Source organism: Rhinolophus sinicus, linkage group LG04 (assembly GCF_036562045.2).
Source record: "Rhinolophus sinicus isolate RSC01 linkage group LG04, ASM3656204v1, whole genome shotgun sequence".
NCBI classification, from domain to species: domain Eukaryota; kingdom Metazoa; phylum Chordata; class Mammalia; order Chiroptera; family Rhinolophidae; genus Rhinolophus; species Rhinolophus sinicus.
Window position 1 is genome coordinate 127765480 of NC_133754.1, and position 144179 is coordinate 127909658.

The window sequence follows — 144179 nt, forward strand, 5'->3', positions numbered from 1 at the left end:
ACAAACAAGGAACAAAAACTCATAGACACAGACAACAGTTTAGTGGTTACCAGAGGGTAAGAGGGCAGGGTGGTGACAGAAGAGGGTAAAGTGGGTCAAATATATGGTAATGGAGGAGAACTGACTCTGGGTCGTGAATACACAATGCAATATATAGATGATCTATTAGAGAAATATACATTTGAAACCTATATAATTTTACTAACCAATGTCATCCTAATATATTTAATAAAAATTAAACAAAAAAGAAAATAAATTATAGCTTTATTAGGACCTTGTTTTTCATTACTTTGTATATTTCCTGTCAATCCCATCTAGCCTACAAAGTTTCTGTTGAGAAATCAGCAGACAGTCTTATGGGAGTTCCCTTGTAGGTAAATACCTGCTTTTCTGTTGCTGCTTTTAAGAGTCTTTCTTTGTCTTTAACCTTTGCCATTTTAATTATGATGTGTCAGTGTGGGCTCTTTGGGTTAGTCTTTTTGGGAGTTTCTGTGCTTTCTGGGCTTGTATGTCTATTTCTTTCACTAGGTTAGGAAATTTTTTCGTCATTATTTATTCAGATAGGTTTTCAATTCCTTGCTTTCTCTCTCCTCCTTCTGGTACCTCTATGATACAAATATTAGTATGCTTGATGTTGTCCCAGCAGTCCCTTAAAGCATCCTCATTTTTTGTATTCTATTCCTTTTTGTTGTTCTGTTTGGGTGTTTTCTGCTATCTTGTCTTCTAAATCACTGAATCAGTCCTCGGCTTCATCTAATCTACTGTTGATTCCCTCTAATGTATTCATTTCAATTATTATATTATTTACTTCTGACTGGTTCATTTTTATGTTTTCTATAACCATTTTATGTTTTCTCTCTCTTTGTTGAAGTTCTCCCTGAGATCATTGAGCATCCCTATAACTAGTGTTTGGAACTCTGTGTCTGGTAGATTGCTTGTCTCCATTTTGTTTAGTAGTTTTTCTGCAGCTTTGTTTTGTTCTTTTATTTGGGACATGATTCTTTGTCTGCCCATTTTGGCTGCCTCCTTGTGTTTGTTTCTATGTATCTGGTAGGGCTGCTATGTCTCCAAATCTAAGTAGAATGGCCTTATGTAGTGTGTGTCCTCTGGTTCCCAGTGGTGTAGTCTCCCTGGTCATCCGAGCCGGCTGCTCCAGGTATGTCCCTTATATGGGTTGTGTGTGCCCTGCTGTTGTAGTTGAACCTTGGTTGCTGTTTGCACATCAGTTGGAAGGATTGACCCTCGGGCTTATTGATTGTGAGGAATGGCCGTGACTACAGTAGAGTAGCTGTGCAGGAGTGGCCCCTGCAGAGCAGAATTCACTTTAGCAGGGCTCTGCTGCCTGCACAGTCTGCTCTTTGGGTGGGTTGTCCTTGGAGGTGACCGAGTGATGCTCTGACTGGCCTGAAGCTGGCCACCAGTCATGCCAGCCCTAGGACCTCCTGGGAGGGGACCTGCTACAGGCCAAGTTCAGCCACAGCCTGTGCCCTGCCTGGGGCCACCTGGCGTGAACCACAAAGCAATTGCATGTAGCTACTGTCCACTCTAGGCTTAGAGGTGCCTTGAGAGGCCAAGCTACAAACTGAGGCTGGCTGTCCCTTATGCCAGTCTCAGGGTTACTCACCCAGAGGTATGGGATATGCTGAGCCTGGTGCTGCTAAATTAGTTTTTATGAACCTTTGAGAGATTTTAGGGAAGTCTGCAGTAAGAGCTAAGACAGGATGCTTATGTGGAAAAGCCAGTGGAAGCAGCTTGGGTATCCTCAAAAGTTGAGTGGGACAGGGTCTCAGGGAATCAGGGCAAGATGAATAGTGTTAGCCAGGTTGATGGAAACTCAGATATGGTGGCCACCTGCATGCCAGGAAGGGGGCTGCTTAATAAAGAAACAACAGCTTCAGCCAGGTCCTCAATCAGGGAGAAAGCTGCCCTTCCAGTCCTCACCCTGGAGCCAGACAACTCAGTTCCTCCCCGTATGTCCCTGGTGCCTTTTGTTCTGCTGCCCCAGAACTGGAGATCAGAGCAAGTGAGTTCATCAGTGAATCAGTCTGTGCATGGGTCCTTTAAGAGGAGTGCTTGGGACTGCAACTGTCTTCTGTTCCAACCACAATCTCCACTAGTTTTTCACAGCCAGAAGTTATGGGGGCTTTTCTCCCCATCACTGGAAATCTGGGCTGGGGAGCTTGGTATAGGGCTGGGACCCCTCGCTTCTCTAGAAGGGACATCCATAGCTGAAATATCCCTCCCAATTTTTAATGGTCCCACGCAGGTGTGAAACCAGACGATTCTGCATCTCCACCTCTCCTACCAATCTCTGCGTGGCTTCTTGTGCATATCCTTAGCTGTACAGCTTCTGTTCAGATAGACTTCAGGTACTTCTCTATGATGGTTGTTCTGTAGTTTAGTTGTAAGTTTAACATGGTCGTGAGATGAGGTAAGCACAGTGTTTACGTACTCCACCATCTTGACAGGACCAGGACTCAATATCCAGTAGTATATGTTTTGCAAATACATTTTTCCATGTATCTTAGGCCTTGATTTTGTCTATGGTAGGTTTTGTTGAGTACAGAAAAAATTAAGTAGTCATGAGGTAAATCTCTTAATCTTTTTTTTAATGTCTTTTTGCCTTTCCATGCTAAGAAAAACCATCCTACCATCATAATCAAGAATATATTTATCTATATATTCTCCTAGATCTCTTTAGGTTTGATTTTTTTTTATCATTTAACTAATTCCTTTCAAGGTGTTTTACATATATTTTGCAACTATTTAGAGAGCGTTTGCAGAATGGTGTTAACTTCAGTTTTTCTTTTCGTTACTTTTCTTTATTTTTTCTTTTAATATTGTGAAAATATTATCAATAATGACAGTGCCCCCCTCGACTCCCAATCCAGCTTTATTTCTTTTTCTTTGTCTGCTTTGTGTTCAGATTGGAATATGGCTTTAGCTGCTGTGATAAATCAGAAACCGTCTCCCCTCCAACCTCCCTCAACCTCTGAATTAAACTTGGCAAATTATATTGTTGGATATGTTACTTGTTGAGTTGACTTCAGAGCTATAATCTGGAAGTTTGTCTAATTGGCCTGATTAGTTTTGGGCTTGTGGTCATGAAAGAACCAAGAAAGAAGTCTGAAATATCAGATACATTCATCAGCCAAGATAGGGAGGTGTTGATGGCTTCCCTTTCATGTAAATCCAAATGGCTGTGGCATGTTTGGCTCATATTCTTTTGATTTGTGATTTAATTTTTACAAACTGTAGGAAGAAAACTGCTGCCAATGTTATGGTTTGAAGATCTGGCTTTTCTATCCAAAGACACAGAAAATGTAGTATAATGACTGGGCTCAGATAATGAGGTAGGAGGAGGGAAAGAGAAGGTTGGCAAGGGAGTGTGTCCCTTTCTGCCATTTTGTGGGAAATCAGAAATGGCAAAGAATGAGAATAAAAATCTGCTCACTATTCTTCTCTCCAAAGGTTTCTCAGTCTCTAATGGGTCCTGTGTTGCTGCTTAACCTTTTGTTGGTGGCATTTAGCCTAAGGGACACCACCTGAGGGATGTTTTTTGTACCTAAGAGAACTGTGCCAACTTAAATGTAGTAATATTTAGAGTTCTGCTGACCACCTTCTCCTTCCCTAGATACAGCATATCTCTCATCTATCAGGAAATTAGAATGTGGGGGCATTACACTAAAATAATACAATGACTCCCTTCGCTAGCAAATGTCTCCAGAAATGGATCTGGGCTCCATTCTATCATTTCTTTCCAGATTGTTCTGGCTCTTCATTCAGCTCAACCTGCATTTTTGTGACTGACCAATTACCTCTTGATCGCAAATCAGATGACCTTTTCTTTGTTTTCATTCTCCTCTCCCAATAACTAAAACTGACCACTTGCCACTGCCTTCTTTGAGGAAGTCTCCTCTTCCCTTGTCTCATGGATGCTTTGTATTGCTTGGTCAGGATGATGCTGTGGTTAAGAGTATGGGCCCTGGAGTCAAATCCTGTTCCCACCAATTATGAGCTGTGATCCTAGCTTCTTATAACTGGTGTCCCCATGTGTAAAGTAGAGAGAATAACTGTGCCCCTCTCATAGGGTTGTATTCAATGAGTTATTATCCATAAAGAGCTTAGAATAGCACCTGCTGCATAGTTTATCTACATTCATAGAATACTTGCTGCTATTACTATTATTACTACTGCTATCATTGTTGTTATGGTTGTCACTATTATTATCACTATTATTTTCCTCTTACCTCTTGATGCCTTTTCATTGGTCTCTTCTCCTCCCCTTCTATCTTTCCTCCAGACTCCCAAGTGTGTGCATGTTCTTGGGTCCCTTCAGTCTTTGCTCTGGTGAGAGAGGGATCTCATTGGGTCAGTTCCTCTTGTGTATCACTCAGATCCTCTCAACCCCACTTCCCTCTCCAGCCAGTGCTGTGATGACCAGTCCTCACAGGCTTCAACCAGTTTCTCACAGGTGCAACTCAGCCCCTCGCTGTGGGTCTCTAACAGATACCTCTTGCTTCCAGTCGTGAGCTACCTGCACAAACCTTGCAATACAAACATGCAGGTAAATCCATGTTCCTGAGGCCATCTTTGGCCAATGGGGACAAGAGGCAATGGATCAACACTTCTTTCTCCCTTCAGCCTTGAGGTGAATGGTTTTCAACCTCATTTCACACAGCTGCTCACAAGATCCTAGGATAAAAACACCAGTCACCCTTAGTAAACTGTTTGATACTGGGTTCTTAGATTGGCTGTCCCTCCTTCCCTGTGTTTACTCCCTTCTAACTCCTGCTCCCTGGGGTCAAATTCCCAGATAAATTTGCTGCTGCAAGCCTTTGTCTCAGGTTGTTTTGGGGGAAACCAGGCTAAGACACTCATCTACTAACTTATGTAATACTTAACGTCAAGGATTATCTCTCTGTGCAGTTTCTTTCTAGAGTAGTGACTTCAGTTAATTTTTGGCATAAGACTCCTGTTTGTGGGAGAGGGGTGTCACAGGAATGGATCCCTCTGGTAACAGAAATGAAAATTAAGTAGTCACTCACGGTCCTGGGAGAAGCTGAAAATTGTCCTTATCTGAGCACTGGTATTCAGTGGGCTGAATTCCCACATAAATTCCTGTGTTTGCTTCAGACAGTTTCTCTGAGCTTCTTCTTGCCTTTGTTTTGTTTTCAGGGCATAGGTTTGCTATTTGCTGGGAGGTGGTTTTTGTTTATTTGCTTTTGATGGAGATGAGCTGAAGAATGTTTTGGTATACGGCATCATGAAAGGGATTTGAAGATGATAAATGGAAGGGAGACATTCAAAGAGCAAATTTTCTGTGGGACATAATGGGACTAGTAGGAGTGAAGTTTTTGGGGGCTGGTGACAAAGAGGTTGGAGAGTGACTTTTGTCCCCTCCCTCGTTCCTAACCTTCATGCTTAGCCAGAACAATTCTGACACCCCAGAAGTTGTGGCTTTGGCAGTATCAGAGAACCACAGACTTGACTCAGATACCACTGTGTCCTGAAGATCACTGCCAGCAGAGGTGGCACCATTTTCTTGAGCAGCTCAGGGCAGTGGCGTCAGTTGGGAGCATCAAGCTGGAGCGAGCATGGTAGATGAAGTGGGAGACTGGCTTGTGGGCACATGTTAGGTATCCTTTGGGGGACTGTCACAATTTATTGGAGCATAATAGGCTGGATATTTACCCATCAGGTCTTCGTGGTTTTCCCTATCTTCAGAGCCTTAGAAACTTTTCCCCACCAGACACTGTTGTGGTGATCGGCCATGAATCCACGAGGTGAAACCCAGGAGTCCTCACCTCATGCCATCCCTCCCACTCGTTGCCCCTGGCCCTGGGGCTTCCTTATTGACATTGTGGCTTTAGAGGCTGTGGGACCCCTCCAGTTACCATGTCAGAGCCACCTGGAAGTGTAAGGGAGTCATTATTCCATAGTGCAAACTTTGACCTATGTGAAATGGAGCCAGAAAATAAATTGATCCTACTTCCTGCCCTTGGGTTCTCCTGAGAAGTAGTCATTTCTATGGATTCTTGGAAGACTGAGTAATCAATCACCCTTGATGGAAAGAGGTAGCAATCTCATTATCCCACTCATACTTCAGGTTTTCTGCTTTGCTGCCTTACCCCTCTTTCTTCATTTCTGTTACCTGACATTGCAGACACTGACAAAGAAGTAGGACACAAGCTTTTGCCTTAGGCTCTGCTTTCTGAGGATTAAAGAATAAGATAGGGTGCAGCTGTAGTTGGGCAATGAATCAGTGGGGCTGGAACCAATACAATTTAGGACATTAAAATTTAAGATTACCCATTTTATACTTCTCAATCCAGTGAAGTCAGGTAATTCAAGTTGTGTCTTCTTCACTAGATCAAATTATGGAACCCTAAATGCTACCAAATGTAAGTCTCATATTTTCTGCATATTGGATGTCTTTACCTGGATGTCTCTCAAGCACTTTGGGCTCAATATATCCACAACCAACCTCATACTTTGGGCTTCTCAACCATCCCTGAAACTGATAAAATGATTAATGTTGCATGTTCCTTGTTTCAGTTGTCATTTTTATCCTAATCAGCAACCTAATGCACCAGACTGGAAAACTCTACGTAACTTTAACACCTCCTTCTCTAGAATACCCTGTCTTGTCATTCCCTACTTGTTTCTGCCTCCTACATTTCTCCTACATTGGTCTCTGATTCCCTGTCTTTCATGGTTGAGGCTCCTGTTATCATTTTCTTGAAGTATTGTGAAAAATGTCCTAACTGGTTTCCCTACTTCAGTCTTTCTCCTCTCTGGTCCATCTTGTCTCCCCTATATCCCCAACTCCATTGCTGTACAACAGGTCAAATAATGTTGCTTCGTTCAAAGTCATTTTATTATAATGTTGATAAGATTCCATAGGAACTTGACTCTTGTCTGTATAAGCTAGTCTATATTAAAACTGGTTTCATTGCACATAGTTTCACCACAGTTCCAAGAACCTATTGACGACATTAAGTGAGGACTACTGTATTTGTTCATGTAGCACAAGCTCTGAGATTTTAAGAACAGTCAAAATACCCTTGAAAATTACTTGAACACTTGACTCTATGAAACACTGTAGGAAGTATTTTTGCAAACATACTGGTAAGCAAACATAGGTGAATTTAATTTATATCTCCTGGTAATTCCAACACAGTGAGTTGTTCTTTTTGCATTACAATAGATTGTTGTCTTCAGTCTAAATACTCTCTGGAGTAGTTGATTTGTGTTTAAGGGCTACAGTGTATGAAACATGCATTACAAACAATGGCCACCTTCAGTGAGACGAGATGCTTGCCTCAGGGGAGGTACTTCAGAACTGGGACTACTGAACAAAAGAAACAAGTCCCATCTTACACTCACTCTTGACATGTGCTTATTGAGGGGAAAGGTAGGCAGAGCTAGTTGCTCTCTTTAAATTGTTCTCTCTTGCTCTTTCTCACATTTTGCAGAGCCTCAGTTAGTTAGGATAAGGTAAATGCTTATGTGGTATGACTACCCTGTAGATATTTTTGTATCATCCACAGACCCAATCAGGTGGCCTGAATGCAGTACATACACAACAGATGAATACACATGAAAATAGATTAAATCGAAGAAACAATTCTAGTCCTAGTTCTAACATTAAAAACTGTGTGGTTTGGGCAAGTCACTTCATTATTCTATGACTAAATTTATTAATTCATTAAACTGTATAGCTAATTTATTTACCCCAAGTCACTTTGTTCTGCTTTCATATATATAATATATACATAGTATTACTAATAATAACTATGTTTATAGAAACAATTTTGTACCAGACTAGACTCTTTTCATAAATTATTTATAATTAAACACACATTAATTAACCTAGGAAGGGTGATATATTAAGGTTTACATTAACCCTATGAAGAAGCTACACAGCTCTTATAATTATCAACAACTTCCACAAGAGTATCCTTCAGTCTTTTTTTTGGTAAAACCAAAAGAGACATTCTACAAATGTCTAACACCATCTCTTGGGGTTGGGGAACATTAACAACCTATTGCTTTAACAGTAGACTTATACTGATGTATAGCAACTTGTTGAATCTAAGGTAACCTGTCATTAAGACAAATATTTTAAGAATAAGAAAGCAAAAATATTTCCAACTAATGAGTAAAACTATGTCTTCTAGTCACTTACGATGTTCATTTTATACTTACTGAAAAAGCTTTTTCAGTCTTAGACCACTTTTTAAAAAAATCACGTATCACTCTTCTGCACACACAGAAAAATGTAAGTGAAATAGATGGTTACATTTTCCCTAAACCTGCTGTACATTCAGAGATTGAGTCTTCTACTTTCCCACTCAGAATTTCTGTTGTCCATGTTTTTCAATCAATGCTGATCTCTGTACATAACAGCGTTAGCGATGCAGCATTTTTCAGAAGAATATGTCAAAGAATTAGGTCCTGGCTTCTTATACCTGCTTGGCATTAGCTGACCTTTGACTTCAGCTTTGGAGCTACCGCTCCGTACATCTGATGCATCACCTCCTCGGTGCTTCGCTATCACCATTTAGTTTCTAAGAGTTAAAAAATATTCCACTATTTTCTACACTTGCAATTTCCTTCCAAGCATCCTACAACCATTTTGCAATTTTGATGCTGGCATTTTTTATGTTTACACATGCACAGGCAATGGTAGGTAAGTACATGGAGACAACCGTTATCGTAAGTCACTATTGATTATAAAGCACATCCCATTTCAAAAATGTTAAAATGTTGGGGTACAGCATCTTAGGACTGATAAAATGTGTTAAATTTCAAGGTCACAGACAGAGGAGCTTTTACATTAGCGCTCCAGGTTTAAAGAGGAAGAAACTGGCTCAGAGAGAACAAGTAATTTGCCTAAAGTCACATGGCTCCAAAAAGATTTCAAAGTACCCTCTACTGTATCGCACTGCCTCTGCTCAGAATTCCAGCCAGCCTGCAGATTAGTTTCTAGCTTAAAATAGCTCTCTATTCCTTTATTCTTGTACCTTTAGTGGGGTGTCCAGTTACCCGTCATCACCACCATAGTGACCTCAGTGGGTGCTGTTGCTGTATTGTTTCCCCCCACGTCTGCAGCCTCCTCTATTTATTAGTACAGTTAATAAGAGACCTTCAGTCTCCAAGAAACCAGATGAGACAAATCACATCACATAGCCAAAATTAAGACATTTTTACCAGAGAAGAATGAAACACAGCAGTTTCAACTGACCAAAGGTTTGGCAACGTGTTTTATGGATTTCATTGCGCACCATTCAGATTGTTGGCAGCTAATGAAACCAAGTGCAAAATTCCAATTATTGCCTCATTTTTACCTAAACGCTACATTGTTCTCTGTTTTCCCCCTAATTGTAATCCTTTCATTATACATCAGAAAATCTGGTGTAGATTTAAGTATTTCCAAATAACATCAGGGTTTTCTGTTAACTCGCTATACTTTTGTAGAACTTTTGTTCATTTTTGGCAAATTTTGTGTATTACCTTGCCTAGTGCTAGTTAATTCTGCATCCACTGGACTGTCTAGTATATAAGAGGCCATCCTCCAGGAGGCCTCTACTGTGTGTTTCCTGTATACACCCAGCAACACATGTGACATGACATGGATGAAACTGTTAAAATAGAAGCATTTGCTCCCACCCTACTGTCAAGAAGGAAATATTCTTTGTTGCTTGACACACTATAGGACTTGGGCCTCTGTTTTAACAATTATAGTAATGGGTAGAACTGTAAAATTGAAGCCGCTAGAAGCACAGAGTAGATTAATAGAAAAGGACATCAAGCTGTGCTAGGAAGGAAAAATCTGCAAAGAGGGAAAGAAAGAGATGATGCACAAGGTAGAGTTTTGAGGGAGATACAGAGAAGCACTAACAAGTTGTCTACTGAGACAAAGGACTTTAAGTAGAGAACAACGTAATAAGAAGTTTTAGAAAGTTTTACTTTACTCAGTATTGTGAGATGTAATTCCTTCCTTTTGCTGAATCTTAAAAAAAAAATACTTTAGTAGAGATGCATTCTTTTTCAAGACTGGAGGATTCAGATTTAAATTTTCTGTGGAAAGAGGGCTTTACTTAACAACAACAACAACAACAAAAGACAAGAACAAGAGAGAGAAGGCCCTTATATATGTTAGTTACCACATATACCCTCGTGATTCTCCTGCCTGTTTTCAGGTGTCACAATGGATGTCACACTCAATGAAAGACTTCCAACTCCAAGCAGTGGTACTCTCTATTCTGCAATGAATAAATATGTAGATGAATGACTGTCCATGCCTCTTCTTTTCTAAGGCCAGACCACAAATCTCCCATGTTAAAAACAGAGGTGGTGAGAGGGAACAGATATGGAATAAGGGAGAAAACATTCCCTAATCTCTGTGTACCATTTTCTGAACAGTACGGGACAGGAGGCAGTGACCCTTCCTTGACTTCAGTGACCCCTCTCAATAAAATTCCAGCAAAGGTGAGAATGCCTGGAGTTCTTTGTACTTTCATTAAATTGTAGGAAAAATAGGAGCTCAGATGAAACCTCTATTACAAATATTAGACAAGCCAAGCATATTAACAATAAAATTCTCAAATATTTTGCCAACCCCTTTTTTTTAAGAGGTTAGTTTAACACTCCTCTCTCCTACTCTCTGATATTATTGTAAGTGCTAAGTAACACTTTATTACATAAATATGGCCTGCCAGGTCTAATTGCTATGTGCAAAATTTGCTAAATCACAAAGTAAGGGTACATATGAAGCTGCTTATAGAAAATTGCAAAGTATTTAAGTGATGGGAAGAGAATGTTATGATTGGCAGTAATATACATTTACTCTACCTAAAATTGAGGAGGCTATGTAAACAAAGTCAAGTTTCCATACACAAATGATCTTTCCCCCCAATTTTGTAAGTAACACCAAAAATGAAAAGAATAGCCATGAAAAGTGATCCCTGTGAGACAATGTATGACATTGGCATAATATAACATGTAAATATCTTTTTTTTGTTAGACCACAGTAAAACACAGCCCTAAAAGAGTCTGACTTTAAATTTTGTTCTCCATATATCACTGCACAGTTCATATGGAAACTTTTTAGCCGTGAATAAAGCATTGAAATAATTATGTTAGAAATGACAGTCATTACCATTTTCAAAGAGCTCAGTTCTCCCTCCTAATACTTGGAAATCTCTACTTTCCTCATAAATTCAAAGATATTAATACTTAGGTTCCTAAATGGTGGCATTCGTTCAGTAACATGCCAGGAGCAAATGAAAGAGAGTTGCATTCATGGAACTTTCCTGCAAGCATTTGTGTGTATTTTTAGAGAGAGTACTAAAGTGTTCTTTAGAAATGACATCAGCATTCAGGGTTGTGCCATTTCAGGGTTTACCCTGATTTTCACCCCAGAGCTCCTATTTGTTGCTAAGATATATATCTTTGTATTTTAACACAAAAAACAGTTATACTTACAGTCACGCTACCTTTAGATACCTACTAGGTTAGGACTTATTATGCTGAGATTTGCACACACCCTTGCAAACCACAACTTCTAAGTGTTTTGTTTTGTTTTGTTTTTTCCCTGCCAAATGTCTCCCAGTCATTGAGAAACCGCCACTACTTGGTCTCTACTTGGAAAAATAATCCGTCCCTAGGAATTTCCTTGAAAGGGTTGCTGCTTCATACAGGGTCAATTAAGTGTGTGCTGCTTCCAAGAGTGATCACTCCACTGGTGAAACAATTACTTCTCTAGTAGTAGCCGAACAATGTGGGGAAACATTTGGAGACTAATTTCCGTCCTTGGATTGGGTAGGTAGGATTGTCAGCACTTACTTACTGGTGCACATGGATGCGGGAGGCAGCATAGTTAACTCATTGTGGGATCAAAAGGCTAGATGGTGAGAATTTCTAAAGAATGGTATGATTAAATATGTCACCTAACATTTATGATCACAAGATTTAGCAGAGGGAGTTTTTACTGATGACATTATAATTGGCTTTCATCACAATTGACTATTAGTATTTGAGTTTCAGAAAAGCTAATAATTTGCATAGTTACATGACTAGTAATAATGAACCTCGGATTTGAACCCAGATTATTGTTTCAATGGGGGGGAAATTTATATATACAGCGGGTGCCAAAAAAAAGTATATCCATTTTAAGAAAGGTAAAAAACTGTATTAAAACTGTAATACAATGAGTGATGCTAGCCCTCATTTGATTAACACCATCTTTTGAGTGAACGTCATACTACACATTGCTCCTATAATTCAATTCAACCTCAAAAAGTAATATAGACAATATCTCTTAAAATGTGTACATTTTTGGCACCCCTGGTATATATACGTGTGTGTATAATGTATTATATACATACATATGTACATATGTAAATATAATTTTTCATAAAACCAATTACTGAAATATTTCCATTTTGAAACAGCAAATCAGTTAAAAATTCTACTTAGCTGAGAATTTATATCATTCCATATGTTCCTGACATAATTCTTTCCTTCTTTTCTAAAATGTTAAGTCAAATTTAACATGAAAATCATCATTGTTTATGAAACTGCAGGGAGTCATCTATTTTCTTTCTTTTTCCTCTAGAAAAAAAAGAAACAGTACATATAAAGCCTCTGGTAATCTTATACTAACCTTTGGTGAATTGGCACTTGCTCATACACAAGTCACAATTTGGTATTATTTGTTTTCTCAGAACAATCTGATTGTTTTGCTGTCTTCCAGGTCCTGAAGTGAATATTTGTACTAAGGAATATTGAAATTACATGTTTCCAGGAATCTCAATTTAGACAGAATAAAGATGGCATTTCAATGCCATGGGAAAAGAATGGATACTTTAACAAATAATACTTGTATAACTGGCTATCCACCTAAAAGAAAATATAAACTTTTACTTCATCGTGTGTGTGTGTGTGTGTGTGTGTGTTTGTGTGTGTATACATATATATATACACACACGTATATAAACAAACAAAATCCAAATGAATTACAGATGTAAATGCAAACAAAAATATAAAATATTAAAAGAAAATATAGAAGAATATTTTCTACGTTTCAGGAATTGGGGAAACATTTTTAAGCAACTCAAAGGACTAAGAATCTATAACATAAAATTAAAAAACAATAGATTTTTCTATGTCGAAATAGAAATTATTTGTATGAAAAAGTGCACTGTATATAAAAAATCTAATGATAAATGGTAAACTGATAGAAAATATTTGTAATGTATATAACAAATAGAGCTAATTATTTTTATAGACAAACAAAGCCCTTGTGAATCTGCAAGAAAAAGACAATGTAATAGAAATCTAGTGGGGAAATGATTAGGAAATTTATAGACCAGTGAGTACAGACAATACCATATAACAAGATCCCACACCTGGCCACAGATAAATAAAAAATACTTGGGGGCCATGAAATGATCAGATCCTCATCTGTGAGGGTCATAACTGACTGAAGACTTAGCAGTTGACTCTCTGCCTCCAGGAAGGTCAAGCTTCCTATGCAACTGCCAGCCAATCTCTGAGCACAGTGGAGGCGCTAATGCAGGATCATTCCTGTGACTAACAACTCTCTTAAGGGTTTCCCATTGAAATATTGGTAATAAACAAGGTGGGTAGTGAACACACAGGTGTTTAAAATAAAAATTCTTTTAACATCATATATGTATTATAGATTTTCTTTTGCATGTATAGTATATTTCACAGTTTAGAAATACAGAATAGTGACATATGTTTTTTTCCCTTTAATGATTAGTAACTCTTTTATTATTTGCTGATGAGTATGTGAATTGCTACAATCTTTTTGCAAAGTAATCTCACACCACCTATTAAATTCAAAATACACACAACACGGATTCAACAATGTCACATGGGGAGTCTATTATGAAAAAAATGAAAGCACTCATACATGAGGCTGGTGTGTGTATGCTTGGGCACGTGTATCGAGTTAATACCACATCATCCATAGTGGATAAAATCTGGAATCAACCTTAATATCCATTAATAAGGGTATGGTTGAATAAATCATGGTCTAGCTATACTCAGTATTATTATGCGACTTTTAAAATACTGTTACAATTTTATTCGTTAACCTAGAAGGCTTTCCATGTTATATTAAGTGGAAAAAAGTTGCAGGAAAATATCAATAGGGTCATTTCATTTTTTTTAAGAAATAGAAAAACCCATAGATATTTATTAAACATTTGTTTTTCCTATGAGCACAGAGAAATGTATAGAAGGATATATAGGGTGCATACGAAACCATTAACTGTGTGTGTCTCAGCTACGGTTCGAATGAGAGAAGTAATAAGAGAAATGATTGAGATTTCTTTATATACCTCTGTACTATTTGACTTATTAAAACTAGCATGTACTATGCTTTTATAATTTAGAAAATTTGTAAATAATTTTTTAAATTAATTGTTAGTTACACAGCTTTTTTTGTTCTTGCCCATTAAAATGATCAGGAAAAGATAAAAGGCGTCAAACACATGGTAATAGAAGGAGACTCGATTTCAGGTGGTGAGGACACAAGAGAGTTTACAGATGTCATATTATAAAGCTGTATGCATGAAATATAGAATGTTATTAATCAATGTTACCAAACTAAATTTAATTAAAATGTTTTTTAAAAATCAACAAATTTAAAGAGACACCAACACTTTAGACTAATTTTTTTTTTCATATTTCTGAAAGGTTCTTCATTCTATCTCCAAAATGGAGTGGGAAATGAGAAAAAGAATAAAGGAGCCGGATGATCATAAGCAATTTTGTCATGTTAGTGGACAAGCTGGGAATATCTGGGACATTAGAAGCAACCATGTCAGCCTATAATTCCAAAATCATTTTTCAAAGTCCAATACAAGAAAACCTGATTAAACAAACTAGCCCAGAATTGGGATAGTCAGCACGTTTTAATTTATAAAAACAAAACAAAACAAAAAAACCTCTTTTATTTCAGTCGTTGATCAAAAAACTCCTTCTGACATGCATGCTACACTTTTCTGCTATGGTGAATGATAGACAGTTTCAAAGGAACCTCACAGAGAAGGTCTCGACCACTCCCTGCCCAGTGCTGTCAGAGGCCGCCTTGGGGAATCATTCATTGTGAAGTCATCCTTCCTTTATCTGTCCACACTGACAATATCACACTTGGGACAGAAGGCCAAAGGTGCCCTCAGCTCTTCTCCATGGTGAGCCAAGGTCATCTGCCTTTGGTGGATCGCTTCCCATCAAGTCTCTCATTTGGGTCACATTAAAGAGATCAGAGCATAAAGAAAATCCCACATCTGTGAACTATTTCGCATAATTTGCTTGTTTTTCCTATAATTAAAGCCCCAGACCATAAAAATCAATCTTAATAACTCAAAATCCTAATTATTTTGGTTTTATATTTTTAATTAATTATTTTTTAGTGATGTGCTGTTTGAGAATTTATATCCAGTGGTTCCCATTCTTACACTCATTAAATGGTAGAAGAAATACTTTTCAACATTTATTATGTTCCAGGCACTGTCCTAAACACTGGTAATATAATAATTAACAAGACAGACATGGCCCCTCCATCTTGAAGTTTTCAGCTTAGAAAATAAGAATCGACTGAGAAGAAAAATGATAACACATAACAATAAGCACTCCTGCCTCACAATGTAGGTGATGGAAGATGGAACTGCATGAAGCCTAAAGTTCTCTCTCCTCTAGATTCTCATGGTAGTGTAAAAACGTAACATTGAATTTCCTGATTTTGAATATGAACATCAGTATTACAAAAGTTCTATGTTTAAAAGTCTGTTAGTTAAAAGTACTAAATTAAGTACCAAAGTTGTTAAAGATCCAAGTTCTGATTTGAATTTCCTAACCTAATATTGGCAGTTGGGATTTGAATTTTCTGACCTAATTTCAGAAATGAAAGCAAACACACAGGGTGAGTTTGTATATAAATGAGATAAAATGTTAAGACGAAAATAGAGTAGAGGCCATTTTAAGTATTGGATCATATACTGAAGAAGAAAACCTAGTATACAAAAAAATTTAAAAAATTAAATGTTATTAATAAAAAATATCTACATTATAAAAAAACATGCCCATTTCACACAAGACTAAATTGACTAATTCCTTTCATCTTGAGGTGTGAGCATTGTATTACTAACCCTTTTAAAATAAGAATTTATGTCTTACATGATTGTAACCTGATCTTTTTTTTTTTTCTTCTCAGGCATTTTACCTACTTACAGATGTCCTTCATAGAAATAATATTTGTATTAGTCAGGCCCACACCATGGTTTTCAAATGAATTTTCTTTTTGCTTTGGGAGTTGTCCATGTTGGTTTTTCTGAGAAACTCCCTAGTAAGGAGGTTAAGGAGTCAAAAAATAATAAAGCCAAATACAAATATCAGATGGTTTTCTGTGTTATTCTAATTATTCTTACCTTGGATCCAGTGACATTTTAAGATAATATTTATCAATTGGTCCTCCTGTGAGTTAATGATAAGAACGACAACAGCTGAAATTTATTGACTGCTAAACATGTGCCTGGTACTGTTCCATAAGACTGGTATGCACTGTCAGATTTGTCTTCATAACAGTCTATGAGTAAGGTAATCATATAATCTCCTTTTTACAGAGGCGTAACCTGAGAGGAAGAAAGTTGGGGCAACTTTTCCAAGGATCTTGATAAGTGAGGAGCAAAGCTATAACATGAAACCAAGCAATTTGACATCAGTCTATGCTCTTTTTCTAGTAAACTTGTATTAAACTATACATGGAGAAAAGTACACAAAAGTGAATTTTCACAAAGTAAACCCACTTGGGCAACACCACTCAAATCAAGAAATAAAGACTGACCAGCACTCCAGAATTCCTTCTTTGTGCCCCCTTCCATTTATTTCTTTCCCGGAGGTAACTATTATTCTCACTCCTAACAGCACAACTTAGTTTTGCTTCTTCATGAACTTTATAGAAATGAAATCAAACAGTATTTTCTCTTTTGGGTCTGGCTTCTTAAACCCAACATTATGATTGTAAAAGTCACCCATGTCATTGTATAGAGAATTAGTCTTTTCACTTTTTTGCTGTGTAATGACTATGCTACAATTTATCCATTTTACTACTGAGGGAAGTTCGAGCAGTTTCCAGTTTGGGGTTCTTAAAAATAATAACACTGAAGATTATTTGAAGATTTGGTGCACATATGTACACTTTTATGTCAGGTGTATTATATATACATGAAAAGTAATTGTTGGGTTATAGGACACGTGTATGCTCACTTTAACTAAAAACTTGAAACAATTTCCAAAGTGTTTGTAGCAGTTTACATTTTCACCAGCAGATTTCCAATTATTTCACATCCCCATCAACACTTGGTATTGTCTGGTTTTCTATTTCTGGCTATTCTTCTGGATCTGTAATAACACTTTACTTTGTTTTTAATTTACATTTCTCTGATACCTAACAATGTTGAATACCTGTTCAAGTCTTTTGCCTATTTTTCTATTAAGCTGTTTGTCTTTTGCTCATTAACTTATAGAAACCTTTATTCTGAATACAACCCTTTGTCAAAAATATACACATATTGCAATTATCATATCTTACTCTGTTTTGCCTTTTCACTTTTGTAATCGTATCTTGCTGAGCAGAAATGCTTATATCTTCAACCACCATACTATACTGCTTCTATCCTAGAAAAGAATAGTAATTTTTCACGCCATCATAATAATGGATTTCATAGGAAACCTTCTCTTTACTTCACATTTTAAAGTTGTGTTTCTTCAGTGCAGCCTAATAAATCATGATTGAAAATTTATAATTGAATAGACTATCTGTAATGATCATACTAGACTTTATATCACCTAGAATATCTATCAACAATTATGTGCTTTGGTTTTTTGGTCATAAAGATAGAAAAATAATCTTATCTACTAAAATCTTTCCGTAAAAATCATATTGATACAGAGAAAGATTGGTAGTGGCCAGAAGAGGGAATGAGGGGAGGAGGAAATGGGTGAAAGTGGTAAAAAACTTCTGGTTATAAGATAAATAAGTCCTGGGGATGTAATGTACAGCATGGTGCTATAGTTAACAATATTGTATTGTATACCTGAAAGTTGCTAAGAAAGTAGACTTTAAAAGTTCTCATTACAATAAATAATTGTAACTATGTGAGATGATGGATATTAACTAAACTTATTACGGTCATCATTTCATAACATACACATATATCAAATCATTATGTTGGACTAATACAATGTTATGTGTCAGTTATACCTCAATAAAACTGAAGGAAAGAATCATAGTTTCAATGACCCCTTTATGAAGAAAAAATAGAAAAGAAAAATTAAAAATAAAAATATTTAAATGACTTTTCAAATGGGTCCTACCGTCAGTGGTGGGGTGGGGGGGTTAGATAACCAAATTGAATAGTTTTTCACATCAACCTGCTGATAATGATCTGTTTAGACAATATAATTGATATGGCTAATTATATTCTCATGTTGTTTGGTGGGCCTGTTTCTGCTATTTTTCCCCTAGAAATGGCTTAACTTCATTTTTTTAATTTGTTTTAAAGCAATGAGGCTGTTTACTTATATTGCTAATGTTTGTTTGGTGTTTAATTTTTCATATTTTTTTATTTTTACATTTACTCCTCTGGGTGTTTTTGTTTGTTTCCTAAAGCTTCTTTAAAAAGTAGGATTTTCAATTGATTTTCATTATAGATGGTAACATACATACAAATTTATTTCCAAAAACATGATTTGTTAAAGGAAGTAGCATTTATTTGAGATTGAAAATAATGGCATATTTGCAAACTATATTGTCTACCCCATGTTTTCTGGTTCAGTGGATACCACATTCTTATCTAAAATTGCTGTATATAGTGGAACCCTTTCAATTACTAAAGCTATGCTTATTTTCTGCTTGTACTTGTCAAGTAAATGCTCCCTCCCATAGTAGTTAAACTCTGAAATCCCAATGACTTAGTACAATAGAAGTTTATGCTGGTAATTCTATGTTTAAATGAGGAGGAAATACTTTCTGTTTGATAGAGTCTCTCAGAGACTTAAATCGATAGAAGCTCTGCTGCCTTCAACACATGATACTGTTTCCCCGAAAATAAGACCTAGCCCGACCATCAGCTCTAATGTGTCTTTTGAAGCAAAAATTAATATGAGACCCAGTCTTATTTTACTATAAGACCAGGTATAATATAATATAATACTGGGTCTTATATTAATTTTTGCTCCAAAAGATGCATTAGAGCTGATGGTCTGGCTAGGTCTTATTTTTGGGGAAACACTTTATCCAAAATTACCCAAATCTAGTCAGAATATGGGGTAGAGAAAGAGTGGAGGACCCAGTGGGATATTTTATGGGCCAGGCCCAGAAGTAATGTAAATCATTCGCACCCACTTTTCATCGGCCTGAACTTAGTCTGACACCTGCACCTACAAGCAAGAAGGGTTAGGGAATGATGTCCCTGCAATAATGCTATTTCATGGATGGGAATTCTGAACATTTAATGGACAGCCAGCCATTTGCAACTTTCATTGTAACCAAGCTGGACACTGAGAGCTGCAACTCTAAGACAGGAAGAAACATTATTTTAGAGCTGGAGCTCTTGCCATTCAAAGGGATTCAAATTGTGAAATTACTCCCAATCCCCTCTGTCTGAACCTTGCCATGGCCTATTTTTCCTTGGTCACTTTTTAATCTCAGAGGCCCCTGAATTTCATCTCCTGAATCTACACAATAAGAAATTCCATTTTCCCAGGAACAGCCCCTGGTCATGCCTTTCTGGTCATTCTGATTCCAGGGCAGCTCTCATCTCACAGCTTCCTGATTCACCCCTTCTGGTCCCCCAAACACTGACAATCCCCAGCAGCCAACCCTGCAGTGTAGGGCAATAAGCTTCACCAGGCCCATTACATTTCTTTTTCTCTAGGGTACTAGTTCACTTTCTTTTTCAGACAGCAGTTGAGGGGAGTAGAGCTTCTTTTTAAGCAGCTAATGAGTGCTTAGCACTTTAGATAGAAAGTGTTCCCTTATAACAGTACCTCAGTCAGCTTTTCATAGACACTTTTATCTTTGATAATATTTTTCAAGGGCAGATTCTTAAACCAACATTATAGAAGAGTCTCTCATTTTATGTTACCTTCCATAGAAAATTCCTTTAGTTAACTGCAATGAGAAGAATCTAAAATAATACTTCTCAGCACTGCCTTATGCTTCATTAGTTAGATTTGCCCTTATCTCTGCCCTCTGTTCTAACTAAATACATGTCTATACTGCTTTCACCTGGAAACCCTGGATTTTTCACATCTAGAGACTTAACTTCTGCCTTAGCAAGAACTGTATAAAGTGTGACACTAAAGCAAGGATCAGCAATTTTCAGTCCATGGCCAAATCCACCCTGCTCCTATGTTTGTAAATAAATTTTTATTGGAACACAGCCATGTCTAGTCATTTATAAATTGTCTATGGCTGCTTTCACATTACAATGGCAGAATTGAAGGGTTGTGACAGAGACCATGTATGCCTCAAAGCTTAAAATACTTACTATCTGGCCCTTTGCAGAAAAAGTTTGTTGACCCTTGTACAAAAGTAAAGAGAATTTCCTATGGAGTTGATATGTGAGCAGGATTTTGAAGAATAAGTAACATTCTATAGATAGGGGTCAAGGAAGATGCAGAGAGTATATTTTTGTTAAAAAGAACAGATTGGTGAAACTTAGGGATATGTGTGAGAACAGTGGTCTACTTTGTTTTGTCAGAGCATAAAACCCAAGAGAATTGGTGGGAGATGAGCAACCGGGGCAGACAGGGAGGGGCCAGATTTAAAAGATCCTTAACAACATTAGACTAAGAAAGATAGATCTTCTATCCAGGGTCAGTATTTCTCAGAGCATTTCCAATTGATATTGATGGGTTTTATGGAAGAATAAGAGAGACGATGCCCCATGGTTAAAAATATTTTGAGGATAATGTCATACAAATGGTGGCATGAGGTGAACCTCCTGAAATCTCCTCTGGAATTTAAAACAAATTGAATAATTATAACTCCACAAAAGACTCCCTGTGCAGCAGACAGGCAAGACTAAGAGGTGCACTACTGAAATCATCTAAAGGTGGGCAAATTTGGCGAGCAGGGGAAGCGGGAAACAGGAAGTGCAGAGAAGCCATGGGCCACCGGGAGCAGGAATAGACTGGAGCTCGGAGCTCGGAGCTCGCTGCATTCTGGAGCTACTGCAGCTGAAAGAGAGGGAAGAACTCCGACTGCTAGGGCTCCGCTTATGGCCCACAGTCCCACCTGAAGGATCGGCATATAACACGGCTGAACCCAACACTCATGGCAGAGACCTCGGAGCAAAGACTGAGGGAAGAAGGGTGAAAATAGCAGTTTACACCCTCACTGCCAAGCAGAAGATGGAAGCCTTAGGCACAGAGCCTAACCGACCTCTTCTTACCCTCCCAGAGTTTGCCCTGCCCCCACCTGCCCAGTGCTAGAAGTGGAACGGTAGTGTCAGATCAAAATAACAGAATATTTGCAGTTCTGAGAACTTCGGCCCGCAGCATGGACTCGCAGCCCAGCTTCCTAGTTCCGGCGAAGGGCAGGGAGCCCTGGGTGCAGAACTGGCGGTGCTGGTGGTCACCGTCATTGCTCACAGCCACCTCTCACAACCCACCCTGCCCCTGCCCCCAGCTACCTGGGCAGATCCCTACAGGGGTAAACAGAGCCACTGAAACACACAGGCCCTAAATCTGGTGCAGGAAGAGCTTGAAAACTTCAGAAACTCTCCACATCCCCCCACAGAGGTGGTGCCCTGAGACCCAGGCAACTTACTGACAGAGAAGCCCAGCTTCCAGGGAGTATCCCCATTGTGTGAGAAGCCAGAACAGTGCAGAGAAAATATAACACTACGGCTTGAGAGAAAAATAAAGGTTGCAGTTGGAAAGAAAATAAAACATTCTACCAACACATACTGGAAAGCAAAGGAAAGAATTCTTCCTACTAACCTGTTACAGAACCCACTCCTGCAGATACTTAGGAAGAGAAATAATAATTCACTAATTGGCATGAATAACCAAGGTAACAAGGCAGCTCAGAAAGAAAATGAAGTCTCCAGAAAATGAACTTAAACACATGGAAATAGGTGACTTAAAGAACAGAGAATTCAAGATTGCAGTTCTTAAAAAACTCAATGAGCTGCAAGAAAACACAGACAGGTAGTTTAAGGAACTCAGAAACACAATCAAAGAACAAAATGAACATTTTACCAAAGAGATTGAAATTTTAAAAAAGAATCAAATAGAATTTCTGGAGATTAAAAACCCAATAAAAGAAATGAAGAATTAAATAGCCAGCTTAGGTAGTAGAGTTGACCAGATGGAGGAAAGAATCAGTGGCACCAAACATAGAAATCTAGAAATGACACATATTGAATAAGAGAGAGACATGAGAGTTTAAAAAAAAAAAAGAAAGAACTCTACAAGAACTTTCTGACTCCATCAGAAAGAGCAATATAATAATGGGCATACCAGAAGGAGAAGAAAGGGAAAAGGGAACAGAGAGTATATTCAAACAAATAGTTGAGGAGAACTTCCCAAACTTGTGGAAAGAACTGGATTCTCAAATCCAAGAAGCAAATAGAACACCTAATTACCTCAACCCCAACAGGCCTTCTCCAAGGCACATTGTATTGAAGCTGTCAAAAATTAATGACAAAGAAAGAATCCTCACGGCAGCCAGGGAAAAGAAGATGGTAATATGCAAGGGAAAGCTCATTAGATTACCATCAGAAACTCTACAAGCCAGGAGGGAATGGACTCAAATATTCAAACTACTGAAAGATAGAAATTATGAGCCAAGAATAATATATCCAGGAAAGATATCCTTTAGATATGAAGGAGGAATAAAGAGCTTTCCAGACATACAGAAGCTGAGGGAATTTTCCAATACAAGACCTGCACTACAAGAAATACCGAAGGAGACTATTTGACCTGAAACAAAAAGCAAAAGAATGCAAAACCATGAGTAGTATTACAAACAGACAGATAGAAGCAGGACATGGCAACCCCTACACCAAATAAGACAGTACACACTTAAACATAACATACAGGGTAAAGAAGAAACAAAAAAAAAAAAAAGAAAAGAAAAGAAAAAGAGGAAAAAGACAAATTGCTACTACAGCACAGAAATCAACTCACAGCATAAATAGGGATAATTTGTGACAACAAAAACATAAAAGGGTGGGAGAGTAAAGGTCTGAACTGGCATAGGAAATGGAGAAAATAAGCATGCTGAAGAAAATGGAATACTCTAAATATGAAATTTTCTTTTACATTAACTTAATGGTAACTACTCAAAACAAAACAAAACAAAAAATCCAGAACTGAAATATGTAACATAATAAAAGAAGAAACAGAGGGAAAGATCATAGAAAGCACCACACAGAAATAATAGACAACAACAAAAAGGTAAAAAAAACAATGGAGACACAGTCATACCAGAAAACCAAAGATAGAATGACAGGAAATCCTCACATATCAATAATCACCCCAAATATAAATGGACTGAACTCAGCAATAAAAAGGCACAGAGTAGCAGATTGGATCAAAAAACTAAACCCATCCACATGCTATCTCCAAGAGACACATCTCAACTACAAGGACAAGCATAGTCTCACAGTGAAAGGGTGGAAATTGACAATCCAAGCAAATGGTATCCAGAGAAAATCAGGTGTAGCTATACTGATATCAGATGAAACAGACTTCAGGGTGAAAAAAGTAACAAGAGACAAAGATGGACATTTCATAATGGTAAAGGGGACTATACAACAAGAAGACATAACAGTCATCAATATTTATGCCTCTAGTCAAGTAACACCAAAATATACCAAGCAACTACTAACAGAACTAAAGGGAGAAATTGACCAAAACACAATTATAGTAGGGGACATAAATACATCATTGACAGCTATGGATAGACCATCCAAACAGAAAATAAATAAAGAAATATCAGCCCTAAATCTCACATTAGATGAAATGGACATAATTGACATTTATACAGCACTTCGTCTAAGAACATCAGACTATACATTCTTTCCTAGTGTACATGGAACATTCTCAAGGATAGACCATATATTGGGACATAAAACTAGCTTCAGCAAATTTAAGAAGATTGAAATCATACCAAGCATATTCTCTGATCACAAGTCTTTGAAATTGGATATCAACTGCAAAGAAAGAAGGAAAACCACAAATATGTGGAGATTAAACAATATACTTTTAAAGAACGACTGAGTCAAAAATGAAATAAGAGGAGAGATCAAAAGATACATAGAAACAAATGAGAATGAAAATACATCCTACCAAAAATTTGGGGATTCAGCAAAAGCGGTTTTAAGAGGGAAATTTTTATCATTATAGGCCTATCTCAAGAAACAAGAAAAATCCCAGATAAACAACCTCCCATTACACCTTAAAGAACTAGAAAAAGAAGAAAAAATGAAACACAAAGTCAGCAGAAGGAAGAAAATAATAAAAATCAGAGCAGAACTAAACGAAATAGGGAACATAAAGACAATACAAAAAATTAACATGACAAAGAGTTGATTCTTTAAAATGATAATAAAATTGACAAACCCTTGGCTAGACTCACTAAGATAAAAAGAGAAAAGACACAAACAAAATCAGAAATGAAAGGGGGAAATTATCATGCATCCCACAGAAATACAAAGGATCATCCAACAATACTATGAAGGATTAGATGCCACAAAATTCAATAACCTAAAAGAAATGGACAAGTTTCTAGAAACATATAGCCTTCCTAGGCTGAATCATAAAGAACTGGAAAACCTAAATAGACCGATCTCCGGTAAAAAAATTGAATCAGTCATCTGAAACCTTCCCAAAACCTAAAGTCTGGGACCAGATGGCTTCACTAGTGAATTCTACCAAATATTCAAAGAATACCTGTCCTACTCAAACTCTTCCAAAAAATTGAAGTGACAATACACCCTAACTCATTTTATGAGGCCATTATTACCCTGATACCAAAACCTGGTAAGGACAGCACAAAAAAGGAAAATTACAGATCAATATCTCTGATGAATACAGATGCAAAAATCATAAACAAAATTCTAGCAAATTGAATGCAACAATGCATTAAAAAGATTATTCATCATAACCAAGTGGGGTTCATCCCAGGGGCACAAGAATGTTTCAACATACGCAAATCGATCAATGTGATACATCACATAAACAAAATAAGGGACAAAAATCATGTGGTTATATAAATAGATGTAGAAAAAGCATTTGACAAGATACGACATCCATTTATGATTATAACACTTAATAAAATGGGTATAGAAGGAAAACACCTTAACATAATAAAGGCCATATATGACAAACCCTCAGCTAATCTCATAATTAACGGTGAAAAACTGAAGCCCTTTGCTCTATGTTCAGGAACACGATAGGGCTGTCCCCTATCACCTCTGCTTTTCAACATAGTATTGGAAGTCCTAGCCAGAGCAATCAGGCAAGAGAAAGAAATCAAAGGCATCCGAATTCGGAATTAAGATGTTAAATTGTCACTTTTTGAAGATGACATGATGCTATACATAGAAAACCCTAAAGACTCCTCCAAAAAGCTACTAGAAACAATAAATGAATACAGCAAAGTTGCCGGCTACAAAATCAACATACAAAAGTCCATTGCATTCCTATATACTAACAATGAAATCTCAGAAAAACAAACAAACAAAAAATTCCTTTTTCAATTGCAACAAAAAGAATAAAATACCTCGGAATAAACTTAACTGAAAACATAAAAGATCTATATACTGAAAACTATAAGATATTTTTAAAAGAAATTGAAGAAGACACAAAGAAATGGAGACATTCCATGTTCATGGATTAGAAGAATCAACATAGTTAAAATGGCCATATTACCTAAAGCAATATACAGATTTAATGCAATCCCCATCAAAATCCCAATGGCATTTTTAAAGAAATAGATAAAAAAAAAAATCATGAGATGTTTATAGAACCACAAAAGACCCCAAATAGCCAAAGCAATCCTAAGAAAAAAGAACAATGCTGGAAGTATCACACTCCCTGACTTCAGCTTGTACTACAGGGCAACAATAATCAAAACAGCAGGGTATTGGCAGAAAAACAGACACACAGACCAATGGAATAGAATTGAGAACCCAGAAATAAACCCACATAAATATGGACAGATAATTTTTGACAAAGAAGCCAAAAACATACATGGAGAAAAGAAAGCCTCTTCAATAAATGGTGCTGGGAGAATTGGAAAGCCAGGTGCAAAGGAATGAAACTAGACTGCTATCATTCACCAGGTACAAAATTAACTAAAAATGGATCAAAGACCTAAACATAAAACCTGAAACAATAAACTGCATAAAAGAAAACATAGGTACTAAATATATGGACCTTGGGATCAAGGAGCATTTTATGAATTTGACTCCAAAGGCAGAAGTAAAAGCTAAAATAAATGGATGGGACTATATCAAACTAAAAAGCTTCTGCACAGCAAAGGAAACCATCAACAAAGGAAACCAGGCAACCAACTGAATGGGAGAAGATTTTTGCAAACAATACCTCCAATTAGGAACTAATATCCAAAATATATAAGGAACTCATATAACTCAAAAACAAAAAAACAAACAACCTAATTAAAATGGGCAGAGGACCTGAAGAGACATTTGTCCAAAGAGGACATACAAATGGCCAATAGGCATATGAAAAAATGCTCAAGATCAGTAATCATCAGAGAAATGTAAATAAAAACCACAATGAGGTATCATCTCAGCCCAATTAGAATGGCTATCATCAACCAGACAAATAGTAACAAGTGTTGGAGAGGCTGTGGAGAAAAAGTAACCCTCACACACTGTTGGTGGGAATGCAGACTGGTGCAGCCACTATGGAAGACAGTGTGGAGGTTCCTCAAAAAATTAAGAATAGAATTACGATATGACCCAGCAATCCCTCTCCTGGGTATCTACCCAAAAAATCCCAAATATTTATCCATAAAGATAGATGTGCTCCAATGTTCATTGCAGCTTTATTTACGATGGTCAAGACATTGAAACAACCAAAGTGTCATTCAATAGATGAATGGATAAAGAGCTTGTGGTATATATACACAATGGAATACTATTCTGCCATAAGAAAAGATGAAATAGTACCATTTGCAACAACATGGATGGATCTTGAGATTATAATGCTAAGCGAAATAAGTCAGACAGAAAAAGTAGAGAACCACATGATTTTACTGCTGTGTGGTATATAAAACTGAAAACAACAAAAGAAGGAGATAAACAAATGAAGAAACAAAAACTCATAGACATAGACAATAGTTTACTGGTTACCAGAGGGTAAGGGTGCCGGGCAGGGTGTGTTAGATGAGGGTAAAGGGGATCAAATATATGGTGATGGAAAGAGAACTGACTCTGGGTGGGGAACACACAATGTGATATATAGATGATGTATTACAGAATTGTACACCTGAAATCTATTGTACACCTGAAATCTATTGTACACCTGAAATCTATGTAACATTACTAACAATTGTAACCCTAATAAACTTTAATTTAAAAAAATTTGGAAAGTATTGGGTTAATCAACATTGAATAGTTGTTGCAGTACTTCTCAGATCCTTTACATTTCTTCTCTCCATTGGAAATCGCTATAGAAGCTTTCTCTATATAGGTAGAAGGGACTATAGCCTGTAGAATTCCTGAGTCATTTGACTACCCAGCCTTCTTTGGCTAATTACCTTGCAGAACTAGTATTCACCCAAACACTTTGGGGAATCTTGCTTGAACAATAGGCACTGAGTGGAAGGATTTAGGCTGAAGGAAGATGTGACCAGACGTGTTTTAGACTTGCTTTGGCAGCTATATGAGGAATGGGTTGTCAGAAAGGAAGAGCAAATGCAGAGGGACAAGATAAGCTTGTGCAACAGTCCAGGTGAAAGGTGATAGGGAATAATGTATTATTTCCCAAGACTTATTTGTATAGCATGTCTGTTATTAAAAAAAAAAAAAAAAAAGTAATAGTCTTGTTTTGTGTAAGAGATTTCCTGGCTGGGGTGAACGCTACCTCAGGATCAAGATTCTCCGTTGCCAGGAACCAGCGAAAGTCTGCAGCTTAGATTGCTTGCCTTAGAGCTCATCCCCAGCCACTCCCTGCATCTGAACCGACCCCTGGTTCCAGTTTGCAGTTCTTGCAGACCACCTGGTTTATCACAGCTTGCAGGGTCTTTGGCAGGTCACTTTGTTTTTCACCACAACCTTATAACTCCCTGGACTCTGCCTTGCTCCACTGTCTTGTCTTGCTTTCCAGTACTTAGGCTGCCGGCTTGCCTGCAAGCTGGTTCCAGCACCTCACTTTGGTATCCCGACCCACTGTCCCGGTGTCATTGCCCTGCTTGCTGACAACTCCAGCCTCACTGTCCCACACTGGGGCTCGACCCTGACTTCCGTGGCCCAAATGCTTTCTGCGTGCAGCCTGCTCTGCCCTTTCTACCTTCCACAGCAGCTTTTATCACATGCAGAAAAACCCACTTCCTAATCACCTGCTGCTGTTTTCTGTCTGGAACCACTAATGTTGCTGCAACCGACTGTGCCAAAAATCTGACAACAAAGACAGAATCAAACTCTACCTGATACTTTTTTCCCAGGGGATTTCCAAGACGTCTTTATACTTCCCTCAGGCTTCCCTTGGGCGGAATTTCTCTTTCTCCAAAACTTTTGCCTAGGAACAGATTTAGAGATAACCATCTTGAAAATGACTATACCCACACTTCATGCCTCCCTTCTCCCTTCCCACATTTAAGGGATGCTAGTCTATATTTCTACCTTTAAGAGGAGAGAGAAAAAGGACAATTCAAGGAATTTCAGAGAAGCAGACCAGCATTGGAACTCTTGAGAAGCATCGGATTCTCCTCCAGTGTGGCCATTATGACTCCAATTTCGTTTCTGTCATGTGGCCCTGAAGGCACTGCCGTCACAGGGCTATTCAACCTTGTCCAGCGAACCTTGTTATTCCACGCAGAGCACATGCTGTCCCAGGAGTGGGCCAGCTGGGAGGGGCCAGAGAGGTGCTAAGCCAAGAGATTCCAGGGAGAGCAGAGGCCGCTCGGCGAGAAGGGGTGTGAAGAGCCTTGGTCAGAAGCCGGCTGGCTCGGAGGCGCACAGAGTGGTTTGGCTGGAAGGTAATGAACACCCTTTGTCCTGCAGAGTCTACCAGATCCCGCCGCCGGGCTCGGCAGAGATCAAGCTGGGTGTGTTTCAGCCACATGCCTTCCTCACTACCCCTACAGTCCCTGGCTGTGGTCTGGTCCTTTGCTCAGCCAAACTATGTGATTTCTTTTGGTGAGCTGGCAGCCACACGTTATGAGCTGGACTGAACAGTGTATGTCCCTGTTCCCTTGCCTCGTTATTTTACAACTAAACAATCAGCACATTTCTGTGAAAGCCTGTCTCCTTTCCCGAGTTCTAAACCACTATTCATTCAGGAACACATTTTAAGCTTTCTTGTCCTAATGAATGTCAGACACATGTTTGGGAGAAGAAAAAGGATGGCTCTGTAAAGGAACCGTTACCTCTAAGTGATAAAAGATGTGAATGGGCTCCCAAAGTACTTGCTCCTAATTATTCCATTTCTGAGAGACTTGACTGTTAAGACCCAAGCTAGCTCTAGAAACATTTGAAGCCTCATGTTTCCATCTGGCCTGGAGGATGCTGAGCTTACAGAATTCCTAGCCAACTTGAAGACTTTTCTTTAGAATTTAGATTTAAGGAGAGCATTTTTTTTCCCCTACAGACTTATGTTTCAGAAAAGCAACAACAATCAGTGTCAGGTAATTCTTTTCAGGGCGTGTGGTCTTCTGTTTATTTTATGTTTTTATAACTTCAGGTAAGAAGAGTAGGCTAATCTCTAAAAAGTCAATCAAAGTTGATAGAAACCATGTTGAAATGAGTGGCTACCCTATTCCTGAGTTCTTCTGACAGATTTTACTTACCAGCCTCTTGTGTATGTGTATATATCTGAAATGAGTACATGTATAATGACGCATCAAATACATCCCCTTATTTAAAGCTCTGACCAACCTGGAAACATCTTCATTACAGTATTTTTCAGCCAAACATTTATTACATTGTATAATAGTTGAATCAAATAAACTCATATCTTTTCTGACTTTCAAAAGTTTGGGAATTGTTTTTTTTTTTTTTTTTTTTTTTTTTACACGTGTCAAGCTCTATTGCAAGCAGGATAGAAATCAGAATTTCAAAGGTCAAGCTTTTAGAAATATTGTAACAACTAATTATATTTTAGTTCTCTAAACTTCTTTCAAGATGGGAAATGCAAGTAACATTTTAGTTGTATTTTGGCAGATCCCAGGATATTTTCGTGTATCTACCCAAACTACTACTACTAATGATTTAATAGAAAGGAAGAGAAAGAGACAGAGACCAACAGAGACAAGGAAGGAAAGAAGGCAGGAAGGAAGGAAGGAAGGAAGGAGGGAGGGAGGGAGGGAGGGAGGGAGGGAGGGAGGGAGGGAGGAAAGAAGGAAGGAACGGAGGGAAGAAGGAAGGAAGGAAGGAGGGATGGAAGGAGAGAAGAAGGAAAAGAAGAAGGAAGGAAGAAAGGGAGGAAGGAAGGAAAGAAAGAAGAAAAGAGGCATAAATTAACTTGTGGAGAAAGTAGGCGAAGCAGCTGAAAAAGGACCATCTAATAACATGCATAGTTTTCCATACCTCAAGTCTCTTCCCCGGAAATGGAAAACCAGAGAGGACAGGAGCAAGGTCATTCAAAAGATGATCAATAGTCTCCCAAAAAGTAAAGAATGCTAATGTTACCCCTTTTTCTTTCCATGTCTTTTCCCAGTATCTCCAGGGCTTATAGTTGGATAAGCAAAGGATTTTATATAGTTATCTCTTAACATTTCCTAGAAACATACAAAAGTTGGAATCCTGTACACTTCCATGCCCAAATAAGTAATTCCTACTTTGCTGGTAATCTAGAATAGACTGTCACTTACACTACCTCCCTCCAAACCCTACACCTATATTCCAAGCCACTGACTCTTCCTTTGCCTTGTTCCCTACTCCACAGCCATCCATCCAGGGGGTTTATAACAGTGGATATCTCCCAGTGTTTTTAGCATTCATTTATAAACTCCATTTCTTTCTTATCTACCTTGGAAAAAATATGTCCTAGGCAGTAAAGTGGGTGCTAAGTATTTTTTTCCATCCAGATTTCCTTATCTCTACATTCAAGATATTGTGATCACTTGCTAATATTATTTGACATTTTATTGAAAATGTTCCTTCCAGTGACCATCGGACAATTACAACAATATCACTTGGAAAATATGATGCAGTCTGCTGCCTCCTTGATTTAATTTGATGTGATCAGTAGATGGGTACACACTATATGGCATGCTTTGATATAGTAGACTAGAAAAGTAATAAATAATGGGATTAGAGAAAATATTGGGTCTATTTATCATTTCAATTTCCCTCTGGATACTCAAAAATTGATACTCTTGTACACTGCCCACTAAAATCCAGCAACATCTTTGAATGGAACTGGATAATCCAAACACAAAACTTGTCTTAGAGTGTTTCATCCATATTATTACTTTCAAATGATTGCAGGTTGAACAGAAAATAGTCACCGTGCCATTTTGTCCTAAGTCATAGACCTAAACTTATGTATTTTTCTCCCTGTGAGTCCTTGTCAAAAAACATGAAGAAGAAAAAGGCAAAAAAGTTTAGATTAGCAATCCCCTAATAAATTCTGGAAAAAACCTGGCACCACACATGGAAGGTGAACAATTAAAATTATGAACTTACACAAAACTACATTACACATATTATCAGAAAATCTTTCACCCAGGTAATAAATGAATAGATTTGTTTATGTACATGAGTGTGTGTGTAGATAGCACTATGAAAAACATTCTTTAAAAGGTTAATAATAATAGCAACATACAGGAATTCTCTGAATTCTCAAATAGAGCAAAAAAGTTTAAAATGTTGCTACTTATAGCACACAAACACTAAATCTGTTGATCTGCAAAACTCATTTGAAGGCTCTCTTAAAGACTGGACATTCTATAAAAGCGAAATATGGGAATATGGGCAGTACACATTCTAACAGTCCACAGTTAGAGAATTTTTTTCATGGTTGGAGAATTTTTACAAACATTAACTGACTGATCTTTACAACAATTCTGTAGGAGGCAAATATTATTAATGGTTTCATTTTACGAATGGGGATCTGAGTCAAGGAGAGATTAAATGACATGCTGAAGACTATAACAAGACAAAGTGTTAGAAAGAGGATTAGAACACAGAAGATTCTGACTTTCTGTTCTTGTTATAAATCACAGAAGCAAGATAAAGTATGTGATAACATTTTTTTTGACAAATGGGATGTCATGAACCTGAAGCTTCTAATGTGAGCAATTTTGATATTGCCAATAATAAATGTATATTTTAAATAAATCACATAATTTATCTCATGTATCTGTTGAAAATAAATCTTCTAGTAAAAAATATAATTTAAAAATCAGAAATTAATATATTCCTAATACAATCAGTTCTCAACATGTGTAAGGTTGGCTTGAATAGTCATAGTCTATTGTGTCCTATGTTATAAACTCATGACATCCACAACTTGCAGGGATCAGAAACTGTCAGGTCATGTTCAGGTACCAATATCATGAGTGACCTCAAATTCCCATCACAGTATTGCCTTTGTTTATTACTATGCAGAGTTTGAATGAGCTAAACTAAACTGAGCAGAGAAGGAAATGAAGCAAAATTGGGGGATGGGTAGTAAACAGATGGGGAGAGAGAGAGGAAGAAAGAGAGAATGAGAGAAAAGAAGAGAAAGTTTTGAGATGATCAGGGCTAGGTGAGATTTTACAGTATTATTCTATGCCTCTGTATTAGTCTGGGTTCCTCAGAGAATCAGAATCAATAAGAATATAGTTGACATTTGAACAACACAGGTTTGAAATGTGTGGGTCCATTTAATGAAGATTTTTTTCTACATATATAGAGTCAGCCCTCCATATCACCGGGGTTTGCATCCATGGATTCAACCCACTGCAGGTAAAAAACAGTATTTTTCAATCGACAGGTGGGAATCCATGGATGTGGAGGACAAGCTGTACGCATTGATCTACGCCATTTTATAAAAGGGACTTGAGCACCCATGGATTTTGGTATCCACGGGGGTCCTGGAATCAACCCTCTTCAGATACTGAGGGACAACCAGAGTAAAGTTTTCAGGGAGTCAAAAGTTATACGCGGACTTTCAACTATGCTGGGGTTGGTGCCTCTAATTCCTGTATTGTTCAAGGGTCAACTGTACAAATATATAAAAGAGATTTATTAGATGGAATTGGCTTACACAGTTATGGAGGCTGAGAAGTCCTATGATCTGCAGTCAGCAAGTTGGAGACCCAGGAGACCAATGATGTAGCTGCAGTCTGAGTTCCAAGGCCTGAGAACCTCAAGAGCCAGTGATATCAGCTCCAGTTCAAGTCCAAGTCCAAAAGTAGGAGAAGGCCAATGTCTCAGCTCAAAGACATTCAGGCATGAGAGAGTGAATTCTCCCTTTCTCCACCTTTATGTTCTACTCAGGCTTCCAATGGATTGGCTGAGACCCACCCCCATTGGGGAGGGCAATGAGCTTTATTCATTTTATAGATTCAAATGTTAATCTCACACAGAAATACCCTCACAAACACACCCTCAATCACATTTAACCAAATATCGAGGCATAGCATGACCCAATCGAGTTGACACACAAAATTAACGATCACAGCATCTTTCTCCAAATATTCCTCCTACTCCTGTCCTCTGTCCCACTCAGAGAACATCAGGCGCCAAAGGTAAAAAGAGCTAATACTCAGCTTTTGTGGTTAATAACTTTGTTTTTTAAATGTAACTAATAATGTATAATGTTTACTATCAGCAAGCACCATTCTAAATACTTTATAAATATTAACTCAATACCCACAACAACTCCATGAGGTAAGCACTACTATTGTCATCCTTATTTTTACAGATGAGGAAACTGAGGCAGAGAGGGTTCCAGGGTCCTAAAACTAGGGTGCAGTAGAGCCAGGATTCAATCCCAGTGAGTCTAGCTCCGGAGTCCATGGTCCTAACCGCTACCCTGTGACACCTTGAAACTCATGGCAGAGCATAGTTTGAGAGAAAATGTTTGGCGAACTAAAAGTCACAATTCTGAAAGACTCTGAGCATACAGTTGATGCTATAAGCAATAAATTAAGAAAGATAATGCAATGATGATCGAAGTATGAGGTATGTTATACCCCCAAAGAAATTTTGAATGCCCAAGTCGGGTGGGGGTCCAAGCAAAGGAACACTGTGCCTCATTTCCGGCGTGGAACCTGAAGAGGTAGCAAGCCTCTCATTGCTTCCCTCCCAGACCCTTGGTCAGCACACCAGCAGGGAAAGTAGAGGCCTAGTGAACATGTCAGGGCAGGATGGGCGTGATACAGCTCCATCACGTCTCCCAGAGCCCCTGAGTGGCACAGGAGGCCATCCTAACATTGCCGTGCTTCCCTGTCCTTCCTCCCCAAGAGTGGTGACAAGGACAGGCTTTGGAGAGCTGCAAACAACCTCACAGTCTTCCCAGGAATGTGGACTAGAAGTGAGTCCAGAGGAGAACAAGCCCATCTTGAGGACATCAGCAGGGACGCATACTATCCCAGATGCATCAGCAGGGATGCATACTGGCCCAGAGACCAGTATGTGCCACCATGCATAAAGGATCATTTGTGAGGACCAATCGTCTCCTCCTATCTCATGGACACCATGGTATGACTTAAAGCCTCAGAACTTGGAGGCAACCCAAGGAGAAAAGGGTGGGAAGAAAATCCTGAACTGGCTGAATAAATGACTGACTGATGTTAACCTGAGTTGAATAAGATTGAAATCAAGTTCAGTTCAAGAAAATAAAGCTTCATTTTTTTATTTTTTATTTTTTTTTGCACAGCTGATTCTGCAGCCTGCGACTTGTACTTCCTCGGCTGTAAAGAAATAAAAACTTGTTTACCTTTGCCACCAGTCCTCTCTCTCTGAAGGCCAAAGGAAAATCTCCAAAATTGTTTTGAGAAATAACAACATTATTGGCCTAAGTATATGACTTCCCAAAGGGATTACTTTATAGAGCAATGCTCCTTTCTATAAGTGCTCGTTCTGTTCTGTTTCCTTAAAACATTAGTTTCATTAGCTCAAACCAGTGCTCTGACTATAGACCTGGCCCTTAAAATGACTGTAAGTAATTTAGTGATGGTTGCTGTCCGTTAATTCAAATAAACTTGCTAGAGTTTAGGCTAAGATGGAAAAGATTTAAGATTTTGTGAAGTCAGGATATAATTCAGCTTTGAGTTTGGCTACTACTCAAGCCAGAGCTTTGAAGCTTTTTGACATAGTGAAACAACATTATGATGAAGGATCAAAGGATGAAAAATTCAATGGAAATCAGGGTTGGTTCATGCATTTTAAAGGTAGTTATGCCTTACATAACATCAGGGTACAAGATGAGGCGGGAAGTGCTGAGGTGGCAGTTCCAGAGAGCAGAAAGACTTTCTGTCTGGAACACATAAAGAACTTGGTGCCCTAAGGCCCACGCTAGCCATAGGGTCATATGTGATAGAAACAAGAGAACAACAAAACTGACATCGCTGAATCAATTTATTTAAAATTCATCAAAGAATCCTGGTCTCTCAAAGATATTCTCAAAGGTGCTTGTGATAATTTTCTTAAAAACATCAAAAAAAAATTCTTATCTCTAACTAGGTATTTTCTTAACTCCTGATTTGTTAAAGGTAGTTTAATGAAGAAGCTTTATTTAAGGTCATTTCTATAAGTAATCATGCTTCAAGTTTTCAATCAATGTAACACACTACTCTGCCATTGTTATAATGTGAAAAAAAATTGATTTGTTTGGTTTAAATAATGTTTCCTTATAGGAACTTCTAGCAGAAACACAACTCATTATAAGTGTAAGGAATATCTCTAGAGCTGGCATACTAAAGCACAATTAAAAATCAATCTTTTAGAAATACATATTTTCAGGAAAACAAGGATGGAAAATTAGTCATTAAAACAGATGATGTAAACCTAATGTTATAATTGTTGATGTTTATAACTCTGCAAATTTAATGAATTTGCCTTTGAAAAATTTAGGCTACTCAATATGACTTTAAACAGACTTATTAAAGAAAATTCCAGGACTCTATCTTTAATATCTTCTCTAGTATACCTTTCCTAAGCAATCGACATGAGTTACGGAAGGTCTGTCAGCCTTCAATTTGGTTTTATTAGCATTTGTTGCTTTAAATCAGACCTTTCACATTATTTATATAAGGGTTTTTTTATTTAATATTCAAAATGATAGAACATGTACATTGAACCACAGATAGGGACATGTTTCATCCTAGTATGAAGCATGCCTTATAACACTTAAGTGGTTTATTAAACTTGTCTGATCTTATATTGGATAAATTCTGTGCTTGACATCAAGACGTGTATATGATACATTTATCACATTTAGGATTCCTCTAAGTTACATAAACCATTTCTTCTGGGAATTGCTAGGAGTTCTATCCTGAAGTGAAAAATACACCAAGTATCCAAATATTTCTCTTAAATATGAGTTAGACTACCACACAGAATTATTTTAGTGGTCTCAGTTCCATCCCCGGTGGACAGTGCTACATAGTAAGAGAAACCACCTCACATAATTTGGCACTGTTTAGAACCAGCAGCCTCTGATCAGAAGGAGCTCGTAATGAGCCCAGGGAGACAGAATGACCTCTTATTAGAAGAAGCACTGTCTCTCTCAGGCTAGGCTGAGGTTGGAAACTCTGGGAAGATCAAGCTGCAGCTGTTGGCTTCCTTTTTGACTTGGGGAAGGTCGAGGTCTTATTGGGATCGAGCTACCCACTCACTTCACAAATGGAGAGCTGGTTATTAAAGGAGAATGAAATGAAAGAGCTTTTTGTCACTATAATGTAATGAAGTTTATCATTTGGGGGAACAGTAAATGCCAACCTTCATTTCTATTTAGATAATTAATGTAGGGACTAGAACTAGCAAGAGAAGAGGGAAATAAAATGTGGTAGTTCAGGAACAAGCTTGAACTCAGGTTAGTTAGAACATTAATAAACACATGACTAGTCTACCGTTTAACTCTACCTCTTCCTACCAAGGTTCTGAATTTATTTAAAATAAACATACACATGCTTTATTTTAATGAAGCAAAGAGCCAAGTAATTGCTATAGAGGAATAAAAGCGTTTTGCCTAAGATTATTAATCAGGAACAGATTTTCTACTGGGAAAACAGGATTTTAAAGCAAAAAGATCAAGGGATCAGTCACACCTGGGTTTGAACCTCAGACTTCGGGTAAGAAGCCCTCTGCATCCCTGAGACTCTTTTGTAATGTGGGGTCAATGTTCCCCACCTTGTAGAATTGCTATGAGATGATGTGAGTGAATGCACAAGATCCTGCACAAAGCCTGACACAGAGAAAATAATTGAAGTATTCCATCCATTTTCTGCACGAGGGCTAGAATTCAGAACATTGATGTATTTGGACCATTACATCATTACTTTCACTAACCTCTAACTGAGAAGTAACATTTCTTAAAAAATGCATGTAAACAACATTAGCATATATAGTACCTGTGATGTTGACACTAATAGAAATCACGGATATTTTCATAACACAGTACAGCTACTTCAGATATTTCAAAATTATTATTTACATTCATCCCCATTTTGAAATTATGGTAGTTACTAGGCCCACTGCTGGATCTTTTTATTTAATGCGTTAATAAAGAAGCACTTGTGTCACTACCTCACAAAGAATTGCTTTAAATATGTGTTGGTTATACGTCCGTAATTGATTTCCTTTGTAATACTGTGTATTTTACTTTATTCTTTTAAAACATGCTTTAGATGACAATTAAAAATATTCTGAGAAGTCTAGAGGCTTCACCAAACTGCCAAATGGGTTTGCTTTACCCTTTGCTGGTGGTGTTACAGTCAGCCGCTAGGAAATGGACACAAGTGTTGATTGGGGTTGTGAATAGCTGTGACCATTGTTCAGATGGATCTAATTTGGGCTATTTTCTGCAAAAATGGTAAGTTTGTACTTGCAGTTGATATTGGTTGATACTCAGCTGTTGACTATTTGATGAGATTTTACTTGCAGAATGAAAGTCAACCCTTATATTTCATCTTTTTTTTTTTTATCACAAAGAAATGGAAAACAAGGATATGTGTCCAGGTCACTGAGAGTCATTTTTATATGCTCATGTCCCAAAGATCTTAGAGAGTCATTAGGATTTTATGACACCAATTTATTGGCTTTATTTGTGACAAAGGTACTGTGAAATAAGATAAGAATCAGTGGCTTGTAAATCTTGTCTCCCAGCCGTTAAAAATAAAAATGAATTCAACCATTAGCTGGTTAATATTTTCTTACATTTCACTGGTTCTGAAACATGCCAAAATATGCTTATTTGCAACAGCTGGAAAATTATACTGCAACTAAAATTATATTTCTTGGCTTCCTACAGAATGTTTTTGCTCTGAGAGCTCAAGAATAGTATAACCAGTGATTTTTTTTAAAAAAACCTATGCCTATAATCCAACCAGAAATGTCACCAGTTTTTATTATAGGACAGTATATGTTTTATAATGCTACTTTTCTTTAGTATACATTTATGACATATTTCTTATTCTAATAGGTGGGTAAAGTACATGAAAAATAAAAATATCAACATTATAATTTATGATGCAGCGTTTGTAAGCCTGATTTATTTTTTCTTGCTTTAGTACATTTAAAGACATGCTGCTCTCCCTTTCATCACATGTATAGCCTTACAAATAAGTCAGACAGCATCATATCTGTTAATAGTCTACTTACAGCAGAGTTTATTTTAAAGGAAGAGGATAGAATTTGACCAATGTTGAGGGCAAACTGGTTTTAAATGGCACCAACAATGTCCTTTAAAATGTTGTTGAGATAAATGTGCCATTAATGCTAAACATCTCTACTCACTTGGCAAAGTATTCTGAGGTAGGTAGACGTTTTTATTCCAAAAGAGCTTCTGTCATCTCCTTTCAATTGTTTCCTTCAATACTTGTTCTGAGTTGTGGGAAAGTAGATTCTCACAAAATGCATTTTCTACTCTGACTTTAGTTTTGCCACAACTTGGTCTACCTTATGCATTGGAGTAAAGACCTCATTGAATACTTTATTCTAACAGAAGGCACGTTATGTAAACTAATAATCTGACAGCCCATTTGGAGTCCTCTTTTTGTGGAACTGGCATAATAGAGGTTGGGCAAAATTTTCCATTCTGTCTTATTCAAGTTTTCTGTCTACTAGACTAGAAGTTCTACATATTCAACTTCTGCAATAATTTGATTTTTTTTTTGCCAATACAAATCATTATCATATGGTGTTCAATGTCTCCTGTGCTCTGTGTTTAGTCACCGATTTATTCATATTGTAACATCAATAGGCAGTTGCTGCACCTAGATGAACAAATGAACTGATTGTAGCTCCACCCTTAGGGCAGATTGTCCCTCTTCCTGTCTTTCAAGAACACCACTGAAAGTGGCTGTAACGCAGCTACCATTCATTTTGAGCTGGCACCCCAATACTGGCTTAGCGTACCTGTAAACCAAACTCAGGTTTTTTTCCTCCTCCAGATGTACGGGATACACCCTCACTTCCTCTGCATACAGCTAAAAATATGAGTAAAAGAGCAGTCCTGATGTGACTGTATTGGGTGACAAGGGAATCTGAGCTCCCTGCCCAAGCAGCTTATCTGGACTGTGCCATTTCCAGCTTAAGATAGACTGTCGCTGCCGCAGAGCCAATCGGATTCATGACTTAATAGTTCTGGCAGAACACAACCAGTATTGGGCAGTTCTAGGTGCAGAGTCATTTGGTGTCCCATGGTCAAGCATTTTGTCTTTACTAGGGCAGAGTCACATAGCAGGGGCTATTAATCAAAGAACATATAATTCACTGTTGCAGAAGACATGGCCCTGTTCGCAAATCCCAGGGGCCTGCATTGCAATTCTCACACTGGAGTTTGTCACCACAGAACATTTAGTGAGCTGGTACCCCTCTCATCAGCTTGGTAAGTGGTGTGTCCTCTGGTCCCTCTCGTTGAACACAATCCTTTAGTAAGTTTTTTGCCCTGACGTAATATATCTATTCCAGCATGACTATTTCCACCAGACTCTTTATTCCTTCCTGTATCATATGCTGGGACAACTCAGGCATTTCCATTCCACTCAACATTCACCAACACTTCCTCTACACTTATAAGAGCCATGCTAACAGTAAATGTGTCCTGTCCCCCAGGGTCCTTGCCAGTATGCTAAATCCAGTGTCCCAAAGTCAATGAATCTTTTCTTATTGTCATATATTCTGGCCCCTTGGCCAAACTCCTTCAAAATCCAGTCCCATGGTGCTTCTATAACCACTGATGGTATGTGCTGTCTAGTTCCTACCACTTCTTCAGTGTATAATCTCCTTTCTCTTTCATCAGGCCTAGCATATCCCCTAGGCAATTATGCTTTGTGACCTGACAACAAGAAGAGGAGGTGGAAGGAACTCCTCAGAAGAACACCTGTTGCCTTTCAGGAATGAGGTCTTGTTATGTCTTCTAACATGTGAGACATGCTAGCTCTTACTAGGAAGGAGTGGGGTACCTATGTAATCTCTGAGGGTTCAGAGAGGTCTTCAGAGCCAACATTCTTGGGGGCATTCATCCAGATGTCCCTATCCGATGTTTTGGGCCCAAATCATCGTATTCCTGATCAGGACCCTGACTTTAGCATAAGAGACTGCCTTGGCTGAGCACTCAAACGTCAAATATATCTCAGAAGCACTGGAACTCTATCAGATCCCACATCTGCCGCTCAGCTGTGTAGGCTATTCCATTGAGGAGCTGAAGTTCTCTCTGTAAACTACTACCTAAAGAGGACTTCTGGCTCTCACACTTAATCTTTAACCTCCTTAACGGCCCTCATTCTCTTGTTATCCCTCTGCAGGGTATAAAATAATTGTGCAGTATCTAGTCAACTCCACTGCCCTGGTAGGCGTCGCCACTCCCTCTTCCCACTTTTTGTCAAATACTTGAAGTGTTGCACTTCCATTGGTGCTCCCTTCACCAGGACATTTCCTCAGCTAACCACCAGTGACATCCTTACCAACTGAGCCACCACCATGTGTTAGGGACTATCTGTGTCCCACATGCCACTAAGGAAGGCTTTTTTTTTTTTTTTTTTTTTGCCTGGTGGTGAGTAAACAGTCTCCGATCCCCATCTTGCTGCTGGTTTTCTCAGCTGACTCGAGAAAGACACCACTCGTTAGTTCAGGTCCTCCAACAGGCAGACACAAAGCATGAGCTGTTTAAGAGATGCCCGGGAAGGATAAAGGGGAAGGAGCTGGAGAAGACAGGGAGAGTCTCAGATCCTGGTACACAGTCGGACTCCTGTGAATGAGAGGGGGGAAGTAAGGATGATTGGACAGGCAGAGCCTCAGACCTCAGCAAAGTTCTAAGAAAGTTTCCATCAAGTTGCTGGGATTCCTCTAGCTTTTCCACAATTGACATATAACAACGTATAAGGTTAAGGTATTCAATGTGATGATTCAATACGTGTCTATATTGTGAAGTACTGACCACAATAAGGTTAGTTAACACATCCTTCCCCCCACACGATTACCATTTTGTTATTGTTATGGGGAGAACATTAAAGCTCTATTCTCATAGCATTTGCCAAGTATACAATACAGTATCGCTAACTATAGTCATCACCCTGTACATTACCTCCCTAGAAATTATTCATCTTCTGCCTGGAAATGTATGCCCTTATGACAAACTTCTCCCCATTTCTCCCATCCCTCAGCCTCTGGCAACCACCCACCATTCTTCTATTTCTACAAGATCGGAGAATAAGCCATGGTGTATGTTGCAGGAACGGGTTTGCTGTGCTCACACACTGGGAGGAGCAGTGCTTGGGAAGTGAAGTCTTAGTGCCGAGGTGGGGATGGATCCAGATGTGCAGCAATGGGCCATCAGTCAAGTATGCATCCCATCAGAAGAGTTCTACATGATGCATTTTCCTGGCTGCTACATCATGGAATTGTGTTCCTTTCCTGCTGAGCACTTAGTCACAGTCTTCTCCACCAGATTATAAACTTCATAAGAGCACAGTGCTGTTTTGCTCTCCGTTTTATTTCCAGGTCTTAGCACAGTACCTGACACATACTGATTCTTACATGTTTCTCTAACGGCTGTTGAAGAGATGTGCTACTCTTAAACATACCGTAGTAATGTTGCTTAAAAAAAAATAAAAAAATAAAAAATAACAAGGAAGATGTTCCGAAACAGAAGGTATTGATGTCAACCTCTCAGTGTGCCTTGGGCCTAGCAACCTGAAAGGAGGGCATGCCCACCCACAAGCCACCTTCACGCCAACCGTGTAGGTGGGGCTTATTTTCAGAACCTGCAGGCTGGTGTCCCTGCACAGGCTCCCTTTTGAGCATCATCCCCTTCTTTCTTCTCCCTCCCTACACCCTTTTAACTTTCATTCCCAGTCAAAATCCGCTCTAAAGAAAGGATCTGAAGGTTAATCATACTAAGAGGTAAATGAATTATAGGTAAGCAGGAATGAAAAATGGAATGAAACCTATAAAATAGAATTTTCTAACATGGAAGGGTTATGGAAGTAGAAACATGGAGGTAGATATATTTGGAGAGAGAGTAAAATCCTGATATAATACGTGATTACTGCCTGTTTTACTGTGATGAGGCCCTGCATTCCCAGAGTAAGCTGTTAACTCAGCAGTCTAATCACATTTTCTGGTCTAAGGCACAAAGTTTCAATATAGGAAAGGGATCCTGTGGAATATATGCGTTAGCAGTAAGAAGAGATCCACATTTTCTAAATGCTTATGGAAATGAAGCAAGACCAGGAGCTACAGGATATCATTCTGAATCTGCTGACCAAGCTCAGTTTTAAACAAGTTCCTTACCTAGGCTGCCACAATCACTGACCTGTCCCCAGCAGCTACACATCCTCAGGATATGTCATCTATTGCAGTGTTTACAATAGAAGTGCCCATCAAGTCAAAAATTACATTCACACCTCTATTATTAGTGCACATAATACATTGTAATTATTTGTTTATGACTTCATTTCTCTCAAAACAGAAATTCCTCAAAGGAAGAAGCCAACTTACTCATATGTCTGGCTTCAAGGGCTAGGCTAGCACCTGGCATATAAGAGGTTCTTAGGAAATATTTGTTGAATGAGTGAATAATTGAATGAAAGGTTATTATAGACCCTCACAACCCAAAATATAGTTATCCAAAATGCCACAAGTATGAAAATAATTCATTCAGATTCCTCCAAGACCCTGCCAAACTTCTATTCATTACAATCTCCCTCCTCCATCTTATACTTGGTAGGGCTGGCTTTGGTGTTAGGTAATACATAGGTAATAAAAACTCTAATTACCAGTTAGACTCATCTGTTTATTATGATACTAGTCTTTTATTAAAACTAGATTTCACTCCACCATGCTCTTCACTATAAAATAGAGCTCTTTTACTTTCTACCAATTCTATTGGCACTCCTTTTTAATTCAAATACTGCTCTGGGATCAACAATGCAATAAGACATAATTATGTTTTAAGATCCATGAATTGGTTGTGAAAATGCAGGTATTTTCTCTCTAGGTAGCTTGCTCCAGGAAATAGACTGAGAAGTATATTTTTATCTTGATGTATGGGGATTTACACAGAAACATACCCCTTAGACTTAGAGGCAGTATTTTGTAGAAATGCCGGAACAAATACCACCCATCACCACTTTATTATGTTCACAATGTACTCCATTATCATCAGTATGTGAGTATAAATCCTCATAAGAAACCTCCCAGTATTAAAAACCATAATTATAACATGTATTTATTCCAAACATATGTACCACCGTTTCAAACTACCCACCAGCTGAATATATTTTGCAGCTTTCAAACTTTGACTGGTGCGAAGATGGCTTTTATAAATGTGATTTATGATAATTTAGGTGCCGAAAACCATCGTAATTACAAGTACTGTAAATGTTTTCTCTCTGCTTAAGTAGCCTCACTGAGGAGGACAGCGCTCATTTCCTGTGGGCTGGGCCTTTTGGCTCCAGCCTTCCCCGCAGCCGAGAGGCTCTCTGTTCCCAGTTCTGTTTCACCAGTAAAAGATTAACAAAAACTTTTCAGCGCTCGGTTTTCTTTTCCCTCTGGAGCTATCCATTTTCCCATCTCCAAAGAGGGCAGCCTCTCCTAACATATGTTAGAAATTGTTGTTCAACTTCACAGAGTATACAAACACACGAGTTTTCTCCATTCGCAGTGCCAGAGCAGACGTTTCAATGGAATATTTCATTATAATGCACAGCCTATGTGCCAGAAAAGAGGCTTTTCAAATAAAATTCATGATCTTTTTTGTTGTTGTTGTTGTTACCATGTGGTATCTGGGGTTTCTATAAAGCGCAAGAGACTTGACTTTTGGTATAAAAAGTTTAAACTTTAACTCCTGGATTTGAATCGGATAATAACTTGTCAAGTAACGACTCTGCCAAATGTTAATAATCTTCATGAAAAGTAAAATCAGAGAGTTGTGGAAAAGCTACGATACTCAGCACCTTCACAGCACCTTCCATCTCCTTAGCTTAAAGTTACAGTCTCTTTCAGAGGGCTTCCATGAAGTGCCAAGTCACAAAAAAGGTCAGGTGACTCACCTAAGGTTACAAAGGGAGTCTGTAGCAAGACCAATGAGAGAACCCAGGATTCCTAATTCCCAGTTCAATGTTGTAGTTTAAGAAGCCCCCAAACACCACTCTTGTAAATTATACTGTCATCAGCACTTTCCTTATTACACTTTGTTTTCAGTAGTTAAAAACTCAGTAGTTTAAAAAATGGCTTTGGGACAAAATTTAGCCAACAAAATCTCTAGCTTAGAGTCAATTATTTCCAAAAGACAATTTAAAAATCTGTAGTTCAGCTACTTTGAGGGTATAGGCATGCCAAAATCCAAAGTTCATTTTCTTCTTGGAATGTCTTTGAATTTGAAGGGAAATTAGCCATGGGACTTATTAATGTTGTGTCTTAATTACTGATTTTTGGTTTTATTACCAAACCAAGGAGAAGCCTAATATAAAAAATACACTGCAATTGCTATAAGACTTATACCTTGAGCTTGATATATCAGCTTTACTCCTAATTTACAACATAAGCAAATATAGAGAAATTTGCATAGGGGCTTTCTATGGAGACTCCCTGTACCTCTGAAATACAGAGGAACATAACTGGAAAGAACTTTGCATCTGCAGAAGTGCTGGGCTTTTCTCTTCCACCAGCTTGCAAAGCTCTTCATGCAGGTCAGATAGTTCTGTGAATCAAATCTCGGTCCAAGTAAGGCAACTCATAAGTGTTTCTTACCATCCGATTGTCCTCACATCCTGTGATGCTATAGCATTTTACTTTACAAACATTTCTTTGCATTCATTTAAATAGCTAAAGGACTATTCTTCTAAAGTCAATAGAGGGACAGGACCAACAAGAAAATAACAGCCACCGAAAAAAAGAGCAGCCACAACCTGTTGTCAAATAGAAAATGACAACAGCACATAATCTGATGTACTTTGCAATTTGCAATCCTTGAAGGAGCGTTTCTTATACTAAGTGTTTCACAGATGATACAAAGCACAAACCCCTTAGGCTTTGGCTGCCGCCTTTATGCAATTTCAAATGTGACAAGGTAGCTAGGTTGAACCCAAATGTAAAAAACCCATGGGAATTCTCCCTGTCTGCCCCCTGCCCCCAGCCCTTTATTTTTCTATAGTCTCAAAAATTGTCATGGTGTACATGTATTATTTTTATTGTGGAATTACCTCTACTGAAAAATTAAAAATTAGAGTGATATTAGAATTAAGATTGTATATCAAATAACAATTATAACTTTTGTGTGGAAGAGATTGCTAGATCGAGAAAATTTCAAACCAACAAATTTATACTATTAAGATACTCTCTTTAGAGAGAACAAATGTTAACCATGTTTTCAGTTTAGTCGGCCACAGTGAACATCAATAGGGGCGTCCTTCTCGTAGACTAGAAGACCCAAGGACTATTCCAATTCGGAATTCAGAGTTAGGCCATTTCACAACATTTTCTATGTATCATGCACTTGAATTCCAGTTCCTCTACTGATGTGTAACAGACATGAAACATTCTGAATGCTTTAAAATTATATATTTTTTCTCCATTTAAACTTGAGACAGTTAATCCTCACCGGCTAAGCATAATTTAATGCTTTCCAAAAAATTCCACACTGTCTAGGAAAGGGGTCTGATATAAAGAAAAGATTCAATAAACTTAACATGTTTCACATCAATTCATTTGTAAGTACAAAAGTGAATATATGTTCCCGCAAATAACCTCGTCTCTAAAATCAATAGAGGAACAGGAGCAACAGGGAAATCACAACCATTGAATTAAGAGCAAGTACAAGCAAGTCGGCATCTAGAACGTTAAAATACAGTGCCGTCCGATCACAGTCTGTAATTCCTTGAAGTATATATTCACTTTTATACTTATATTCACACACACACACACAAACATTCTTTCCTATAACTGTTTAGAATGGAAATGCTCAACTGTAGAGGCACTATTTATTTATGGGTAGAGGAGAGGAGAAACACTAAAAAGTTTATGCATGGTATCCTTTTTTACCATTCCCACTCTTATTCTCCACATCAGACTCTTGCTTTTCAGTCATCCAAATCCTCCCACTGCATCAGGGCTCTGAACATGCCTTCTCTTTACTCTTTTCTGTCGCCAATTGTCCCTACCTGCTCTATCAGGATTATGACAGCACAAGTTGCAGGCAGTGTCTGCATGTTACAAAAGCGTATATTGCTAACAGAAGATACTTTCTGACTTTCTTACCTACTCCATGGACTTTGTGGGTTTCTTTCTCAGAATCCCTGAAGTCCCCGTCATAAGCTTTATAAGTTGAGCTAATGCAAGAAATACAATATTTATAAATTTACACATTTCTTCATAACTTTCAGATATTAGCTTGGTGGGAGACAGTGACTCATCTCAGAATACACTTCACAAAAAGGGTCAATATGACTAAGTTAAGTCCCTTCCGTTGTGCTCATATGTTCTCTTGCTTGGCAAAAAGTGGAACATCAGTAGATGCCTGTCAAATACATGACTGAAGAAATAGATTTTACAATTGTGTCAGGATTACTAAATAGAATTGAGCAAAAGAGACTGGAAAAAATGTTTGTTATGGGAAAATGGTCAGAATTGCTTTGGTTTAAAAGTAGTATGTGGTATGGTAATTTGAAACCACTGGAAAAAATGGGCCAGCTTTCTCAAGCTTAAGGAATTGAAAATTCTATAAGCATGAATGTTATGTAGAAACTATTATTGTATATATTTCATTTTATTGTGTCTAATTTTTATTCCTACATACTTAGTATTTATTAATATTTTAGTATTACCATTAATACTATTTGGGATAGTGTTTCCAGTGAGTCATATCTAGAATTGGCTAGCAGAGATCTAGGAAAAGTAAAGTTCCTTAATAAAAACTCAAATTAATGCCAGCATTACTGGAACGCATCCATTCCTTACTATTAAGTGAGGTATGTCCATAAAAATTATGTCTTATAGATTTTTAAAAATCATATACAAGTTACCTCTAGGAAATAATAACTTCAAAATAGTATTGCCAAATGAAGTAGTTGTAGGTGTACGACTTTGGAAAATTAGATTCAAAAAATGAACCTCATATACCTCTAGTCTCAAACTCGAATTTGACAAACAGACCTGGAGAGGTTAATAATAGCCCCATCCCAGCCAAAGTTCAACTCAAGTTTCCCTAGTTTCTAGCCCAGTACTGATTTCCCCCCATGGTCACAATTTACACCTCTTTTCTAAATGTTTTAAAAGCTCACTTATTAGTTTTGTAAACAGCTGAATGGTTGAAATATAGTGAGCATGATACAGATTGCTCATGCAGTAATCCAGTAAGTTGTCTTATTATTTTAACCAGTTACAGCCACCTTTTTCACATTTTCTTTTTAATTGGCAGAAAAACAATTCAAAGCAAAGAGTGAATACAAAGATGAGTCCATACTTGGCTCCATAACAGAGTTGACAAGAGTACATATCGTGTGTGTGTGTGTGTGTGTGTGTGTGTGTGTGTGTAAATTGCATAGTTTTCACTTAGTTTCCGCATTCATTGGTTGAGGTAGTTTATCAAATGCCAGCTCTGATTAGAACTGAGCTAAGCTCTGAGAATGCAATAGTAAGCACAGGCACAGGGGGCTAGTCCTCAACAAACTTAGAGTCTAAGTAGAAAAGACCTTTAATAAAGAGAAAAGCAAATGACTGAATATAAAAATTAAATTGAGAAACTTGTTTTGATGGTTGTTCACAGGATGCTGTGATTGAGAATACAAAGGTGATCAACTGAAATATTTATGGACAGAAATCACACACATATATTTGCAAATGGTACAGAGGCTAAGAAAGCAAAATAGAGGGTCTTGTGAGAGGGCTCAGCCTAGTCTAAGGCATCAGATGAGTCTTCACGGGGGGAAGTGATGTTTTATCTATTCTGAAGGATGAATAGGAGTTGGCTAGAAGGAGGGAGTAGGTTGATAGGAGAACTTTCCAGCAGAGGGAAAAGCACACACATTGGTCCTAAGTGAAGAAGGAATGATGTATATCAAAAACTGGAAAAAGGCCAGTTCAGTTGCAAACTAGGAAAGCCAGAAGGAGCCCAAGGTGAGTGAAGAAGATGAAGTGAGGGGCACTTCATATGGGGTCTTACAGAGAAAGAGCCCTTTGTAATTGTCAGGGTTAATCATATAAGCCCTGTATCAGTTTTCTAGGCTGCATAACAAATTACCTCAAACTTGCTGTCTTAAACAGTACCCGTTTATTAGCTTAGCTCATAGTTCTGTAGGTCATAAGTCCAATGTGGCTCAACTGGGTTCTCCGCTCAGAATCTCCCAAGGCCATAATCAAGGTGGCTGGGAAACTCTGGGAAGAATTCTCCTGCAAGTTCATCCGGATCGTTGGCAGTAAATCTACCTACTTGTGGTTGTTGGTCTGAGATTTCCCGTCTCCTTGCTGTCTGTCAGCCAGATGTCACTGTGAGCGCCTCCATAGGACCACATTCCTTCTCATGTGAGTCCCTCAGTCTTTAAAGCAACAATGGTGTACAGCGTCCTTCTTACAGTCTGAATCTCTGGGACTTCTGCCACCAGCCAGAGAACACTTATGTTTTTAAAGGGTTTGTGTGATTCTATTAGTCTCACTCAGATAACTTTCCTCTTAAGATTAACTGATGAGAAACCTTAATTATATCTGTAAAATGACTTTTGCTGTGGAACACATCATAATTATGTTAGTAACACCAGAGGACAACATTCACAGGGACATCTAAAATTCTTTTTATTGTGGGCTCTAGAGAGAGAACATGGTTTAAAATTCTGACATCACTATTAACCATCTCCAGAATCTGGGCATGAAAATCAACAAGGAAACATCGTATTTAAATGACACTTTAGACCAGATGAACCTAACAGTGCACAGAACATTCCATCCAATAGCAGCAGAATACACATTCTTCTCAAGTGCCTATGGAACATTGTCCAGCATAGTGGCCTATATTTTAGGCCACAAAAAAAATCAATACATTTAGGAGACTTAAATAGGTCAAGCGTCTTTTCTGACCACAATCGTATGAAACTAGAAATCAATTACAAGAAGAAAACTTGAAAATTCACAAAAATGTATGGATTAAATATGCTGCTGAACAACCATTGAGTCATAGAAGAACTCTAAAGAGAATTTTTTTAAAAATCTTGAGTCCAATGAACATGGAAACATACCAAAGCTTATGGGACAGACCAATAGCAGTTCTAAGAGGGAGGTTCGAGTGATAAACTCCACTCTTAAGAGGAAAGATAGAGGTGAAATATACAACCTAACTTTACACCTCAAGGAACTGGAAAAAGAGGAAAAGTTAAGCTCAAAGTTAGTAGAAGGAAATAAGTGACAACGATCAGAGATGAAGTAAATGAAATAGAGACAAAAGGGCAATAGAAAGGCCCATTAAACTAAGAGCTGTTTTTTTTAAAGATAAACCAAATAGACAAATCTTTAGGTAGCCTTACCAAAAAACAGAAAGAGGACTCAAGTAAACAAAATTGTAAGTGAAAAAGGAGACATTACAACTGATACCACAGAAATACGAAGGATCATAAGAACTACTAGTAACAATCACATGCCGACAAATTGAACAACCGAGAAGAAATGGACAAAGTCCTAGAAACATGCAACCTACCAAGCAAGACTGAATCATGAAGAAATAGAAAATATGAAAAGCAAATTACTAATAAGGATAATTGAATCAGTAATCAAAAATCATCCAAGAAACAAAAGTCCAGGACCAGATGCCTTCACTGACGAATTCTACCAAATACTTAAAGAAAAATTAATACCAATCCTTCTCAAACACTTCCAAAAAAAAAAAAAGAAGAGGAAGAAACATTTTCAAACACACTTTACAAAGGAGCATTAACCCGATATCAAAACCACAAAAAGACACCATAAGAAAAGAAAATTATAAGCCAATATCTCTGATGAATATAGATGTAAAGATTCTCAACCAAATAGTAGCAAATCAAATTTAACAATACATGAAAAGGATCATACACCATTATCAAGTGAGATTTATTTCAGGGATGCAAGGACGTTTCCACATTTGAAAATCAATCAATATGATATACTACATTAACAAAATGAAAGAAAAAAATCATATGATCATCCCAATAGTTGCAGAAAAAAGGCAGTTGACAAAATTCAACTTCTATTCATGTTTAAAACTCTCAACAAAGTGAGTATAGAGGAAACATACCTCAACACAATAAAGGCTGTATACTACAAGCCTGCCACTAATATCAGACGCGACAGTGAAAAGCTGAAAGCATTTCCTCTAAGATCAGGAACAAGACAAGGATGCCTACTCTTGCCATTTTTATTCAACGTATTACTAAAAGTCCTAATCAGAATAACTAGGAAAGAAAAAGAACTAAAAGGCATCCAAAGCAGAAAGAAGTAAAATTGTCTCTATTTGCAAATGACATCATATTATATATAAAAAATCCCAAAGACTTCATCAAAAAACTATTAGAACTAATAAATTCAGTTAGGTTTCAGGATACAAAATCAATTAAAAAAAATAAATTGCATGTCTATGCACTAACAATGAGCTATCTGAAAACGAAATAAAGAAAACAATTATATTTACAAATGCATCCAAAAAGAATAAAATATGTAGGAATAAATTTAACCAAGGAGGTGAAAGATTTTTACACTGAAAAGTATAGTATATTGATGAAAGAAATTGAAGACACAAATAACTGGAGAGAATATTCTATGCTCATGGATTAGAAGAATTCATATTGCTAAAATGTCCATACCATGCAAAATGATCTGCAAATTCAGTGCAATCCCTATCAAAATTCCAGTTGCATTTTTCTCAAAAATCTAACAATCCTAAAATTTGTAGGTAACAACAAAAGACCCCAAAGAGCCAAAGCCATCTTGAGAAAGAAGAACAAATCTGGAGACGTCACACTTTCTGATTTCAAATTGTATTACAAACAGTGTGGTATCAGCATAAAACAGACACATAGATCAATGGAACAAAATAGAGAGCCCAGAAGTAAGTCCATACATCATGATAAATTCATTTCTGACAAAAACGTTGAGAATATCCAATGGAAACGGTATAGTCTCTTTAATAAATGGTACTGGGAAACCTGGACAGCCATATGCAAAAAAAAAAAAAAAAAAAAAGTAGCTGTACCCTTGCCTTACACCTTATGAAAAAAGTCAACTCAAAATTGATTAAAGACATGAGCATAAGATCTGAAACCATAAAATTCTGAGAAGCAAACACAAGGGGTAAGCTCCTTGACATTGGGCTTGGCAATTCTTTTTTGGATTTGACATTTAAAAAAAAAAAATCAACTGCATTGTGTATTTAAAAGTTGCTGAGAGAGTAGATCTTAAAAGCTCTCATTACAAGAAGAAAATTGTAGCTATGGGATGTGATGTATTTTAACTAAACTTAATATGGTAATCATTTTTCAATATATACATACAGCAAATCATTATATTGTACACCTAAACTAATACAGTGTTATATCTCAATGACTTTGGAAAAAAATATATACAATAGAGTCAGAGATTCTATATCCATCTAAAAGATGCTACAGATAAAGTAAAACAAGAAAATGGAAGGAAGTAAATAATAAAAAACAATAGCAGATTATATTCTTGAATTGAAGAAAAGATGGATAATTCCAACTGCCAGGGCAGATTGGGCTCCTACTTGCACATTTGTTAGAAGACATTCCTAGACAAACTGCTGAACTTTCTGAACTCCAAGCATGAAGTGAACACCAGGAGAGCTTCCTACCTAAAAACTTACACTATGTCCATTCAGTAATGTAGTTTTAAAAAAACATCCTCCGCAATTTTAATAATTTTTATAAACTAAAAACTGAAGGGAACTTTTAGGAACTAAAATATTTTGTATTAAAGCAACATTTATCTGAAGTGTAGAGAGATGATAGTGGATTGAGAAATAGTTTGAGAAGCCGTAGATAGCTAAAGAATAGAAATAATAAACAGGGAAAGGAAGGAAAAGCGTACAGAAATCTGACTCTAGTATCATTTGAGAATTGTTTGTAAGATCCTTTAGTTGTCCCCCCAGGAATATCTCTTCAGTGAGTGAAGCTCACTAATAGTTATAAATTCCTTTATGTTAAACATTGCCAATTCCCAGTGTTTGCCTTTGAAATATAAATATTGTACTGTATTCCTGGCAGGATTAACACATTAAAACCCTCACCCTTACTTACATGAGTATCTTTGAATCCCACTAACCATCACAACCACCATGAGAGCTCTAAATAAAAAAAAGAATTCATAGTAGGACCTGGACAGATCTATGGAAGATGAAGCATCATAGTGAAGCAGGAAAACTAAACCCAGACAGCCTTGGTTAAAGTTACCCTCTGCCACTAATTGGGCTAACTCACTACGTTTCTTGAGGCTTATTTTGCTTTCCTGCAAAAATAGAATAATAATACACACCTTGCAGAAAATTGGAGGATTAACTGAGATGAGATGTACAATGCCAGGCACGTAATGGTAGTTCAATTGATAATAGTGAGCTACCTACTAATTTTAATTGGGGCCAGGCCTGAAAGCTTTAAAAGCTCCTATGATTTATGTCTTCTAAATAACAGTATCCTAAACACTCAGCCAGGATTCCCAAAATATTGTCATCAACCCTCTTGCTAACCACTCCTTAAACAACATTAACTGCTAATTTTTACTCTTCTGAATGTTGTAGCTGCTTCAAGTGATACGTCTCTTTGTTCCAATGCGTCACTGTTACAGAAAGATTCAACTCCAGGCTCGGACCTCCTGCTCCTTTTGAAGTTCATCCAGAGAAAGAAAACCACACTCAAGAAAGAGGGCTCTAATTTAGTCACTTCCTGGGGATAAACCAGCTAAATCTGGGGTAAGCTACAATGGGAAGAAGAAATTCAACAACTATTGAATGAGAATACATTAGGTACAAAGCAACAAAATACCTCATGTACCTTTATTTGGCCACATTTTCCCCACCTCATTTTCCAAACATGGTCATTGAGAAATTTTTATTCTTCTAGGCTAGTATTATGACCAAAATTGATGAGCCAAATGAAACACTTCAGAAGAATGATATTGAATATGACATGTTCAAAAAAATGAATTCAAGTTAGTATAATATTTTCTACACTGGTACTTTGCTCTTCTGATTTTCCATTTATCTTCATGTGAGTTTCGTTTTGTTCATGAATGCATGTCTGATTTTTCAGTATCCAAACATTGTTCTTTTAAATAGCTGTAATCTATTAACAGGTTTCTTCTATTAATTCTCATGTTGTGTGTAAGCTATCAGTAGGTTTTTAAGTGACCTTTTCCACTGTGCATAGATTTTTTTACATTATTGAGTGGGAATACTTTCAGATGACAGCTGTTCTTCTCAGAAGAATCTTTTTAAAATCTTCTAAAATCATACACTGTATTAGAGAACATGCTAGAATTGTGCTCTTTTTTTTTAATCTTTTCTTTTTAAATTCCACAAATGCAACAGGGACTCAAAAATACATACTTTTAAAAAACTCTTCTGTACATATTTTCCAGAAGTACAGTTTTCATACAATGTTAGTGATATAAGCAAAAGATACTTTTCACAGAAGAGGGGATGTTTCAGCTGAGTGTAGAACGACAAGCTGGATCATCAGGGGACAGACAGACCGGGGAAACGTTTTCCTAATGAAGGAAACAGTATTTGCAAAGGAACCATGAAACTACTAGTCATGTTTGGGGAACTGCCAGGCATAGAAAGTGTGGGTAGGGGTTGGGGGTTACGGTGGGAGGCAGGGTCTTTGTCACTAAAGTATAGTAGAGTGAGAAGAGGAAACTGATAGAATCTACACAGATAACATAGAAAGACCAGTGGAAGAACAGGACCTGGTAAATCGTACCCATGGAAGGGTTGTAGTCAAAGTTGTAGCATTCAGGGTTTTGTTTTGTTTTGTTTTGTTTTCTGTTAGTTCATTTTTATGGACATTTGGACATTATTATTTGGTGTTACTTTTTAGAATACTTCACAAAATCTTGCTGATGAACTTTTTGTTGTTGTATTTTTCCATAATTTTCTTGGTACAGCCTTAACCCTCGTAGGTATGTACATATGTTCAGCAACCTGAGTACGTTGAAATCTGAAGTTTCAACCCAAATGCCATCAAATTCAATTCATTTGATATCCAAATGCAGTGGATATCAGCGATCAAGTCCCTGGCTTTGACGACACTTGGTTTTTCTCCTGTATTTGTACGTACCCATTTTTCTGCAATTTTTTAAATTTTATATTTCAGTTATTTATATTTTTATTGGGATAAGATATACATAACATAAAATGTATTATCTTAACCCTTTTCAGGTATGCAGTTCAGTGGTGTCAGTACATTCACATTGTTTAAGCGTCACCGCCATCCATCTCCAGAGCTCCTTTCATCTTGCGAAACTGAATCTCTGTGCTCATTAAACAGCTCCTTATTCCTCCCACTTCTCGGACTCTGGGAACCATCATTCTACTTTCTCTATGAATTTGACTGCTCCAGGTACCTCACGTAAGCGGAATCATACAGTATTTGGATTTTTTTTTGTGTGTGACTGGTTTATTTCATTTAGCATAATGTGTTTAGTATTCATCCATATTGTAGCATGTGTCAGAATTTTCTTCTTTTTTAAAGCTGAATAATATCCCGTTGTATATATGTATACACCACATTTTGTTAATCCATTCAATTGTTGATGGACACTTGGGTTGTTTCCACCTTCTTTTGGCTATTGCAAATAATGCTGCTATGAACATGGTGTTGAAATATAGCTCTGAGTTCCTGCTTTCCATTGTTTTAGATACATACCCAGAAGTGGAACTGCTAGATCATATGGTAATTCTATTTTTAATTTTTTGAGGAACCACCATTGTAGAACTAGAATTCTGACATATTGCTGTTGGAAATATAAAATGGTATGATCACTTTGGAAAACAGCTTGGCAGTTTCCTAAAAAGTTAACATATGATCCAGCCACCCTGCTTACCCAAGAGAAGTGAAACCATATGTCCCTATGAAGGTTTAAAATAATTTTATTTGTAACAGTCAAAAACATGTAAAGAACCCAATATCCATCAACACCTGGACAGATAAACACACTGTGGTATATTTATAGAATGGAATACTACTCAGCTTTATAAAGGAATAAAATATCAACACAAGCTACAACATGGATAAATCACAAAGTAATTATACTGAGTGAAAGAAACCAGATTTTTAAAAGAGAACACATGACTATTTATATAAAAACCTAATAAGTGCAATCTAATGTATAGTGATGGAAAGCTTATCAATAGATGGTAAAGGGGGAATGGGGAAGGGATGGAGGGAGGGATTGCAATGACTCATGAGGAAACTGTGAGGGGTGATAGATTTATTACCTTCATGCAGTGATGGTGTCATGGGTGTCTATGTATGTCAAAACTTAAATTGTGTATTTTATGTGCAGTTTATTACATGTTAACTGTATCTCAATAAAGCTGCTAAATTTTTTATAGCCATTGTAACAAATATGAAATAATTAAGAGTTAAAATGTAACAAAAATGCACATTATCGAGTTAAAATATTTTGGTGAGTAATGTACCTATAAATGTTGTTTAAAGACTTCCTGTTTATGAAAAACAATCATAACATTAACAATCGCCTTTCATTGGAATTAGAATAGGTACTGAGGCTGTGGGGCAGAAATGATACATAAGTGATTATTTCTTCAGAGGGCTAAGAGAAATTAAATAAACTGCCCAAGGTAAACAGCTAATCAGTAGACACGGATTTGAATTCAGGCCTAACCAAGCTGGAAAGCATTCATTTGCCCCTGAAGATTCACTTTCCACCCTTACCTAAGTCTTGGGAGGCTAACCTATACAGATGGTATCATTGGTCTAAGTTGACCACTGGCTTCCCATCGAGTTTGGCCAATGAGGGGCACCAGTAGGAGATGAGAAAGGGGGAGGAGAGTAAGGTTCATGTATTCATTCACACAACTTTCTTGCTTGCTGACTCTCTTGGAGATCCCTGAGATTCTGCATTACTTTTTGCAGTTTCCTTGCAACCTGTAGACACTTTTGTAATCAGTCTCTTTGTTAAACTTTCCTCAAATTACCCAAACTGAGTATGCCATCTGTTTCCAGTCACAACCCTCACTTCTACAATAATAACAAAAATCAATCTCTTTTCCACTGTAGTTTGATGACAAAACATCATTTTTGCCCAATAAGAGCAAGATCAGTTTTGGTGCCAGAATATTTATATAGAAAAAGGCAGAAAGCTGGTTGGACAGAAAGAGGGGAATTATTTTGAAATTGCATTTGCAGAGAAAACCCTGTTTTTCCTTGAATTGAATGCTGACTTGGATGCTTTTGGGGGCTTAGTGTCACTACTGGCTATGATGGTCGGATGGCAAATTGGTCCACCAATTTACTCCGCTTGGTTCCATATCTGATTCTCCACACTTACAGCAAGGCCTTAATGTTTAAGATCAGCATTACAGCATTATTACACCATTAACAAAGGAAATATACACTTATTTCTTGTGATGAGTTTGCCATTGCCCCTAGGACTACTCACCTTTCCCTACTTATGTCACCTAAAGCCAATGTACCTCACGTAAATTATACTTTATTGCATAATGATTGATGGTGAATAGTCTATAAAGTCCCACTGTTCTCTTGAGATAGGTGCTAGATCGATGAAACACTTTATTCATGTTCCATCTGGTTCTCTAAGAGGTCACCAGTGAAGTGACTTTCCCCCTTTAATCCCAACATTCCTTCCATGCATAGACTGCACCCCAAAGTCACATGAAATACTCAGGGTTTTTTGGTACGATATAGTTTTCATCAGTACATGTGCAAATGGCTCCAAAACAATTCAAAACAACCAGGGGATTTTTATACCCAGTGCTTAGAACTTCGTCAAAATGCATTTGCTGGTGCCAAAAAAGTATACCCTGGTAATGTGCTCTCCTCTCTGACCACCTCACACGTCTCTGTCAGTAGAAATGTCTCATTCCTCTTCCCACTGCTCATAGGTTCATACACTCAGCAGAGAAAATGCAGAAAAAGAGCAAGCCACGAGTTTTTATAACACAAGCCTTCCCTTCATATTCTTTCCCCCACCTTACACCCTCAGGGAACTCATTCAAAGGGAACATGCATCTGGAAATGTAGGCTCATTTTTGTCTGTAAGATTTTTACCCGAGGGAAAGTGTGGTCGCCAACAATGAGCTGGCAACCATATATTTTAAGTTCTGCCGACGTTTCCAACTGTTCAGCATGTTTCTCATCACAAAGCCAAGCCAAAGTTACATTTAGGTAGCTTGAGCTTCAAGAGAGGAGAGAAGATCAAATACCTTTTGTTCCCAATAGGCTAACTACTCTAAACAGCAACACCCTAGATTGGCATGCTGAGGCACAGTCACAAGCCACAACTGTGGTTCTTAAACTGATGCCAGGAATTGAGAGGAAACACACACATACATACACACACACACACGCACACACAGCTCTACTGTGTCGCAGCAGCAAAAGGAGTGGTTGGTTATTCATGTTGTCTTTTATTCATAGGCTAGTAGTATATTACTTTGCTTCTAATATATTTTCCTTTATAGAGAGTGCATTCTGTATTCCTGTGTGTGTGTGTATGTGTGTGTGTGTGTGTGTGTGTGTCCCACTCAAATCGATTGGTCTCCATGCCTGTAATGATCTGGTCTCCAATATTTGTCTAGTGTCTCTTCTGGTTTTTGTAGAAATGACTCCATTGTTTCATTCGCTGGAAAATCTGGATCTGATCTTTGGAAGAAGGATTTGGAACATAATGACTGTGCCTTTTAATGAAAAGATTAACAATGCTTTGGAGCTGAATAGCTCTGCATTTGTTTAGAATGGGCCTAGCGTTTTGCTCTTTTTGAGGAGTAACATACAATACGGAGTCTTGTCCCAGATTTATATACCATTCCAATCCCCTCACCCATGTTCTAAATAAAGGTGGTATGACTATATGTTTGAAATAGAAATAACTTCAGTGTGCTATGGCTTTGTTTATACAAATGAATGCTAGACGTTTTCTTGGATCTTTTCAAGAAATGACATCCTATACTGATGCCCTTTCTGTAATCACAACACTAACCACTTCCAGCCCCTGGTATTGTATTGCAGCATTTTGATGATGTTTAGTTTTACACTTATTAAAGAACCATGTCCCGCTTGATTATCCTTTTTCCTGCATTGCTGGCAGAACACATACCATCTCAGTCTATACAGGATTACACACACTTCCACTGATTTTGCTGGCTGAGCATCGGTGATGCAGTTTGGCCAGGAATCTTAAGTCAGTCTCTTTCCTAATTTGGTACTACTGTCAGCCTGTTCCTGGCAACACTGTGACACCCCACTCACTCCTCTGGTTGCTCACCCGGGGTGCGGACCTAGGGGACACTGTCTTCTTGCTGAGGAAATGAAGCACATTCATTTACCCTGCTGCTGCATACAGATGAAAAAGGCCAAAACAAACAGTGACACAGCATGCTGAACACTGCTGAGACATTCTTCCAGTCTGGGACGCCTGCCCTGAGACCCAAATTTACAAAGGTGGCTTTCTTCCTCCCTTTCTCCTCCATTCTCCTTCTACTCCCAACTATGCCAGTTATCCATACAAGCACTTCAGAAGGAAGACGTTTTAAATCCTGAGATTTGAACTATTGAAAGTTACCTTAGAGATCATCTAGTCTACTCATATTGGTTTATAAATCGTTCGGAAGAACCCCCGGATCTCCCCAATACACCTAGGGCTACCCCCCCACCCCCCCAGAGAAATGGGCGGGGCTCCAGGACTCCATGGTCCCTAACCCCTTCAACTGGGGAAGCTCTGCTTTGATCTGTTTTATATATTAAAGTTTCTTATAAGATTTCTTTTGGAAAAAAAAAGGATTCTGTACTTAAATATATAAAGTTTGGGAACTACTGGGGTTGGAGAAGAGAACAGTCTCAAGGTCCCACGAGTTCCAGCTTCTCAGCCCCGCAGTTTTCCCACCACACCTCCACTCCTCTGGAGCAATTGGACTTAGTCATGTACCACGTGGGTATGCAGCTATAGTACAGAAAGCCCTTTTCTATCCTGGGTTTTATAAGGACTCTTACCTTGCCAAGTAAAGGGGTGCAGTGGAGGGGTTGTCTTCATTACCCTGGGGAGCCTCAGGTTATGGCAGTTTCCCACCTCTAGATCTCTGACCCTGGATTACAAGAAAGATGTATTTAAAGCTAAGCGAGGTCGAAGTTGGGCAGCATCAGTAGCCAAGGGTCCGTGAGGGTGCTCGCAGATCCCCTGACCAAACTTCCCCAACACCAACACTTAGTGACAAAGGACCCTCCTCTGGCTTCAACTTCCTATGAGGCAGAGCCTGAGGGAGTGGATATCGCTGTCACTTCTCCCAGGAGAGCCAGACTGGCTGGGACATGCCTGCCTCCCCTCTCTCTATCCCTCCCTTTGCACCCCGCCCTTCCTTCCTCTGGGGCAGGGGTGACTTGGTTACCTCGTTGTTGTTCTGCTTTCAGCTCTCCTTTCCTCCACATGCAGGAAAAAGCTTCTTTGGCTTGCTCATAAATATTTATGCAGTGCTTGTTGCCTCCTCAGGTCTCTTCCCAGGTGAAAACATTACCCTTGAAAATTATTACAGGCATCATTTGCCTCAGAAGCAGCCTGGGCTCCCCCACTTAGGGTCTAGAAGATCTCTATTCAGCAGAAAGAGTTGTCCTGACTGAAGATTGGTAACACTGGGCTTCCCGACTGGGGCGCAGGCACAGAGAGTCCATCCGTCTCCCTTCCATGTCTGTGAGAGGATTAATTCCACAGGGATTAATGGAAACTCCAAGTAATCCCATCAAGGCTTTCCTGTTACCCCCATTCGGAGGGAACCAGGAAGCATAGTGCCCTAAAAGAAAAGACAGAACTGTTTCCTTACACTACTCTCCACTTGAAATCTGAGGGAAACAAAATAAAGATAAAATAGAAGGGCAGGGGGCATTGGTCTGCAAAGTGAATCCCACATTCCAGGAAGGAAGGCAGGCAGGCAGGAAGTCAAATTCTCACCATCTAAAGCCCCAGAACATCGTGATCCCAAGTTGTTGAGAAAAGGCTGGCCAGTGATGAGGGCAGGGCAAACGGAAGCCGGAAGTCTTCAGGTATTCCTGGAGAAAATGTCCTGCAGCTGTCATCTTGCAGGCAAAGTTAAGGGGCATTCTGAGGTAATCCTCCTTAGTTTGAGGTGGGGAATTGTACACTGAGTTAAAAGGGAAGCTTTTGCCTTTGAATATTTGTGGTACTTGATTCCTGAGTTACCCAGGGGATCACTAGGTAAGTTATATAAATGTATAACTACTATGCTGTACACCAGAAACTAATAATATTGAATGTCAACTATAATTGAAAGAAATTAAAATTTAAATTAAAAAAAAATTGTTTCCTTTCACGTTTGGATGGCACGGGAGATGATGCACGTTGGACGCTGATCCTCTCTTTGTCCTTTCACTTCTCACTTTAGAATTCTTCTTTCTCCCTTCTTCTGCCATAAATAACCTTCTTACCTTAATGCCCTGTGTTAGAGCTGCCAAACTGGAGTCTAAGAGGTTTACTGCTCCCCTTACTTTCCATTTGGGGATCTTAAGATGATTCTTCAGATGAAAAATTATTTTCTTTGTGCTTTCATTTGGACAAAGATAGAGTTCACAACTCTGTTAATGGCCCAACAAAGTGGTTGGGCGATGATTGGTTTCCTGGCATCCAGGTGCAGGGAGATTCAGAAACTTGCCTTTAATTCTTCCACAATCAAGTGGTGGGGTCAGATGACGGGGCTGTAGGGCAGCCGTTTTCAGTTGCTAGCCTGCCATTCCAGGCATCCATTCCTTTGTTACCTGTCCTGCCACTGTGAGTCATCAAAGAATCACACTTAGAGAAAAGTGTATTTCCTAAAGACATTAAATTGATTACAGAGCGTTTGTCTGGTCATTCATTTCAGGGCTGCATGCGTGGTTTTCATTCAAAATGCTCTTTAGCTTGTCATGCTGTCAAATGGTGGGTATGGGTAAAGACGTGTTTGCATTTGTGTGTCAGCTCCTGACATTTGTATTTATTTGTACATATGCATTGTGTTTGTTCAAATAAATGTTTCATCAGATGTAGCGTACAGTAGGGAGACTCAGAGAAGGAGCTGGTTCAATTCAAAAGCAAGTGAAATATTTCTCAATAAGACGGAATTCTGACTTCTGCTTAATTGTAAATACGATCTGGAGGAAGAAGTAGCACATCAGGGAGCTAAGGTCTGTATTTATCTTTTAATGTTATTGTTATATTATACAGTTTACTGCATAAATAATTGAAATGATAGTAATAACAATTTAGGGACCATTCAACTGTTGTACACGCTATATTTCATGGATATTCACTTTTCTGAACTGCAGATCCACCAACGTTCCCTATCTAATGAACACACAGTGGTAAATTTAAAATAAAAGTTTTTTCAAACAAATAAAATTTGATTTTAATTCATCCCATTTAAAAACGCCCTTCATCATTTGTTCACTAAAAATCATTCAAGAGCCCTAAAAATAAACTTGTTTCATACTGTCTTTATATAAAAAAGAAACCTTGAAAATTTAATAATACTAATTGAACCTGCATGGATATAGATTGTTGTGTTTACCTGGATGTTTGAAAAACATAAAAGAGAAGAATATTAAGGTAATCATTTTCACAGGTACAAAGAAGAATGGTGGTCAATTCAGTATTAACATTTTCATACTCTATGAGGAGAACTTTTCATTTCGGCAGATCTTAGTATTCTTGATTTAATATGCTGAGATGATTTCCTTGAGGACATGAATAATAACTCATTTACCTTTGTACCTCCAGTTTCTCAACATAGTAGATGCTTAAGAAACATTTATTGAATGATTTCAGTGAATACCAATTTGCCCTTAAACATTCCTTTCTCCCAATCTCCTCCTTTGAGGAAAAATTGGAAGAGAGGAGAAAGGATTAGAAATAGATCAAATGAATTGAAACCCTGCTTTATCTCAGGCATGTGACATCTATGATATCACTAAATATTCCCTAAAACCTAGGAGATCAGTATCTCTCCTCCAGTTTTGCAGAGGGTGAAACTGATGTTCAGATTGGGGAATACATTATGCAAGGACTCACATATAATAATTGATAAAGCTGGGATTTGAACCCAGTTCTGATCCCAAAGAATGTGTTTTTTGTTTGTTTACCACTAATTCACTCACAAATCCAACAAATATTTTTGAACACATACTCCATGCCAGGCACTGTTCTAGACACCAGAAACAATCATGAATAAAACAGATAGTTCCTGACTTTGAAAAGCTTACATTCTAGTGGGGGTAGAGAGACAATCAACAAATTCACGGTGCGACATTTGTACCTATCTATTTGAAAACGAAAGTTATTTGAGTACCTCACAGAAATGGAATTAGTCTGTTGTCTAAAATTCAGAAATTAGGAGTTATGAAAGTAGTGTGAGCAGAGCAGAGTGAACTAGGGAACAAATAGTAGTAGGTGATTTCATAGAGGTAGAGAGAGTCAGATTGGGCGGCGCCTTGTAGGTCATTTTAAACACTTTTGTTTCTCTTTAGAGTAAGATGGGAAGCTGAGGGATGATATACCCTGACTCACATTTAAAGATTTTAAAGGAGACAAGCAAACAAGAAAGAAGACCAGTTGGAGGCCCTTCCCTTTTAATAATCCAAGAGATGGTGGTGGCCTGGACCAGGGTGGTAGCAGGGACGATAGTGAGAAATGGTTGAATTCTGGACAAAATGTGCGTACAGATTGATTAGATATAGGAGGATGCACTTGGAGTTTCTGCAGTCTTCCCTATCCTCCTGGGTCAGAATCATGTTATTTTTGTGGTTTCCTCACCTGTACAATGGGAATGATTTTTAAGAAGCCATCTTGACAAATGTCCTCAGCATCATGCCTAGTGCATAGTAAGCATTCAATACATATTATCTATTCCTAGCAATTAGCAAAACTCATCGAATAGGGACAACTGCAGCTCTCTAAGCACACAAGCTGGAGCAGGTTATAAAGGCAGCCGAGACTCAGGACTGGCTCAGGAAGCTGTGAGCAGGCAAGGCTGGAAATGACAAACCAGGCTTCTGCAGTGGAGGATGCAGGAGTGACAGGGGAAAGGGAAAGAGAAAGGAAAAGGACAGTCTGTGGAAGACATGATTTCCGAGAAAAGCAAAGGGTCCTCCAAAGAACAAGCATCTGTTTCTGACTTCAAGAGTTCTGTTTACACACCCAGAAAGATCTGGGGATACTCGACAACATACCTGATTTACTCTGGGAGGGAGACATTGCCAAACTGGGAAGTTTTGGATGACTAATTTATGAGATGCAGGAAATGAAATACTAAAGAAAAAATTATAGGGGTATAGATTCCCTTACAAATTTAACGGTGGTTATGGGAGAATTTTGTGTGGATGACTGTCCCCATCCTCACAATTAGGGGAGTTTTTATTAAAGCTACAGAATTATTTTGGTGAAGTATTTGCTTATTCAACCTGTGTGAATTCTTATTCAATAATAAGATAATCTTCAACAATTACTGAAAACTTTTGAAAGAATTGGTTCTTTCATTTTAATTCTGTGTTTTTAATTAACTTTGTTAGCTAGATCTTAAATATTATAAAATTAATACATGCTCACACTAAGAGATTCAAAAATTATACTAAACTAATAATAAAATGTAAATGTCTCTTTCTCTATCTTTCAATTCCCCATGTTTCTTGCCCCAGAGGTACTATCGTTAGTTTCTTGTGTATCTTACCAGGAACATTCTTTGTATATACAAGCACCCATATATAAGTACATAATTATAATAATATTACTCAAGCAGGAGGAAATACTTTGGCAATTGACTCTAGTTAATATATAAGAGGTACTATCAACATAACTGGAGTTGAAAAAAGGCTTCTTAAAACTGAGTCTAAAATACAATGGTAATAGTGAGAAAATTATTTTATTGGACTTTATATTTAAAAGAACTGAAAATGAGAAAATATGTTTCTCACTTTCAGTGAAATTTGGATTGTAATTGCAATATTGTGGTATTTCTTGGAGAAAAGAAACCAAACTTTGCTGGGATGCGTCCTTCATCCCTGCAAATTTTATGATAATTCAATATATTTTCACTCACATTGAAATTTCACAGCATTATCTTAAGAACAGTTATTTGTACAAAACTATTTCTGGTCTTTATTAGTTTTCCTAGGGATCTCTGTTAAAAATCCTTTGACATTCAAATTATTTTCATTCGAAGTGCTTATCTTGTTATTGTTATTATTTTCTTTAATTTTTGATTAGTCTAAGACTATCAGATCAACATTTGGTATGGATATAATGTGAGCCGTTTTCATTATCTGAGGGGCAGAGATAGCAAGGAAAGGATATTTGTGTGTCCAATTATTTAGTGAATATTTTCATGTTATAATGGCTTTTACTTTGCTTCATAATCTTGTGTACTATAAGGACCCAAATGACAGATATGTGGTTAATAATTAAAGAGAATTGCCCCTAGTCTTGGACATGTAGTGCTAAAAATTTTTTTAATGGGCTTCATAAATTTCCTACTTTCCACTATAGGGGTGTTTCATCATTTGTTTAACCAATGCTTTGTTGATGAAAAGGAAAAATATTTACAGCTCTTTGAAAGTACAAACAGTGCTGAAATGAGCATTCATACACATACGTGTACATATTTGTGTACTGGGCAAGAAAAATGGATTTTTAGAAGTAGAATTGCCAACTTGAAGGGTACTAGTGTACATTATTTTAATAGGTTCTACCAAATTGCCCTTTACATGGCTTTACTAAGATCTCCTCCCACCAATATTGCATGAAAGGGCCTATTGATCGATCATACCCTTGCCAACACTGGGTATTATCACAATTTTTAATTTTTTCCAATCCGATGTTGAAAAAAATATATTGTTTTTATTCGCATTTTTTGAATTATAAGTGATGTTAAACCTATTTTCTTTCATTTTTGTCTCTTCTCTTTGTATTTGTTTTTCGGTAAAGTCTGCATTCATTTTCGTTGTCTGCTTTTCTAATTAAGTTATTTATATTTTTTCATATTCATTAAGATCTTTTTGCATATTGAAAAAATATCCTTATGCTATATGGAATGCATATATTTTTCCTCAGTTTGTCTTTTGTCTTTGACTTTGTTTGGGGTGTTTTTGTCATGTAAACATTAAATTTTTAGTCAATGTTAGCAGCCTTTCATTGATGGCTTCTGGATTCTGTGTCATGTTTAGTAAAGCCTTCACTATAAAATTTTTTGTTAATTCTACTGTGTTTTCTTCTAGAACTTTTATACTTTATTTTTTAAGCACATTAAATATGCTTAGAATAAGAGATCTTGAAAAATGATATCACTCACAGGTTTGGTCATAACCATTACGATATCCCTATCTTAAAAGGTAAGTGCAATAAATGCTGTAAACACCATGGATTCCCTTTCTTTTGCTAGCATGGAGAACATATGTGCCTCCTAAACTTGTCTGATTACAAATTATGACTGAAGGAATCTGGGAAGGATTTTTATATATACAAGTCACCAGATGTTTTATAATGATCCTGTTAATATGAGCCTCAGGATTAGACTAGAACCAGTGTTACAGGTCAAGACTGAAGCTCATTGACCAAGCTACGCAGGAAAGTTTGTGCAGTGCCTGCTGGCACAATACATAAATATCCAGATTTATTACTCTCTGTCTCCAGCACCAAATTTGCCCACAGATTTATGAAAGGGAAAACATGAAATTGAGATTTGTAAATATTTGAAGTTTACTTCTGAGATCTAAAAAGGCAGAAAGAAGGCTAGTAATAAATTCAAAATAGAGGTTGGGGAATGCAGTAAGTTTGCAATTATAGGAATATAACTTAAGGAAGGAATCACAAACAATAAAATTTAATAATTTCACTCTTGGTTCATAAAACACTGAGCTCCAACTGACATAAATTATTAGCCTGAGGAAAAAATGGAGGTGAGTGAATGTGGATTGTCACAGAGGAAATCGTTGGTAGATTTGGCAACTAGAGTTAGAATCTCTAATTCTTCTGACAGGATGATTCTCCCTCCTTGCAATTTAGGAAAAGCCAAAGCCCTTAAGAATTTTTACCAATATGCATAATGTTCAGTATCCTTTGCTGTATTTATAACTAATAACATCTTGGAAGCCCCTAGAAGGAATCATTTCAGGAGTTTGATCAGTTTTTCCATTTTTTATTAATTGGAGTTTAGTTCCTTCAGGAATCAATTTCATGCAGCTTGTAAGTATTGTGAGCCTGTGTCAATTTGCAGGGCTAATATTAGGCTTTCTCGAAGAAAAGCAATTAGACCAGTGATGAGAATCTGGGCCTCAGAATCAGAAAAAACTAATTTTCAAGTTCTACGTTGTGAGTTAGCAGCTGTGTAACCTTGGCAAATAATTTGATTTCCCCGTGCCTTGGTTTACTCATCTTTAAAATGGGGTTATTAATGACTTTCAGTGGCCGACTTCATGACATGCCTACTAACTGTCAAACCTCACTACTGTCTTCTTCATTAACATTCCAGAGCCACTCCTAGCTGGCACTGGGCCTTCCTATGATTTAGGAAAACGTCACCAACAGGCAGATGAACTACAAAGTGGTATCCCTCCTCTGGACTGACACAAAAGGGTCACACAGCTTTGTATGTGGGCTGTACAGAGTTTGGGCTGGATTGCAGCCTCTGCTGGGCACCTTTGTGCAGGAAAGCCCTGAATGGAACCCAGGTTTGGTTTAGTTCCTGGGCAGATATTCCTTGAGCTCAAGGAAAGGAAGCCTAGGGACAAACATGGTTGACCAATGAGATGAAAAGGTCAGCTGGAGAGCTTCCTTGATAAGAGAAAGGCCCAGGAGGAGAAAGATTTTGTTCTGGTTCCCACTTTTGAATGCGATCATGTGACAGCACAATGATCTAGGCTCTTCTGGTCATTATATGACCATGAATGGGAGACCAAGAGACTTGATCTAGAGCCTTGACACCAATTACTTATTAAAATAATGCTAGAACTCTCCTATTTCTGGACTTCCATATGAGAAAATCCTCTGTTTAAATCACTGTTAGTTGAGTTCTGTGCTGCTGAAAGCTGAAAGCTATCCTAATTGCTAAAGGACCATAGGGCTGTTAAATGAGATAGTATAATTGGCTTTCTTAGTTAGGAACATAGAAAAGTCTCAGCAATCATGACCGCCACAGCCATGGTAATAAGCACGATAATGGAAAGGGCTTGGGACTGAGATAAAACCACCTCAGTTTGAGTTCTTTGCTTTGTCTCTTGGGCAAACTACCCAACAGAGGGCTCAATTTACAAATCTGTAAAAAAGAGCCGATACCAATACTTCTCACACAGGGTAGTTGTGAGGATCCAAAGGGAAGGTATGTGAAAAGCATTTTATAGACTGTGAAGTATGATACTGAGGTTAGTCGTGATCATTGTAATATCTTAGCCGTCAGCTCCAAAGACAGGATAAAAATTGCCCTCAAATTAGAGATAAAAGCAATAAAAAATGACTGAGTCTGATTTTAGACAAGGGTATTGAGTAATAAGAATTAAAAATAACTTTCAATCTGTTTTAGCTGTAAACAGATCTCATTTGCATACCTGGGACCTAAAGAAAAGGCAAGAAAATCACCTTGTTTAGAATGGGGAGGATGAGTTATTTTTTCACCCACAGCTTCAGTGCACTATTAAAGAAACCTTGACAATGGAAAAGAATGAGAAATTTTTAAATTGGAAAGTGATACAGTGGAGAATAGGTTACATAAATGAAGGCTAGATTATTTTTTTTGGGGGGGTAAGGTGTTTCATGAGGTGTTCAATGGAGAATTTCGGTTCAGAAAGGATCTAAGAAAGGGGGTAAACTACAGTTATCATTTCCTTTTTAGCATTCTCTGGGTCCATCTATGGTGGGCATTTACAATGGAGACAAGTGAGTTATGTGTCCCAAGCAAACAGGGCTGGGATTTGCTTAGGCCTATTCAGTAAGGGGTGTTATTTAATGGGTCTGCCTATTTTCCACAGTGTCTTAAACATAAACATACAAACACCAGAAAGTACAATCAAGATATATAATAATTAGAGTTTGTATCTGGTATTTCACCTCTTCCACTTCTACACTAAGGCTTTATAAAACTTTTAGCCAAGAATGACTAAGAAAATGTCTCCATGAATGATTTAGTATGAATTTTTGTTTTGTCATCCAGATTCCAAATAATTCAGTAATTCTACGTCACCAAATGCTCCAAATCCCAGATGGATTTGGTTATTTCCTTGTTACACAGTAGAGCCATGAATTACTGAAAGGTCTGTGACTAACATTACTAAAATTCATATTTTTAAAAATGAACTCCATTAATTGAAAGTGGTTTTAATTCTCTTTTGATTTGCAAAGTTGGGGATTTATATAAATCCAGGAGGTGGACATTTTATGTAATGTATGTTCTGCAAAACCAAGCTCCTACAATGGCCTGAAAACTCAACTAATTTCAGCTTGGTTGGAGTTTGTTGATGATCCCAACTTTTTGCAGGAAAGGTACAACTTATGCATAAGTACCAATATCAGATAATTTTTGTCCATTAATAAAAAACTATTTTTTCTGTGGTTAATTACTGAGATACATTTCTACCCCCACTAGGTGTTTGCTTAGTAATTATTTCATGCCCACTTCACTGTAGACAATGCAAGCAGATAGATTCAAGTGCTGTTTCTAGCACTACTAATGAGTTAAATATTTAATTATAAAGAGACTGTCCACTTGCTCATCTGGCTCTGTTAACACTAGTCTATTAGTTAATGTACATGCTAAGCTCCTGAGCTAAGCATACTCCCATTTACAATGACTGAAACAAGAAAGATGTTTCTTTCTGAAGTAACAGTCCAGGAGTAGGTATGGCAGCTCTGTGCTGGTAGGTGACTCTCATAGGTTCAACTTGTGATTCCCACTTACGGGTCCAAAGCGGTTCCCTTAGTTCTTCCCATTTCACAGTCAGAAGGAAGATCTAGCCATTTCAAAGGCAAGACTTGTAAGTGGCTCCCATCACTCTTCCTGTCATCCCATTATCCAAAATATAGTCTCACCCCTCTGGAAGGCAGGTGAGTAAATGTGGAGCTGAGAACTCACCAATGTCACTCCAGCTAAGAGTCTGTTGTTATGGAAGAGGGAGACAATGGATGTTGAGAGATAACAGAAGTCCTCTGCACTAGCTTACTAGAATGAAGCGTCTCAAACGTTAATGTGCATGCAGATTCTGATTTGGTGGCTCTGGGGTGGAACCTGAGCCACTGCATTTTCTAAGGAACTTCCAATGCTTGGTGCGAATGCTGTGGGTCTGTGGACCACACTGAGCAGAAAAGAACTAGAAGGCTCTGTTGATTGCAAGAAATAGGGGTTTCTTCAGACCACCTTAAAGAATCATTTACTGTCAGGAAAGTTGTGAAGAATCAAGGCAACTCTAGGTATCTCAACTCTTTTGACCATAGAGTGTTTATCCTTGTGTGAATATGTCATTCTTCTCTCGGACCAAACTAGATAATTCTCTACTTTTTCTCAACTCCACAATCTGACAGAAACATTATTTGCTTCAGTTAGATTGGGACACCCACCCACCCACACACACACACATGTGCCAATATTTCAGGACAGCCTGTAAATGGAATAAACTTTGATTTAATCAGTAGCCACATCAACATGAACATCCTAACTTGGTTTCCCGGAGCAAGGAGCAGAGGGTATTGCAGCTTAAGCTACATGGGAAGCCATACAGAAAACCACATATAGTTTCTTTGTTTGGATATTATAGCAAAGCATAGGAACTGAACGTTTTGTGGATGAAAAATTGAGAAATATCAAGACAATACAGATTTATACTTTGATACAATTGCATATAATTACTGCAATTTGTAAATTCATTGTTTTCGACTTACAGAAACAATTGATGCTCTTTGTGTATTTTAGGCTGAAAAGCATACGAGAAAACAATTTAATATCAGTTAATTCATATTTTTTCCAAAGTAACTTTAAGATATAGGCAAGATAAGGAGCACCAAGTTATAGGAAGAACAAAAGAGAAATATTTTAAGTAGAAAATGTATGTGGCTTGTTTAATGCCACATTAGGATGACTTGCATACTTCACTACAACCCACTTTCATTAGTATATCTGATTCCAGAGCATCCAGATTCCACCCACACTCATATTGGCTTCTGGATAACTTCTCTCTCCCTATGTCCTCTAAGAAGGGAGTATACACCAGCACAATTAGATGCAGCTGTTTTTAATTAACCCCTTCAGCTGTCCTCCAGATGAATGATTCAATATGACTTGGCAAACTGATTATTTCTAAGGAGTCTTACATATTTACAACACAGCAATAATGTTTAATAAAGTTAACCCATCTTAAACCAGCAGAGCAAGATAAAACCAATGCCTCCACCCTATTCATAAAATCCCATCCATGTGACTAACCAAGTAGGAATTTTAACCAAGGCCTCACAATGGGAGTTTAGGGATCTGATGTATCCTTTTCCTCCTTTGGGTGGGAGTCACGCAAGGGCTGAACAGGACCTGAATGGACCCCAAGGGACCACTGTGGGGCCTGAGGAAATGGCCTTCTCTTACTCTTGGCCACGTATTGTGAAGCTGAAGGGCATAAAATATCGGGTGGCAGAGTGGTGGCTGGAAGCAAGGCATAAATCAGAGGACCAGGTTGAACATAGAAGCCATGCTGTGGAAGCTAAAGCAGGAGTTCAGGAAGGCAGAAAACAAGGCTCTGAAGTAGTGAAATGAGTCAGAAGCAGTTGTAAGAAAGTCCAGGAATAAAGGTGTAATTTTCCCATCCACTCCACCATCCTGGGTGACTTTTTAAATATTTCTCTTTGTCAACATGAATGAGTATATATGGAGGATTGTTGGAAGGAACACAGGAGAATAGATAGAATCAAAATTAGTTTTTTCCTTGAAGGAAAGAAGCCAGGCCAATACCAGGAGAACCCTGTGGCTTGTTTGCATGAATGGGTTGTTTCTTTTAGTCCCAGGCTCACCTGATCTGGGCCTGGGAATTGTTTTCTATTTATTCATTCTGCAAGCACTTATTGAGTAGAAGTAAAGTAGTAAAAATATGAATTAGACACATTTCTTGTCTTTAAATACCTTATATTCTTATTGGCTTGAGAGAAGTCTCTAAGTATAATACCCAGCAAAAGGCATATCTCGAATTTTGAAGAGGGCAATTGGGATCCAAAGTCATTGCCAAGAACAACGTCAAGAAGCTTGATCCCATTTTCTTTTAGGAGTTCTACCATTTCAGATCTTACATTTAAGTGACTAATCCATTTTGAGTTAATTTTTATGGGTGGTGCAAGATATGGGACCAGTTTTATTCTTTTGCCTGTGAATATCCAACTTTCCCACACCATTTGTTGAAAAGACTATCTTTTCCCCCTGGACTATCCTTGGCTTTCTTGTGAAATATTAGTTGACTGTATATTCTTAATGTTAAGACTTGGGGGAGACTTTATGAAGAAGGTAACATTTAAAGCTCATCCTCGAAGCATGGGGAAAGATGAGATGGTGAGATGAGAAGTCCAGGTAGAGGGAAGACAAGTAGGAAAAATACAGAAATGTAGAAGTATTTGGCATGATGAGGAATGGAAATTACTCCAATGGGGTAGATTGCACACAGGGAGATGAGTGGGAAATATGACCAGAGAAGTAGATTGTGATGATACTTAATGACATACCAATAAGCTTAGAATTTATTCTATGAGTAATGGAAACCACTAAAGACTTTTAGGATGGGCATTATTGTAGATTTGTGTACCTGAATCCTATTACAACTCAGTCCTCTTATTTTTGCAATTCTAACTGAAGGAGATACACACACACACACACACACACACACACACACACACACACCTAATATTAGTTTTTAATGGCTTCTAAAAAGTATTCAATATGTCCTTATCCTCATGTTGGGATTTTTCTGCCAATTCATTGACTAGAAACCCCATTTTTAAACATCAAAGTCTATGTGAGACTTTTGGTTCCCACCCACTAATTCCATGACGGTGGGATCCACAGAGTAGACCCAGCTGACTTACCCAGTTAGATACAGGTGGAGACATAGGAACAGGGAAAGATGCAGACACTGCCCAAGAGCTGACTAATGGAGCAGGGGAAACCCAAAAGAGGACCCATGGTTCATAGACTCAGGATAAAGACGAGGGAGGGTGAGGTTTAGGCACAGTCACTTGGTCCATAGGCAAAATATGCCCCCAAAGAGTCAGTATCTTCTGACTCATCGGACCAGCCATTTCTTCTCCATTGGGGAAGAGCTAGGAAAGAGGATTAGATATAGGCCCCTTTCTTTGGCCTGAAGCAGAGTAAAGAATGGATGCTGAATGTCTCCTCCTCCTTCAGGACTGACTAAAATATGGAAACTGCATCCAAAAGGAAAGGATTAGTTACAGGGGATGGATCCATAAGATGTTTCAATAGTAGCAGAGCTGATAGAGTTTGACAACAACTGGTTGTGGACAGAAAGAGCAGGAACTAGAGTAAGGTACAATCCTGGATAACCAAAGGGATGAATGTGCCTGTAATAGGGAGAGAAGTAGGTGGATAACAGTGGAGGAAAAGATGAACCTCCAGTAGGATTTGCTTTGGAATGTAAAGAAGGTAATTAAAAATTTGTTAATCATAGGAATAAAGTGAATTTAAGAAATTGTATTAGGAATGCTTTTATGCAAGTGAAAAATACTCAACTTGAATTAGATTGCATGACCATTTATAATCTCACATAACTGGAATTTTAAGGAATCAATCAAGTTTCAGTCATAGCTGCTCTAAAGGTCAAACAATATCATCAGGAATTAGTCATCACTCTCCATCTCAGCTCTGCTTCCCTTTGTATTGATTTCATTCTCAAGCCAATTTCCCACATGACAGCAGGGATGGCTAAGGGCTGCTCTAGGCTTACTGTTCTTATAACTGATATCCCAGTGAGAAGACAGCATGTCTTCTTCTTGAGATTTCAAACAAAATTGCCAGGGAGGAGTCTGACTTTTCCTCCTTGGCACACAGGCCCATCCCTAAACCAATCGTTTTATCTGGCAGGGTTTGAGTGCTCTGAATGGCTAGGCCTGGTCATGTGCCTGGACCTGCCAAAACCATAGAGAGTGGCAGAATGGATTTTCAACATTCTTATTTTCTGTTATTAAATGTATTTTGGGGATCAGACCACAGCACCATTTGAGGATTTTAGGCGTGGGTGGTGGGGTAGGAGCAGTTGTCTGTGAGGGAAAGCAGCTTGAAGGCCTTGGGCATTGGAGGAGAAGGTTTATAAAAGAGAAGGTAGAGAGAAAGGGACGAGTCCCGAAGACAACTTCATTGACTTTACAACTTTTTTAGGGCTTCCGGGCTAAGTCATTCCAAGAGGTAATCTGCTGGGTGAACAGTAAAGTGTGGTACGGCCAATAAATATACAGAAATAATCCACCAAGAGGTTTTGCAAAGCTTACCTGTTCATCTTTACCCATTTCTTAGTCAGGGTTCAGTGATGAAATAAGTCACAGGGGCAGTGTACATTCAGTTAAACACGCTCATTCTTCAGTTAGTCGCCTCAAACTTCAAATAAAGGAGTATAAATCTTTTCAAATATATAAGGTGATACAAAGCAGAAGTCAAGATCTGCTACGAAAATAAAGTATAGCAGACGTATCAAGCCAAGAATGCTTTGTCAGCACTCATGGAAATAGAAGCAGGGAGGACTTAGTCCAACTTGCTTATGTGTTTAGGCAAGGAACCACATAATTTGACACAAGCCATATAGTCATGTAGCAGCAGAGCTCGTTACTAAAATTCACATCTCCTGCCTCCTGGACCTGATTGTGTTTTATTACATCATCCTACGCCAGCCAAACACTTCTCATAGGAGGAAACTCTCCAACCAGGTCATTCGAATATGGTCCTATATGTGGTAGAGCATCTGTCTGGGGGAGATTGGGTGTGGTTAAATGAGGGTTAATCCCGGAGGCCGAGGATCACTGCGAGGAACATTTGAACAAAAATTTATCCAGATTCATTTAGCTGCTTAAATCAAACCTGCACTTGATGTTGTTGTTGTTTACTACTTCATGGAATTTCTTTCATTTTTCCCAGACTCCCAAAACTCAATCCTTTTTTTGCAAATGATCCCATAGGTCAGGAAACACTAGGATTGAGCATCAGTAGATGGAGAAGCAGTCACTGCCGTTGAAGATCAAGAGCCCCTGTCAAAAGAAATAAATGTCTAAACAGGAAACTGTCACAGTGGTAAAAGGAGGCAGGGAGAAATCCCACTAGGGGATGCAAATCAAATAAAACAGAAGAGTATTTTATTCAGGCCTATTAAAATAGACAATTAAAAACAATACAGTTGTCCCTGCAGGGAAACAACTGAGCAGCTCCTCACTTACATATGCAGAGCACGGTGCACTTAATGTGGCACCTTTCAGACAGGCCCTTCTGAGGCTCTGGCAGCACGCTACCAGCATCACTAAATACGTGTATCAGCTTAAGGCAAAATAACGCATGGACTAAGGTTTCCATGTTCTGTGATAACTGAGAAAGCCTATGCCTAGTAAGAAAATTTCACACTTAAGAAATGAATTAAACTGAAGTGGGCAAACTACTCATTTTTGTAGTCTTACTATGCTCAAAAGAATTCCTAGGAGGAGAGTAATATAACCACTACTACTTTAAAAAGGTGAAGTAAGGGGTGGCCTGTTAGTTTAATTGGTTTGTTCAGTTGGTGGTACTAATAACACCAACGTTGCCGGTTCAATCCCCACATGGGTCACTGTGAGTTGCGCCCTCCTTAAATAAATGAATGAATGAATAAATAAATAAATAAATAAATAAATAAATAAATAAATAAATAAAATGAAACTGAAAAGGTGAAGTAAGACTCACAGCATCAAAAGATATTGCCAGCTGAATGGCTACCTCTGAGCTTGCAGTTAGCGTTTGTAATAATCAAGCATCATTCACTACCAGTACACTAGTCATTTATTCAACAAAGTTTCCTTGGCTATCTACAATGTGTCTGACACTATTCTAGGCTTGGGATACAGAGGGAAGTACATAGAGACATTGGAGCCCTTATTGAGCTCATGTTCTAGTGGAAAATGTCCGAGCTAGCTACCCTTACCTCCTAACTATTATGCTGCTTCCCCTCTTGCCAGACTGACCTTAGACTTAAGCAAGAGGAGTCCCTGTCCTACGTCCCATATATTACACACACACACACACACACACACACACACACACACACACACTCACATATCTATCAAGAACCCAGGGTGCTTTTATCATTGGGGATCTGGCTTCAGTACTGAGTCTGCCTAGCCTGAAACTGTAAATATCACCTCCCCTCCCATCCCCTTGGGAGGACTAACACCACTCAGGCTTATGGATAGGCTTCTCCACACCTCTTTCCCTGTCTCTATGAAAAAAAGGTGACTGTATCCAAATGCCATGAAGATTTGAGGATTGTGCCATTGCCAACTTCAGAGAGGGACTCTGCTTCAAAACCTAGCAGGATTTGAGAGGTGAACGAGCTTACGAGAAAAGGCTTGAATTAATTGAATTAATTGAATTGCCAAGCACTTCTGAGAGAGCATGAATTCAGTAGACTGTTGCATAGGAAGTATCCTTTCCCATTAGCCAAGCATCTGAACCCTGGCTTCCCTTTGGATTAAATTTCATAGCATCAGAGAGTTCTGGAGATAACCAAAAGAGTTTCATATGGCAGTTAAATAATTTCTTTATTTACAACTGTTCTACAAAGCAGTTAAATAATGTTCTGTAAAATTAAATAATTTCTATTACTTTTATATTTGTATACTAATAAACCCAGATAGTGTGAAGTGTGATACTGACTACATTGTCAATGCAATGGACAGTGAAAGCAATGAAAGATAAATTGAGGACAGTTTTATAGTCTGTAAGAATTCTACTAAGATTTAACTAAGTTTTAATTTTACCTGTAAAATACATTTGAAATCCATAAATATATTAACTTAAAGCATTTTATGTTTAATTTGTAATTTTAAATGAAATACTTAGACATATAACATGTAGATCTCCTGTTGTACTCTTGCCCCAAACTCTACATATAACAGGGTTGAGCCTATTTCTTCCCTCTACTCCCACGAACACATACATATTAATGAGATAACTGATGAGAAAATAATTAATATTGCAAAAGAGTTAATAAGACTGTTAAATACGATCAATGGCCAAAACAGAAAAAGTGGATAACAAAAATACATCTGTCGAAATAATTGAACATTAGCTATTCTAAATGCACTCTGATAGGTTCACTTTACCAAATACCACGACCCTTTCCTTGATGACATTGGACACCTCCTCTATGAAAGCTCCTATTTTGACCTCCATGACATAGTTTACATGATGTCTTTTTTCTCCTAAACTCTTATCTTAACGTCTCTTTTTTTAAAATTTATAAACAGCCTGTGGAAGAGTATTCCACTTCTTTTTAGCCCATACGGTGCTACTTATTTTATGATAGCAATAAATAAAAGGTTAATGAGTAAGTGAATATAAAACATTTTTCTAGCAACATATTACATGGGGACATAGATATCACCAGATATTAACTAGATGCATAAATATCACCAGATATTAACTAGATGCATCTTCAGAAATACTATCTCAAAATTCAAACCCGATTTCACAGTTATGGAAAATTTTTCATTGTCACACAGATGTGCTGTAATAAGCCAGAGAGTGCAAGTCATGAAAGACCATGTTAGTAAGAAAATCACAACAGCTGGTATTATTGAGAACATTAAGAATGCTTATTGGGGAAATAATACCCACATCAACTATGAGGAGCATGAAACTGAATCTCACTAGGTCAGTTCCATTTCTTCTACTTATCTGTATCCGGGAATGAAGGAATCAGAAAATTTTGCAAATTATTTATGATTTCCCTTATACACATCAAAGAAATACACATGGATAAAAGGACGAGGCCAAAACGCTACATAGAAAAGTGTGAACATGGCAGATGAGTGTCATTTAGAGAACAAACACCTTCATACTGATGAATCTCAAACTTCTATGCTTTTCTGAAGGAGCCCAGATATGGTTTATTTTCTGTTAAATATCGTGTTTCCCCCAAAATAAGACCTTGCCAGACAATCAGCTCTAATGTGTCTTTTGAAGCAAAAATTAATATAAGACCCAGTCTTATTTTACTATAAGACTATGTCTGATATGATATGATATGATATGATATGATATGATATGATATGATATACTGGGTCTTATTTTACTATAAGATTGAGTCTATAATATAATATAATATAATATAATATAATATAATATAATATAATAATGTAATACCGGGTCTTATATTAATTTTTGATCCAAAAGATGCATTAAAGCTGATTGTCTGGCTAGGTCTTATTTTCGGGGGAACAGTGAGTTTCTTTTTGTAATTCATGAACTAGCACCTAAACAGTACACTAAACAAACGCCAAAGATGTTTGTCTAGCTTATTGACACCTTTTTAATGAGAACTACTCCATCTGCCCCTTACCGCAGGCTGCTATGGGTACTGATCACAGATCACTGGAACAGAGATACACACGTGGTCCAAACTAGGCCAATCTAATTATTTTCACATCTGGAACTAAGACTAAATGCAGGAACTTTGGGGTGAGCCTTTTCTATCATGTACCCCAAGAGCCAAAAACAACTGACCTGGAGATGCACAGATGCCCAGGGAGAAGCAGAGCTAAGAACTGTAAAGCAGTGACGCTTGCACGAGTGCCTGGTGGCTCTCTAGGTTCTGTGTTTAGTCCCTGGGCAGGCCAGCTCTCCTCGGGTTCTTTAAGATACTCCCACATCCTTCTAATAAATTCCCTTTACTACTTAAACAGTTAGTTTCTTTTACTTCCAACCAAAACAATTTAGCTAAGAAATGGGAAGTACATACACTGTACTGTGTGCTTAGAAATTTCATGTGATGTAAGGTGTAGGCCCATGAGCTCTTCAGTAATGTGAGAGAAATATGTATGTTTGAAAGTACATATGAAATAATTTTATCTACAGTATATTAAAGAGCAATAAAGTTTAGGAGAAAAAACTGTATATGTTTAGTAAATTCTATAAAACGTAGGTGACTTTAAAATACACACAATGTACATACACGGAAATGGGATGGGACCAATAAGGAACCAGGCATGAGAAAAAGAATTAATCCAGAATGTAACCTTTTCTTCCACTTAAACTGGCAATGTTTTGTGTATAATTCATGCAGTATTTTGCTCTAAGTCGGAAGTGAATTCATTCACAGGGGAGTTGGAGATAATGTCACTGTGAATATTAAATCAACCAGCATGAGGTGGGAAGGTGGTGACACTGAAGATAAGATCAGATACAAACCCAGTGAACTCTTAAATAAAGAAACAAGTGAGTCCAGCAGGGCTATAAACAACCACCAAAGTGAAAAGTAATAAAAGAGAAGAAAAAATATAAGATACTCAAATTTAATGAAGCAAGACTTAAATGACTAGTGCCTGGTATGCCATTTTAAGTAACATAAGCTTGTGCAACCGGAGTGATTAAAGAATATATTTAACTGTTTGTCCAAATCTTCACTAGGACCAACTTGTATGGAATATGTGTTATATGATTATGAGTCGTTTTTCCTAGTATTGTAAGAAACAAGGACCATAGTAGGAAAACACACACCTGGATCTGGCAGGTTTAAAATGGACCTTGTGCTTAATTGGACGGTGGTTGACAAGCTCCAGGACCTTTCATGAAGAGGAGGAGCGTCTCTCAGTCAAGAGAGTGCATCCAAAGGAGAATGAGCTCTGTGGTTAGTGGACAAGACACATACCTAGATTTGGTACATTCCACTGTGAAGGTCCACATTTTATATTCATTTAAAGTGTGTCAGTTGTCAGAAATCCAGATCAAATGTAAATAGGTATGAAAGCATTACAGTGTACACCTTACACTTTCACAATGTCCTATGTTAATTATATCTCAATAAAGGGGAAAAAATAAATCTCAGTAGGTGCTTAAATTCATTCATATTGGAAATGAGTCCAGAATATACATAAAGAGCTATAATGAAAATATGAAATCTCTTACATATGACAAGCATGATACAAGAATCTACAAAGTATTTTTATTAATATTCATAATTATTAAAGTCACATATTCTTTATCACATTTTGTTAACAATAGCAAAACAAACTGAGCTAGCTTGTGATCAAATTCATATTAAGCATATCTTATAGATGCTTCCTACACTTTCAGAAAGCTATATTATAGGTGAAAATTCTCTGTACGCTAAAAATATTAGGTAGATATAGGCCTTTATTACTCATTGAACTCTAGAATATGCAGGATGTAGAGAATGTTAGTTCATTTTGGTTGAGATTGGCCTGAAATCAATATAGCAAACCCATAAAATTTTAATTACTGTAAACAAAAGATGCAATCCTTTTTAAAAAGCACTAGTATTAAGAAAAATTGTTTGATTGATATGCTAGTGAATGTTGTTTTTAGGGTTGGGAAGAATCAGTTATTGATAAAATTCAACATAAATTTAGTGAGAAACTACTAAGAGCAAAACTATGTACTAACTGTGCACTGCTACTGGAAATAGGAATTGGTACTCCCTACCCAGAAAACAATTATGCAATATGTATATAGAGTTTCACATATGTTTATATCTTTGACACACTAATTCCACTTCCAGATGTCTTATCTAAAGAAATATTTGGATGGCTTCACAGGTGAATATTTAAAGAAGTACTACCAAGTCTTTACAAACTCTTCCAAGAATTAGAAGAGGATGGAATACTTTCCATCTTATTCTATGAGGCTCTAATACCAAAACCAAACAAAGGTATTACATTTTTAAAAAATCAAGACCAGTATCCCTTATGAATATAAAAACAAAAATCCTCAATAAAATACTAACAAATCAAATTCAGCAACATATCAAAAGAATTATACACCATAACCAAGTGGTACTTATTTCAGGACAGCAAGGTTGGTTTAACACTCAAAAATCAATTAACGTAAAACATCATATCAACAGAATAAATAACAAACCCACATTGAACATCTCATTAAACATAGAAAAAGCATTTGACAAATTCCAACAAGATGGAAAGTCCAGAAATAAATTTATGTATCTATGGTCAACTGATTTTGGACAGGCTGCCAACACCATTCAATTGGGAAAGAAGAGTCTTCAACAAACGGTACTGGAAGAACTGGCTATAAACATGTTAAAAAATGAAGTTTGACCCCTACTTCACACCATGTACAAAAATTAACTCAAAATGGATCAAAGACCTAAAAGTAAGCACCAAAACTCTTAGAAACACTTCAAAAGACACTATCAAGAAAGTGAAAGACAACCCATAGAATGGGAGAAAATATTTGTAAAACATATATCTGATAAGAAAATTGTAACTAAAATGGATAAAGAACTCAATGATTAAAAAAACAAAAAAATCCCATTTAGAGGTGGGCCAAGCATCTAAATTTCTCCAAAGGGAGTATACAAATGCACAAAGAACAATCATAAGTGTGAGTAAATTGATACACAAGTATACTCACTATAGCAATATTTATTAATAGCAAAAAGGAAGCAACCTAGGTGTCCAAAATTGGGGAATGACATGAATTATAGCCCATCAAAACACTGTAATATGACACAGCCATTAAAAAGATGTATAGAAAGGCAGTGTAGGGAAGTGATTAAGCACTAGAACACTACAGACAAACTGCTTGTGTTTGAATCCCAACTCTACAACTTACCAGATTCATGTTCTTGGACAAATTATTCAACATGTCTAAGCTTCAATTTCTTCATTTGTAGTTTTTTTGTTTGTTTGTTTGTTTGTTTGTTTGTTTCTGTTGTTTTTTAACATTTTGCTAGGATTAAACGAGATTATGCATGGGAAGTGCTTAGCACAAAGCAAAGCACATAATGAATGTTAAATAAATATTTGAAAAAAAATATGGTGTGCTTTTATTAACATGTTGGTATCTGTAAGATATCGTACCACGTAAAGAAGGAGGATATAAAAGTGTACATAAATATTCAACAAACTTTGAATGAATATTTAGATAGATGGGTGGGTAGATAAATGTATAGGATGGATAAATGGATGAATACTGAAGTATGTAATGGAACATTATATTCCTCCATGTCATTCCTCTAGTAGGGCAAACCATCCTGGTTTATTACTATTTCACTGTTCATATGTTTGGCTATCTTTTTTGAGGATCCCTCTTAACTTTATATGGTTTCTGTGTGTGTGTGTGTGTGTGTGTGTGTGTGTGTGTGTGTGTGTGTGAGTGTGTGTGAGGGTGTGTGTGTGAGTGTGTGTGTGTGAGTGTGTGTGAGGGTGTGTGTGTGAGGATGTGTGTTTGTGTGTGTGTGTGAGTGTGTGTGTGTGTGTTCATCTTGCCTGGTTTTCCTATTGGTGTCTCCCAAGAGGAGGTGACCCTGCCAGAAACATTCATGGATCGCAGAGAGAATATGCTGTTCTATTTCTACTGAGAGACCATAGTTGTTAGTATCGCTACATTCCTATCATCGTTTCCTTGCTGGAGGCAGCCTGCAGCTAGTATGTGCTACAAGTATATCCCTTATTCAACTTATTTTTTTAAATCCCCCCCTTGTTGGCAATTAGCAATCAAATTCTTAATTAGCTTAAATCCACCTGGCTATTTTGCACCTAATAAATCAATTAATTTAATTCACATGGAGGGGATTGTATTTAGTGCCATATTTCAGTCATTACTGACCACCATTGTGTGTGGCTGCTGCACGTACAGTGAAGACATGATAGCCAAGCACAATTTGTATTCTCTGCTGTTTTGCAGTCTGTCAGGTAAGTGGAGAGTGTGCTTAGTGTTTTTAATGTAGAAAGGGATTTAGTAACAGGCCTCAGAAGACTAGAAGAGAAATTCGGAGGCTAGTGTACGTTATAAACAGGTTCACTATTTAGGTTACAGCCTTTCAGATGTGCCTGATGATGTGCAGTGTCGTTCATTTCAGACTCAGATGGTATTTGTTCAGCAGAAAAAATGTGATATTATATTCACTTTTGTTGAAATAAAGGTTGCTGAATAGAGGGGTAGAGGTCCCAGGAACCTGTCAAGAATGAATTCCACATAATTATACTTTGCCCCCAAGTCTCCTAGTGGGTACAGAGTTTGGAGAAATAGGGCAAATTTAAGACGTCATTTTTAAAATTAACTTGAAGGACTTTCAAACAGAGACAAGTTTATTTTCACCATTTCATATTACATTTGCTTCTTGAAAGAGAAACTTTTTTGGGGGAATGGTAGTGAAGTAACAATGGGCTGAGATTTTTAATGATCAAAACAAAATCTTTAAAAATAGGTTATAATTTTACACAAACACTATTACATGTAACTATCTTAATTATTCCAGAGTCAGATACTTGACCTAGAGACCTTGATTGTTTAAGAAACATCCCAGTGTAATCAATATATCAAAATATTTAGATACAGGTCAAAATATACTGCTGCAGCTTAACAGTGTGTATTTCATTCAGGAGTCTGAAAATACTGTTGCTGACTGAAAAAAATAATATTTCCTTAACCTATTCTGATTCAGGATTATCAGTAAGGTATATAGGGACCTCAGAATCAGGTTGGGGCATTAGGGGAGTGAGGCAAAATCTAATGAATCAACACCACTTCAGAGCTAGTTCATAAGGAAGTACAAATTTGAGTGTCCCAAGGAGTGAAAGGAAATCTCAGCTTAATATTTTCTTTTACTACAGCTTAACTGAGATATAAGTCACATATAATAAAATCCAGACTTTTAAACTATACAATTCAGTGGTATCAGTATATCACTGAACTGTATAAACATCACCAATATCTAATTCTGGAATACATTTAACACCTCAAAAACAAATCTCATATCCATTAGAAGTCACACCCCATTTATGCTTTCCCCAGCCCTTGGCAACCACTAGTCTAATTTGTTTTTCTATGTATTTGCCTCTTCTGGATGATTCACCTAAATGCCATCATACCGTACGTGGCCTTTTGTGACTGGCTTCTTTTGCTTAGCATAATGTTCTCAAGGCTCATTCTTGTTGTAGCATGTATCAGTACTTCATTCATTTTTATTGCTAAATAATATCTCATTTTATGGATTTATATTTGGTTCATCTGTTTATTAGTAGTTGATGGACATTTGGGTTGTTTCCATTTTTGAACTATTATGAATAAGGCTACCGTGAACATCAATGTACAAGTTTTCGTGTGGACTAAGTTTTCAGTTCTCTTGGGTATATACCTAGGAGTAGAATGGTCACGTCTTATGGTAAATCTTTATTTAACATTTTGAGGAACTGCCCAAATGTGTTCCAAAGTGGCTGCACCATTTCACAAACCTACCAGTAACGTATGTGGTTCCATCTTCTTCACATCCTCATCAACATTTGTCATTGTCTGTCTTTTATATTACTTATCCTATTATGTGTGAAATGGTACCTTATTGTGTTTTGATTTGCATTTCTCTAATGGCTAATGATGTTGAGTATCATTTCATATGCTTATTGGCCATTTGTATATTTTCTTTGAATTAATGTCTATTCACATCCTTTGTCCATTTTTTGATTGGGTTGTTTATGTTTTAATTGTTGAGTTGTAAACTGTAAGAGTCCTTTATATATTCTGGATATAAGTCCTTTATTGGATATATACTTTATAAATATTTTCTCCCATTCTGTAATTTGTCTTTTCACCTTTTTGATGGTGTCCTTTGAAGCACACGAAGTTTTTATTTAGATGAAATCTAATTTTTAAACTTTTTTCTCCTGTCACTTGTGCTTTTAGTGTCATATCTAAGAAACCATTGCCTAAATCAAAAGCCACAAAGGTTTATGCCTATGTTTTCTTTTAACAGTTGTATAGTTTGGGCTCTTATATTTATGTCTTTGATCCACTTTGAATTAATTTTTGTATACATGCGAGGCAGGGGTTTAACTTCACTCTTTTGTATATGGTTATCCAGCTGTCCCAGTACCATTTATTGAAAAGTCCATTCTTTCCCGCATTGAATTGCCTTGGCACCCTCATGAAAAATCAATTCTCCATAAATGTAAGAATTTTTTCTGGATTCTTATTTCCATTTTATTGATCTATATGTTTATCTTTATGCCAGTAGCACACTGTCTTTATTACTGTAGCTTTGCAGTAAATTTTGAAATCAAGAAGTGTGATTCTTCTGATTTTATTTGTTTTCAAAATTGTTTTGGCCATTCTGGGCCCCTAACAATTCCATATGAATTTTAGGATCAGCTTGTCAATTTCTGCAAAATAGCCTTGACTTAATTTTTATTTACACCAACAGCCAATAGTGTCTGGCCCAGTGGACAGACATAACTGAATATTTCCCCAAGAAGGAGTGGTCATTGGGGGCAGCAAGTTGCAGCCTCATGTTCTAGGTGGTCAGTTTTGGGTAGAACAGTCCCTCCGCAGCATCTGGAAGAACAAAAGTAGGCTTCAGTCCCTGGAGTGAGAAGGGAGCTTATAAATCTGGGCAGAATAGGAAAATCAGAACCAAGAAATACAAAAATCGAGGCCAGAGATCTGCAGTAAGAAAGAGCGATTGTGCACATCAGGCAACCTTGGCCTAAAGGTTGTGACAATAATATAGCCTATTGTGTCAGCCATTGTGCTATGTAAGCATTCAACGTACAACAATGATTATTACTATAATTACTTTGTCATAGAATCATTGATATAAATGGAAGTCATGTTATTAGTTTGGCCACTCCACCAAAGCGAATTTAGCCCATAATAATTATAATGAACATTTGAGAAGCACTTTTTAGTTGATGACACCCAATCACATACACAATCTAACATAATCCTCAATACAACTGTTATTTATGGTCAGTTTACAAGCATAGCAGGTGTTATTTATATGTCAGTTTATAAGCATTCACTGAATTTCTTAATGATCATTTTAGACACTGGGGATAAAAAGATGAATAAGGGAAGTCCCTTTCCTTGGGTTATCAACTTAATAATGGAGATGCAAACAGCGTCTGATAATTATATGTGTCAACTAGTATTAACAGTGACATTAATGGATGTTTGAGTCAAGTGCTCATGGGAATATAAAGGAAGAAACTCCTAGTCTGACTGGGAGTGTGTGTTCAAGGTCACAAGGGGTAAATAGAGGCATCTAAACTAAACCTAGATGTGACAATAATATAGCCTATTGTATTAGTCACGGTTCTCCAGAGAAAGAACCAATAGGATTCTCTCTCTCTCTCTCTCTCTCTCTCTCTCTCTCTCTCTCTCTCTCTAATAACACTTATTATAAGGAACTGGATCACACAGCTAAAGAGGTTGAGAAGTCCCATAATCTTCTGTCTGCAGGCTGGAGATCCAGGAAAACAAGTGGTACAGGCCAAATGCCTGAGAGCCAGAGCACCTGAGATGACTCCAGTCAGAGTCTGAAGGCCCAAGAACCAGGAGCTATGAGTGCAGGAGAAGACTGATATCCCAGCTCAACAGGCAGACAGAGAGAGGTAATCCTCCCTCCCTCCACCTTTTTTGTCCTACTCAGAACAAATTCTAATAGAAATCCAAATTCTGTCCTAATTATCTGTTGGTGTGTAACAAAGTATCCCAACCTTAGTAGTGTAAACTAACCATTTTATTATATTCACTGACCTGCAAAATAGGAATTCTGAGAAGGCAGAGCAGAATTCTGAAGCTGATCTCTGGTTCATAACAGCTTGGGCCTTATCTAGAAAGACTGTGGAAATCTAGAAATGCCTATAAGTGACTCACGGCCAGAGGACTGGATCATCTGAAAGTTCCTTCACTCACATTCTGGTGGCTGAGTCCAGGTGACTCCAAGGCTGGGCTCAACAGAAACTGTGGATAGGAGGACCTATCCACATCTAGTGTGGACCTATCTGATGTGGATTGAGATTCCCATCATATGGTAGTAGGGTTCCCAGAGGGAAAGCCCAATGAGGACGCATTTAGAGAGTGAGTATTCCGGGGAAACCTGAAATAAGCCACACAACTCTTATGATCCAGTTTTGGAAACCACTTAAGCATCATTTCAGCTATAATCTGTTGGCCAATGTAGTCAAACACTAGTCAGATTCAAGGAAAGGAGACATATATCACATCACAATCAGAGTAGTGTCAAATAGTTTGTGGCCATATTTTCAAACCTGGAGAACATGTTTGGAGAATTGCAAATAACATCAGAGGATAAAATGCCAGAGGGGGATACAGCTGGACAAGTAGCTAAGGCCGTATTATGGAGGGCACTGTTGACCTTGAAACACCTCAAAAAGGAGCTGAGATTTTGTCCTGTATGTGAATATACTAATTATCAACATCACTATAAGCAAGGAGAATCATTTAAGAGTTTTAAATTGTAAAATGACCTCAATATTCTAGCACAAATACTGACAGATGACAAGCTTCGGAGTAGATATTTTTGGTTGCAAGTAATAGAAAATGTGATATAATCTGGTTTAAATAAATAAAGATAACTTATTGGTCCATGTAACAAAATTCCTCAATAGAAACTCTAGGGATGGCCTGAACCAGTTTCTTATAATTAGGGCTCTGGCTTTATTTCTTTGTGATACTCTTGGCTCTGCCCTCCTCTCTGTGCTCACTTGAAACTAGGAATACTTTCCTCATGGAGCAAACATAGTTATTATAACTCTAGGTCTTGTACATGCATACCACAACATCCAGAGGGAGAGAGAACAATCTTATTCTAACATTCTAAGCTGAACTTAAGATTCACTCTAATTTGCAGGCTTAAGTCAAATGTCATGTAGGAACCAACTTTTGTGTCAAAGAAGATGGAGTAGCCTAGGGCACATACTTCCTCTGTAGAATTACATGGATTTCAAAGCAGAAATAATAGGGGAAAGAAGGAAATGAATGTCATGAATAAACAGCAATGTACAAGTCAGCCCAATAAATGTTTGCTTGACAGACAAATAATTTCCAGCATTCATGATCTTTGTGACCTGATACAATCTCTCTGGTACATGTATAAAAAAGGTGGATGAGAGTGTCAGACTAGGGGCAAGGAAACTGGTAAAAAAGGAAAAGACTCATATCAACATCATCATCAGTGGACACGTAGATTTGGGCAACTCTAACACTACTGGCCATCTTGTCTACAAATGTGATGGGATCAACAAAAGAACCATCGAAAAATTTGAGAAGGAGGCTGCTGAGATGGGAAAGGCTTCTTCAAAAATGCCTGAGTCGTGGATAAACTGAAAGATGAATGTGAGCACGGGATCACCGCTGATATCTCCCTGTGGAAATTCGAGACCAGCAAGTATTATGTGACCACCATGGATGCCCCAGGACACAGTCTTTATCAAAAACTCGATTATAGGCACATCTTGTGCTGACTGTGCCATCCTGATTGTTGTTGCTGGTGTTGGTGAATTTGAAGCAGTTGTCTCCAAGAATGGGCAAACCCATGAGCATGCTTCTGGCTTACACACTGGGTGTGAAACAACTAATTGTTGGTGTTAACAAAATAGATTCTACTGAGTTGCCCTATAGCCAGAAGAGATATGAGGACATCATTAAGGAAGTCAGCACCTACATTAAGAAAATTGGCTACAACCCTGACACAGTAGCATTTGTGCCAGTTTCTGGTTGGAATGGTGACAACATGCTAGAGCCAAGTGCTAACATGCCTTGGTTCAAGGGATGGAAATTCACCCATAAAGATGGCAATGCCAGTGGAACCACACTGCTTGGAGCTCTGGATTGTATCCCAGCTCCAACTCATCCAACTGACAAGTCCTTGCGTCTGCCTCTCCTGGATGTCTACAAAAGTGGTGGTATTGGTCCTGTCCTTGTGGGCTGAAAGGAGACTGGTGTTCTCAAACCTGGCATGGTGGTCACCTTTGCGCCGGTCAATGTTACAACTGAAGTAAGGTTTGTTGAAATGCACCATGAAGCTTTGAATGAAGCTCTTCCTGGGGACAATGTGGGCCTCAATGTCAAGAATGTATCTATCAAAGATGTTCAACGTGGCAATGTGGCTGGTGACAGCAAAAATGACCCAGCAATGGAAGCAGCTGGCTTCACGGCTCAGTTGATTATCCTGAACCATCCAGGCCAAATCAGTGCTGGATATACACCTGGACTGGGTCACAGATGACATCGCTTGCAAATTTGCTGAGCTGAAGGAGAAGATTGATCATCATTCTGGAAAATAGCTGGAAGGTGGCCCAAAGTTTTTGAAATCTGGTACTGCTGCCATCATTGATATGCTTCCTGGCAAGCCTCTGTGTGTTGAGAGCTTCTCTGACTATCCTTCTCTGGGCCATTTTGCTATTTGTGACAGACAGTTGCTGTGAGTGTCATAAAAGCAGTGGACAAGAAGTAGCTGGGGCTGGCAAAGTCACCAAATCTGCCGGAAAAGCTCAGAAGACTAAATGAATGTTGTCTCCAATACCTTCCACCAGTCTTTATCCCTGGTGGAAGAACTATCTCAGAACTGTGTCTCAGAACTGTGCCATTTCAGTTTAATAGTAAAAGACTGGTTAATGATTACAATGCATCATAAGACCTTCAGAAGGAAAGGAGAATATTTTGTGGACCATTTGGGTTTTTTGTGGGGGACATTTTTAAATTATTGGTTTTTAAAATCAGTACTTTTTAATGGAAACAAGTTGACCAAAAATCTGTCACAGAATTTTGAGTCCCATTAAAACAAAGTTTAGTGAGAAATGTGTGTTCTTTTGGTCAACACTATAACTTCCTATAGTTATAGGTAAAAGACTTAAGTAAGAGCTGCCCATAACCTATTTCTGGTGCTACATCTGCTGAAACTTTAGAATTTGATCATTCTGGGTCAATGGTTTTTTCCTGCGTGGGAACTTTGGGTTTTTTCATCTTGTCTTAAGCGGAAGAATCATTTGTTCCCACAGTAAAAAACTACGGGATGGGGTCTGTTGATGCAACACTTCATAAGTTAGGACAGATAAGCAAAGAATAACTTTCTTTATGTGTAAACTAGTTTATAAAGGCCAAATTCTGTAATATTGAAGTTCATGTGTTTCATATAAAATTTTATGCAGTTACCTCAATATTGAGTAAATTTTTTATGTCAAATTTTAGTTTTCCATTATAGGAATGTGAATTCTCACATTTACTGATACTGAGGTAGTTTAAAGAATCTAAAATGAGGCTTAAATAGTATTGAGCACTGTCTTGCTATAGTTAACTATAGCCAGATCCTAGCAAAATAATTGATACTGGAAGTTGAAAAAAATTCCCATGTGAAAGATGCCACCCTTATTCCAGGAGGAAAGAGATATTCTAATCACTAGAGATAGGAGTTGAGGCAGAGAGAATTCTGCATGCAGACCTTATTAAAATAACTCTTATCTCCCTTTAGTCTCCCCATATATTTTAGTTACTTTTCCACAATTGCCTCTCTTTTTTCAACCTAATATATAGGCACTTAGGTTTTGCCACTTCTTTGGGTCTTCATTTGTTTCTGAGAGCTCCCTTGTCACACAAAACTTGCATTGAATAAATGTATATGCTTTTCTCTTGTTAATCTATCTTTTGTTACAGAGACCTAGCTGAGAACTTATGATAGGTAGAGGAAAAATTTTTCCTCCCCTGTACACCTTTTCACGTTTACATTCTCGAACAAGCCCAGTACATATGCCAAATGAAAGAATGGAAATATATGCATAATATATATAATATTATATTATCATATTATTGTATGTGAATATATATTCATATATAATATTAATATGATTATATAGGAATATGTATCCATATATAATATTCACATATGTATATATAAATATATATTTATATATAATAAATTTTATATCCAACCACAGAAAGTAAAGTCACTAATTAAGGCATATAATTTTTACAGTATAAGTCCAGATTCAACTTCTAACTGAATTTTATGGCAATTCCCAGAAACTGTCTTTCTGAATCATCTAATTCAGTTTGTACTTAAAGGCCCAACCTCAATTTTTGTCAAGTACTTCAAGCCAGTGTTTCTAAAATGAGTACCTGTAGAGACATAAAATCTATCCATTAATATATTTAATATTTTTCTTCTAATCCTTTCCCCTAAATTGTGTTTTCCGTAGGTGATTGCTTAGCTCTTTCTTGAGAAGAATGCTTTTGCATTAGCTAATCCTTCCTCAGTTTTCTGTTTCCTATTTCTAAAGGTTACACCTTTATTTCTTCTCTTTCAATAAATTTGAAAACTCACAGTGCTTGATCCACTGTTTATCTTATTGACCATATTCCGCACTTTCAAAGGCAACTTTTGCTTTCCACGATGACATTTAACAAGCAAACTTGACCATCAGTCCTCATATAAAACTCATTGCAAAGGAAGGCATCATTGTCTCGGTGACAGTTTTACGGCATTCTTTCTCCCCACTTCTTCCACTCTAGAACCCACCCAAGGGAAACTGATCACTTCATTTAAAAGCTTTAAACCACATAGATTATTTATTTTACAGGGTCCCATCAAGTGTCTATCTTTTTTGCATTTTTAAGCTATGACTTTTTTGTTATTTATTTACTTTTTAATTGTCCTTTGTCTATTTTAAGTGCCCTGAGTGAAAAATCTATATGGAAGCTGAGGAGGGAGAATAATTTCCAATAGTTCAAGGATTTCCAATATTTTTGTTCTTTACTTGTCAATAATTAAAATCTTAGCAGATAAGGGGATCTTTTTAATTTTCCTCTAAAATATAACTATTCTAACTACTTAAACTACTATTTGTAAAGAAAAATCTCTTTGAGAAGACTGCAAACTTTTCATCTTTTAAAATATGTCTACAGTTCTACATAGAAGACATGTACTATTCTTGGGTTTTCACTCTTCCCTCATTTCTCTCCTTACTTCTCTAGTTTATGGGTGAATAGAGCGTGCACAGAAGCAGAGACAACCCCTTCCCCCCAAACAAGTGCTTTATTCCGTGCCCTACCCAGGCTTTCCAGGCTCCTTCTGGGTTCAATTCCAGCTTAGTCCACTAAGCAATGATAATTACCAAGATCATATGCCAAATATATTCTTTCTTTGGCAAAACAAAACAAAGACCAATATTGTTATTTTACCTTATCACGTTTACATTGGAAAATGTTTCATATGACTATTGACTTAAATTAAACACTTGAATGGCTTTTTACAAGGAAATAACTTACAGCAATTACGTACCTATGCAAGCTCTTGTTCCAGAGACAAAATGCCTTAAGTGAATCTGATAGCTAAAGCTTCAGATATCCTTCCATGGGCTTCTTAGTCAGGCATCCCTAAGAGGGTCAGTTCTGTGCTCACCAAGGATATTGATCTGTTGGTTCCACCAAGCCAAGTTTGTTACTGATGTGTTCCTGGGGGTATAATACAATTGTACTGGAAGGCAGAACAGGATCATGAGCTTGTGACCTGAGCAGGCTCATAATCTCAACATGTATGCTGTGCTGTTGCTGTCTTGAAATTCTTAGTAGTTTTTGAACAAGATGCCCTAGTCTTCATTTTGCCCTGGACTCCACAAATTATATAGCCACACTCGCTGGGAGGTAGATACTAACACAGCCAATTTAGGGAAAACATACGTAATCCTCAATACAGTCTTTTGACAGAATCTGGCTAACTACGCTCCAAAAAGCAAAAGGATTCCTTTTCCTTACATTAATTGTATTCCTCACCTGGATCATTTTATGTGAAGGTAAATATAGTGTCCGATAGAAAGGAAGAGAAGCATCAGAAAAAGGAATGATCAGTTGACATTATTTTTTTATATTAGAGAAAATAATGCTAGTTTAGAGGGAATAATTCAGTCAGTGATTTTTTATCTTTTTTAACTACAAATCATCTGACCTTTCAGATTCCATTTAAATACAATATAAACCTAAGTCACTATAGAAACTTCGAGGAAACAACTGCATAGATTGCTGTCTTTTCAGTACTTAAATTTTAGTAAAGACAAATTTTAAGGGGACTTTTCTCAGAAATTTGATATTGATGAATTCATTGATTTGGAACTGGGAAACATGATGGTTTTATTCCTGCTCTACTCTGGGAGGCAGTAGAACATAGTATGAAAGTCAAGGTCTTGAGTAAAGATGGATTTCGATCCCAGCTGGATTTCCTTGGGCACATCCTTTCAAGACTCTGAACCTCAGTCTCCTCAACTTTAAGACTGGGTGATTGATAGTCATCTCACAGGGTTGTGATGATTAAAGAAGATATGCATGTAAACTATCAGGCAAAGTGCTGGGATTTCAGTCAGTTGCTATTGCAATTTTTATAATTATTGTTCCTCTTTCTTCTTCTGTTCTAATAGAGGCCCTGTCTAAAAAGACATAATCTTTCTGTGAGTTTGAATAAAGTATTGAATAAACAGCTTGGTGCTATAATATCCTCATCAATAAAATGGTTGTTAACCTAGCATAGCACTTGGTAGGTAACAGGCAATCAGTAAGCAATGCCGTGTAAACTGGGGTTCAGCATTAAACAAGACTTTGTGAATGTAGCACACACCAGGAAATGTATAGGCAAGTCCCCTGAAATAGTTCTCATCTCTTAATTTAGTGTGAATCATATTTGAAAATGTTTTAAAAGATTAATTTCCCTGACCATGTATAAGAAATAACAACCAAAGCATATAGTCCTTTCAGTTCTTAAAGAATTTTTATGCATTGTCTCATCAGATGAGGTCATGCAGCTGGTGATGACAGCCTGGAATCCTGCTCTGAATTTTGTGATCTTTCTTCTTCATCGCCTATTTATTCTATCAAATATTTAGAGACACACTTAGTACTGTCTGCAGGAAAATTACTTGAAAGATTACTTAGAATAGAATGGAATTAGCGTATTACCAGCAATTCCTTTCGGCTAGCTACCTGAAAATTTTGAAAACATTTATTTGTAATATATGTACCCCTATGTTCATTGCAGCATTATTCATGGTGGCCAAGACATGGAAACAACCAATGTATCCTTCAATAAATGATTGGATAAAGAAGATGTGGTACATATGTCCAATGGAATATTACTCAGCCATAAGAAAAGATGAGCTACTAGCATTTGCAACAACATAGATGGATTTTGAGAATATAATGCTAAGCGAAATAAGTCAGACAGAAAAAGTCGAGAACCATGTGGTTTCACTCATATGTGGGATATAAAGCTGAAAGTAACAAACAAACAAGAAAACAAATAAGCAAAAACTCATAGACACAGACAACAGTATAGTGGTTACCAGAGGGAAAGAGGGGAGGGTGGGAGGTAGAAAATATATGGTGACAGAAGGAGATTTGATTTTGGGTGATGAACACACAATACAATGTACAGATGATGTATTGTAGAATTATACACTGGAAACCTGTATTATTTTATTAACCAATATCACACCAATAAGTTTAATTTAAAAAAAGTTTGCTTATAATAAATCAATAAAAGCACTCTATAGTCAAGACTTGTTCAGTGTTTAGGATGTAAGCTCCCCTCTTCTCCTAGCTGGCACCCATGTGTCATAAGACTATCAAATTGTAAAGAACAGGAACCATACTGGGGATACAGAGGGCCATGCCCAAAATCTATGGGGACTTACTGAAGATAAATTCACCTGCATCCTTATCCTACCTAAAATGAACCCTGGATTTGCATAGTAGTGTTTGTTTAAATTCCTAATTTCAGAAAAGCTTTATTATGTCCTTATCAAGCACCAAATAAAAGTATCCTATCACCACAATAAAATAGTTCTCTATTGTAGACAGCACTTGGGAGAGATTTGTAAAATCTCTTAGATGCTCTGTCTTCTAGTTCCAGTCTCACTGCTTTCGGCCTCAGTCCTCTGCTTGATGTAAAACCCTGTGCTCCAGTCCAAATCCACCTTGTTTAGGTTTAGTGACCTTGGGGCCAGTTAGACAGGGCCTGGGACCTCTCACAGAGCTGCCATCCTTTAAATGTTTACTCCTTCCTGTGGATAATGGCCTACTCATCTCACACCCTTCCTGCCTCCAACAGGGCTTACTTGGAATGGCTCACACTCCAACACAACACTTTACATTATTTTCTTGGTCATTGGCTTGCTGGGCTAAATTAACTCCTCCCTTCCAGCCACTATGTTATGAGAAATGGCAGAGTTCTTGTCACAGATTTAGTTATAGCTTCTCTAATGCATGCTAAGCGTTTGCACAGTTTTTATAATGGTGATAATAAGCTTAAAGCAGTCATGTGAAAGTCATTCCTACATGTGTTATAAAACCTTTGGATTTTATCTTTAACTGAGTGGCCCTTCTAGAAGTTTCCACGGGAATTTGTTTTAAATTTAGTTACAGAAATAGAATTTTGACCTCCTCTGATAGAAACAAAGCAAGAAAAATCTTATACTTTCCTTTTTTTCCTTGTTGCCAGCAAGTTCAGAAATTCTATGAGAACAGTAGCAACTCTTATGGTTAACATATTTTGCCTCCTTTTCCTTTTCTTTGTTTTGATTTTATCATCTTTTTAAGTTGGTTAAAGTAATTTTTGAAAAGAGAAGGGTGAAAATAAACCATTAATATATGTTATGTAATGAAAGCTTAGAGTTTTATAAAGGCTTTCAAATACACCATAAAAAAGAGAAGAGTCCCGAATATTTTGCAGGTGTACTTAGGGAATAAACGGGCAGATCAAGCTTTACTCATCCTCAAATCCATGACCTGGAGTTGTGGGTCTCAAACTCCAGAGAGCATCAGATTCCCCTGGAAGGCTTGTTAAAACCAGACTGCTGGGCCTCACACCCAGAATTTTGACTCAGCAGATCTGGGATGTGGTCTGGATATTTGCATGTCTGACAAGTTCCTAGGTGACACTGATGCTGCTGACCAGGGACCAAAATTTGAGAACTGTTGACCTGCTCATCTTGTTAGAGAGCTATATAAGTAAAGAAGGAATTGATATAAGATCTACTTAAATGTATGGACAATGTGAATAGAAGGTACATATTCTATTCACAAGGAGTAACACAGATACTGGGGAAAATAAAATCAAGAGGATGGCGAAAGTCCCGGAGGTGCCCACAAAGACTTTGGAAAAGGAGATGAGGCTTGACCTAAGCCTGAGATGAAAACCAGGTGGGGAAGGCAGGTCAGGTAAGGGGGTAGATTTGAACAGTGAGGAAGCAGAAATATTTACAGTGTGTCTAGTAAATGGTGTCCATAGAATGCACCATCCAAGGAGCTCAGTCAACGTCATTGAATAAATGAACAATGAAGAAATTAATGGGGAAATCAACAATTTCTTCAATGAACAGTGAGGATAGTAAATGTGAACAAGAATGGACTGAATTAGGGTGAGTTTTGAAAGTGAAATCAAGAAGTTTGATTTTAATTTTTTAAGCAATGAAAATTCATTGAAGTTTTTGGGTAGAGTACACATTTAAGTAACATTTTTGAATATACTTGTATAATGGTATTATATTACATTATTAATTTCTTGTGGCTGACAGCACATAAAATCAATGCAAAGAAAGAGAACATTTCAAAGGAGGCATTAAAAGGAACTTGTCATAGACTGGTGTATAGGGAGGAGAAGAGAAAGCCACTGTGAATCCATGTTTCCAAGCCTGGGTGTGAAAGAGAAAGATAGAATCACTTACATAAGGAAGTGTAGAGTAGAAGATAGATCTTAGAGAAGAAATTATGAGTTTTGTTTTAAAGCAAGACATTGGGAATGGAGTGGAGGTGTCGGCAAGCACTAAAGATGCCCAATTTAGTTTGGTAAAAAGAATCAGGTTGGCAGTGTGGAGGCATTCTTATGGAGATGACAATCTAGTCATGAGAAAAGCAGCAATCACTCTCATGCCAGCCTTTCCTCCCTGACCCCCTATGGATCTCCTGTGAACACTGACAGCTTTGGCAGGTTGCAGATGAATGCCTTTTCCCCCAACTCCATGTCCTGAGCTGACTGGTCACCCAGAACCACCCGTGTGGGCCAGCTGGCTCCAGCCTGGGTCCAGAGGCCAGAGTGCTTCCACAGCCTCCTCAGGGCCTGGAACTTAACAATGCAATTCTATGGCAACCCTGGCAGGTCCCAGCTGGCAACAGTGGAGATGACAACAGCAAAGCCCTCTGTCACCACACCCTGGGGGCCAGTCCTACCAGGAAGGGGAAGGATCAGACTAGTGCTGGAGCCCAGGCAGGCAACCAGTTCCCACTAGATTTTAAATGCAGAGGGAGGAGAACCAGGAGAAGATATTGCTCTAATGACCAAGGCCAGTGGGAATGTCCAGGCAAGGGGAGAATGTGATGGCACTGAGTATAGTTCACAGATAAGAACCTAGAGGAGCCTTCTGGCAAGGAAAGGAGCCTGGAAGGCATTCAGGGGAGGTGAGAATGGATAGTTCCTTCAAGCTTAGAGAAGAAGTGGAACAGAGGAGCATAAGGCCTAGAGAACGTTTCCGAGAACAGCATGATTTGGCAAACTGGAGACTCTAGGGAAACGTCAAGCGGTTTAGTCATCAGAACAAGAGGACTGAGATTATGCATGGTGACTAAGAATAAACTGGAAGAAAATGGGGTCCTTAGAAGATGTACAAAGTGGAACAAAGGAAAAATAAGCATTCCTTTATGTTGTTGAGTTGGAGGTGATTTGGTCCATTTAAATGTGTGACAGATCACCATGCATTCCCGTGACTCAGAATGAACACAATATGTTTCAGTAGATGTATTTACACAACACACCTATTGTGTAAACAGCTTCCCAGTGTTCCCGATGTTCAGCCAGTCTGGAGAACTGAAACAGAGGGTACTGAGCTGGTACCTTGATTCAGGGTGCTGTTTCATCTTCCTGCTGCAGCCACAGAAAAGCACTGGAGGAAAACAGGAGAGTAGAACCATGGGACCTTGTGGAAGCAAGGTTATGAGTTGCATGTTATAAAATGGAAAGCAGAATTTTGAAAATTTATCAAGTTCCAAGACTGGGGATCTGGAAAGAGAGCAAGGAAGCCCTGACCATCCTGAGCTAATTGAGCTGTAGGATCTGGAGGAGAAAATTGGGCAAAACAAAATTTGTTCTTTGAAACTGCACTTCAAAAATGGCTTGAGAGTAGATAGGACCAGTTTGCTAATTATAGCAATGTACCTGTGGAAAGTGTCAGAGTCCCTACTCTGTGCTAAGTACCTGTGAGTAGTTTGACAGTCAGAATTTTATTTAATCATAATGAAGATACCATAAGGCAAGCATTATCATCATTTTATAAGGAGAAATTTGAACTCCAAAAAGTTCTATATCTTGTCCAGCTTTCTAATCCAAGCCTGTATTGTTTCTGTGACACGGTCCTGCCACCACAGAATATTCTTGTGTTCCTATCTGTGTTCCTTAAAACCAGGCCAGGGATGGCCTGACAAGAACTATAATTCCACTTCTGCAGCTTGTAGGGTTGCAGAAACACCAAGATGCCTATAAGACAGGAAAGAAGCTATCTATCCTGTTTTCTTTTATGACAAAAGGATACAGTGCTTTTCCCATTGAAATTAAAGTAAGAATTAAACAAATGCATGGGTTACAGTATTGTTTTTCTTCTATAATAGAAAATATGGTAAAAACAAAAGCAGACTTTGAACTCTCACTATGTTCTATAAAGACATATTACTTTAAAGTCAGAATGAGTCAGCCAAAAGAGAGGTCATTCTTAGCTTTTCCTGAAGCTCTGTTTTTTCAAGCATACTCCCAAATATTAGATCCTGAAAAAAGAGTTTATGATGTCCAAAGTAAACCAGCCAGAGGCAAAGTAACACTCAAATGTCTTTTTAATCATTACTACTTTCCTCCTACTTCTCAGCATGTAAACCTAACTGCCAACCCACTAGGTGGTTGTGGCAAGCAATTCAATAACTTCAATAAATGTAAGGACATCAATATCACCAAAGTATTAAAATATATAACTGTTTCCAAAAGGAGCACAGTATCACAATGAAATTCTGACAGTAATACTATCTTCATTTTTAAGTTTATTTTTAGAATATGCATATGTGTGTATAAGTGTGTGTGTGTGTGTGTGTGTGTGTGTGTAGCCAACTTTTTTCTCAAGTCTAATATAGAACCGGCGGTCTAAACAAGTGCCACGAACTGAAGGTGAGTTTCCAAACCTCAGAGGCAGTGACAGTGTCTGGTGCCACTGTCGTCAGGTTCTTTAAGACCTGGAGTCTCTGATCTTCCAGGACCAGAACAAAGGCGTTCGAAGGGCCAGGCAGCCTTAGTCACGTTGGCAGTCGAAGTTCAGCATGCCCTGTTTCCATTCTCCTTGGACAGGACCAGAGTGCCAGGTGTGATTCTTTGGTCCTCTGCCCAGGTTTATAGGGATGGCAAGTGGTGCCAGTCACATTCAGTCACGGCCAGAGAGAGTATCCTGAGCGCGAGAATATTGTACTGAGTCAGAGGAGGTCCCAGCCAGGCAGAGAACTTTGGAAGACAGAGTTCCAAGCACTATTTTAGGGATAAGGAAGGATATCCTTAGGATCCAAAGGAAAAAGTCTTCCTTATGATTAACCCAGGCAAAAAATAAAACTGTAATTTTTGCACTTGAATTGCATGTGTGTTTTTCATAATGATAAATCCCAAGCATATTCTTGGCCCTTCGGTTTTTGCACTGGTAGCCTTTAACACAAGAAACTGGACTGTTTAATTGATTTTATGACATCTTAAAATACTATCATTTCCTTAAAGAAAAAAGAAATAAAAGGAAACTGACGTTCTGCAGACCATCCCATCACTAGCAACGTTGATGTTGGAAAAACTTGACTGGTCCTTCCTAAAAAGGGTACTTGTTCATTCAGAAACATGTCTCCTCTTTTAAGTTTTTGAGCAATTAAAAAGAAAAAAGCAATAACCCATATTAAAATGATTAAGTTCGAGGATGTTTGCTATTATAGAGACAATGCTTCAGAACTGAATAAATGTAAAAGTGAAACTTGTACTCGTTGTGAAAGAGTATCGTGATGTTTTCATTTTGAAAATATATTCTGCAAATGAACTTCTCAAAATATATTCTTTAAGTCCTCAAGAATGTATGACTATGGAAAAAAATAATTACCTTTTCAACTTGAGAGAAGGAAAACTGTTGGAACAGTTTAGGCAATGCCTATCCAATAATAAAAAAATGTTTCTTGGACCACAATTCACCCTCTAAACCTTCAAAAGCCTATCATTTATCATTAATTTTGAAATAAAACAGGAAATACCTGTACTAAGAGAACCTTTGAAAACAAGCAAAGTAATTGGCAAGGAATATTTTGGGAGGCACTGACAATAATGTAATGCCTGGATTAGTCTTTCAAAAAAACATGAAATTGTAGCTGGGAGGCATATGTAGCTAAAGATTCAGCATTCCAGTGCTGAGCATTATAACTCAGTTCTCTTGATATTCTGACATATTATTTAACAAAAAGCACATGGAAGATGTTCCCAGAACCCAACTGCAGAGTTCATATATGAATCAAATTTTTACTGTTATGACGGAGCTCACAGATAAAACTGGCATAAAGATAGTAAAGTACTGTTGTGCCAGGCAGTTTTTGACAATCAGGAAAAACACTTTTAAAAGATTATATAAAGTTGTGAGAATGATAGTAGCTTGGCGGGGGTGGGGGGGTGTTATCACTTTATGAGGGGTTTAAATGTCTAACTATGACGTTGCTTTGTACACCTGAAACTAATAAAAAACTTTAAAAAAATAATGAAAAAAATGAAAATTGTAAAGTTCTTTAAAAAATAAAACATCAAAAAAGATTATATATACATATCTGTGTATATGAATATATAACATACATATATATTATACGTATGGTTGTACGTAATCCTAGCCTGCTTTATTCATAAAAGGACTCTGAGATGCCAGAACTTATTATATTTGTCTTTTAATCTGGCTTTATTCTCCAATGGCTAATATCAGTCTTTGGGGTGTAGAAGTTTGTAGGATTATCATTGTAATATCCATCTTAAACCTCTGCATTTACTTACTTGTCCCCAAATAGACCTTAGACTTTCCCACCTCTGTGTCTTTGCTCAGGCTGTACTCGGGGTATAACACCTTCCCTTTGGATTCCACTCAAAGCTCATTCAAATGGTACACCCACTCCTGATATCTGCAACTGGATATGATTTCCTCCATTGTGTTTTTGTCACTTTCTTATGACACATTTTACTTTACCTTAAGTTAAGCTTATTAACTACAACCTTCCTCTCCTTCATTCCCCTTCCCTCACCCCCACAAACACTAGGTTGTACATTTCTTGAAGGAAAACACTTTCTTTCCACCCATGTAAAACTGCTTATTACAGTGACTTTGCATAGCAGGGCTCAAAAAAATGTTTGATGAGTTAGAGTGAATTTTCCTGAAACTGAATTGCTGAACTTTTTATGTTTATTGGAGTGAGAGAATTCACTTTGTATGGTTCTTTGGGTCTTATTTATTCAGAAATCATTTTTAAAGCATTTAATATGAAGTATTTAATTCTTCTCTTTGTTTTTCTCTGTTAATTTTTGTTTTTTCTCTGTTAATTACTACAACTCTTCCCTCCCTTTTTTCCTTCCTTCCTCCTTTTTTCTTTCCTTCCTTCCTCCTTCCAACATTAATTGAGTATCTGTTATCTGACAGGCAGTTAAAAGACACAAAGAGGAATAAGAAAATCTGGATCAAAATTTAGAATTTAATAGTCCTGACAAAGCTATAAACTGTGTTCTAGATTAAGACAAAGACTTATCCAATGTATTTATCTTAATAAGAAAAGGTATTTTAAAATGTTACCAAAAATGCAAAGTAGTCACATTGTAAATTCATTCCAAGTCTTCTCTTCAACCAGTTCCGCTTCATGCCAACAACTTTTCCATCAAATAATAACATCATTCATAATATGACAATGGCTTAATTCTAAACTATGAATTTTAGAAAACAGATTGGGAGAGAGGTAGTTTCGTATCACCCTGACCCCTACCCCACTGCCCCAGTGCCTATCATTGAAACAACAAATTACTTAACCATTCTAAACTGCCTCAAACGTAAAAGGGGAGTTGTTCAGTCATTTGTTCACAAATATTTATTCATTCCTTCACCTTTGAAGGAAGCGGGCTCAATTCATGTCAGAGGGGAAATAGGGTTGACAGGTAAAATACAGGATACCCAGTTAAATTGAATATCAGATAAATAACAAATAAAATTTTAAGTATGTCCCATACAATTTTTGGGATGTATTTGTACTGACAAAAATATGTATTGTTTAACTAAAATTCACATTTAACTGGGTGTCCTGTATTTTTGTTTGCTAAATCTTGCCACCATGGTGGGCGAGCACTGGCTACATTGCTGCTTTGCCTTTGCAGAAGCTGGTTGGAGCTGGGAGAATGAGATTCAGGACAGACAGCCAAAGTATAGCAGGCTGACACGTGGAGGATGAGGCTTTGAGTATGCACCACTATGCAGTGAAGGCAGAGAATGAGGCGTAGGCACTGACTACCATGCATAATACATTTGGGGGCTAGCACTGAAGAAGTCAAAGGAAAAGAAGCTGGGCAAGGTCGTGGGAATCTGGAGCCCAGGCAGAAAAGTTCGGTTTTAGTTGTTTATGTTTCTGTGATAACTCTTCTCCTTCATCTTCCCCAATCTATGGCCAAGTCTACTGCAAACACACATTTATGTGTACATGAACAGAAGAATAGGGAATGTTTTATACCATCATGATCATGTCAGTGTTTAGGGCATTAACAAGTTTTCTGTGCTTCCAGCCATATTGCTTTACTGTGGATATAAGTGAGGTAAACCAAACCAAGCAGTTTTCAATTTAGTTCTACTTCGCTCCTCGTGTACAGCTACAGTTAGAGAATGCTTGGTCTTCTGGAGCTGAGCTAGCTCTTCACCCAAATGGCAGGGCGTTGTGTCAGTTCTTGCTCAGCATCTTAGGGCCATCCCACATATTTGCAATAAGAACCCAGAAGAAGGCTATCCTTCCCCTCCTAGAAGTCAGTGAAGTTCCGTCAAACTTCATGCCTGCGGCTTTCATTCCAGGGCATATGTATAAATCTTTTTCTACTGACTGTTCCTAAGGGCTGAAGCCAGCGCCTGGTCTTTCCACGGCATTATCAGATGACAGATCCCTAAGACCACCACAGAAAGATCAGCCATCTCTGCCTGGCCTTTTTTGATCAGGACCTTCTGCGTCTCTGAGGTTCTAGATCCCAGATGGCTGTGGGATAGGATGTCCCACCAGCCCAGTCTCCTGCTCTTCTCCAGCTGGACTCATCTGGAGAGCCTTGGGTACACTTCTTGTCCATACTCAGAATGCTTACTCTCCCAGAGGCAATTCTGAAGGCTTGCCTTTTACTCTGTTCCCTTCCGTTCGGAACTCTCCCCTAAAATCTGGAATCTAAACATATTAGGTTAACCATGGTGCAATTTTTCAGCTTCTGTCTTAGACAACCTCTTCTACTCCCGTTTTGTCCCATACCCCAGCAATCTTCTTCTCTTGAGGCTCATGTCTCCCTCCCTCAATCTTAGCTGCCAGCATACATTGTCGCCATTTAGTCTTGTCCTCTAACTTATCTCCTGGAATCTGAACACAGAAAATCTGATATTCCCTTAATTGCATATTTCATTTTCAATTTTAGACCTAAGAATGCTATGTCTTAGATAAAATGTCAGAATCACTCCCCTGCACGTCCACCAAAGAGTGAGTGGAAGAAAAAATCACACATGATTCATGCTCACTGCTCTGACAGACAAACTCACAAACTTCAATGGCTGCATCTAATAAAAAGTACAGCTTGCTCACATAACAGAATGCGTTGACAGCTGCCTTTTCCTCTCCATGGTAACTCTGAGACAAGGGTCCTTCCATCTTGTGGTGCCACCATCTTGTAGGGCTCCGTATTCACATGTATTCATTCCACAGATGGGGAAAGAGAGGGTAGAGAACGCAACACACACCCACTTCTTAAAATTCTCTGCTGGAGTCACATTTTTCTCTAGATGCGAGGAGCTGGGAAATGTATATGGTTCCTGATCTGGCAGCTACCACCCAGTGACAACTCTACACCATGGAAGGGAACATTGCGCTGTCTGTGCCACGGATGGTAATCCTTTGTTGTCTCAGCGAACAACACAGCGTCCACCTCAAGATTAACTTAATATGTAAAACTGTTAAGACATCTTTCTTCACATAGACCAAATAACTGTGAATAAAAGTCTCATGTAGAAAAGGAATGGAAAACAAAGTGATTTAAGGATCTCTGAGTATTTTATGTATTTATAGTGTCCCTTCCTCTGTAGACGAGTATATAACAGTTTACATAACAGTATGTAACTGGTTTCTCAATCTACTGTAGCTAAACACAGATAATTGAGAGATGACAGTATGTAATTTTTTTCTTAACTTCTTATAGCTAAGTACACCTTGTGGAAATAAAGTAAACCTAAGGGGTATCTGAGAGCCTTCTCATGTTTGTTATTGCATAGAGGGTAAAGCACAAAGCCATCGAGGTCTAAGAATACTTGCTAAGCAGATTTATTCATTCAACATACATCGAGTGTCCACTATGTCTCAGTCATTGCGTCTAGCAGCAAGCACTAGAAACATTAGAACTATAAGCAAGGTTCCTGCTCTCGGTAATGGATAATGGAGTATAAAGTGCATGTCAAATAGTTCCATTTTTGAGATAATACAGTGCCGAGTTTATCCTTTGAGCATAGAGGGCTAGATGTCAGAATTGGCTATGGTCTAGTTGAAGAAAAAAAAGCCTTAATGTATGTTGTATAGATTAACTGTGTTGCTTGGGGGTAGAATGTGCATCCGATTATCAGGGTTGTTCATGTTATTGAAGGGCAGAGAGCTGCCTACATGATGTACTTTGAGAAGGTATGCATGGTCCTTGATAGCAAATCATTTCCCATTTCTAGCTTAACTGAAGGCCACAACTTATTGGTAAGTTAACTCCTGGGCCAGTATTGGGCATTATCACTCTTAGCAGTATTAGTCAAACTTGTAGCAGAAAGAAGGGCTAAGGGGATGGAAGAGATGATAAAAAATTAAAATAGGGAAACAGGGGGTGGGGTGAGGGGTTGTCCTGGGCTGGCCCTGCAAGTAGGAGTCAGAAGTAATCCTGAGTCAGGAGAGAGGAAATATTACTACTTGTAAGAGTGCCTGTTATTGTAAGACTCTGCTACTCATGAGCATGCATTCAATCCCCAGGCATGTCAGGGAAAAATAAATTTTGAATACCTTAAGAATCAATTGTGAATCTTTCTTCAGGATTTTGAAGTTGAGTAATTGAATTGAACAGGGTTTTTTATACCATTAGGGATGGAAAATTGGCATGAAGGTCCACTGAGAAGGGCAATGTGCAGGCTTTTCCCCAGATTGCCAAGTACGTAAAGTACTTTTTCAGACTCTAAAATCTAAGACATCTCTTGGTTTTCCCTCGTTGAACTCAGGTCTTATCAGGAAACTTATCATAGAGATCCACTAACTGGAAATAATATCTCATCCTCCCACTTCCTCTTATTGACCTACTTTATGGCATTTACTGTATTTTGTGGTCGATCATTATTTGTGTGTTCCTTATTTCTCTTATTTGAGAAACTTCTCTGACTTGGGAAACTGTTGGCAGTAAAAGGTAGTGGTTAAAGACATACTCTGGAGTCAGATCTGGAGCCACACCTGGGCCACTTAATAACTATGTCAACCTCTCTAAGCCTCAATTTCTTCCTCTGAAAATGGATATTATAATAGTATGTGAAATATCAATAGCATGGCACTTGGAATAGGCACTCAATGAGGTTTTATTAGATCCTTTTCCTTTGTTAAGTAATTTAATAACTTTGCCCTTAGGAAGCCAGTGTTCTTAAAGCCATTTTTTGAGAGCTTTACAGAGGTTATATAAACTTTCTCAGCATTATATAGCTGGTTAGTAGAACAATCTGAATTTGAACCCAAACTGAGTCTGGGAGACCTTTCTTTCCAAGATAGCAGGGAGCCTCTATTTACTAGCATCCATGGCTGACTTATACTGGGAGGTTTCAATGACAACATTTGTGTGTTTTGATTTTTTTTTTTCCTGTGAAACAAATACGCTCTGGTAGGAATGAATCTTGGCTCAAGCATCCCTGTGTTCATCACAGAAATAGCATTTAGTGGGCCTCCAATGCTTCATAATTTGAAAATTGAAAACAGATACTATACAGATACTTTAATTCTGAATAACGATTTATTAATATAAGGAAATGTTTAAATTGTTCTCATACAAAAATGTTTCACTGATACCATGGTGCTACAGTTCATATATATTGTAAAAGTACAAAGAAAATAATAAAATTACATTTTCTGAAAAAAATATATGCTAGCCTCTAAATTTTATTTCTCTGTAGCTTAAGAGTTAAGAGCCAGAGAATGCCTAATTTAATTTTGTGGAGGTTTCCCCCAAAAGTGTTCTTAAGGTAATGATGACACCAAATCTTGCTAAATGCTCTCAGTTAAGTTATTCCTCCACTGAAAAAGAAAGGCAGACGATGGAGATTTTCTAAATATTTAAATAGCATTCTATTGAAACACTGACTTTATTTTTAAATAGCCAACTTAGCAAAAAAAAATATATATATATATATATATATATAGCTTATTTTTATCACTCATCTTTATTCCTCTACAAATTCTATCACAATCATAAAATGATAATTTACTGTTTTTCTAAAGAACGTATTTTACCAAAAAGAATAAAAATAAAATGACAATTATTTTTAATTGTTTTTCTGCTCAGACACTGACCGTACTTCCAAATTAATTTATACGATTACAAAAAATATTTTAGGTATGAAAGAGTGAAATATTCTTTATTCCACAAAATATTTGAAAAATTTCTCAGTTGATCCCAGATATTCATTTCAATGGAGTCTCTCTTTGGTCACCCAATAATTCATCTCATATTTATTGAGTGCCAATTACATGCTAGGCACTCTGCTCGGTGCCAAGGGACACAAGGCTGAAAAGATACATTCCCTACATTCAACAATCTCTCGGCAGACATTTAATGAATAGTTTTATTTTCCTGTGATAGTAAAATAAGCAGAAACAAATTTTTCTAAGCATCAAGTAACCTCTACTTTAAGTATGTCTCTCTTGCTATTTAATGCACTCAGTGCACTGTTGAAAATTTTTAACCCCAAGCCTGATGTTTTAGCTCCATTTGCTGATCCCAATAAAGGGCTTTTGTCATTCGTTTATCTGATAAATACAAGGCAACCTGTTAGTTTCCTGGCGGGCTAAATAGTGGTAGGACCAGTAAGTAGGTGCAAAAACTTAATGGAAAAGGTAGGGGCTTGAGCTGGGATTTAGGGTAAAGAGGAAGGAAGACATATTTTCCAGTTACTGGCACTTGCATCAGGATTAATGAAGATGATACCCACTTAACTGGATGAATATTTCCTTTCCTCAGGGGACTTGCCGGCCACCAATGCCAGGCATTTATTACTGAATAGAATTTTTATCCAGAAACCCGCTTCCTTACCTTGAAACTGCATTTAAATGACCACGGGGACTCTGCACCCACTTCCTCAAAACTTCTAGCCAGCTCCAATCCCTTAGGTCTTAGATTCCTGTCTGGTCTTTCACCAGATTCAGGAAAAGGCAACAAAATATTAAGAGGGGCCAGAGTGGAATGTGGATGAAAGTGACTTATGTTCAATATTATACAATTCTATATTTTCATTTTTATAACCCAGAGTGTATTTGCTGTTTACAAAAAAATAGTTTCAAAATTAAAAAGTTATAAAAGCACATTCTCCAGAGTCAAAAGCAGCTCCCAGCTCTCAAAAGTGCATCCTGAGTCTTAACACTTAAAAATGTAAGCAATGTGAAAGGACCCAGGGAGAGGGAGAGCTTTTATAATTCAGAATTTCTGCATTCACCCACTCCCACCTTTTCTTGACTAAAGTGGCTCTTTCTTTCCACATTTATTCAACAGTTGTGTCCTGCCACATGTTTTCCTTGTGGAGATGAGGGAGAGGCTCTATGTGGGTGTAAGTTCTTTAATTGAAGAGGGTGGGGGGGAGGACTAGTTAAACAGTGTCTTTGGAAATCCATCTCCAAGGGGTGCAGTTTTGGCCAGTGTCCATTTGTAGATAGGAGCACCAGATCCAGAACTTAGTTTTTTCCCCCTGCAAGGGGTTTTATGATTCAAGTCTTCCAGTCTTGGACCTTAAAGCCACTCATGAATGATGACCGGTTACAGGCTTTCTGAGGACAAACTCTACCTACCAGATGAGGACTTCAGTGGGTCCTTAGAGAGCTGCACCCTTCAGGTAACCAGTTTAGGGATAATGAATTCAGTTTCTTGTAAACATTCCCTATTCTCCACATTCTACACCCGGACACCACACGCGGAAATTGAGTGTTTTCCAGCATGAGTGGGCTGGCTGAAGCCAAACCCCTAAGATGTGGGAAAACCACCAGGGATAGTTGACCACTTTCTCTGCTTCTGTGGGAATCCTGTGACTAGGAGCATCTTGCTGTGCATATTCCGAATAGGGAGGCTTCCATTTTAGTCTCTGCTCCAATAGTAACTCCTTTGATCACACAGGCCTGTCCAAAATCTTGTGTGTCGTTTCCCTGAGATTCTGAGGATAAAAAGAGCAACAATACATCTTAAAGCCTCTTGGAATAAATAGATGTATAGATAGTTTGCAGTTTAGATTGATGTTTTTTAGCACTTTATAACAGTGTAGCTAGCCTCTGTTGGTCAAGCACATTAGTGTTCCATTATTAGAATAAAATTCGGTGGCATGCCAAGTGTCTTCTGATGTGACGTCAAAGTGGGAACGATAGTCAACTTGAAAGAGTAAACTAGCATCTGTGAAGTTTCTTATCACTGAGATAACTGATTTTATATTGACATTTTTCAGTTTCCTCATTTGTTTTTGCTTTTCTTCCTGAGCAGCATATTTATTGTTAGTTTGGATCACTTTTTGTGATGTTGGTATTAAGTGAGACAGCTATGTAAACAAGTTGCTAGGGATTACTGGTTTATCAGTAGCAGAATGTCTGGTCCATTGCCAATATTCATTGATCTGTTTATTATGACTCTACCCAGTACAATTTTAGTGGCAATTTAAAAAATGGTCTTAAGGTTTCACTTACAGAAGTCCACTGGTCATTTATTAACCCACATTTGAGGGCTAACTCACTGTATAATCTTTACCAGCATTATTATGACAGTTGTTATAATCCACTGTAGCCAGGGAGCAATATCCCAATTACATGTTCTATTGTTTCACTTGTAATATGAGAGCAATACAAATGGTTGATGATAATTATGTTGATTTTTCAGCAATTTGCAAATTAGTAAATTGGTACATTTAGAAATATAAATATACCCAAAGGCTAATACGTGTGTTGGGGCTAGTTCGCACATATTTAGCGAGTGCCTACGGTCTGTATGGTGGACTACAATAGGTACAGTGTAGGGATACCAGAAATTATGTAAAACAAACAAGGAGTGTGCCTGGCACAGGATGCAGTTTGTACTGGATAAAAATGAAAGTACCTTACTGATTGACTTAGTCTTTTCTGGAGACAAATAACCCTGAAACTTAATGGCATAAAACAATAATTTATTATAGCTTACTACTCTGTGGCTTGGCTGGGCTGTTCCTCAGCTGGTTTCACCTGGGCTCATTTGTGCTAGAGGAGCATCCCCCTGAAGCGTTAGCTAGGTTGGAAGGGATAGACTCTTTCACAGGAACGGTAGTTGGTGCTGGCTGTGGGCTGGGCACCTTGCTTCTCCTCCAGGCAGCCTATCACCCTCCAGTAGGCCAGACCAGCTCCCTTATGTGTTGTCAGGGCAGTGCTCCAAGGGAGTGAAAGAGGAAACTGCAAGGCTTCTTGAGGTCTAGCCTTGGAAATCACATAACATCATTTCTAGCACTAATCAAAGCAAGACTCAAGGCTGGTACAGGTTCACAGGCGTAGAAAAACAGGCTTGATGAAAAAAGTGGCAAAGACACATTATGAAAGTGTATACATGCCAAGATGGGTGGTATCCGTGCCGTATTTTACAATGTACCATATTTGCCATGTAAAAATGAGTCCTTCACAAGGGTTGTCTTGGCATTTCAAAATTCCTATTCTGTTGCTGTGGATGACCAATATTGGATCAAAACCCAGTTGTATACATGATTTTGTTGACAAAACTGTCTGTGAGTAGCGTTCTAAAAACAGTGGACTTCTATTTATGCTTTAAAAATTGATAGAGGGATTTAATTATAGAGCTCTAGAAACAGAAGAACTAAACTTTGTGCTTCTCAATGTTAAAATACATTTACCTTCATCTATTTTTAATTTTTTGATCCAGAAGGCACTGTCTTCTTTAAACTTTTAAATAATATCTTCTACTAAAAACAATGGGTTTAAAGTAATACTGTACTATTCTTGAAAAATAATGTATTAATGTACAGAAATTTAGATGTGTTCTATATTTAGAATAAAATTACTTACATTATTTTCTGTTATTGAACATTGTTTTTCAGATTAAAACACCAGATTTGATTCATAGATCCTCTGGAAATAAGTCTTTTTGAATGAAGCTGACCGTGTAATTTATCATTTAAATTGTTTTCAGAATAGGTTATTCATTCACATGATTCCTAACTCAAAAGTTGCCAAGTGATGTATCCAGTGGAAATTCCCCCTTTCATTCATTTCTCCTGGCAATTAGTGCCATCATTTTTTTGTGTGTGTTCTTCTAGAGGTATGCCATTCATATACATGCCAATACATAGAGATATTCCTTTTCCCCATTTTTTATACAAACAGTAGTATAGCATATATGTTGTTCTTTACCTTGCTGTTGCCCCTTATTATGTCTTTACTCCATTTCAGCACTTAAAGAGATATTAATCTTTTAGAGCTACATAATATTCCATGGAATAGCTGTACCTTACTTATTTAATTGGACACTTATGTTGTTCTGAGAATTAACTACATAGCATTTTTAAGAGCCCCCCCCCCATATGTGGCAATGTAATAAAATAACAGTCCAACAGTTCTTTGAATAACATCATTTTGTACAATGTCACTGAACTACAGAGAGTACCAAATTTTCACCTTTTCATTTAAAAGAAGCATTTCATGGCTTCTCTTCAGCATATTTGTATTGCCATCATCACTATCCTTGTACTTGGGGGGCCATTATTAAGCAAAATAAGGGTTACTGGAACACAAGCACTGTGATACCAGGACAGTCAACCTGATAACTGAGATGGCTTCTAGTAAGTGACTCGTGGGAGGGACACATATACAGCATGAAGATGCTGTACCAGGGATGATTCATATCCCAGGTGGGATGAAGTGGGACAGCATGAGATTTCATCACAATACTCAGAACAGCATGCAATTTAAAACTTCTGACTTGTTTATTTCTGGAATTTTCCATTAAATATTTCACACCACGATTGATCATGGGTAACTAAAGCAGTAGAAAGTGAAACTGCATATAAGGGGGGACTACTGCAAATGGAATCATACAATATGTAGTCTTTTGTGTCTGGTTTCTTTCACATAGCATGATGTTTTCTTAAAAACATCATTCATCCATTTTATATCATGTATAGTAGTTAATTGTTTTTTTTAATGGCTGGATAATATTCCATTGTATGGCTATACAACCTTTTATTTATCCATTCATCATTTGATACACATTTGGGTTGTTTCCACTTCCTGGCTATTATGAATAATGCTGCTATGAACACTCCTACACAAGTTTTTGGGTGGATGCATGTTTTCAATTCTCTTGGATATAATATATCTAGGAATAGACTGTATGTTTAACTTTTTGAAGAACTGCCAAACTGTTTTCCAAAAGGGCTGTACCATTTTACATTTTCACCAACAGTATATGAAGGTTCTGATTTCTCCATATCCCTACCAACATTTGTTATTATTTTTCTTTTTTGTTATAGCCAGCCTAGTGGGTATGAAGTGGTATCTCAATGTGATTTATAAAAATTTTTAATGGTGATAAATACACATAATGTAAAATTTAGCATCGCAACCATTTTTAAGTGTACAGGTCAGTAGTATAAAGTACATTCACAGTGTTGTGCTACCATCACCACCATCCATCCAAGTAACTCTTCATCTTGCAAAACTGAAACTCTGTACCTATTAATATTAAACAATAATTCCAAATTCTCTTCTACCCTCAGCCCCTGGCAACCATCATGCTACTTTCTGTCTCTTGAGTTTAACTACCCCAGGTACCTTATATAAGTGGACTCATATAGTGTTTGTCCTTTAGTGATTGGCTTAATTCACTTACCATTCAAGTTTCATCCATGTTGTACCATGTGTTCAATGTGGATTTTATTTATGTTTCCCTGATGACTAATGATGTTCAGGTACTTATTGGTTATTGGTACTTTTTTTTCCTGGGGAAATATCTATTCAAATCCTTTCACTGTCCATAATTTAAACAGTATTCTAGACTGAAACCCACTTTTTGGATTGCCTGCAACACTCTCTAGGTATTTCCTCTGCTTTTTGCCCCTCTAGAATTCATACAAGGAGGTGACCCACTTAATCACTACCTTTGGGCAAATAGAAGCTCAGTAATATTTGCTGTTTGTAATAACTGGAAGTTCTGATCAATCCTGACGTGCCTTTTGACCTAAGAAAGAAAGATGTTAATTATGTTAATCACAGATATAAATAATTTTAGAATTTATGTGTACTTTAATCAGTCTGATTCTTAAAAATTGGTTATAGATATAGATTCTAATTAACCTTTTATCCCAATTTTTCCTCATTTCAATTCACATATAAATTGCTGCCTGAATAATTTTCAACAGTGTAAATCTGATCATGTCACTCTCTAGCTCAAAAGCTTCTATAGCTCCCTATTGCCAACCCAAAGAAATAAAGTCCCTGAACCCAAACACAAACATATACATAAGCAAGCACACACTCAACAGAAACAAATCTTTCACAAAAAGTTCCTATTCTTACTGCGTATGATGCATTCTTATATTTTGAAAAAAATTTTAATGAGACTTAGAAAATTGATTTTCAAACCTAATGTCTTTAGGTTTTACAGCAGGGCCAACTGTAACAAGGTTCTTTAGAGTTTGGTAAAACTTATTCCAGTGATTCCCAAACCTGGTTGCACATTAGAATCACTTGGAGAATTGAAATAATTGAAAAAAACAAAAAACAAAAAAACCCCACAATCTAGATCTCTACCTTCAAAAATGCTCATTCATAAGGCCTGGGAAGGAGCACAGAAATCTGTGTTTTTATTAAAAGTTCTCCAATTAATTTAGTTGTGCAGCCAGGTTTGCAACTACTCTTAATAATGTATCATTTGTCTTTAGCTCATCCCAAATATTTCTTCTTTATGCACATTCTTTCTTTGCACATTCATTTTCCTTCACCTGGAATTCATGCCCCCTGCCCATTGGAATCTTTCCAGGCCCATCTCAAATACCACCTGCTACTTATTTCTTTAACCAGAACAGGCTCATTTCCCTAGACTTCCCACAAGTCTTTATTTGGGTTTCCTTGATGGCACTTGTCTTGCCCCACCTAACTGTACGTATCTTCCTATTACATTACGAGCAGTAACATTGTAATTGCCCTTCAACAGGAATGCAATGGCTTACTCAAAGTCAGGATTTGATGAACTTCCTTAAACTGGAGTTGCAATGGAACCCTTCATTCTGGGGTCAAGCTAATAATAGAGCGTTAAAGCAACATCGAACTGATGAGCAATATTTTAATGTGATATTCTGGGCAAAATGGGTGAATGTTAAGCCTTTCTGCATGGGATATTCACACAATCTAGCCTTTGGTTATCTTTTCCCCAACATTCTGTTCCTCACAGCCCTCCACAGGAAGAGACAATAGCCAGATCAAAATGCCCATATCTAAAATAGGCTAAAATTCTACCCATTTTATTTGGTGTTAGACTCCCTTCAGAGTTCCTAGTCTCTGTGACTGGAGGTTTCCAGGTCACGTCTTTGAACTCGAAGTAAATGAAATATGCTAAGCGCTTTGTTCTCATCAGATTTGGCTGCACGCGTTCAGAGCACCGTTACAGTATTGTTTTCCATTTTGCACGGGTATAAATTAAAGTACAGAGAGGATTTGATTAGCTCAAGATCCCAGAGTGACTGGCAATGATGGGAGTAAAGGCTTGCTCCCCAGATTCCTGGCCCAGTTCACTCTGTACCAAACCACAGGTATGCTGCCTTTTTGCTGATGAGGCCACACAGCGTTCCTTAGAGGGGATACCCATAAGCTCTGGGAAGATGAAGGCACACAGGGAGGCTTCCAGAGAGCCATTTGGAGAGTCAGAGTAAGAGCCGATGGCATCCTGGACGTTTAATGAATATGGTTTAGAAAACACGTGGTCAGCAAATATTTAATGCGGTTTGAAGATATTTATTTTAAACGTCAAGCCACTTTGAATTTATGGGCAATATCTAATCCTGCATTTTCATTTATGACTCTGAGTGTAATGCAAATGAAATGATAAGCCAGTATAATGTTATTCAAAGGACCCTGTTATTTGAATTTTTTAGGAAACACTAGAAATTTTAAACACCAGTGAAGAAGCAAAGGTGATGGTAGGGATCAAGTTGTAGAACTTGGTGTCAACATTCGCAATGACTGGAAATTCTCATCTCCAGATACATCTTGCATGAGGGAAAATCACTGAGGTTTCTGACCATAAACCCAAGGTCCCACGTATTCCCAATCCAGTGGTGGATTGTGTGGTTAGTGAATCTCATCTCATCTGAACTAGACATCTTTGGGTCTTTCCTGATTCACATCGAAAGTTTTCACTGAGTATTCGTTCTTTCTGCCTAGCCTCTCACTCCAGCTTGAACCTTTGCCATGATGTCGCCTCCCTCAGGACAAACCACGCACACTAACCTTCTTTAAATTCCTTTCTCACCTCAGGGCCTCTGCAAGTATTGTTTCCTGTGCCTGGAAGGAGCTTCTAACTAATCTTTATAAGGTTTGTCATGATCCAATCTCAGCAGAACATCACCTTCTCAGAGAACTTCCTTGACTATCCAATATAATGTTTTCCTCCACAGTTATTCATATCAAGCCCCCACTCTTGGTCACTCTGGAACACTGCACCTTCTTTTATTATCATTAAAGCATTTATCACCATTTGAACTCTCATTTGTTAACTTGTTTGTTGTGTCTCCCCCACTAGATAGTAAGCTCAGGGAAAGTGGAGGCCTTTTCTACCCTGGTCATAACTTTATCCCTAGCACTTAGAGCAGTACCTGGCATCTAGTAAGTGCTAAATATATATGTGTTGAGTAAATGAAATACCCATCAATGATGTCACTTGGGAAAATGCCTCTTCAACACATGGATTGCTCTAAGAAATTGCCTAATAACTATCTTTGGAATGACTTCAGCAAGTGCATTAGGTAATATCCCCCAAATGTTGGCTGGCTGCATAGTAAACATTAGCCAGGCCTCACAATTCACCCAGGAAGATGAACTCAAAGTTTGCATAAACAGTGGGGTTCTAAAGATTTTCCTATTGGACAATGTTGCACATATAGACAGCAAAGGATGAAAGGCAGGTGTCTTGGGCTTCTGGGAGCAGTTGTAACCTAGCATGCTGTGCCTTTTGCAGGCAGCAGAAGAGCTGTGATGAAAAGCAGAGGAAATTACAGTTGTTGGGTCTTGTGGTCACAAGGGCATGTGTTACATTTGCAAGGTCATCATGGGATATAATTCAGGGCGTAGCTTGCACACATTCTGCTGCTGAAAGGGAGATTTTTTTCCCTACCACATCCGACACATGGTTTGCCAGAGGAAGGGCACGAGATCAGCAGCACTGATGAGCTGGCTTGGTGTGTTTAGGCCACAACTCTACTAAACCAATGACTCCCTTCTGACTCCTCCAAAAGAGCCAACAAAATTTATTTATTACCAAGTGTGAACAGCTATCATACAGAGCCACCAGATTGCTTTTGCCTGCTATGCCAAAAGGCACCTCTGAAAAAAAAATAAATAAAAACTTAATTAAAAAAAAATTCCTAAATAATAACACTGTCAATGCCTATTGTACTAAAATCTTTGGGAGGAAAATACAAGTTTTATTTCTCCATTATAAATCTAGAAATTAAAAGAGAATAGAGGACCATAACATGAAGCACAGGGTGCACTTAATATGCGTCAAGTATAATAGATAGAAGGTCAAGCAAAAGCTCAGTTCTGTTTGCTGGCTGCCAGGACGTATTACTGCTGTGCAGCTAGGTGATTGGGACTTCCAAAAAGTCACTGGTGACATAAGTGTCAGAGGACATGAGACCACATGGTTGATTAGTACATATGTCCATTAGTGAACAAAGCATTGACATAGGAATTGGAAGCCTGTGCTATAATCCTAGGTTTTCTATTTTTGTGCCTTGGCAAAGTTATTTAATCTCTTTGAGCTCTAATTTCTTTATCTGTAAAATAGAAATAACTACCTTAGGGGGCTGTTGAGAAAATGAAATGAGATACTCTGGGTGAAGTTCTTGGCAAGTATTCAGTAAGTGTTAGTTCCTACTGTATGGTCCCCAGAAGACCCAGTGGCTCAGTGAGAGGTAAACAGAGCTATCCCTGGATAAACTGTTCTAAGCTCAACCATCTACCCTTTTACACCTGGCCTAAAGCCCTACAGCCTCCTAATCTCATCAGCTGTATCAAAATGGCCATCAGTTTCATACTTGTTGTCTTGATGGACTCCTATAGATTACTTCCAGTGAGTTATATTCTGCTGCAAAACCAAACTGTTTGAAAGTGTTTAACTTTGGTAACTTGGGGAAAGATTCACCACATTGAACAAGACCCTTGCATTTTTTTAGGCTAGACAAATTCAGCCATAGTTCTATAGAAATGAATAGCATTAGTCCAGCAAAATAATTAATGCCTTTACTAAGATAAGGCAAATTAGAAAGTAAATGGCTCAGAAGTGTAAGATAAGAATGATGACCTTAAAGTTTAACTAATCAAGCACATTACGGTATTCGCAGGGCAAGCACTAAACATATGAATGTGGATAGAGCAAGAAGTATGTGGTGCATAAACGAGATACATATTTTCTTGGTAGGAGAGAGGTGACTTGGCTTGTAAGCAGAGAGAACACAGGAGATGGGAAAAGATACATATGCGGGGCTCCGTCTGACACAATTACATGGCAATCTTCCAAATAATTCAGAAGAAATGGGGCTTTAACCAAGCCCCTTCATACGTTAGCAGCTGACACTACTGCATGAGTGAAGCAACACGTGAATACATCAAAACAGCCTATGAGTAAAATAAAGCAAACAGAAAGTGGCCTGGTCCTAATGTCCAGGTGGCCAGATACAACTGGAGTCAAAACTTACCATAAGCACATGTAATACTAAAATCTGTGATGAGAGGACTTTAATTCCTACAGAAATATGTTTTCACCTGAAATTATTTCATGTCTAAGAAGTAGAACTTAGTTTTCATAAATTATTTCAGTAAACATTTTTCTTTGTCTAAGTACCAGGGATTGTGGGGAGTTGAGAAATGTGCAATCTCTGGGGGGTCTCTGCCCTTAAAGAGCTTATTAAGGAGATCAGACAGACACATGTAAAACAACCATAAATACATAACAGTGTGTGATTACCTGATAAATCAATGATCCAGATTATTAATGCTTAAGAGGTCAAAGGAAACAGAAAGAGAGCCATAGAAATAGAGACAGGTTCGGGGAAGGATGTGGCATCTGATCAAATCCTTGAAAGATGGGTGGAATTTAAGGATTGGAAGATCAACCTGAGATGCAATCTTTCCTTTAACACATGCTGTGTGTCCTTAAGCTAGACAAATTAAAGTTTCAGAACCTCTTTCTCATCCATAAATAGATATGATAATGCCTAACTCTACAATTTGTTGGGATGATTCAATATCTGTAAAGAAAAAGAATATGTAAAAAAGAACTTAATACAGTAAATTTTACCTATAATCATAAATGATCTTAATGTAGTTGTGCCTCTTTTCTAAACAGTTTCAAATGACCTTTGGACATTGGTGGAAGTAAACTGGCACAAATATGAATAAAGAGGAAGGAGTACATCTAGTTAGAAAGTTAAGAGAAAAATATGGAAATTATCATGCATGTCTGTGGGGAAGCCTATCTGACTAGAGCAGCAAGCAGGGTCCTGTACGGACAAACGTTGTGTATATATATATATATATATATATATATATATATATATATATACACACATATATATATACACATATATATATATACACATACACATATATATATATATATATATATATATACACACATATGGCCAGTCATTCATTCGTTCAACACAAATTTATTGAGCAACTAATAGGTAGCAGGCACTGTACCAGGTATGAGAGTTGAATAAAAGTTAGCTTTGAAAAGCAAACATTACAATTTGGCTTAACATGATAGAAAACAGGGCAAGATGAAAGATTTATTTATTTAGCCACTTATGCAGGAGAGGAACATAGAAAAAAATAGAGTTAAATAAGCTAAAATCTGACAGCAACTGGATTAGCATGAGAGTGGAAGGTGGTCATGAGGAATATAAATAAAAAATTGTTGCAATAGTTAACTTGAAAGAATGGTGATCAGATGAACAAAGTGGCAATGGATGGACATGAAGAATAAATGGAAGGAACTTCTATGTAATTTAGTAAATGACTTGATCTGGGAAATGAAAGCAAGGAAAAACTGATTCAAAGATGAATACAAGGTTTGCCTTTGAGTGAATGAAAGGACAGTAAAGAGAGAAATAGGAAAGTTGGGAAGAGTGATTTGGAAGGGTTGTTGAAGCTTTCAGTGTTGGGTTAAGTTTGAGGTGAACTATTCATTGAACATTTAATGAGCAAGATCCATTTAGACAATATAAACAAAGTGACTAGAATTTGGGGGAAACAGAAATGAATATAGAGGTCAGATTGCAGTTGGGATGGTTCAAGCACTGAAGAAGATCATAATAAAGAGAGAGGAGAAAAAGTGGGAGGTTGGGCATTTTGAGCCACTCCCACATCGTTTATGGGGGAGGAGTGAGTGTGAAGGTGAGGAAAGAGAATAGAAGGAAAGGCAGGAGTCAGGATAAAAGAGTGTGAGAGAAACCACTAGAAGGGAGAGAGAGTTTTGGAAAGAAGTTGTCAACAATATCAAATGCATCTGAGAATCAAAGAGAATGGGACTAGGGTATATTGCTGCATTTATCCATAAAATGGTTATGGATAATTACTTTAAAAATGCAGAATTAAAAAGAAATTTAAGGTAGAACAACTTTAAAATACTTTGGTGTGACAAACATAGATCTAGTGTTTTCAAATTTGTGACAGATTCTACTCTTTCAATTTAGGAATGAGAATTGGAATTCCTGAGAATTCTCCAAATCATAAGTTGTTCTCTATTTTATATAATGCTTCATTTATGTATTATTAAATGGTAATGAGTGACCATAATCATAAATAGTGAATCCTTTATCTATGACAGGCTTAGAGGTTTTCTGTAAAAAATAATTTAATAATCAATGCATGGTTTATTAGTATTATGAACCAATATATTTTTGGGAAGATTATGTATTTAAATAACATGTGAAATTAATTCTACCTGATAAGGGCATTTAATAATAGAAAACACTAAAATGAAGGAAACTAACATAAATGCCACATAAAATACATTAAAGACTGCAAGATCAAACCACAAATATTTAATATTTAAAAGTTACCATTGTTCAATAAATGGTGCTGGGAAAATTGGAAAGCCACATGCAAAAGAAAGAAATTACTACTCTTTGTCACCATACACAAAAATTAACTCAAAATGGATTAAAGACCTAAATGTAAGACCTAAAACATTAAAATGTATAGAAGAAAGCATAGGTACTAAACTTACAGACCTTGGGTTCGGAGAGGATTTTATGAATTTGACCTCAAAGGCAAGGGAAGTAAAAGCAAAAATAAATGAATGGGACTATATCAAACCAAAAAGCTTCTGCACAGCAAAAGAAACCATCAACAAAACAAAGAGGCAACCAACCGAATGGGAGAAGATATTTTAAACATTTCCGATAAGGGGCTCATATAAATATAAAAAAATATTAAAAAACTCATACAACTCAACAACAGAAAAACAAACTATCCCATTAAAAAATGGGCAGAGATCCTGAACAAACACTTCTCCCAAGAAGACAAATGGGCAACAGATATATGAAAAGACGCTCAGCTTCATTAGCTATTAGGAAAATGCAAATCAAAACAATAATGAGATACCACCTCACACCTTTTAGAATATCCATTATCAACAACACAAGTAATAACAGGTGTTGGAGAGGATGTGGGAAAAAAGGAACCCTCATACACTGCTGGTGGAAATGTAAATTGGTGCAGCCACTATGGAAAACAGTATGGAGGTTCCTAAAAAAATTAAGAATAGAATTACCATATGATCCAGCAATCCCTCTTCTGGTTATCTACCCCAAAATTTTGAAAACATTTATCCATAAACATACATATGTGTACAAGTGTCCTCCCATAAATGATTGGATAAGGAAGATGTGGTACATATTTACAGTGGAATATTACTTGGCCATAAAAAAGATGAAATACTGCCATTTGCACAACATTAAGGGATCTTGACATTATCGTGCTAAGCGAAATAAGTCAGAAAAAGTTGAGAACTATACGATTTCATTCATATGTGGGATATAAAACTGAAACAAACAAACGTACAAAACAAACAAAAACTCATAGACACAGACAACAGTTTAGTGGTTACGAGAGGGAAAGCGGGAAGGTAGAAAAAAGTAAAGGGGTCAAATATATGGTGACGGAAGAGGATTTGATTTTGGGTGGTGAACACACAATGTGATATACAGATGATATATTACAGAATTGTACGCTTGAAACCTACATAATTTTATTAACCAATGTCATCCCAATAAATTTAATAAAAACAAAATATAAAGGTTACCACTTGGTAAAACAAAATTTTAAAACTTAGAAAACATTAATTGCCTTATCTGACAGTCTTTAGTTTTGTTTCATGATTAAGCTTCCACTTGTAGAAAAATTTCTTTCATTTATTGTTGGCATTGGTCAAATTGTTAATTGTGAGTCCAAGACCATCCTCAAGTTGAGCATTAGCAATATATGCTATTCCACATAAACTCATTTTTAATGATGAAAATCTCTCTTCTGTCCTGATTTCATTTTGAAATTGAAATGGATTTACTTTTTAAAGTTCAGACCATTTAAAAAACAACATTTATATTTCCTCTTTTATACTTCTTTTTTATACATTTTATACTTATTTTTATACTTCTACCATTAAAAAAATTATAAAAATCAGTAGTCGATTGTGAATATATTGGGCAGTATTTGCATAACATAACTTTCAGGATCTCCTATCAAGGTTAACAACAATACATAAAACCACATGTGAATATAAGAACTTATTTGGCTTCCAAATAATGTTATTTCTTGGAACACAACTCATTGGATATGTATAGAATATACTATGCAAATAAAGTTATATTTACTTAATTTGCAAGAATGCCTCATCATTAGCAACAGACAGGGACATGAAAACATGCTTATAACATGGGCACAACTACAAACAAAACTAACTGATTAAATGGTAACCACTTCTTGAAATGTCACCCATAACCTTCCACTCTGTATCAGGATTTCCTGCTCTTGCATTCGTTTGAACCAGTTATGTCTCTATATTGATTGTTATGTTTTAATTCTTACAGCAGAATTATACTTTTCCCATTTTACCAATTTCTTGACAGATTTTTCTCAGGATTTGGAAAAACATGTAAATGTGATGGAGAATGGTGGGAAGGAATCCCCACATGGAAACATGACACAGACATGCTATTTCTCTGTAACAGTTAGGAAATTTTACACTGCAAGTAATAGAAAGGAAACCTCAAAATGGCCTATATAATAGGGTATTAATTATATCCCATAACACACAGTCCCAAGCCATATGGGGTTAGTTAATTCAGTAATAACAGAGCTCAGGTGATTTCCATCTTCCTTGTCATCCCATGTGTGTGGGCTTCTTCCTGGTTACAAGATGGCTTCAGCTGTGTCAGGTACCACATTCTCACATACTAACATCTAGAGCCGAAAAGGGACAATTTATTTTTCAGTCTTTTGTTGTTGTTGTTTTAATGAGTAAAATAATCTTACCCCAAAGCTGCCCCCAGTAACCTCTGCTCATCCTTCATTGGCCAGAACTAAGTAACGTGCCAATCCTTAAACCAATCATAGCAAAGGGAAGACGGCTATTATAATCAGTTTAGTACAATCTAGTCTAACTTGTGGCATGGAAGAAAGGAAAATAGCTGTTGTATAGGCCAGTGATTCTCAAACTGTTTAGTCTCATGGCCTCTTAAAAATTGAGGATTACAAAGTGCTTTTGTTTACGTGGGCAATAGTTTATTGATGATTAATGTATCAAATTTAATTTCTAAAATGTAAAAGTAGTTATTAATTCATTTGAAATGAATTTGTTACTATTTGTTACTATTCTGTGGTAGGCAGAATGATGGCCCCTAATAATAATGGCCCACATCTTAATCCATGGAACCTGTGAATATGTTGCAGATGTGATTAAGGATTTTCAAATTGGTAGATTATGCTGGGTTATCTAGATGGGCCCAATGTAATCACAGGGATAGTTATAATTGAAAGAAGGAGGCAGTGTCAAAGTGATGTTGTATACGAAAGACACGCCTGGCTCTTACAGGCTTTAAACATGGAAGCGACCACTAGCCAAAGAATGTGGGTGGCCTCTGGAAGCTGGAAAAAGTGAGGGAATCAATTCTCCCGTAGGGTCTCCCGAACGGAAAGCAGATCTGCAGACACCTTGGTTTTAACTTATTGAAACCCATTTCGGACTTCTGAAATCCAGATATATAATAAATTTGTGTTGTTTTAAGCCACTAAACTTGTGATAATTTGTTACAGCAGCAGTAGGAATTGAATATATACACATTTCAAAATGAAAGAAAAAAACAACTATATTTTGTAAAACAAAAAAAATAAGACAAATGTCATTTACTTTTTTTGGCAAATCACTTCAACATCTGATACAAGATAGGTGGATTGTTGTATCTGCTTGTACATTCAGTCTGTTGTGATATCACATCACATTATCTCTGGAAAACTGTGGTACATTCATGAAAGAATTCATGAAAGAATGTGAGAAAGGCAAATAATTTCTGTTTTATAATAAAAATGTTTTTGACCTCATGACTCTCCTAAAAGGATCTTGGGGACTCCGAGGTGTGCCCAGACCACACTTTGAGGATCTCTGGTGCAGTAAATCACCAGTTTTTGTTCCATCCCCCAAAGGACAGATATGGAACTCCTTTTTTCCATATTCCCAGAGTGAACTTGTCTGACTCTAAGGTCATCAACATCGTATAATGATTTCGGCATTTCTTCCTTAATTCAAACAATATTTCTAAGAGTTTAGTTTGTGCCTGGCACTTCACTATAGGCTGAGGCTATATAAGCAAACACAGTGGATACAGACAGTTCTTGCCTCTTACAGTTTAGTTGAAGAAAAACAATAAGTAGGTAAATAAGACAATTTCGGATATTGCTAAGGGATTTGAAGAAAATAAGTCGTGGGAAGTGTGAGGGGTATTTCAGGTGGTGTGCAAAGAGCTATTTTAATTAAAGTCTGCAGAAGTGAAGTTAGAGCTCAGATGTGACTGATAAGAAGGAACCATTGAAAAATGTGGGAGAATATTCTAGGTAGAGAGAACAACAGGGCAAAGAGTAGGAAGGAGCACATTAAGGTAGAGGAACAGAAAGAAAGCCAGTGTGTCTCTAGTGCAGTCTATGAGGGGAATGAAAAATGGAAAAACAATATTTGAAAGAGTCTGGCAGGTGTAAATCATTATCGTCTTGCAAGACACAAAAACAGACTTAGGGTTTTATTCCAATTGCCATACAAACACACTAGAGGCAAGAAAAGATTGCAGAATTCTCTTACGTGGTAGGCTTTGCTTCCACCTTCTCCAAGGGCTGCTCTTCAGCTCAACACATTCCCCATCTTTATAATGATGACTCTCCAGAAATGCACTGGACCCCAAAAAGACACATCATACCTCACATAAATTGTTTGTATGCTAACATCAAAAAACAGACAGATCTGGAACCAATCAGGGAAATGTAAATTACAGGTTGCTTGATGTGGAATAACTTCTGCTTTTCGGCTAGCATAGGTGTACAGCCAAAAATGCACTGTGTGAATGTGATTGTTTGGCAATTGCTGGTCTGTCACTTGTCCAGAGCGGTAAGTGTGTGAATGGATTTGTATGGGTAATGACTGAAATTAGCTTTTCTCATCTCTATGATACAGGAAAACACATTGGAACTTGGCTCATTTCTGGAGAATTCTTGTGATGATCCTCAGTTGCTCAGAAAGCACATTTGTTCATCATTATCCCCTGTGTAATCAGTTTCTACAAACTATAGGATGATATTACAGTGATGTTTACAGAATAAAGGAACATGCTCCACACCTTAATCAAATAACTTAAAGATGAGCCTTCTTAGATACCATGCATTTATATACATGGGTAGTCATTAGATATCTAGTCTATACTTTGATTTATAGTACAGTGAGAGAAGAAAACTGTTTCCCAACAGAAACCTCAAGATGAACCATGTGCCTAGAACTCTAAGGATTCACCACAAATAATATAGTAGAAGTGTTTAACAGACCAACCTTTCTACAACAAGAGGATGGAGTCCACAAATGCAGAAGTGACGTGAAATCTGCTTTGAAAGGGCCTAAAAACAGTCAGGAATTTGGATCCAATCAGTACACAGAACTGCAGGTGAGATGGCCTCTCTGTTAAAAACGCTGGATCCACGTGAATAAGAAGCCTAATCACATTTTCAGAACAGCTGTGGCTACTTGGGCCATAGCCTCCTCAGTCATGGCTCCCGAGATTTTCTTTAAATTATTGTGAAAATTTGTATTAAACTTAAGACTAGATTGTGCATCCAAGAAAATGAAACTACGTAATTCTAGGACTGCATATTTTCAAAGGAATTGAATTCTGACCTCTGAGTGCCATTAAGCAGTTTCTCTCCGTCTCCTTCTGAGAGAGAAAAGAAAAGGGATGATTTTCTCTTTTCAGTAGTAACCGGTAACCAAACCTGTTGTTCTGCCAAGCTAGCCTTCTCCTTGGCGGATTCTGATTTCTAAGTGCTCGGGGAGTATGCTTGAAACCTGTGCCTTCGTCTCATGTCAGATAAGCAGAAAGTTTGCTCTAGCTATGATAAATCTGCACAACGCGGAGATGTTTTTGGCAGAAAGCGTCCGTTAGAAAGAAGATGATTAAACTCGCCCCCCTTCCCCCTCCCCTCGCCTCTTGCGGCCAAGGAGTGTGTTTTGCCTGCATTTAAGAAATGTCCTTCAGCAGCAGGCATGTGCGCTCGGAGCCTGCAGCCTCCGTTTTCGCGTCTCCGGGGCAGGGCGAATCGGGTCGGCTGAGTGTCACCCACAGATGTGACTGGTCTTCCCCGCGGGCGCCCGCGGAGGCGGCAGTCCCCTTCCGTCTCCAGCCGGAGGCCCGCGGCCCAGACCAGGTCAAGGGGAAGGAAGCCCTCGCCGCAAGCCAGCGTCTGGGCTGGCATAAAACACGCCGCTACCAAAAACTTTTTTCTCCCAGCTTCGCGCAACTTTCTGCCTTTTCGCCCAGCACCTTCTCGTCCCGAGTTTCTGTTCCCTCGGCTTCCTTCGCCTTCTCCCCAGCGGCGGCGCGCGGAGGACCCGGGCGGATAGGGGTGAGGGGCGCGGGGACCGCCACGGCGGGCACGGAGATGGAGGAAAGGAGAAGGTGAAAACAGGAGGGGCGGCCCCGGCCGCGGCGGTTCAGGAGGAGTAGCTGGTCAAAGGGGACGGAGAGCGGCGAGTGCCCGAAAAGGAAAGCGACGCGGCGGTTTGCTGTAGTCGGAATAAAGTTCGCGCCCTTTCCTCGGCGTTTGCAGCCTCCCCTCCCCGCTTCTCCTCTCCTTTTTTGACAGCTGGGCGCTTGCTGCCACCTCCTCGTCCACGCCCGCACCCCCCGGGGGGCGCCAAAGTTGTTTTCCATCCCCAGAAAGAGCAGCGGGGGGAAAAAAAGTAACAGGGCGGCAGGGGGAGGGAGAACTATACATCCTCCTCACGAAACCCCTAGAAATCGGAGGACAAACAACAACAAAACTAATCCTACTTTTATTTTGCAAAAGGGAAGCAACATTGTAGTCACGACAATTTTTCAGAAAGAGGTGAAAGTTGTGCGGCTGGCAAATCCGTCGTAGGTCACCTCGCCCCCCACCCCTCCCGTAGCAGCCCCCTCCCGGGACAGTCCATTCCTTTTTCTTTTCTTTTTTTTTCTGTCCCGAGGAGCCAGGGGAACTCTGCAGGCTCCGACTTGGGGAGCGAGGGCGACCCGGGGCGCGTGTGTAAATCAGTCACCTGAGCGCTGAGGGGCCGCGGCGAGGGCGCGCGCGGGCGGGCGGGGAGAGGCGGAGGCGGCGAGAGCGGCGGCCCGAGGAAACCGGGAGGGGGAGGGAGAGAAAGGCCGAGACAGAAGGAGCGAGAGGCGGCCGAGGGGCTGGTCCAGGCGCGGCCGCTAAGAGGAGACCAAGAGGCGGGGGCTGCACTTGACAACCAGCATGCCGAGATGGTAAGAAGTTTCCACCCTCCTTTCCTTTTTATTCTAGACTTAGTAAGAAATGAGCCCCGGGGCCGCCCGGGGGCCGTGTTTTCCTCAAGTCCAGCGGCGAGAGGTGGAGGGGGGCGTTGAGGGGGGCGGGCTGGGGAGGAGAACCCCAGTCCAATCTGGCCCCTGCTATGCCCCCGAAATCCCCCGTAAACTTGGCCCAAGTTTCTGAGGGTAGTTCCAGGTGGGAAGGTGTGTGTGAGGGGGACTCGTGAACGTCGCCCCCTCTCCGGGCTGGCGGGGAAAGGTGATCGCCAGGCTCCAGGGAGTTGGGGACGGGTTGGTGGGAAGGCGGGGGATGAATGGAGCGCTGCAAAGAGCTTGGGGCAGCAGGAAAGCGTTTTGGAGAACGGGGAACTTTTAAAACTTGCCCGCGAGTGAGGGACGGGCGTCTGGGCGTGGGCGCCGGGGCGCGCTGGTGCGCCGCGCGGGGAGGGAGGACACGGCCACCGCGTCCCCAGCACCTTTGCTTGGCCCACCCCGCGCCCTGACATTGGGGAAACCCCTTTGTAAACGAACAAATTGTAGGAAGTGCTCCTGGAGGTTTTATGAAGAATGTGCAAAACGAAGAGCAGGAAAATAAACCCTAGAGAGAGAGAGAGATTTTGAGGTGCAATTCTGAAGAAGCCGATGTGTTATGCTTACACATGGACTGCAGGGTGGCATTTGGGGCCCGGGAAGGGGCAGAGTAATTGGGGGGAAAAAACCACCTAAAAACAACGGAAAGAAAAGAAAAAATAGATGAAATCCCCTGCGAAGGGAGACTGGGATTGAAAAAATAAGTTCTTAGTGCAAGTAGCGGAGGAGACGGGAAGGCTGCGGAGCGAGATGCCAGCACAGCCCTCCACTGGAAGCGGCTTCACCGGAGCGAGACACCGTGCAGTCAGTTCGCCCTGGATGAGCGCTCCGTCCGCTTTCGGGAAAGTGATTTGTTAGAAATGAGGCTGGACCACTCCCTTCCTTGTAGTTTGCACCCACCCAGTGCTGTTTCTGTTACCCCCACTTGGGAATCTGATAAACCGTGTTCTGCGTGTAGACGTAATGTGTAAGAAAAAGGCAGATAGCGGGTTGGCAGTTTTTTCTCTTCCCTTCCCCCTAACGTGACATCTCTTGTTTCAGTGATCAAAGTCACAATTGGAGTGTAGGAGATGCGACTGTCAAATGCAGACACACACACACACACACACACACACACACACACACACACAATAGCATGTGCCCAAGACTGTGGTTACAGTAACACTGACAGAAATTAAAGTGGTTTTGAAAGCAGCGTGCGATTTATGGTGGTTCTCATTTACCCTAGAGTCAAGCTGTTGTAAAACTGATGTACAAAAGACATCATAAAATAATCCTGTGTACACAGGATTAAAGTGGCAGAAAGTGGCCTATTTCATTATTTTTTATGTACTTCGTGGACACTTGCAATGGTTGGAACCTGTGTTTAAGTGCAGGCGTCAAAACAATATATTAAATATATCTGTTTAGTGCTTGAAGGGTTTTTCTTCTAGCGGCATTTCACACAAGAACACTGTAAAAGCCGGTTGTAGGTATTATTTTTCTTCCCTTTTCCTTAGCCTGTATACTATTTGTTTACACATCTATTCCTAAATACTAACCACTTTGAACAGTGGCTAAGCCCATTTGTCACCTATTGCTTTGTATTCTGCAGTTTCAAATGTGACTGCACACACATACATGCTTTAAGTGGGGGGATTTATTTCTGGCACTCTTATTTAGTGTTCCGATCTGAAGACATACTTAAGAGTAGTGAAACCTTGTACAAATTAATCGAACTTCCTTTACCCTTTGGAATCACCCAAAAAATCCCATATGAATGCCATAGGTTATCTGTGTTTTACATTATATTTGTATCTGTTTCATTTAAAGTGTTCAGCCTTAATGAAGTTCTCAGTTGTAGCTACTCTTTCTGTTCCCGGAGAGCAGAATATTTAAAATCCAGATTGCTAATCACTTTACCAAAGTACTAGAGTATCTTACCAAAGTACTAGATAGAGTATCTTCACCTGAGGGAAGTAATAGTGAGCCTGAATGTGACTCTTGAGTATCTTGTGAGAAAAGTCTGAAACTGTCTTTTTTTCCCCTCTTCAGAATATTAAGTTTGGAGTTGTCTGCTTGTAAAACTTTGAAAAAGAACCGACTTCATGTGATTTAAAAAAATAAATAAATATGAAGAAAATATTAATAGCAGTTGTACATTCCCAATACCTGATTTTTTTCTTCTACCTGAAATGTGAGATATCTGTCAGGCAGGGATATGTGATTACAAAAAGAAGCAGACAAAAGCAGAGCTGACTATTGCTATATTAAAATGTAAGTGTTACAGTTTGAATTTTCAAGTGAGAGTTTTTGAGTTCAGTGCTTTACATAACATTTTGTCCTAATCTTGCTTGCTGTCAGGGATGTTTCATGGTTGTGCAATTGCTGCAGTCAAGAATGCCAATTTGCATTCCAGGAGTGTCATTTGATTACTTTTATCTGCACAGCTCCAAGACCGGCCCAGACCTCTCGTTTCATCTTGCCATGTCACGAGTCAATGCTGTGTCGTCTTTTCAAAAATCTGCCTGATTTAGACAAGAAAGAAAAGTACTTTCATGTTGCAGCCGCAGTCCCCTGCTAACTTGTCAGCAGCAGGATATGATTCACTTGGGCCCAGAAGAATGGAACAGAGAGGCGGGTTAGGCGGTTCAATAAAGCCCATGGACAGGTAGTGTGTGACATCCCCAGAGAGCCACAGTTAATGAAGAACAGGTCTGCTTAGTTCTCCACACGCTGACCTGGTGCTGTCCCCACAGTTTTCTCATTTGATCTTTCCCAGCAAATTGATCTTTTCTTGTATTTTTTTGCCTTCCAAGTTAGTCCTTGTGGGACTGAAATTAGCAGAGCAACTTAAGTTGGATAATACAGCTGTTCAGAAAAGAAGAAATTGGACACTGGCTCAAAAAGGGGCGGGGGGTTGGGGGTGGTGGTAGAGGGACCTATTCTTTTTATTGTTGTTCCTGAGAATATTTCTTATATTAAGGGAATCCAAAGTAGATGATGACTTGAAGTTAGTGGTTCCCTTTATTTTTAATTTTAGTGTTAATGTTCCACACGACTTGAAATATTCCTTAAGTATTTGGAAAATGGTCTTAGTGAGTATGAGTGAGTATAGGAGTTTTCATATTCACTTGTTTGAAATGATTTGCCAGTCGACTATGTAGCTTTTACGGCTATTGTAAGATAGACTAAATATCAATGGCATACTTCAACTAATGTTATTTATAGTCTTTTAAATAACTACAATCCCGAAGTATCCAATACTGAGTAGCAGAAAAGATGAAACAATAAAAAAGTCATTACCAGTGCTGCATATAAATATTATGGTAGGTGAAAATGTTTTCTACAAATTACCATCAGCATTTTTGTTTTACATACACCCCACAGATACACTCTTAATAAACTTTTTTTGTTTTTAATTTTCAAGATTCTGCATTTAGATGTAGGCTTTTAGAACTGAGACCAGATAAGTTTGAATTTCTGTAGATGTTAGTTAATGTATTTTGTTACTTGCTTTTTGAGATTAAATTAATTTTAGCAAGATGGGTAAATCTAAGTTGGGAATGTATATGTAGTTTAAACAGGTTAAAGTTTCACTGTAGAATTTTGTATATAAAACTTAGGTTGGAAGCAATTAATAGATTCTTAAGCTGTTGTGGATATAAGGAGCAGTGCTTTCTGAATTTCTCTGCAGATGGTCTCATTTACCATGTACATCCTTACAAGAAACAGTTGAGAACATTTCTTGTGGAAGGGGAGGCAGCCTTCTCAAATCTTTCCTGCTGGATGGGAATTACATAGGATCATTGGTTAGTAAACTCCTCTCTGAAGAGCTAGAGGGAGCCTCATGATTTTATTAGATATACTTAAGGTTAAAAAAAAATCACTCTGGCAATCAGAATGTTGTAGAAAAAGAGTACATAAAGAATACTGGCTTAGTGTTTAGACTTGAGGGGCTTTTGTAGGTTTGGTGGGGGCGGGTGTTTTGTTTTTTTAAGCTGTGACAAGCAGCAGAACTGTCCATGAGAACAGTCAAGTAGTCAGCTGAGATTTCTAGAGTTCTACCTTTTAGATAATTTGAAGATCAAATAAAATACAACGAAATACGTTTTAAATCTGATTTGGTTTGCTAAGGTCTGTATGTCATTTTGTCAACAGAAGGAGTTCTCTTGTTAGGAGGCCAATCTTCAGAGCTTTATTAAAAGTAACTTCTTACCAAGTCACTGAGGTGGGGGCGATACCTTTTTCAGTTCACTAAGGACAACCTCCTTTCTGTAAATAATGGTTTTGAAGTAGTTCTACATACAACTGCTGTACTCTGGAGGGAAAACTCTTTTAAAATGAGTGTTTCATGTTATAAGCATAAATAGTAAACTATTTATAACGTTGATATATTAGGAATCCATAAATATGTTAAATTTAAAGAAATAGAACTTAAGTGGTATTAAATTCAGTATTTGTTCTTAAATTTCACATTTATCAGACTTCCCACTAAAATTTGTGATATATTTACCTTAAAGAGTCTTTGATCATAATTATTCTTTAATATTTATATACTAGTTTTAGTAGCATTACTTTGGACAAACTTATTTGCCATTTAAGTAAATAATATAATCCAGTGAGATAAACTACCCAAATTCATCTTTTTTTCATCTCTTGCACAGTAGCTCTCGTTATATTGCTAGCCAATAAAAGTCTTTATTTGTTGCTTATTAGAGCCCTCAGTACACTCAAGAGTTGTTCAGCTATAATTTAATTTGGCTGTTCAAAGAGGCTCCCTTGTTTTAAAACATGTTCTTAGTACACTTTTACCATTTATTGTGAACCTATATTCTAACTCATGCATATGCATAGGAATGATTTTACAGATACATCATTTTTAAAGATTTTTTCCATAGCAGAGTCATAACTTTTTCTTTAAAAAAAATCTGTACCTAACAATGTCAATTTTTTCCTTTTTGCCTTTGACATTCCGGAGCTTTTTTTTTTTTTCTTGGTGATTGAAATAGTCTTGCCACTATAATTTAAAGTCAGTTCCTCAAGGAATATAACCTTTAGTTAAGGTGTAGTTGAGAAGGGCACTTAAAAAAACAAATTCAATAATTAAGAATTCTTATTGAGGACATTTCACTTTAGCAGTCACTTGAAATTACAAAAAGTTTGCCTTGAACGTCACACATAGCTAGCATGATAAATTCACTTTCCTTACTGTAAACTGCTGGGAAGTTTTGCAATGAGTGGAAGGAAGATGGCTTGAGTGTTTTGGTGAAATTTGTAACAAATCACGTTCACTAAAGACAAGAACTTGACTGTAAAACTCTAAGATGAGTATCAGGAATTCTTCCACAAAGAAGGCAGAATGTGGAATTGCTAAATGAGTCCCTGCCTGTATATCTTACCAGTGGGATTTACATCAAACCAAGCCTCTAGATACAGTATTTAATAGTTATCAAAATGTACAGTATTGTCTTGGAACTTGTGGTTCATGAGTTCATAGCCCCTGCTTTTTTGCGCTTAGTACAAAGATGTAAGAATCCACACAAAACATTTTTCTCTTATTATGACCTTACATTTGCCAAAGTGCCCCATGCTGAAATTCCTTTTCAGTATCTTTTTTTTCCTTTTTTTTTTTTTTAGTCCAAAGCCAGACGTGTACCCAGACACAAAAGCCTCTGTGTATAGCAAGCTGTTTTAAATATTGTGACTCGACGATGTGCTGTCCTTTCTCTGCTTGAGCCAAGGATCTCTGCTCAGTGTCTGTGGATTACCAAGCTCCTTCTTTATTGTACCTCTTGTCAACTATTCCTATTCATTTAACCTTTCATTAGTGTCTGTGCAGCTTCACTGTCTAGAAAGGCAAGGAAAAACCGAAAGGCCCCACTGTCACAGTTATTAGATTTCTCGGTTACATCCCAGCAACCATAAAGAAGTGAGAGTCGACACTATTGTCGTGCATGCTGCTGTCCCGGGGTGCAGCTCTTCTGTGCATGTCAAGGACATGTGCCACATGTTGATATGCATCGCAGGGATAAATGCACAACATGGGGGATAGGCCTGCGCTGGCAGTAATGAGCTTTGTAGGAGTTATTGCAAAGACCCACAGTTTGTGAAGGAATTTTGCTTAACAGGCCAAGGAGATAGACAGAGTTGAGGGCTGCCAAGATTTGCCTATGCAGAGCTTGTCAGTCACATTGTTTTCATCTAAACTTCATTTGAGGGGAAAATTGAATACGCTTGACAGCATTGAAAAGTCTTATTTTCATTTTTAAACTTTCAGAGGAGAAAAGTGTTATTTCTGGTGACTATTTAGCGTATTATAACTATCTTTTATGCTGACTGAATCCTGTATATGAATGGATTGATTAGCAATTTATCTTAATTCTTACACATCTAGAATTGAGATATTTTGTAGATGTCATATGTATATTTTTTAATCTGTGTAAGAAGAATGTAGCTTATTAACGTTCCTATGCTATTATTTCCCCCTTCTGATTTCCCTCTAGCACAGTCTAGTGCTGTGATCTGATTCTTTAGAAGTGCCTTTGCCTTATTACCTCAATGTAAAGGAAAAAAAAGATGACCATTGGATCATTTTCAAATTATAATAAAGACAAATATTTACAGCTTTTGGATTGGAAAATATTACTTCAACATCTTAGGAGATTCGTAGAATTGCTTTTTAAAAATTCTTAAAACATTTGAATAGAAAATGGTAGATTATCTCTTTTTACAGAGAAGTTCATTTATTTTATTTTAGCTAGGAAAATCTTCATTACCAAGAGTGAATAAAATGTTTTTGTCTTTCTAATTTAAGTAATTTTTGTCAGTTTTCCAAACTCTTTTGGAGCTGTCTAATAACTTTGCAAATATATTAATGATGTATTACCAAATCCCTATAAAATTATTTCTAATTTTTACTTGGCCTTACTTTTTTTAGCTAAGGCAAACTTTTTAATAGTTGTATTTGATGCTTTCCCTGGTAAGCTTTTTATGATGTCTTGTGAATATATTAATGGGCTTAGTTGTCCTTGTTTCCGGGAAGAGAAATGAGCCGTTTTTCGCACTCCTTCCCTCAGGTGGGATGCTCCCTTCCAGACAAACATATATTCAGTATTTGACAGCTACATGCCCAGCCAGCCTAGGGCCATGTTCTAGTCTCTTGAGCATTGGGTGGAAGCTCTGTGTGCATTATTTTAAGATGAATCTGCCTTGTTCATTTCAAGTGACCTGGTGGCCTTCCCACAGACAAGGCAAGGGTATGTTACCATTCCCCCTTCTAATAGTCCTGTTTCCATTCATTATGGTTTGTGTTAGGTGAAGTAGAAGAAGAAAGGGACTTGTGAGCTATAATTGTAGCTCCCTCCCTCCCCCAAATAAAAACCCTAGAAAATAGGCCAGAACTATGCAGTAATGAAAGAGAAAGGGATACACGGCAGGAGCTACTCTCTATAGGAATCCTGCATCTCTTCTTCATCTAATCCGCATCTCCAAGACCCTGGCTGACCACGCCTTGAAAGGCTCTTGCACCATTATCCATCCCAGAGTGAGAACAGCCCTGGGACTAGGTTTCAAGACACCTCATTCTGTTCCACCTAGGCTTTCATGAAATTTTATAAATTTCATCATTTGTAAAACAAATGAGTTTGGTAATTTCTAAGTTTATTTCCAGTTGGAACCTTTTATATTTTACCCATATGTGATAAGACTATACAGTCATAGCAGTTTACTAATTTAATAGCTGTATTGAGATATAATTCACATACCATATAATTCACCCATTTGAAATACACAATAAAATTCTATTGTATGGATATAGCAACTTTTCTTTATCCATTTGTCCAGTGGTGGACATTTGGGTTGTTTCTTCCTTCTGGTTATTATGAATAATGAATAATGCTGCTGTGAACATTTGTGTACAAGTGTTTTGTTCTCATTTCTTTTGGGTATATACCCAGGAGTGCAATTGCCCAGTCATAGGGCAACTCTATCTTCAAACTTTTGAGGAAGTGCCAAATCATTTTCCAGAGCAGCTGCACCATTTTACATTCCCACCAACAATGTGTGAGTTTTCTAATGTCTCTACATCCTCCTCAAACTTATTATTGTCTCTCTTTTAATTTTAAGCACCCTAGTGGGTGTGAAGTGGTTTTGCTTTGCGTTTCCCTGATGGCTGATGAGGTTAAGCATCTTTTCATGTGCTTATTGGCCATTTGTATGTCTTCTCTTAACAGAGATAGGTCTGTGAAATCTTTCACCCATTTCTCATTTAGGTTATTTGTTTTTTCATTCTTGAGTTGTAAGAGCTCTTTATATATTCTGGACACAAGTCGTTTATTTGATGCAAGATTTTCAACTTTTTTCTTCCATTCTGTGGCTTGGTCTTTTTACTTTTTTGATAGTGTCCTATGAAGCATTAGAAGCTTTAAATTTTGATAAAGTCCAATTTATTTATTTATTTTTGTGTGTGTGCTTTTGGTGTGCTAAGAAACCGCTGTCTAACCCAAGGTCATGAAGAGTAGCCCCTGCGTTTTCTTCTAAGAGTCTTATAGTTGGAGTTCTTACATTGAAGTCTTTGGTCCCTTCAGGTTAATTTCTGTGCATAATACGAAGTAGGAGTACAACTTCCTGCTTTTGGTTGTGGTTATCTGGTTGTTCCCAGCACCATTTGTTGAAAAACAATTCTTTCCCCATTGAATTAGCATGGCACCTTTGTGGAAAAATCATTTGCCCATGGATGTAAGGGTTTATTTCTGGATTCTTCATTTGTTCCCTTGGCCTGTATATCTTTCCTCATGCAAGCACCACACTGTCTTGATTACTAAAAAAAATGTTATTGTGGTGGAAAGTGCATAATATAAAACTGAACAACTTAACCATTTTTAAGTGTACAGTGCAGTAGCATTAACTGCATCTTGTTGTGCAACAGATCTCTAGAACTTTTTCATCTTGCAAAATTGAAACTTTCTACCTATTGGACAACTCCCCTTTTTCTCCTTCCACAGCCCCTGGCAACCACCATTCTACTTTCTAAGAGTTTACTTTAAATAGTTAATACAAGTGGAATCATGCAGTGCTTACCCTTCTGTAAATAGCTTATCTCATTTCGCATATTGTCCTCGAGTTTTATCCACGTTGTAGCAGGTGACAGGATTTCCTTCTTTTTGAAGACTTAATAGTATTTCATTGTATGTACACACCACATGTTCTTTACTCATTCATCTGTAAACGGACATTTAGTTTGAGTCTCCCTCTTGGCTATTGTGAGTAATTCTGCAGTGAACCTGGGTGTGCAAATAAATAGCTCTGCAAGATTCTGCTTTCAATTTTTGGGGTATATATCCAGAAATGGGGTTGTTGGATCATATAGTAATTCTATTTTTAATTTTTTGAGAAACCTCTATACTGTTTCCCATTGCTGTTTCCCTATTTCACATTTCCACCAACAGTGCACAAGGGTTCCAATTTTTCCACATCCTTGCCAACTCTTATTTTGTCTTTTTTTAAAAATATATATATATAATATATATAGTGGCCTGTCTAATGCATCTGAGGTGATATCTCACTGTGGTTTTGATTTGTATTTCCCTGGTGATTCGTGATGTTGAAAATCATTTAATGCTCTTGTTGGCCATTTGTATATATTCTTTGGAGAAATGTCTATTCACGATTTTTGCTATTTTTTTTAAATCAGAGTATTGGCTTTTTGTTGTTGAGTTGTATTTTTATATATTCTGGATATTAACCCCTTATCAGAAATACATTTTGCAAATATTTTCTCCCATTCAGTAGGTTACTTTTCCACACTGTTGATTACTTCCTTTGCTGAACAGAAGTTTTTAAGTAATCCTATTTGTCTGTTCTTTTGTTACTGTTGTTACCCTTAGCAGTTTTCTTTAAAAAAGAAAAAAACATTACCCTGAGAAGAGTAAAGGCTACATTAAGAAAATACATCTATTGTTTGTGTTAAAAAAAAAGTCTTGGTAGTACTCCAGGGAACAAGAAATATGTCATTCGGTAGCCAAAAGATGATGGCTTTTAGTTCCCTGTGAAACACCCTGGTTTTACTTTGATGTTTCTTAATTATCATTGCATTTAAAAGCATTCTAGGTGTTCTGTACGATAGCAAAGATACTTCATGCCCTGAAGGATGGAATTAAGTACCTAGAAATAATTGTTTTTGGTTTTATAAATACGTCAAAAGGAAAGGAAGAAAAAAAATCATGATTGAGAAAATTTGTCTTCCTAGACATTTCATCGTGACTAGAAAAACACCAACAGTGATTAAAACTAAAACCCAAACTAACTGGTCCACTTAAGTTTTAAATAAATACCATGTTCAAATCTGGCATGGCACATTTGGAAACATGAACTTGTTTTAAAGTTTACCTGGCAAATTTTGTAATTAAAATACCTCATTGTTGAATGAGAAACTTGAGAGCATGGTAATGAAAGGTAATCTAATTTGGAAGTAGCCATGTTGTATTATTGTTGAATTTAAAAAAAAAAAAAAATTGTTATTTTAGAGTTCTAATTTCTCTTTATTCATGCTAATAAAGACCTATATTTATTTCTATCCAAGTTATTGCTTTTCTAGTATTCTGGTGGACCATTCTTGCTTAACTTCATTGTCTATTTTTTACCATTTGCCAGGTGTTTTGGACAAAAGTTTTGTACTTCATTCAGTATCAACTATCACTTAGATGACTGACTGATCAAATATATAAGTGGAGAGTGTGTCTTTTTTCTCCTCACATCAGTATTTACATATTTAAATAGTAATTCACCAGTTTTAAATTGCATCTCATGACATATTTTGAGGATTTACTTTTTTCCTGGTGAAAACTCTGTGAAGGATTTAAAATCATCTATAAAAAATTGGTATGGTAGAAAATTTTATATTTACCAGACACTTGATTTTTTATTATATATAAATTCTATAATGTCAATGGCACATTTTGTTAATGTTGAACAAAAAATTAATTATACTCTTCCGTTCTTTTTAACATGTTTTGACATGTGCACATGTATATGGAATGACAAAATCGTGTGAGCTGTTCTTGATATCTTTCATGGTTTGAGGACACAAAGAAGGTAATTAACTGGAACAATACAGCGGTACAAAGCAAGTTCACTCAGTTCTCTGGCCTGTGGTGTCTAATCTTCCTGTAATACACATCCACTATCTAGTGGATTAGGGAAGTTTATTCTATCAACATATACGTACCTAACAGGTATGCTGCTGGAAGTACATTGTGTTAGTTCAGATTTTGTTCTCATTCAAAATGGTGACTGGGAACAAAATATTTTATTTGTTTGAATTGGTTTTTGACAGACTCAAACATCAATTTTGCCTCAGTACATTTACTTTAAATGATATTAAAAAGTAAATAAATGTTTTTAAACCTAGACATTCTGACAGGGGTTGAGACTTATTTTTCACCCTATCAGTGTCTATCAGGTAAATATTTTCACATAAAGGACTTAATGTTTGTTCATTGGTCTTTGCAGCTTCACTATGTCCCTGAACAGCAACCAGTGATTGATATGACATTTCTGTGTACAGACTACAATAATAATTAGAGCTAAGGAAACGGTGTGTGTGTGTAGAAGTATCCATGAAAAACTGATAGTTCACTACTTCCTTGTGGATAAAGGAGAAGACAGAATAGTACGATTTACTGAAATTTTATTTTTGGGCGGGAGGACATGGTTTAACACTAATGTTATATTTTCATACTGTAGTAAGTAATACCTGGTAGGTTGTTTCTTTAGTTTGTTTTAGGTATATGTATGGATGGCATGAATGAATACTGAGTGTATTACTGAATGTTTTACTAATGTGAAATTGTACTTATGAAATAAGAGATATGCCAGAGTGATAAATTTGTTAATAGTCAACAAGTAAATATGTACTTACTATATATAGAATAAGTTGCTGTAAATTTGCATGAAACAACATTAGACAATAGTGTACTGATTTGGTAAAAATAAAAAAGATGCTTTAAAACTTTTTCAGGTTTAATGTTCAAGCTGTATATTTGGCATAGGCATGGGCGTTCCAGTTGTCTTCATTTTCCAAATTATCACCCAACTTTCAATTATTTTAGAATATAACAACAGGCATTTGTGTTTCTGTGATACACATGACACTCTGTTAGGTGTTGTAGGTATTACAGATGAAGTAGAAGCTATAACCCTAACATGAAGTAGCACAAAATTCATTGGCAGGTGGAAATTATCCTAAAAAGAATAACTGTAGGCCAGGGTCTGCCTCCAGTCTCCATTTGCTTAGAAATCTAATTTTGTCCTTCATAGAGCTCACTGAGTTTGTTCACTGGCAGAGGGGTGGAGAATACACACACACATGCATTGTGTGAGAACATTTATATATCTGCAGACCGTGTTAGGTGGAATACTCAGAGACTTGTGTTGGCATGCTTAGCACATTTTCTTCTTTGTGGGCAAATTTAAGTAGGGAGTCAAATTATAATCTAAATGTTTCTCATTGCTTTATGATTTGGGGAGTTGAGCAGAGAATATTAGTGATGGAGGTAGAAGGTGGAAGCGTCTCCTCACCCTTAGTATGGAGGACTTTTCCAGTGGCCTATATTATTTACAATGCACACTTTGAACCTCAGATCTCCTGGACTGTGTTTGGGAGAGCACTGACAAAATATACCTCTCTTGTTTTTTTCTGCTTCCCATTCCCCTTTCTGATTGACAGGTCCTTTTTGCTCTAGATATGTCAATATTCTCAAGCAAATATTAGTCAACTGTCCTGGGAGCTACTTGTTAAGGTGACTTTGCATTTGATTGGTTTTTGTATGGATCTAATGCAGATGGCAGTCTCATTTGATTCATTTTAAATTTCTTGGGAAATACCTCATGCCACTACCTTACATGTCATGTATTTTGTGCATGGCTGGCAAGAATGGGAGAGGCCATAGAATAAGACCACAGTTTTCTGGAGGAAAATACACGGTTTTTTGTTTGCTTGTTTTTGAATAAAAATGGCTTTGAGACCAGTTAAATATCCAGTAGAGAAAGTTTCTATTGTTAAATACCTTGTAGAAAAATATTTTGGTCTGAGATTGGCTTTATATATAGGTGTAATAAACTGTAATCTAGAAGTCAGTAGGGGTGTTTTGTATGTGTGTGAGTGTGTCTGTGTTTAATCTCTGAATCTATTTTCTGTGTGATAGAAAAGTTCACCAATTACATTGGTCTTTTCTTTTCCATTATACAATTAGAGTGAAGATTAGATTTTAAAGATTGTTAATAATGTTTTACATCATGTGATGTGCAACATCTCTTTTTATATTGCATAATTTTATAGGTTCCAAAACGGACCAGAAAGTTAAATCTGTACCTTTAAGTTCACATTCTTGGATTTCAGCAACTTCCCAGTTCGTTTTATTTATTTTTACTTGAGTCGTTTCTTTTAAAACACTTTAATATCAATTAGATTCTGACTGGAGAGAAAAATTGTTAAGGGAAGAGAAGGTAGAAAGATGAGGCACTGAATATGCAGTGGACTCCCAAGCGACAGCTGCTGGTGGAAACAGGAGCCACTGATTGTTGTGGTTTCTTTCTGTAGGTCCGTTCTAACTTTTATCCTTATATCCATATTTTCAGTGTATAGTCTGTACATTTCAGAGTAATCGGGGTACAATTGTGTAATGTGAGAATTTTATTATTGAAACCCACAGGGTTTAATGCATTCCAAATTTTAAGTTGGAAAGGTGTCAGAACTAAAAATAAAGTGGGGTGATGATGGAGAGAATGGAGAGATTGCACAGGAAATGTTGAACACTGATAAAAATCTAGTTAGAAAAATACTTTGAAAAACAAAGGACCCGTTAAAATGGGTGGCATGAAACTTGTTTTTATGTGCTTCCCAACACCCAGGTTCACCATATTTTTTTCCAGGATCTTTCAAGGTCTCCTTCTCTTTGTTCTCCTCATCTGCTGGGCAAGTCCTATTAGGTCTGCCTCTGGATTACCGCCCATTTGCTACCTCTGCTGCCATCACCGTGGTCCAAAGCACCATCACTCTTTACCTGGAATAATGCGGTACTTCCTCACTGGCCTCACTGGTGCTGCCATTCTCGCCTCTCTCCTGCCCACTACACCTAGACGACACAGAAATAGCTTTCCTCTCTCAAAACCTTCCAGTGACTTCTTCTCACAGGTGTAGTGAAATCTAGACTTCTGCTGTGACTGAAAAGGGTGTGGGAGATGAGATCTCTGAGAAGCCCAATGCGCCAATACCGTTTCCTACCACTGCTTATTCTGCTCTCCTTACACTGACCTTCTTGCTGTTCACTGAACATGCCAAACTTGTACTTAACCTCAGGCCTTCGTACGTGGTTTTCCTCTGCCTGGAATGATCTTGTCCCAGCTTTCTGGATGGCTTCCGCCCTCATTTCATTCAGTTCTCTCAAATGCCACCCCAAAGAGAACTTCCTGACAACTTTCCTCCCCCTGCTCTCCATACTGTATGCATTTCTGACCTCTTAACCCTGCTTTTTCTTCATTGCATTTATCATTACTTGAAAATATGTCTAATTATTCTTTTCATTTTTGTGTAGTTTTGTTGTTTGTTCCTCCCCCCTCAACAAGGATATCAAGCTCCATAAAAACAGGGGCCTTTGCCTGTCTTGTTAATTTCTGAATGTCCACTATCTGGTATGGGAAACACTCAGCTCTCAGTTTTTCCATGGAGGATTATTTATGGCACCAGCCATTGCCGTTTTTTGAACCGCTTATTGGCGCAGTGGTTTCCAGGGTAGAGGTATAAACCCCAATGGGTGTGCGAAAAATCATCCTATAAGATGTGGGGAAAATATATTAGAAATTTGATTTATCTCAGTCTATTTTTATGTTTGTGTTTTATAGTGTGCAAGATACCTTATAGTATATGTATCATAGATGTACTGTACAATAAAAAAAGTAAGATTTTGGATTGAGCATGATCGGGACAAAGATGGCTAACTTTGTTTAAGGCAAAATGTATCTCCATAGTTGGGCTGTTCCACAGATTTTGTGCTTTTGGGTAATAAAGTGATGCTACCACTGGTGAGAGTATGCAAAATATTTCCCATTATAAAAAAATCTCACAGATCTAATGTTTGCTTCAAAGTGAGATATTATATATGAAATTCAGCATACATATGCTTATCAATATTTATTCCTTAATATTCAACTTTTGGTGGAATTTTCAAGTCACTGCAATTAAAGTGCAGCTGTGATGGGTCCCTTTGTACCTATGCTAAACTACGAGGTCTGATCAAACAATATGGTGAATGTTTAAATAAAAAAAAAATATTACAGTAAAAGACACATTGCCATTAATCACCCTCAGGTATCCCCCCTTGCTTCGAACACACTTATCCCATCATTCTTGCCACTTTCTGAAGCAGTGCTGGAAGTCCTCTTTTGTGAGTGTCTTTAGTTGTGCTGTCATGGCTGCCTCAATGTCCTGAATCATTTTGACTTTGGGGAAGAGCCAGAAGTCACACGGTGCCAGATCCAATGACTAAGGTGGATGAGGACACACTGTAATGTTTTTATTTGACAGAAATTGCCATAAACCAGAAGCCATGTGTGACACGGAGCATTGTCATGATGGAGGATGATTTACAGCACACTTTAAAGCATACTTTCTGCCAACCGTAGCTCACACCCGACTGATTGCACTGAACAAGTTGAAACTTGTCACGCACTGTTACTAAGGTTCGATGCACTGCTTCCCATATTGAAGATCTCTGCCTTTCCATTGGATGGCACTCGGCAGCAGCATTCACCGTATCTTTTAATCACAATGGAAAGGCTCTGTGTCACACATTGCTTCTGGTACGGCAATTTCTGTCAAATAAAAACATTACAGTGTGTCCTCACCCACCTTATTCACTGGATCTGGCACCATGCGACTTCTGGCTCTTTCCAAAGTCAAAATGATTCAGGATATCGAGGCAGACATGATAACACAACTAGACACTCACGAAAGAGGACTTCCAGAACTGCTTTAGAAAGTGGCAAGAATGATGAGATAAGTGTATTTAAAGCTGGGGAGTACTTTGAGGGGGGGATAATGGCAATGTGTTTTTTACTGTAATAAATATTTTTTTTATTTAAACATTCACCATAGTTTTTGATCATATCTCATATATATGAAGGTATGTGAACTATTTCAGTGACGACTGAAAATGCTACCTGATTGGTCTGTTTTTGGGTGATCTGTACTTTTGATTAATATTTTAATAATTTTCCCTCATTTTGAATAATTTAGTCTCTTTAATGAAGCTTAATGGACACTTTGGATTTCTGTAACTTCAGTTTTTTGAAACAGCTTTATTGAGACATAATTCACATACCATCCAACTCACCATTGTAAGTTTTTTACATTCCATTTTGTAATTACAGTTTATGTAATTTTGAAGACACAGGGAAATAAATACATTATAAACTTAGAATTTGGAAATAAGTTTAGTTAGGTACTCATTTTAATACCTTTCAAGTTATAGGAAGTTTTATAACATTTGAAGAACTTGTTAATAAAATATTTGACAGGATTCATGAACTGGAATGAAGCATTGAAGTAATGAATGTACTAATAAATATTCTAAAGAAACTTAAAAATCACAAATAAGCAGATATAAGTATTATCCTTTGTAAAGTAGTCACCCTAGAAGACCCTACACCGATGGTGCCATAACTTAAAATCTTTTTGGAGCTCTTCATTTGACATCGGTTTCAGACAGCCTGTGTCTAATTCTTCTGAGTATCTGCAGTGCTAGAAAATTTTATGACATCGTTTTGATTTTTTGAATCATCCAGAAGTTAAGCCTGATGAACATGATGGATTATAAAGCCAAATAATTTCATTTTTGGTAAGAAAAAATTAGCACAATTGATTTTTCTTATATAACTTATACATTGGCTCTGGAAATAGTTACAAATGAAGAAATCTTTTGAATTAAGTAGCCTCATTGGAATAAGTGCAGTGTTTAGAGGTGACAACTGAAATATATTGATTATTTTCCCCCACCAGTAATGGGGCTTTTTTTACATCTATGGAAACTCATTTGGCTGTATAAG

The 144179-nt window shown here is 37.8% G+C and overlaps 1 protein-coding gene and 1 pseudogene across 6 annotated transcripts in view; both read left to right on the plus strand.

Annotated features, from left to right (window-relative positions):
• The first annotated feature begins 34449 nt into the window (after window positions 1–34449).
• On the plus strand, window positions 34450–89658 carry LOC109451152 (elongation factor 1-alpha 1; annotated as a pseudogene).
• Window positions 89659–125375: 35717 nt separating this feature from the next.
• BNC2 (basonuclin zinc finger protein 2) overlaps window positions 125376–144179 on the plus strand; it is a 415446-nt gene continuing 396642 nt past the window's right edge. For 2 of the 6 annotated variants that reach the window (XM_074330352.1, XM_074330351.1), the window contains exon 1: window positions 125376–126983. In XM_074330352.1, coding sequence (XP_074186453.1) covers window positions 126981–126983 — 3 coding nt within the window. In that variant the 5' untranslated portion in view covers window positions 125376–126980. The remainder of the gene's footprint in view (window positions 126984–144179) is intronic. The other 4 variants (XM_019739202.2, XM_074330349.1, XM_074330348.1 and 1 more) reach the window with 3 other exon arrangements.